The sequence below is a fragment of the Magnolia sinica genome, chromosome 9 (assembly GCF_029962835.1).
Source record: "Magnolia sinica isolate HGM2019 chromosome 9, MsV1, whole genome shotgun sequence".
NCBI lineage: Eukaryota > Viridiplantae > Streptophyta > Magnoliopsida > Magnoliales > Magnoliaceae > Magnolia > Magnolia sinica.
In genome coordinates, this window is record NC_080581.1 from 5,833,687 (window position 1) to 5,977,865 (window position 144,179).

Sequence of the window (144,179 nt, forward strand, 5' to 3'; positions counted from 1 at the left end):
CTGCCGAACATGAAGAACGAACGCCAGAACCGTTGTAATTTTATAAAGAAGAGCTTCTTCCATCCACGATCGGAGTCTTCGAACGAATTGCACCGATCTCGTCCAGATGTTCGGCCGGAGCGGAATAGATTCTCGGCCGAGTACCGGAAATCGGAGAGACCGTCGTCGTCAAGCTCGAACACGCCAACGCAGAGTCTCGCCGTGCAAATGCCGAGACGGGTTCCGAGAGGGAGATGCGATTCGCCCCCGGAGCGGAAATCTCCGGCGCGGCCTAAATGGTATTTGCTCATGTTCGGGTCCATGAAAGTGCCGGCGGAGATGGAGATGAAAGATATACGGACCCGACAGAGGCGTCGGAACCTGTCGTCGTCGGCGACATTGTTTCCGTCGTTAGACAGAAGCCGGACGGTTTCCGTCAAGACGGAGGAGGACGGAAAGAGGCCGAAGAAGCTGCTACGTGCTTTCAGCTGCAGAGACCAAGATGCCGCCGCTGTAACGGCGTCGCTGAGTTGCATGCCGCACGTATGAGGGTGCCGTCGGTCGCACGTGGGAAGTAGTTGGGATTATTTGCCGGAACAGACCTATGGTCAGCGTTTATGATATTTTTTTAGGGCGGGCTCCTGTCGTAGCGGGTAGGTGTGGGCCCACGTGATGCATGCATACAATCAAAACAGTCCATATGCGTCAGCATATATTACGTACAGGGCCATAAAACAAGGTAGATCTGTGAATCAGGTGGGCCACACCATAGGAAACAAGTTGGGAGAGAACAACCACCCTTGATTTACATGGATGACCCAACGTGTTGTATATATATAAAATCCAGACCATTCAAACCCTTCCTATGGTCTGGATTAATAGTACTACCGAAAATAAGATGTCTCCATGTGGACCATCGTGGACATCTAGGTGGGCATACCTAATCACATTGTTCTTTGTTTTGTGTCACATTTGACGGTTGGATCGTTCTGATTTTAGTTTTAGAGATGTAATATTACGTGAAGCATCTGATGGACGGGTTGGATTTCTTTCTACACTAAATGGGCCCCACATATACCCTGTACCACTGCAAACTTAATGTGTTCCCGGGACCACTCGACCGCGCCCTATTTTTAAGTAGGATTTTGTAGGTATGGAAATGGACGGTTGGGTGGGTGCGAGGACATGAAATGAATGAATATAGTTCACGTGAAGCTTGATGCTGGCGTTTAAAAAGTTATTTTTTATTTTTAAAATATTGGTCCGTTTGGATGTCTCCCTCTTCTTGATTTATTCTTTTCGTGATTTACTCTCTCTCTCTCTCTATGTGGAAATGACAAATGAATATCCTTGTATTTTTATCCATTTATGTGAATAATCGACCACGACAAGAGTATGTGTGCGAATAGGGGTGGCAATGGCCAGACTAGCATGAGTGGCCCAAACCCGAGCATAGTATATCTGGCCCGAAAATTGATCAAGTCCGTATTTATGAGGGTGAATGTTCTTAATCTAACCGTTGATCAAGTGGGCCACACATGCCTACAGGAATAGACATTTAGATACATGAAAATCAAGATGGTGTTATGGGAAAATGCAGTCCGGCCACCTTTGAGGTCAGCCCGGCTTGACGAACACCCGACCTCGACACTTCACAAAGGGAAGTTGGCATCGCTCTCGTAGATACAGTCTTCAGCGGGGCATGATCCCTAAGGGCATGTTTGGGCGGTAGGATTAGAAGGGATCAGGTGGGATGGGATTCAAAAAACATAATTATTACCCATGGCTGGGATCAGGTGGGATAAAATTAATGTCAAGCTTTGTTGATCATATGGTGGTACATTGAATGGATATACCCACCATCATTTGAAATTAAAGGATAACACACATGTGTTATATCTAAACCGTTCATTTGTTTTGTAACCTCATTTTATGGCATGGCTTAAAAATGAGGTAGATCCAAAACTTATGTGGATACAAAGAAAGTTTTAACGGTAAGTATTCAATCCCCGTTGCTTTCTATGGTGGGGTCCACTTGAGCTTTATATTTACTTGATTTTTTGGCCCATGCTCTAAAATAATCTCGATAATTGGGTGGACGGTGTGGATATAGCCCACACATCATGGTGGGACTTATACAACTTGCTAACATTGAGTGAAATTGGCATAAGACCCAATGCAATTCCATTTAATGTAATTCCAAGCTTTTCCATTCCTCCCAAGCATGGGGTGGAATTGGCACAAAACCAGATGAATCCCATCCCACCTAATCCCTTCTAATCCCACCGCCCAAACAGGCCCTAAGTTTCTGTCCGTTCCCACCCACCAAGGATTGGATGACTTGGTAAAGCTAAGGGACCATCGAGAACAGATAAATCCGACAAAGGACCAACCCCAATCTACAACTCGGATTGATTTAGCCCTGATTAGCTCAGCTTGGATAGCCTTCATCCGACAAAGGACCAACCCCAATCTACAACTCGGATTGATTTAGCCCTGATTAGCTCAGCTTGGATAGCCTTCAGTTGACTGATAGAGCTCATCTCAGCTCAAGATCCCCCTCAGTAATGCATGATTCAAAAAAAAACGGCCAATTCCCATCACCTGCACGTAACCGTCCACCACATGATTATAGGGTAATTGTCAACATTCGCCACTCATGCACATCTCATCTAATGGTTGAGATAGTGCCTAAGAATGCGAGCCACCTTACCCTACTAACAATATAAATAAAGGGCTCACTTACAAGAACAGTACGCGGAATATCTCTCGCACAAAACCCTCAAACACATTTAGACCCATATTCTTAGCCTGACTTTGGCATCGGTGGGTCTTCTTGGTTCCTCTCTTGTGCAGGTGCTTGGATTTCGGAAAAGGATGGTCCAAATTCTTGCATCAACAGTTGAAATGGATTTGTAAGATGAGAAATGACATGGCAATTTGGTAGCCTTTCGCTATCAGTGGACCACATTTGCAATGGCCTGGCTTCCATAACAAACATCGAGATTCACCCGGAGGCAGATTGAAAAGTCAAGTGGGTTGGGTCAGGGAGGGTCACAATTGAAACATTCCTGGGACCCACTGACATATTTGTATGTGATCCAATCGGTTCGTTCATAAGGTGAATCCCACTAAGATAAGAGTTATCATCCTGATCCAAAATTCGATGGGGCCCAAAAATGATGGGTGTTCAATCACCACCTTTTTTTTTCCTGTACTGTGGTCCACTGAGATTTAGATCTGCCTCATTTTTTAGTTTTTGTATAAAATAATTATCCAAAATGAATGGACGGTATGGATAAAACACATACATCATAGTGGGGGGCATATATAGAGCTTCTCCACCACCGAGATCTCGGTGCCAGAGGATTCAGTCACGCCTCTCACTAAACGGTCCAGCCATTCTCGCCCAAACTTGACCACGATCCATTATGACCCATTACCCTCTAACCGAACCCGACCAACTTAAAATTCAACAAGCCTGACCTGACCAAATCCTCAGCCATGGACATGTCTAGCCAATGGTCATGACCTGACCCAACTCAGAATTAAGAATGAAATATGTTATAAGGGCTATCCTCAGCCAAACCTAGTCAATGGTCATCCTGCATGCATTTATTAAAAAAAAAAAAAATTTAAAAAGCCCTCATACATTCTTTCCTCTTTGTTTTGTTTGTGTTTGGGTAGGGCAGTCAATACGCTGGCTTAGGCCTGGCAAATTTTAAATAGACTGGGCCGAACAATTCAAAAAAGTGACCCAAAGCCCAACTGAGGTAGAGCGGGTCGCGGACAATTTCATGGCCAAGATGGATCAAAAAAGGCCCGGTCGACGACAGAAGTGATCCGGACCGTTGAACCTTAGATCGGGCGTATCTCACAATCCGGAATTAGTTATCGGACGTAAAATATATGATTTTGGGGTAGAATGAGCTACTTTAGCCAACCAACACGGCATAAGCCAAGTTGCCCATATGCAAGATTTGGGAGATTCCATCATATCAACGATCGAATTTCATATTTAATTCTGTTTTACTATAAATAATAAGTTTTAGTTTAATTATAATTCTTCATCCGTTGGGCTTTAGGAGTTGTGTCCAACATGAAAAGTGCTTAGAATAATTAGAAGAATAACATGGTTTGCTTCTGATTTCTCTCTTATTGCTTGGTATCCCTATTTAAAGGGGTGTGAACTCTATTTTCTTGGTTTTTTTCCTAATGGATTAGAGAAGTCTTTGTGAGGAGTGCAGAGAAGATTCGTGGATTCGAAGTAATTATCCTTGAGGAAGACGGTGATCGACCTTATCACGTTCATCCCTGCGTCACCAACCAGTTAACAGCTCTATTGGTTGGGTCATCTAGCCCAATCCATTGATAACCCATATGGGTGTTTAGGACCGTTTGGTGCGTGGGCTTAAATGGGATTAGACAAACTTAAGAGGGATTGGTTCCCGAAACCTATTCAGCCTATGATTGGATGGTTGGATGAGTGTCCACTGCACAACACCTCGTAAACTGTGTTGTGCTCGAAGGGATTCTATGTTGTATTTGATGTCTTAAATCAAGTCAAATACAGGGCCTGTTGATGCCATCGATAGACTGTTCGATGTCACCTTCGATGACATCGAACAATGCTCGATCCCATAGAGATTTTTCAGAAGTGAGATCCGAGGTTGTTCGGATCATATAAGCTCTGTCTATGTAATTTCTACTTTCATAGTGATCATCTGTCGCTTTGTGCCGTGATTTTTTCCTGTAGGATTTTTCCACGTTAAATTCGTTGTGTTCTCCTGGTGCTTGGTTTGTGCAATTGAATTACTCTCCTAGATTCATCTTTATGTGCTTTTGCGGTCCCCCTACATTCTCCAAATCTCCACCAGACGCAGCTCATCCCTCAAATCCACCGAGGGATTTCGGAGCGGATATGCAATCCCTATTGTTGTGATCAAATCTTCCAAATAGACATGGAATTGACCCTAAAGAGATGGTACGGTCCACTGTGATGAATGATTTGCTGGCTAATGGTAGGCATTCAATCATATATAAGGGTGATCTGGCAAAAATTGCCAGTAAGGAAGCTGGTTCTTTCCCACAATCAGTGAGCGAGGTAGGTTTGTCATCCCTCTCTGTAAGATTTCTTGCAAGACCTATTATTGCTTCTTGCTCTCATATAGCCAAAATCTCCTGTTCGAATGGTTAAAGCAATGTGAATGAACTCTTGCTCAGATGGTAGACTCTCAGGAGTTTCAACACCTGGTCAAGAGTTCAAGTACCCATAGGTGGTGAAATTCCACTATGGCACGAGTGTGTGTGTGTGTGTGTGTGTGGGGGGGGGGGGGGGGGAAAAGAAAAAAAAAAAAAACCTTTAGATGAGGGAAATTTTCAGTTCTGCAATGGAAATGGGAATCTCCCCTTCCAAACACTCCTACATCCTCTCCTATGTTTTCCAATGAATTCCACCCGTCATTCAAACATGACCATGCACAAGTCCCATAAAACTCTGAAATTACTTGGGCCATCCAAACATGGCTTAAAAAAAAAAAAAAAAAACCAATCATCATATACCATCGCAGAAAGTCTATACATCTTGAGATTTGGGAGGGACCCGGTATGTGGGCACGCTCCTATCGTAAGAGCACCATCCAAACATAGCTTCTGCACATCCATGTTTACAGTAAATCTATGACAACCCTGACATGCAGTAATGATAGCTTTCATGTAATTCCATCCCATCTAATCCCATTGAATTCTACGTGCCAAACAGAGTTCAACCCAATCCCAGTCCATTTACTTAAACGGGTCACATTTCTAGCCTAGCCAGTCTGAAAAGTAACAAATATGCATGCCAGGCCCAAGCCTGCTATAGGCCGGACTAACAGGTCCAAGACCAGTTCATTGCCAACCCTATTTGGAAAGCACTATAGAAAGAAATACTGAGGCAATGGGACAGATTGCCAGAGAATCCTATAGTGATCAGATTATTGTTTTGAGCTGTCATTTTTTCTCCTTGACGGTCCATTTTCGGTCCTCTAATGTAATGGTGAAGCTAGTTCGATCATTGTGAATTTTAACCTATAGCCCTGTTGTGGCCCACTAAAAAAATGGTTGTGATTGCCATAGAAGTGTACAAATCCTTGGAGACACTACAGACAAGCGGGCATCATCGTCCTTAATAATGCTCAGGATGTAGAAACCATAAGTGCTATCAATGGACTGTGATGACCCGTTAGGCATTTGCCCTGGCTGGCCAGACTAGGGCTGGAATCCCAAGCACGAGGATTGGGACCATGCCTAAAATGTGAAAAGAGCTTGTTAGCTTACCCATGCTTAGGTCGTCTACATGTGAGAATGTGAGAAAACGAACTGATGCAACAAAGAAAACTAAACACACAGAAAACTTATATGATTCAGCATTATGCCCACTCCATGGATGAGTCCCGATTGAAAATACTAATTCTCAAAAGGATTACAACATTATTAATGTTCTAACCCCCAAAAAATTAGAAAGAGTTTATGTGTAATCCTAATTTGACCCTATAAATAATATTTATACCCCACATATGGAAACATCTAAAATATCTTTTTTTTAAAGTTTATTTTACACACGTACACACTCACGCCATAGTGGAATTTCACCACCTATGGTTACTCGAACCCTCAGCCAGGTGTTGAAACTCCTGAGAGTCTACCACCGGAGTAAGAGTAAGGACCCATCTAAAATATCTATTTGGAATGCGTAACTACTCCAATATTGGAAAACTTAATTTTTAATTAAAAGATGATTTCCACACACCAAGTAGGAGAAGAAGAAACTGCTCCAACTTTCTCCTGAAGCCCAAAAAAAATATTTAAAACAGCTCTCTGATCTCTTCTCCAATCCACAACTACAGCTCCAAATATCAGTCATTTTTCTCCACAAACTATTCTGCGAATGCACATTTATTTGATATTTTCATTTTTTTTCTACGAAATTGAAACAAGAACACAATCTAAATTAGATTATGATATTGTTTTAATAACAGATTCAAATAATTAAGGATTCATGTCAGTTGGGACAGACATATCACCTGATTTACAGATTCAAAATAGCCTACCAAGAAATGAATTTTCACTAATATAAGTTCCTCCAAACACATTTCGGTACAATGTTCAAATACATATCAGCAAATATTGAAAGAATTCAACATGAATAATCAATCCCGTGCCAGAAATATTACAAACACTACAAGAGAAGAGAAACAGAAAACTAATTAGCAAGTTTTGGGATTTCTACTCATTTAGTAGAATTTAAGAAAATCAAGGAATGAAACTCGTACCGATTCGGAAGAAACCCAGTTCCTGATTTTTAAAAATTAATCCTATCAGTGTAGAAATCCTAAAATCACAAATTATATTTCTCCGCTCCTGAAACGACCATGAGCCAAACTCGGCCGAAAAGAATCGAACTAATGTTGGTCAGGAGAAGGCAGTCAATAATCAGTACTGGCAACACATATAAATCCCACTTGTGTATCTGTGATTAACCTGATAAAAATCCATCTTATCATCAGAAACATGCCGTAGAGAAACGCCGGACAGTGTGCTTGCTGCCTCTACAGAAAATCTCACCATCCCAACAACATCAATTTCACTCTCTGCATCTTGATCACCTGAATCAACGGGCATTCTTGCTCTTAACCGGCCAGGCGGGCCCTTCAGAGGGACTTCCTCGACGTTCCATCTCAATTCCCGCTCTGCCCGATTTAAGATAGCCTTGGGTGAGACCTTCAACAATGTCGGGTCGACCGGTAATTTAAGAACAAATGCTACATCACTGAGCGGCGCCGGCAGCTCTGGATTCGAAGCGTATTGTATCATTACAGAGAGTAAGGTCCCACTGTAGCGCTGGATAAGACGAACCCTTAATGGCAAGGGACTGAATTGTGGCCGTAGACTGTATTTCAAGATTGGGATTGGATCATCAGCTGCCGAAGTTCGAATATGAAACAGACCATTGCCAAGGCTATTAATTCGAGAGCTCTGCATCACAGCTCGCTTGATCCCGGTCGTGCCATCGATACCGAAAGAGAATTCAGTTTCTTTCCCGCCAGATTGTTTGGGAGGCATTGTTTTCAAATAGATAATTCCCTGTAGGCCTACTCGAGCGAGTACCGATTCCCTGAATTCGGCATTGATCTCTTCTGAAATGTACATCTGTGGGCCCTTCATCTCTGGTGCTTTCAATGCTTGGAGAGTTTCAATCGGGCCATCTGCTACAGACGCCTTTGTAGCAGGCTGTCCTGATTGCAGCTCTTCCAGCCCACCTAAACCTAGCGGCTTCGGGACCTTCGCATTCCCCACAAATTCCGACGCATCCAAGCCACCACCGAAGGCGGTGTCAAATCCTTCAAACGCTTCTTTCAATGTAGTCTGCTCATTGCTGAATTCAATCCCGCCGTACTCACCTTCAAATCCTTCCACCGCAATGAACGTTGATTGAGTAGCAACAGGGGGAGGCAGTGGGGTGACATCAAGGCCTGCCAGCGCCAACGACAAATCGGACGGTCCGGATCGATCCTTACTCTTCTTGAACTCACCTCCCAGCGCCTCTGGCTTGTTGATTGCATCGCTGGCAGCAAATGGGTCTTTCTCCGCCACTATGGCGGAGGATTCCTCCAGCTGATCATGCACCTCCACGCCTGTGGCCATGGCGGGCGCGTGAGCGGTAGCAAACTCTTCGCCTGCTGCCAGCGCCTCAGGTGGAAGCTCGAACTGTGAGGCCGAGAAGAATGCCATATTCACTTGGTGCGCAGATGCCGCCCCCTCTACTGCGAGCCATGAATTCGCGCCGCGAACCAGAGTCTCTGCACCGGCTGCCAGCTGGACCATCCTGGCGATCCCATCACCATGCATGGATGACAGGATGTAGGCGAGACGGATGCCGCTGACACCACGTAGGACGATGTCGAGCGCCATGTAGACTTCAGCATACTTCCGGTGGATCTTCTCGGGGTTGACATCGACGCCTCGGCAGGCGACGACAACGACTCCGACAGCCTGGTTTACGACATTGGCGCAATCGAAGACATTGACGAGATCAACGGTGGTGATGGCAACGACGTAGATAGAATTCACACGGCGGTAGACGATCCGGTACTTGGACTCGACGCCAACGATGAGCTGGCCGCTTGAGGCGGCGAGGGGATCGTCGCCGAGGGAAGAATCGAGGTCTTCTGACGGCATGGGATCTTTGCCGTGGACGGATGAGAAGAAGGTCTGACGCGTCTGACGGAATGAGGTTAGGGCAGAGAGGGCGCGAGATGGCGGGAACCATTCCCGGGTCTGGAGAAGGATGTCGGGTCCGGTTGCGGGTTGTAGTGACAGAGCCAAACATGTCATTTTTTTCCTAGTTTTATTTGATTTCTTACTGATGGGGATGTGTTTTGATTTCTGGTTTCTTATTTTCTCGGACTGTTTGGCTGTTTTGGATCATAATATGGAGAGAAGGAGATTGGTAGCGTTTTTTTTAATGATCCGCCAAAAGCGAGAGGCGGACTCGCTCGCAGGGAGAAGGCGTTTGATTCGTTGAGGAATTGTTTCGTGTAGGTCGGGAATGCGAGTTCTAAGTAGATTAATCCTCACTACACGTGTATGAAAACACATGTGGTGATCAGGGCTTTTGATCTAGCGTTTCACAACTTGGATAGGACATGGCTTGAAAGGCAACGGGATTAGACTTTTGTGACCGTTCAAATCGTTCGCCCAGGAACGGAACGGTTATTTCAACCATCCACTTTCAACTCACTTGATTCAATGTAACCGAAGCGGAATAGGCATGGCCCTAGTCGCTACGAAGACGGTGTGGCCCTTACCATGGGATCCACCTTGATATATGTATTCAATATCCACGCCGTCCATCCATTTTGCTAGATCATTTTAGGACAAGAGACTAAAAAATGAAGGAGATCCAAATCTCAAGTGGACCATCCTATAGGAAACAAACAGGGGTGATTGAAATCCAACTTGTTTATCCCCATCCCCTTTGTCACAAATTCCAATCAAAGAGTTACGTCTGATATTGCATGGTGTATTCGGAGAGACATAGGAAGATAATACTACAATAGTATAGCTAGAGCGCATTTGGGCAACGACACGGCATCAGACGTATAAGAAGAGTCAAAACTTAAATGGTCAATTGAATAATGATAGTACTTAAATGGTCGATTGAATAATGATAATGCAGTAACAGTTACATAGTAGACAACAGGATTATATGCAGGAAGAGTCAAAACATGTAATATTTTTGTAGCAAAGGAATTCATAAGGAAGATTTGGATGGTACCAACCCAATCAAATCCAATATATCTTTTAATTATTTTTTTCATTACTCGTTATTTACATTCTTTAGCATAATTCTTTACTTTTCTGCAAGACAATTACATTTCTTATAATTTTTTACCTTTTACCTACTGCTTACATTGTATAGTATAATAATTTAGGTCTATGCTCATGTATTCAATTCCCTATCCAAAAAGGTGTTCCTCGACTACTCTATATGAACGACTATAATGATTTATTTCTCGATCTTTTATTTATACTGAATAGTTCTTTTATATGTAAGGTAAAGGTGTAACCTATTATCCAAGGATGAACCTTACTCTCTAAATATTATCCAATCCTATTTACATATTGAGCGAGTGGCTGAATATACAACCTATATCATTTGATCAAGGCCATATATTATGTATATGCCTATCTTAGAGCTTGGATCACAGTTCTTTGGTTTGAATTAAGCCATAAATTCAATTATGGCATGCCCCCACTAATCATGTGGTCAAATTTGAAAAAAACCACAACACAACCATTAAAAACTTCCTAGGACCCACCGTAATGTTTATTTTCCATCCGGCATGTTGATAATAAGGTCATACAGACCTGAATTAAGGAAAAAATAAACATCAGCTTCATTCAATTTGCATCATATACTGAGAGCAGCCCTTTCGTGTAAATTCACTTTGCCCCTTAGCCCAAGGAGTGAGAACCATTATTTTGATCATACATACCTAAGTAAAAAGAAATTAAATCCCATGTTAGATCGAAGTCTTAAAATTGATCCCCATTTGTAGTTCAAGTGGACCATATGATTAGAAATAGTGTAGACGGAAATGCTCACCTTCCAAACCATTTTCCTTCATGATCCACATGAATCACACATGAACTTTATTTTTAGGACTTAGGCTTACTTTTAGTGTGACATCTAATGGTTGGAATGGATTCACAGTTTTATCTTAATAGACCCTATAAAAATCAAGGGTGGATGTCTCTCTCTTAATTGTTCCATTGGTGTGGCCCATCTAATTACAGGTCAGTTTGATGTTTTGATGTTAGGCCTATCATTGGATTACACATCTAATGGTTAGAGTAGATCTCACATATATGTCAGAGTGGGCCCCAAAAAAAAAGGGGGTGAGAGTCCCTGCTCCCAAAACACTACGGAAGTAGAATGCGTCCAACCTTCGATTGAACATTTAAGCATCTGACCAAATCTGTGTGGGGGCCCACCATGATGTATTTGTTTATCTACGTCATTTATCTCTTTTCTAAGATTATGTTAAGGTATAAACTCAAAAATGATGCAGACCCAACGCTCTACTGGACCACACCAAATAGTAAACTTGGGTTACATTAAATGCAAGAGTCATATCTAGTGTAGTTCACTGGAGCTTTAGACCTACCTCATTTTTTAGGCCCATACCTTAAAATGATATGAAAAAAAGGAAGGGACAATATAGATAAATAGGTAAAATCTGGTAAGATGTTTAAAGGTCCAACCGAGGGTTAGACAAAATCCACTTCCAAACACTACCACTTGGCTTAATTTAATATGGTAATTAATGTTCATAATGCTTTGATAGAGAAGTTACTTAATATAAAGATTGTTAAAGTAAATCGGCCTTTTATCACACCACAACAATGTAAACTCAAGCCACAATAAACTTAGATCAAACTCTAAGTATTAGAAATTTGGATTTGATACAACTGTTAATCCTTGTAGAAATACGATATACGAAAATAAAAAAATATAATAAAACAAATAACAAAATGAAAAGCAAACAACGACAAACGCAATGATATTTTACATGGAAAAATTCTCGTAGAAAAAAAGATGACACAAAGTGACAGGGATCTCAAATTTAATCAAAGCCTTAGATTATACTACTCATCTTCTTTAATTACAAGATTGCTCGATCTTCCATTATAATGCACACCTATATAAAATAAAAAATAAAAACTCCATATTCTTGGAGAAATTCTCTTTTTAAGCACTTACAAGTGTAGAAATCCTTTCTCTTAACAAAAATATTGCTCCTTAAGTGAAAATACTTATGTTAGAAAAACCCTAATATAAATCGAACTTTACATACCCTGTTTTGTACAAAATCGTGCAAATCCAGTGATCGATGAACATTATAGCAAGCAATGATCAACCATAGACTGCACAACGAATTATGTTCAACCGTGGATTCCCGGAGTCAACTGTAGTGTCCTGTGAAGCAGAATCCAAGGCATACTGCCAAACAAATATGATAATTACTCCCTAGTCCTTTATCACAGGTCAACCAGACTGGCCCACCCGTCAGTCTATCGCATCGCCTATTAAGGCCAAACCAACACCGATGGGATCTCTCTAGATCTTAGGGTTGTTTGGATGGTGATAAATGGAGTAAGTAGTAAATGATTTACTTAGCAAACCATGTACTGCTTGTGTTTAGATGTTTTAATTTACTAGTAAAACATTTAATACTTGTAAATGATTTACTAACAAAGCCTCATTTTTTTGAGTTTTCATTTACTAATAAATGAATAAATAATATGGGCTCTTTTGTTTTCTTTTTTCTTTTTTTTTTACTGAAATCTTATAAAGTAAATTTCATTTATCATTTACAGACTATCCAAACATTGTAAATCATTTATAAATTACCAGTAAATCATTTACAAAATAAACCATTTACCACCGTCCAAACAACCCCTTGGGAGTCAAGGATAGAATACGACAGAAAGGGTTAAATTTAACACCTGCTTCCACAGCAGCTCCCAAGCTGTCCGGCCCACTAGTTGTCAAAATCTAATCCGTCAAGGCCCTATGCTTATCTTTCATCCAACCCGTTAATACGTCACATACAAAACACTGCCCAAGCAGGTGACAGGCAAACGTAGTAATTTCACGGAAGCGGATTGGCTAGTGTACCTCACATCAGTATTGACATCAGTAAGTTCTGTGGGTCTAATCATGAGGTATGTGTTATATCCAAACCGTCCATTCATTTGGTGAGCTCATCTTAAGGCTTGAGTCAAAAAATAAGACAAATCCAAATATCAAATGGACCACACTGCAAAAAGAAGTGGGGGATTGAACGTCTACCATTGAAATCTTTTTTGGGTCACAGAAGTTTTGGATCAATTTGAAATTTGTTTCTCCTCTTCATTGAGGTTTTTGTGACCTTATGAACAGATTGGATGGTGGGCCTACGAATTGTTTAACAGTGAAAATCATTATCTCCGCTACTATTTGTGGTGTGGTCCAGATGATCTATGAATATGATTCATTTTTTGGATAATACTCTAAAATGATCTCTAAAAATAGATGAATGGTGTAGATATAATAAATACATGACTGTTGGGCCCATGTAACTTTGATCTCCTTTGAACCGTTCGTACAACTCGGAGCTCGAGGAGCGTCTCTGCTCGCCCTCGCGGACGCAGATTGCGTACTACCCCCGCCCGTCCCTAGCTCCGAACGGGCGGGTCTGTCGGCGGGCCCACCGTGATGCATCTGTACATCCAAACCGTCTATCCCTTTTCTCAGATTATTTTAAGGCATAATTAAAAAAAAAAAAAAAAAAAAAGAGGCATATCCAACGCTCAAGTGGACCACACCAAATAATAAGATTGGTTGCATTAAAAATGCACAAATCATTAAATGCAAGAGTTGTGTGGTGTGGTCCATTTGATCGTTGGATCTGCCTCATTTTTGTTTTGATGCCTTATGGTGTGGTCCATTTGATAGTTGCATCTGCCTCATTTTTGTTTTGTTGCCATAAAATAATCTGAGAAAAGGGATAGACGGTTTGGATGTACAGATACATCACAGTGGGCCCGCCTACCGAACTGGGCCACCGTGATGCCCGTTCGGAGCTAGGGACGGGCCGGGGTAGTACGCAATCCGCGTCCCGCAGCTATGGTGTGTGGTACACCAGCCAATCCGCTTCATAATTTCACACCGTTTCGAGCAGTTTGACCAATCGGACGTCGAAGATTTACATATTCAACATAGTGGGCAACACAAACTTAGGCTTTTGGATGCATAAAGACGATTTCCAGGTAAACTCAACAGTCCAAATTCAAGGTAAGTGGACGATTTCAAAGTAAGCTAATAGGCCAAATTCAAGGTAGGTAATAACTCGTATTTCTGATACCGTGTTCAACCCCCTCACATGAGGGTGATTGTCAACCATACACGTCGCTCACATGTATACCATCCAGATTCCAGACTACAGATCATCTTAACCGTCCAATTGGAATCTTCATCCTAAAGATTATCCAAGCCTTTAACACATCCTAATGTATAACACCGCATCTAGGCATCCATGGTCCAATACAAGGTATAGGAGCGTAGTGCGCACACCCTCGCATTTTAGCTCGAACAAAACACCAAATAAATAATAAAAATAAGGAAGCAATGGAAAACGCAGCTCTTAATCCTTATTTCTACTCCACAGGCGCATTTTAGCAAAGTCCCTTCTTTCAAAGCATCCCGTTTGGCAGCTCAGATAAGAAAAAACCCAAAACAAATTCACCACAATCCACGACCAAGCATCAATAACAATCCCACCTAACATAGAAAATCAAGAAACAAATCAAACAAAACAACATTTCATCCAAAAGAAAAAAGCAAGATTTCTCCATTCAAGCTATATTGAAACATTAACATCCAGAAGCCCTAACCCTAAAAACACATGACCCACCCAAATCTTTACAATCAGCTGATCAGCACCATCAAAACCCAAAACCCTACAGAGATCCCACCAACCAGTCCACAGACACATCCAGATCAGCCGCCAAAGCCGTAAAGGGTACGGCCCTGGCGTTTGAGTGCGTAGACGACATCCATGGCGGTGACGGTCTTGCGGCGAGCATGCTCGGTGTAGGTGACGGCATCACGGATGACGTTTTCAAGGAAGATCTTGAGAACTCCTCTCGTCTCCTCGTAGATCAGACCGCTGATTCTCTTGACCCCACCACGGCGAGCCAAACGACGGATGGCAGGCTTAGTAATACCTTGGATGTTGTCTCTCAAGACCTTCCTATGCCTCTTCGCTCCTCCCTTTCCCAATCCCTTCCCTCCTTTCCCTCTTCCTGACATCTTCTCTTTTTCTCTTTCTCTCGAAGAATGGAATTTGAATTTTTGTGGGATAGGATTTTCCTGCGTATGGGTGTTTTTATAGGTGTTTGGAAATGATACTGAGCGTTGGTTTGCTGGCGATCCGTGTGCAGGGTTTGTTTTTGTTTTGGAGCGTTGGATGAGCGGATCTGGATTTTGATTGGTCGAGGGGAGAGTTGGCGGATTGAGAGGATTATAAACGCGGAGAGTTAATTGATACTCTGGCTGCGTATGACGCTTGATATGCAAGCACGTATAAATGTACACGTGGCGTATATCACTCGAATTAAACCGACTAAATCGTGGTATCCTATGTTGCTAAGTTACGATGTAAAAATTAGGTTGGTTGAGCAATCCTAACCTCTGATTCGTGGACACTTGTTTTTTGAAACAAGACCATAGAATGTTTTTCATGTTAACCGTCGGATAAATGTCCAGTAATCTAACAGTAAGATAACCAGATAATAGTAATTTTTTTTGCATCGTAAATCTAAACTGGTGCCCATAATTTGGACGGTTAGCTTGAATTAACTGTATGTCAACTATGCAATTTCACAGTAGTATCTAACTGCCCGCGTATCATCCATCACACTTTTCCAGAGCATCAAACTACTACTCTTGGAAACACAGGTGCGAGGAAACGAAAGCACACGTTCGGGAGACGTGGGGTTTCGTGTAGGGCCAACAATGGCCCGGGTCCGTACCCGGGCCCGGCTAAGAGACATGGGTCATTTTGCACACGAGCTTGATCTCAGGGTCTGTCTTGCACACGAGTGTGAGATCCAGTCCATCGATCTTGAGAATCCCACCATGTAGATGCCTTGGCCCTAAAGTCGGGATCGCCCTCACAAATGGACAGCTAAAAAAGTATTGATTAAAATTTTAAACTGTGGCCCACCTAATTTTTGAATTTGGAGTATTTTTGTGTGGAGGACCCGTCTTGTTGCTCAGGACCAGCCGGGGCCCAGCTCAATCCTATGGACCAAGACGAAGGGAAGCAGATTACGTACTAAGTAAACTCTGTGGGGCCCACATTTATTTGTGTCTTATCTGCGCCGTTCATCCATTTTACCATATCATTTTTAGGGCATGAGCCAAAATCAAAGTACATCCAAACCTCAAGTGGACCACACCACATGAAAAACACCGTGACTTGAACCCTACCGTTGAAAACTTAGTGGGAGCCACAGAAATTTTGAATCAAGCTCGTATTTGTTTTTCCCTTCATTTATACCCGTGTGATCTTATGAAAAGGTTGGATGACAGAAAAAACATCACTGTGAGCTCTAGAAAGGTTTCAACGATGGTCACTAATCCCTACTGTTTCTTGTGGTGTGATCCACCTGGGGTTTGGATATGCTTTGATTTTGGGCACCGGCGCTAAAATGGTCTGAAAAAATGGATGGACGGCATGGATAAGACACATACATACATGGTAGCCCCACAAAGTTTACAATCCGCAATTGGATTAGGGCCAGGGTTCAGTCGACCCGGCTCGAGGGTTTGAGGCCTCAATCAAGGGTGGAGATTAGCGAAGGTAGGGTCACAGTGGGCTAGATTGGCTTTAGATCTGCCCAAGTTAGGCTGGATTTGGGATTAGGCTAAAGGTCTCTAAATTATTTTTTTAAGTCCATTTAACTAACTGGAATGGGCTTGGATTTGGATATCTATGATTACCGGCATATGTGCGGAAGATCTTAGCCATTCATCAAGTAGGGTCCAAATTCATTGTACTCATGTGACCAATGATCATGATCTTTTAGCCACATGCAGACATAGCAAAGCACACTTGATAAACAACTTAGATTTGAAAATATATATATATATATATATCGGGTCATAGAAGTCCATATATATCACTCATCTTGAAATCATGCATGGGACCCATTGTTAAATATTTGAACCATCGTTCCAAAGTCCTCAACATGAATGTGACATAACCTAAAAATTATTGGGGGCTAACCATGCAATGCCAGTATTAACGTGCACGAGGCTTTAATTAATTCCACGTCAAGTTCCTTTTAAGATTTTATCTCCTAGTGTGTTGCACATGCATTCTTTTATTTCAATTTAAAATATTTTAAATTTTTTATTTGAAAAGTAAAATTTTTAGAAGCTTTTATTCTTAAATAACTCTGAGAGAGAGTTGAATCCTTATTCTTGCTCGGGTGGTATACTCTCAGGAATTTCAACACCCAGTCAAGGGTTCGAGTATCCATAGGTGGTGAAATCCCACTACAGCGTGATTGTGTGGGGGTGTGTGTGTGCGTGTGTCAAAAAAAAAAAAAAAAAAAAAATCCTCTGAGAGAATGAGCCAAATGAGTTTATACTTTGCACTTTATATGTTTGTGTCATGTCACAAGCATCCCTCACTCTGCAACCTATTGCAATCCGATACGAGTCACAGTGCAACTAGGTTAAGCTATTGCTAAAACAACCATAGCGAGTAAGTGTTAAATATGTATTATGGAATTGACAAATCATTTATACATTAATAATGGAGATTCAATGTTTTTATTTTAAAGGTGAACTTGATTAGGAAGACATTTTCGATACCTCGATGTCGTCAACGAAAATCTTGATCTTCCGCACCTCAAACCTTTATGAGAACCTTTTAATGCAACTAGGGTTTTTTCTCTAGTGTTAGTCAGGCAACCATAACATATATTTATAAAAAATAGGGACAAAGAAGCTTACCCATCACACTTCTCTCCTCTAGGGTCTCCACACCGTGGGTTTCCATATATGACTTAATAACTGTGTAATTTGAGTTTCTATTTTATTTTATTTTGATTTCTTTGATTGTTATTTTCCCAATAGTTTATTGGCTTAATGGTAGACATGCTGTATTTGAACGTTAAAATTATGTGTTCAAGTGCCAATGTGATGTGGGTGTGTTAAAAGAAAAAGAACAAATTTTCATTTCCACCTTAAAGTAGAATGAAAACAATAGAGCAATTGAATGATTTCAGTTACCACATGGAAGAAAAGACTACATTCACCCTTTAGGGCGTGTTTGGCCGGACCGATCCCATGGGATTTGGTGGGATGGGATCAATTTTAAGGTAATGATGATGGTGTCAGTGGATTGTCTCATCATCCATGGTATTGCTTATATCCTTCGGAAGTTCACCGGGTCTGTTTGGCACGCCCCGCTGATCCTGGGATTTTACCGTCCAATCCATTCAACCAAGGGATAGGATCTCTGTTAAGGTAATGATGGTGATGTCAGTGGATTGTCTTAAGATCCATGGGATTGCCCGTATCCCTGGACAAGTGCACCGGATCTGTTTGGCTCGTCATGCCGATCCCAGGATATTGCCGATCCCAGGATATTGCCGATCCCATCCCTCCTAATCCCACCTAATTCCACATCCAGCGCCCGGCCAAACACGCCCTTAGATTTAACATGTAAATAGTAACAAAGGAGGAGACCAGCTTCAGTCAATGGATGCAAAGTAAGTTTTCTTTTTTCTCTCCCTCAATTTCTCACGTGCAATGCAAGGGCTATTTTTCTCTTATAGGGTCTGCAAAGAGGCCCCACAATAACACACATCCAACAAAAAGAAATATTGATGGGATTGCTCACTATTAATACAACGTACTGAAGTGAATTATTGAAACATAAATGGTAAATGATCATTTTGATATATGAAATCCTTCTTCTTCTTTTTTATGATTAGTGTCCATCTGATCACATGCAATATTTTGAAACATTGGCCCGTTGACAGGCATCCAACCTTGACAAGGGATAGTGAAAATGTCTTAGCCACACATAGCCCAAAGTAAATTAGGATTGGATCAACCTACTCTATTTTTAGAGGCTTACAAGATTGATGGGACACGAGTATTTAGGCACATCAAGACCCTGTTTGGCATCATGGATTTTAAAAATATGATGATTAACAACAAATCCAATTGGAAAATCCTATGCCCAGAATCTATGAATTAGCCTAGGGGCTAATTTGGCACCCTGGATTTGAAGGAATTTGAAAGAATTCACTGTTTTTTGTTATTTGGTAGAAAGGAATTGGAAGATTTGGATTTAAAAGGGTTCTAAACCTTCAAAAGAGCACCTTTTGAACTCCCATCCCATATTTATGATCCCAAATCCTCTTGATTTTGTTGGGGCTAAAATCCACCCAACTCTAAAGTATTTCAAATCCATACAGCTAAATAAGCCTTAACAATTTTCTGATGTAGGTCGTAACGCAAATGCATTCTTAACATGGTCTGACCAAGAAAAGGCCAAACGAAAGCGAAAGCAGTATATCAAAATCGAGCTCAATCCTATATAAAGAGATCTAATTGGGCTCTAGGCGCCTTCGATTCAATTTTTTTTAAAATTCCGAGTAGAGAAAAATTATCATTTGAGGCGTGAATCATAAATCAACTGTAACTTTTGATTCAGCTATCGTAATGCGACGCATCACCTGTTGATCTTTAGCGAGTCATTTAGAGTCAACTCACCTACCCATACAGTGAGTTGTGTTCATCCATTTAGTAAGAAAATGAACGCTTCCAGTTCAAAATTGCAATTAAATTTTTTTTTATTTATTATTATTAGTAATTCCAATTTTTATAGTATTTTCTTATTTTTATAGTTTTGGAATTTTTATTTTTAAAAATTGTTTGTAATCATGCTGGGACTCCTCATAAGATTAATTTAAGACTTTTTTTAATTACTATTTAAGGAAGTTCTATTCTCCTTGAATTAGGAATTCTATTAGGGTTAAAGTTTTATTATTGTAAGTAATTTTGAATTAAATTTTTTTTATTAGTACTGTAATCTAAAAAATTACAGTACACATTATTGAATAAAAATATTCAAGTTTTCTCTTACTATTTTTTATGGATTTAAGAACTACTTCATACATTCAATGTTTTATTCACTTAAGAAAGACATCAATTTTCCTCTTTACTTTTTCATGCTCTTCTTTACATCATTTTTTTAAAATTATTTTTTTAAGAAATAAAACACTCCTAAAAACAATAAAAACTATACACTTACTGCTGGAGGTGATAATGGGTTAAGTTCAAGTTAGATTGGGGTTAGCTCAAGCTCAGCCATTTTAATAAACAAGCCAAGATTTTGGCCCTGAACCCAACCCTCAGCTCATTACCATGTTGTAGACCCACTTAAAATTCATTGAGCCACAATCAACATGATTATATTCCAATTTAATAATGAAATATGGGGCTAAAAGTATACCCAGCCTCCCCCATTAGTGGGCACCTACAAACATACATGCATGAGTATGTTTTTGTATATTGGGCTCCATTGAGTTATCTGGCCAGCCCATTAATAAGTTATATGAGCAAGTTTAGTTAAGGTTCAATCATTTATAAGTGAATGGGTCTAGTGGGTCTTTACTCTTACTCCGGTGGTAGACTCTTAAGAGTTTTAACACCTGGTCAAGGGTTTGAGTACCCATAGGTGGTGAAATTCCACAGTTGAAACCTTGCTACGGCCCATATTGATATTTATTTGTCATCCAACCTATTCTAAGATGACACAAACATGGATGAAGAGAAAGCACTAAAATCAATTTGATCCAAAACACCTAAAATTATCTAGTAAAATGGATGAACAGAGTGAATAAAATGCATAAATCATAGCAAGAGGGTGGTGGAAGGAAGTCGATTGCCTTCTGACAATCCAGGAGCGAGTATTGTGCTCTGCAGGCCCCACTATGATGTATATGTTTTTTCCCTGCCCTTCATTCATTTTTTCAGATAATTTTATAGGATGATCCAAAAAATGACATAGATCCAAATCTTAGGTGGACCACGAGACAGAAAAATAGTGGTGATCCAACGCTTATCATTGAAAAGTTCAAATAAACATTACAGTGGCTCTGAAAAGTTCTGAACGGTTGGTGCTCAATCATTGCTATTATATGTGGTGTAGTACATGAGATTTGGATCTACCTTATTTTTGGGCGAGCTTTAAAATGTTATGGAAAAATGGATGGACAGCAGCGAGCATAAAGCATATACATCAGAGTGGGCCGGCAAAGCACTGACTAGTAGCCAATTAGTTGGTCGCATTTCTATCCCGAGCTCAACCCACTATCCATTTATATCTGAACCCTCCTCAAAATGGGACGCGGATTTCCTGCGAAAGCCTTTCGCAGGAAGTTCCTAAGCTGGGAACCCAGGTGGGGCCCACCGTGATTTTTTTCAGGAATCTACTCCGTCCATCAGTTTTGTGAGTTCATTTTAGGGGATTAGAAAAAAATTTTGCAGGATCCAAGACTCAAGTTAGCCGTACTAAAGGAAAAGGTAGTTAGGGAAATTTCTACCGCTGAAACCTCCTTGGGTTCGACAGTGATGTTTACATGCCATCCATACCGTTAATAACGTCATTCCTACTGGGATGAAGTGAAATCATAAATATTAGCATGATTCAAAACTTCTGTTGGCCCACGAATATTTCAACTGTGGACGTTCAATTATCCCATTTTCGGCCCACTTGAGTATTGGATACAGTTTATTTTTGGTCTCATATCCTAAAATACACTCACAAAACGGATGGACGGGGAGGATTTCTCACAAACATCACAGTAGGCCCCACCTGGGTTCCCAGCGCAGGAACTTCCTGCGAAAGGCTTTCGCAGGAAATCCGCGTCCCTCAAAATGGGTTCGTGCCAGTTGGCTGCGGGTCCACCCGACCCATTGCCAGCACTCCAAGGACGCAGATTTTCTGGAAAAACCTTTCGAAAACGGATAAACGGTGTAGATTTCTCACAAACACCACGGTGGCCGCAGCTAGCATCCCACTGCAGGAACTTCCTGGCTTGAAATCCGCGTCCGCTCTCCAACACCCGCATTTTCGTCCTATCTCTTCCCGCCATCCAAAATTCAAACTTCTAGAAAACAAGAAAAAAGCAAAAAAAGAAGAAGATCCCCAAACGATAGAGGGAAATCCTTTCCAATGCAAATAGACAATCTTCAAGAACTTCTCCACCACTCTCCTCCCCAAAATGCCCCCAATCCAACCCCAAAACCCCCTCCAACTCCCCACCTTGAAATGCACTCTAGGCTGTCCGATCCTGGACCGCCTCCTCGACGGTGGGATCCCCACCAATTCCATCACCGAGCTCGTCTCCGAAGCCGGCTGCGGCAAGACCCAGCTCTCCCTTCAGCTCCTCCTCTGCGCCCAGCTCCCACTCTCCCGAGGCGGCCTCTCCGCCTCCTCTCTATACATCCACACCGAATTCCCATTCCCCTTCCGTCGCCTTCACCAGCTCTCACTCTCCTTCCGATCACCTGACGATTCATCAGACCCATGTGATCGAATCTTCGTCCACGCCGCCCACTCTGCCGACGACCTCCTTGCTCTCTTAGACCGTGTCGATGCGCTCCTCTCCAACCTGCATTCCCCACTACCACCCGTCAAGCTGATCGTGATTGACTCGATCGCTGCGCTCTTCCGGTCTGAATTTGAGAACTGCCCAAGTGATCTGAAACGGAGGTCGTCTCTGTTTTTTAGGATCGCTGGGAAGCTGAAGGTGCAGGCGGAGAGGTTCGGGCTTGCGGTCGTCGTGACAAACCAGGTCATGGATTTGGTAGGCGGGGATGAGGTGAATGGATTGAAGGTTGGGAATTTTTTGGAGCTTTATTCATCTGGGAGGCGGGTTTGTCCAGCTCTTGGGATTTCATGGGCGAATTGTGTGAATTCGAGGGTGTTCTTGTCGAGGAGTGATGAGGTTTGGAATGCGGACTCTGGTTCGGAGAATCAGGAAGAATTGGGTGGTTGTGTTCGGACAAGGAGGAGAATGCAGGTTGTTTTTGCACCCCATTTACCAGAATCGTCTTGTGAGTTTGTGATTGTGAGAGAAGGGGTGTTTGGGGTGGGTTGATTGCATTGTTGGGAGATTTGGAGTTTGCATTTCTGTATTTAAATGGGGTTGAAAAAAGAAGAAATGGCTGTAGAAAATTGAAGCATGTGAGTTTGATCATTCCAAGTTTTGCCTACATTGGGTTTTTCGGTTTGGTTTTTCAACTTCAGCGATTCGTCAACACGAAATCATTGGAGGCAATTCTGTTCAGAGAATTTCCTTTTCTTTCTTTAAAATGCTCAGTATCTGTAAATATTGTAGAATGGTAAGCAAAATTTTGGTTTTTTGTAGCTGTTCCAGTGAGCAATTTTTTTTAATTTTTTTTTCTGACTATGATTTTGATTGGATCAGGAAGGGATGAATAACATGTCCATCGATCTTGTCCATGGATGGCCCACCAGTGAAAAGGTCTCACTGGATAAACCAATCTGTTCTTGCCATCATTTTTTCCTATCAAATTTTGATTGTTAACAATTTTTATTTTATCATCCATTTTTCGAATCTGGCCTTCTTATGACCAGGATCGTCCATTCGATGTGAATTTCTCCGATCACAACTAAGACCCAGTAGATAAACGTCTACATCCACTGCCATATCACCACATTGTCCCATCTAATCCCGTGGGCCAAAGGGACAACTTCCTTTCTTTTCTCTGAATGAAAGAGTACAGACATTGTCATTCCTAAGATGGTTTGCTATAAGCCTGCAATTCAAAACCAAGGTCTTTAAATTGATCCTTTAAGACAATGGGGATTAACTTAGGGCCTGTTTGGATGGAAAGACAATAAAATGCCATTCAATATCACAGTAGTGGGTAGGAATCGACATTTCCTACTATGGCAAGTTTTGTTAATAATGCTGCTTATTGCACTATTATCACTACAAATGTGGCATCCAAACAGTACCTTAAAATAACATAATTCATTGCATAGAAGTCCAGCTAGTTGAAATTTAATGTAGCTTTGCATGTTATGCATATGTTTCTTCAACATCGGTCATCACCATGCTAATGCATTTTCACAGGTAACAGACTATAATTTGTGATCTGCGATTGTGTTCGTAGACACAATCTGTTTTGTTCCTTGCTAACATGTAGGTTGCGTTTGGATGTACAAGTTAAGAAAATCATGAACAGTCAGGTTTATCGTGAGGAAATGATGACAAACTGAGCATTCGTAACCATGAGAGCCCTTAAATTGCAGTTACATTTCTTTCAATTCCAATTTGAAATTTCTATTGGGTTAGTTCTGATTTATTAGACTGGCACTCGCAATTCAAATTGATAGTGCATCCAAACACAATTGTGAGTCTTAAAACTTTGCCATGGAAGCAATGGGCTTTATGTGGTTAATATGAAAGCTGAATCCTATTGCATGTTGTATTGGAATTTTTCTTTTTCTTTTTTGGAGATGGAATGTAGTATTGGATTGTTGGTAATGTAAAAACCCACGACATATAAAACTTCCATAAAATCTCCACGTCCCATGCTTTTCACGATTTAATTTCTCATGATATTGGGGCTTTCAAGGGATATATTAAGGCTTAAGAGCTAATGCCAAGATAATGTATTGTGACAGCTCAAGAGCCCAATGCCAAGTGCGAGAAAAGGGCTAATAAATATCGACATCAAAAGTTATCTCTGAATCATGAACCAAGTCCCTTGAGTAACTTGAGGACGAATTTTTTCCAAGCAGAAGGATCTGATGTAGAATGTGTCACAGATACATTCCTATCATGATTGGACCAAAAGAAGATAGACTGTAAATTGATCATTACTTTTGATCTGGGTATTGTTACGGCACACTAAACCGAGTATCATGAACCGAAGCAGCACGAGAACTCAAGGACGAGTTCTTTTGAAGTGGAAGGGACTGATGTAGAGTGGGTCGCAAACACTTTCATGTCCAAGATGGATCAAAGAAGGTTCATTCAGAGACAGAAGTCATTAAGACCGTCAGAACCTTGAAACAGACATATCTCGCAAACCGGAATGAGTTACTCAATGTACCATATATGATTTTGGGGTAGGACGAGTTACTTTAGCCACCCAACCCACTACGCCGGGTTGCCCAAGCCGGATTCGCAAAATACCGCCAGATCAACGATTGTTTCCCTATTTTAATTCCATTTTTACTATATATAGTAAGTTTTAGTTTGATTATAACTCTTCGTGAAAAGAACTTAGAAAAATTAGGAGAACAGTTAGGTGAAGCCAAATAGGACACTTATTATTTTTGGCCGAAAACATTGTGCACTAATAGACATCATGACTGTCTATAAATAGTAGTTTACTATTTATAGTAAGTTGCGAATTCTAAGAGTTTTAGTTGTAGTTTGATTTTTATTTTTTTCCCATTGCTTGGTACCCCTAATTAAAGGGTTGTGAACTTGTTTTTATTGATTAATCAATCAAATTTCGAATTTATTAGAATTTATTTCTATTTTCTTACTTTATTTCCTCGTGGAATCGAGATGTCTCTGTGAGGAGTCCAGAGAAGCTCCGTGGATTTGGAATAGTTATCCTTGACGAAGACGGTGATCGACCTCATCACCTTCATCCCTGCATCAAATCCTATTTGGATGTACCCCCAGAATAAGGATGATATGAAACATACTCACGCTTGTCCTGGACATGCTTTGCATAGGCATTTTGTGCAGCATGCAAACATATTACACCAGCAAAGATATGCCCAAAATGCAGACATGTTTATCATCACATTCCTAACACGTTCCAAACAGGCCCCAAATACTCTTTCTGAATGTCAACGCAAAGCATTGAACCATTTCCATATTGTTGTTGTTTTACAAGTGTACACATGAGCATTTGAGAAGGGGAGGACTCCAGATGCAAATGCAGTAATGGAAGTATACATTTTGAGACCACTGCAAACACAGGTGAGCAAATCCATCCACTAATGTAATTCTTATAATGCAATCTTCAGTTTGTCTCCTAACAATGGCTTGTCTGAAAAGAAAAGGAAAAACAAAAGGCTAGATATTCCACAAGGACGATGGCTGTTCTAGATGATTCCATGGTTTCTTGTTCAAGCAACATTGGACCCACTTGAAGCTAGTGCGAGGAGAGAGAGAGAGAGAGAGAGAGAGAGAGAGAGAGAGAGAGAGAGAACAAAAGATAGTAGGCTTCTGCTCTCGGGCATTTCTTCCAGCTCTTAGAAGTGAAGATCCATAGAGGCAAGGCTGCGTCGATGTAAATCAGGCAGTCTTGTCCTGTGTTTGGAGTTTTGCCTCTCCACAGATTTCCTCCCTTGTCCAGGATCTCAGAACCTGCATGAATGCAACACCATCCTTGGGAATTAGCACATAAGCATGGAAGCATTATCACCCAACATTTTTACTTTCTTCTTCTTATTCTTTTGCAAGCATTAAGCTTGATTTGTAGGCCCACCAACCTGATTTGGTGGTACACCCTTGCACTACTTTATTTAAGACAAGGAAGAACCTTTATACACAAAAGGCAACCCTGATCTGTCTTTTTGAGATCAAGAAAGAGTGTCCGCCACCCAATTCCTGATGTGTGGCTTTTGGGGAGGTGAAGCCAGGCCTTCCAACAATTGGTTTTTTGGTAGATGGGCCATGATTGAAAATCACCGGGAACGGACAATCCTAGCCATCAGCTGTCCCTGATTCCATTTTCATCCATCATCCATTTTAAGGCCACTGTCCATATGAATATGATCATCCGCTTAGAATGGTTTTCAACTGCTGGCTATCAAGGGACAGGATCCATTAGATGGATGGCCTGATCCACCTGCCCGTGTCAGGTACAGTTCAGGAGTGCCCCTTCCTGATCCAATCCCCCAAATCCAAAACCTCCTCCACTCAGAAAAAGAAAAAAGAAGAAGAAGAAGAAGAAAGATGCTTCTACAGCTAAGCAAGTTGTTGACATGACTCATCATAACTCTAATTTCTTCGCAAGAGCATCTAGTTTGTTGTCTAAGAGCCTGTTTGGATGTACCTCAGATCACCACTGCATTGGATACCCACTTCCATCTGTTCTTGTACGGGTCAGGCAGTTCTTCCTGAAACGACATCTGAGGAGGGTGCACTTCCACCCCAAAACACTACCAAGATGGCTTCAAGTCAGACTTGAACCTATCTGAATTGAAAAATGGGGAAAGTGCATCTCATTCCCATCAACCATGAAAGGTGGATACACCCAAACAGGCCCTAAGATAATTCAGAAATATTGTTACTGTAAGTTGCTAAGATTGGAGAGTACCTCTTATCATGAGAAGCAACACTGAAATGCGACCCCTTCAATTTGCATAGAACATAAATGGTACTGCACACAAGTTAAGCAAATGTTAGCATCCTCTCTGTACCTACTTTCCATTTTTTCCAACTAAACTGTCCTCTTTCACCTCTGTGTTAATGCCTAATGGTGTGTTTGGATGCACAACTGGATTGAATTGCAAACATTCAGTTCAATAGTAGGAAAGACTGACAATATCATCATCATCAAAGCCTTATTCAAATTAATTGGGGTTGGCTACATCGATCCTGTTAAACATTGATAAATATCACTGAGGAAAAATCAATTAAACGATATCATCGTGATAATATAGCGAGATTTTCAAAATATCGGCAGTTTAAAAAATTTCATAATTTTATCATGAGTTTATCCCCATATTAATGCAAAAGTTATTAAAATTTTAACTAATTCATTATATAATTACATATTTACAAATTTTAAATGATTTATTCATTATAATATTTTTTATTTTCTTGTTGACCCCAACCCCAATTAATTGGGATAAGGTGCAGATGATGATGATTTTTTTCTTAATATTAGCGAGATTTTCCAATAACATCCCAAGGAAAACCTCAAAATTTAAAACTCAGGAGAAATTCCCAAGAATGAGATTTGTCACTATGGTCGGAAATGACCAAACTGTAACCATGTTTTGTGGAACACATAATGAGGAAGTAGCCCTCAAGCCAAACAAGAAAGTCATGAAATTGTAATTTGGAGCCTAGTTGATGTAACTAAATCAGGCTATTTCAACATCATTGAACTAATTATTGCAACCCAATTCAACAGTGCATCCAAACACCCCCAAAGCATCGACATTTGGGTTTAAAGAACTTTACTTGCATTGAAAATTCCCCCATGTTTTTCATTTTACCAAAAACAGAAAGTACTTCGACCTAAAAGGGAATTTCCATCTACAGATTGCAAGTAGTCATTGACGGTACAGAGAATTAGAAGTTCAAGCATTTCATGTAAGGAGATTACCAATTATGAAAATGGTTAGCATGATCACTAAAGTGATTTGGAGAGAACGTCCAAACTGCATGTAATATTGGGAGCCTTGTACTTGTCGTTTAAATCCTCCAACTCGTCCAAAGAGTTGCTGAACATGAGAAACATTAGAATCTTCCTTGCAGCTGCTAAAACAATTCCGGCTTCTTTCAGTTAACATGTTTATTCCCTGCTTAGAAAAGACAAAAAGCACAAAATTCAATTGGATAGATGAGTATGAAGGTAGTGATTTCCAAATTGATGTAGCAAAGAAAAAGCCCTTTCCAAAATCTCCAAATGCTAAGATTGTAATTTCGTTGCGCGTAAATTCAAAGGGACGAGCTCCAGTGGCATCAGTCCTACTGTAAGCTTACTGTGATAGAAAATAGATATGGGGTCCAGTGATGTGATCATGGAATCCAATCCATCCATAAGATGTGTAACCTCAGGAAACCGAGCAGCTGAAAAATCAGCCAGATCCAAAATGCAGATGGGCCACAACACGGAACATATTGAGAAGGAACACTAACTGTTGATTAGCGTGGGGTGTCCCATGTTGTGTATATATAATCAGGATGTAATCCAGATGAAGGGCCACAACACGGAACATATTGAGAAGGAACACCAACTGTTGATTAGCGTGGGGTGTCCCATGTTGTGTATATATAATCAGGATGTTCAAATCCAGATGAAGGGCCAGGCCAAGGTTCAGGCTATTCTGTGACTCAGGCGGGCCCCTGTGGAATTCAAGGGTGGACTTTTCCTCCCAGCTCATTCCCTTTGTTGTGGCCCACCATAGTTTTGGATCGGGCCGAGTTTTGGATGCGAGGGTTTTTTGGAGGGGACACATCTGATAAATGGGTTGGCTGGCATGGATAAATCATTTGGGCCCCACATCTGACTGGTACCACCATAAGCTTACCACTGAAGTGCCCCCAAAATTCAAATAACTGAGTACATCTTTGGAAGGTAGTGAACGTTGAACATTGAGCTGACTACACTGAAATTGAAGGCAGTGAAAATCTCAATATCAGAAGTAGAGGAATGCTAATCCCATCTGCATGTGTAGGAAAAGGTGGTGCTCGCACCCATTTTGATTCTTCGTGTATGCAGTAGGTTCCGCTGCCCATGTGAACCAATCAAAGGGGTCATGTCCACCATTTCACACACAGAGACGGCTATCCAGGCCATTCATCTAGGAGGTCCCATCTTAGGCAGTCCACATTGTAAAAATCTCACTAATTTATAGATCCAACCATCCATGTGAAGGTAAGTTACAAACAAATGGTCCAGATACAATTGAGTATATGACTAGCTACGACAGTTACTGATAGTGAGATCAATTTTAAAAATGACTTGGAGAAATCAATGTAGATGCCATGGGAATATCAATCTATTACAGTATTGAGTTTAACTGTTTAAGCATTTAGCTGAACAAGTAGGACTCTTGGAAGGGAATTCACAAGACTCCTAAATGTTCATGGAATTATAAAAGAGATGACTACAGAGAAAGGGTTCTGACCTGAGAAAACCGAGTAATTCCTCTCGAGTTGAGGTAACTTGATACTCGTTTTGGCAGGAGATGCTCGCCAGCCTTGGCCTTTCGGAAGTTGTTTCTCAGCCACTTTGATTTGGTTGTGGACTCGATGCTTGTTACAAGACCACAGACGTTAAAAGCATGAGTAGGAGTTTCTGGCCTCGCCTCTGATGTATTCCTCTCCACATCCTCGTCAGCAATTACAATCTTCCAAGAACCAATATCTGGCGAACTCCATGTTCTCGTTGGTCCATTTGATCCCTCTCCATAATTGTGCATCTCATCCTTCGTTTTGGGAAGTTCTTTCGCTTCTAATTCTACTACATAGCTTGCGTCCTTACTAATTGTTACAATCTCTTTGAAACCCTTAACAAAGTCAGCATCTACATGAATTTCTGCGTCTTCTGTTGGTTGAGTTCCCAGGTAATTGTTTTCCATGGTAGGCCCAAAGCTGGAATGTCCATTCTTTATTTCTTGCAACGTTCCTGGGGCTGAAGAAAGAAACGCTGCAAGATCATCTCGTTCTTCTTCATCCAATTGTACCCATCGCAGCGGTTGCTTCCCTTCCTCGATAAGAGAATCCTGTAACGCCTTTTCTATACGGGATATTTGGTCTTCTATCGCAATGACGAATTGTCTATGTCTGGATACTGTATGGTCAGAGGAACCATATCGATGGCTCATTTTGACAGCCTTCTCGAACTCCTCCAGCTGCTTGAGTAAACACACCCATTTTCAACAAACTCTTCATGTCAATCCTAGAAGGAACTGAAACAAAAGGGGGTTCATACAAACAAAACAGTTCACCGACCTGCCATTTTGCAGTGCCTAAGGTTGTATGTAGCTCTCTACGGAGCTCATCTGAATCATCTGATTGAAACCCTTCTCTCCGTTCCCGTTCCCAAGTCCGATAAATAGATACCATTCTGAAAAGGAGAAGAAAAGAAATTGAAAATTCCCATGGTTTCAAAAGCAGAACCCACACAATCAAACATAAAACATACAATAAATCTGCCTCTAAAAACCCAAATCAGAACAATGCACAACTGGCATAGGAACCGTCTCTAAGGCTCCGTTTTGGTGCTCAAATGAATTGAATTGCAGTAGTTCAATTCAACAAAGTCGAAATGATCAAACGGGGGCTGGCCCCACTACATTCATAATAGGGGACAGGCCCCAAAATTACAATCATGATCATTTTCTTGAAAAAGTTGATTGAAATTAGGGATTTGGCCACCAATGAAAAGTAAAATGGTGCCAACCCCACTGTGGGCCTTTAAAAAAAAAATAATTATTGAATTGAATTTGTATTCTTGAGATTAAGTTGGATATATCATCCAAATGGACTCTAGAATACCCAAATCAGAACAATCAGACAAAAAAAAAAAAAGAAGTAATAATAATAATAACGAATCTAATTTCAAATCAAGCGATTACAAATCCAAATATTAAAAAGAAAACCAAAATTTCCTAAAAACAACAACTTTTAACTGTAATTCAAAATACCGACATCATGAAATCCTAAAGAAACAAGATAAAACATGAATATCTCTAAAAGAACCAAATCAGAATAATTACACCTAGTGGCAATAAAGCTGCAAACTGACAACAAGCAATAAACAAATCTCAACAGAAGATTTTCAAACCACAAACCCAAAGATAACAAAAGCACTTTCCCAAACAGCAATTTCCAACAGTAATTCAAGACACGCGCATCTGCAAATTCTTCGAAAGACAGATAAAACACACATATCTGTCTCTGAAACACCAAAGAACAGACATTACACAACTGGTATGCAAGTTACAAACCATCACTGACGAAAGAAGGCAAAAAAAATAAAATAAATAAATAAATAAATAAAATGAAGAAGAAGAAGAAGAGGACCCAACAGCAGATTTTCAAATCAAAACACTACAAATCCAAACATAACCTCAAACAACCCCCCCCCCCCCCCCCCCCCAAAAAAAAAAGAAGCAATTTTCAACCATAATTCAAAGCACCCACGTCACTAAATCCTTTTTAAAAAAGAGCAAATCATACATGTCTCTCTAAAATACCTCCATCATAACAACTACACAACTGGCAATAGAATTACAAACCAACAACACCCAAGAAATAAAACCCAACACCAGATTCTCAAATCAAAAGACAACAAAAACGCCGCCGCCGCCCCAAACGGCTATTTCCAGCAATGATTCAAAACACCCACATCGCAAAATCCATCATTAAAAAAAAAAAAAAAAACCAACAACAAATCAAAGAAAACAGAACAGAACATACACGTCGGCGGATTCCTGCACTGCCTCAGCCGCGGAGAAGAACTCATCCTTCTGCCACCGATCGAAGCAGTTCTCAACCATCGTCATCTTCTTCTTCCACAATCAAAAGCCCAAAAAGCACGATAGACTGGAGACTCTGCCCGAGCGCGAAGAACAGATATTATCGCTGAATTATAGCGCTCGGACAGACGAATTCTCTAAATTCTCTCTCTTCTCTCTCTCTCGCTTCCTTTGCAAAGCAGAGAAGGAAGCAAGAAAACCCAAGAGAAAGGAAAACCCAAAAACAGAGAGACGTAGAAGAAAATCTCTCTTTCTTTTCTCTCTCTTGAGTATTAAAAGACAAGGAAAGGAAGAGCAACCCACGAGCGAGCGGTCGGCAGTTGCAGAATCGAACAAAGTGCGTTGCCAATTCATCGCATTCTCATTCACAGCTATCGCCATTGGTCAGCCCCAACCACTGATTCTCTCTCTCTCTCTGGGGCCCACCGCCACCCAAATCATGCACAAGAATTTTGCTGCTCTGCAGGAGAGTGACAGTTGATACTCGGGTCCATGAGGTTGTAGATGAGTCATGCAAATAAATCCAATCTTGGGTCCCAATTTAGGTGGGTCGTGAGTCAGAAATTACTTTGATATTTCTTTCCCAACTCTATTGAAGTTAAAAAATCGAACGGTCTGAATTGGACGGACTAATGTCCATAAATCAGATCCAATGGTTGTTGTAAGATGAGATATCAATTTTGGACTCCTGTAGTTTTGAGGGTTTGTTTTTGAGTTAATCGTATGAGACGTTTCCACTTTTTTGTTTTTTAGTGCGTGCGTATCAACACATTCTGCCAGAGTATCGAAAGCTCTCGCGAATAATACGCGATAATTCATTGATGCTCTGGCAGAGTGTGACTGTTCATACACATGATCTCATTCTGTATACGCCTGGAATAAATGTAACAGAAATTAAACCATCTAAAACTATGGAAAATCTGTAGATAGATTTCGTCTCAAAAATTGTATTGATTGGATGATCCTAACCTTTGATCGATGACATTTTTATTATTTTTGGTCAGTTGAATATTTTCTTTTAAACACCAATTAGAGATCAACAAACCAGTAATCCATCTAAATTTTTTACTACAATCTGGACGGTTCAAATTTGGTGAAACATATTATAAGTGGCTTATTTAAGAGTGACTGCGTATGAACTACCATAGCACACCAGAGTATTAAAAAATTTATATTGCAAGGGGAAGCATCTCGTCTGACTGTGCCTCGAAATCTAACTCGGAATTTTCTGTCTTCTAATCATTTCATTCAAGAGGAGTTATATGATCCTCCGCCCAAGGATCTGTACATTGTACTCGGATTTTTAGTTTGTGAGAATGGACCCATGATTCAGTGATCCAGGCCGTTGGTATGATGCTAACTACAGTGGATTCATCATATTCCAGAAAAAAAAAAAATCTGAATTGGAACACCCTAGCCAGAAATCTTGGACCTTTGTTCAGTTGACTGTGGACCCACGTTGTATCGCTCTTTCCAACCGTATATTTGCAGGCGACAATTCAAGGGTTAGGATTGTCCTCTCGAGGCTACTTTTCCAGAAATGGTCCATTGACTGTGGGGCCTAACTCAGACTAAAGTTTTGGATCTCTGATCCATGGGCCCCACTTGTGAAATATGAAAACCGAATATGGAGTAACATACTCGGGCCGAGTAGCGTGTTATTATGCTTCATTAAAATTATAGTTAAAATGGCAGGTAAGCCACAATGATGAATCATCATTACATAACCTCCAGCCATTATCTCATTTTCCCAGAATGACCCTACCTATGTAGAAGGGCGATGTACCGCCACATCATGGTTGATAAATAGGGGGCAAGTATAATACAATTGAATAGGATCCTCTCCTCGATACAAAAAGAAATTTCATAATTTTATGCATAATGATTGGTCCACATGGCAGTAGATGTTATGAGGAAAGGCATGGGTTAGATACCACCCCTGTGTGTTTGGAGGTCATGACCGGCGGAGGCTCCAAGGGCCATTTAGGAGCAACCATGATGCATGACTTTTATCCACACCGTACTTTCCATGTCATTTTTGAATAATAGACAAAAAAAAAAAAAAAAAAAAAAGGCATAGCCAAGGCTTAAGTGCCCCTCTCACCCTAGGAGCTTCCAAATAGGTAGGGGTACCCAATTTGTGCTTTGTCAGCACTATTACATTAAATGCAGTGTGTTATGATGTAACCCAATCAAATTGTAATATGAATTTTTTACGTGTGGTAAGTAAAGGATTTGTATTCAATACAATTTTATTGTGTTTGGTAGTCAAGGAAATGGAATTGTGCAATGTGATGCCAGAAATGGAAGGTATCATTCTCATCTTTGCACCCATTATGTCATTTCTTTTCCCTAAATGTCCCCACCCATTTGATTATGTAATGCTGTGTTTGGGTGTACCACCACATTGCAGCTGATGATTGGGGTTGTTTAGGAGCCAGAATTGGTGTGAATCAATGTGGATCAGTTGTAATTGGTGTGTTTGGGAGGAGTGATATGAATTGAATTTCAAATCATATCAAATGCTCCACAGGCTATTTTGTTTTTCCATTTTTTAAAGTAGTGGTGAATATATAATGATGACCACCGCGGCGATAGTTTGGAAGCGAGAGAATTAGCTTTGTATGTTTATAATTCTCTTTTTTTCTTTTTCTTTTTTTACACTAGCGATCACACTCCGCATACACTCACACCACAGTGGGATTTCACCAGTATGGATACTTGAAGTTGTGATCCCGTGTTGAAACTCTTATAAGTCTACCAACGAAGTATGAGTAAAGACCCTTGTATGTTTATGATTCACGTCATCCTTTCATCTTGCCAACTCATTCTGGGCTATGAACTCAAAATGAAGGTAGATTATATCATCATGTAGACCATAATACAAGAAATAGGATGGATGATGACATCCATAGTTGAAAGTTGAAAGCTTTCTAAGGTCCATAGTAATGTCTAGCCGTCATCAATGTATTTTTAAGGTCAAGCATGGATGAAGGGAAAGCACAAATATTAACTTCATCTAAAATTTTTTTGGCTCAACACAAATATCAGCTTCATCTAAATTTCTATTCCTCCCAAAAAGCTATCATGGTAGGCGTTTAATTCCCTTATTTCAAGTGGTGTAGTTCATTTACACTTTAATATTTTTTCATTCATGGGCTCATGCCTTAAGATAAGATGGTAAAATGGATGGATAACATGAATAAGACAATTATAACTCTTTAATCTAAAAAGCTATTAGTTGTCAAGTCATAAGGTGGCAAGAGAGAATACTTTTGTAAATAATAAATATTTATTACCGTCAATCATAATAAAAGATGAAAAATCAAACAACTAAAAGCAAATTTTGAAATTCACAATAAATATATATAATTCTGCAATTTCAATCACATGGATTCCATTATATTTGCTAATACATATTAATGCATATCAAATTTAAGCTACCAAACGCTTGGAAGCGAAGAGACAAAGAGTGTGATACGAGGAATGGGATGACACGTGTCTTGGGTAGAGTGCATTGGATCGCATGTGCAAAAAAAAAACATCGTATTTGAGCTTGTGAATGATAATGCGGTGGACCCCAAAATGCAATATGTATCACAACCTTATTATCATCCAATCAAGATCAGATGGGACGGTGATAACGAGCATCCAAACCGGACCCTTCACTAAGTACATCTAGCTAAGTTCTACAACCTATTCCTAAGATGCCCCGACCAATATATTCAGGGATAGAAACATTCAATCGGTGGGCCACGCAGTTGGGGGTTACAGTTTGCGCCTATCAAACGATGATAGACGTCCATTGCCCAGTATTAACTAATTGGCTGCTTTTATTTCAACTGTACATTTGTGGGCCACAGCTCAAATGCCCAGGGTCATCTAATTAGTGGGATTTTTGCATCACAGCCCATTACAGCCAGGATCAACCAAATGAACGGTTCTGATCGCCTATTGGCCCACTAATATGTCCGAAATTAGAGAGGAAGTATCGATGGGAGCCCCACCTAATAGATTCAAAACGTTGCTATCCTCAAAAAATTTCTTCTCAGAATGCTCCACTAGCTGGCCTCGTTTTATACCGGACGCGAATTTCCCGCAACAGCTGTTGTAAAGAACCCGTGCAACAAAAACCTCTGTGGAACCCACTGTTATATAGGTGCGACATCCCATCCGTCCATCATTTGGGCCACATCATATTAGGTCGTGATCCCAAAAATAAGGCTGATCCAAATATCAAGTGGGCCACACCACAGGGAGAAGTGGTGTTGGGAACACCCACCATCGAAATCTTCTTGGCCCAACCGTGATGTTTATATGCCATCTAACCCGTTCATAAGGTGATTCCCACCAGGATTAATGGGGTAAAAAAAAACGTCGTCCTGATCCAAAACTTCAATGTACAAATGAGGTTTTAATGGTGGGCATCCACAACACCACTGTTTCCTCTGGTGTGTCCCATTTGATTATTGGATCGATCTAATTTTTGGGTTCACTTCCTAACATCAGATGAGGAAAGCGATGGAGGGAGTGGATGTCAAACACTCACCACGGTGGGGACCACATAACTTTTGTGTTGCACAAGGTTCACTGCAACAGAAATCCGCGTCCGTTTATATCCGCCACGTGGCGTTTGGTGTCGGCCACAGCTGGCAAATTATATTATTTCCCTCGCACGTGCCATTTCCGCCGTTTAAAATAACGGAAATGACAGGTACGACGTAGCATTCAATTAGCCACTCGTATTGACTAACCACCACAACCACCACTCCTTCAATATCGAAGGTTCGGTAACACGTGTATGAGATCTGGACCGTTCATCAAGCAGGGCCACAAAATGGATGTGACATCGTCCAATAAATAGGATAGTTGGGTCATCAGGCGGTCATTTGTATATATCGAATGAGGATTGACATGGCCCATCTGATAAATGAGCCTGCCTGAGTTTAAAGCCATCAGAAATGCATGGATGGGCCCGCCTGATGAACGGTCCAGATTCCCCATACCGCAAGCATTGCTGGCACAAGTAGAAAGGATAGGACTTTACGCGAGCTAACCACCGAGACTCGCCTTCACATTTTTGCGGTGAAACATGGCATAAAAACAGCCAAGAAAAAGCCACCAACTTGTAGTAGTATATCACGAAACCAGAGTTGTGTGGGAGCATCGTACACCCTCGCATCCACATTTGTCAATATCGAACACTTGTGCGAGATCTGATCTTTCCATCAGGTGGGAGAAACTGTTCAGATCTTCTGGCCTCAAAATCAGACCATTTTGCATGTCAGGTGGGCCACAGCATATCAAATGAAATGAATGGCCATAAAAAATTGTTTCAATCTCAGTATAGTTTCTACATTATGGCCATCTGAGAAAGCCAAACCGCCTTATTTCTAGGCAAGCTATCCAATCATGGTTTTCAATAGAAAGCTCAGATCTCTCACACATGTTCCATATTCACACATGTGGCTGCCGGTGGATGGGCAGTAATGCCAGAAGCGTATGGAATTAGCAAACGTCCACCAAACCATGCATTTAGAAAATAAAAATAAGAGAGAAATGTGTTGAGATTGTTAAAAAAACATCTCCCACCATCCACTGGTGGTGGGCGGGAATCCCAAGGAAATTCTTATTTCGAATGGCCAAAACTTTCAAAGTTGCATAGAGATTCCCACCCACCATCAACGGACAGTGGGAGATGCCATTTCGCCATTGCGAAAGATTCTATCATCCTAATAACACTAGATATATGTTTGTGAAAATGATTGGCTGATAATTTCTGTGGAAGAGCTTGTATTTCAAAACTGGTACACCTACCGGTGATAAACTGCAATGTTTCAAGCCCACCCCATCAGTTTTTCATGTCAGAAATATGGCCATTTCATCACATCCGTCGATTGTTATGGCCCCTTTTGAATGAACGGGATTAACACTAACCCGCAGTTCTAAAAGCAGCCCCTGGGTGTGTTTGGATGTTCAATCGATTTGAATTGCAATTTGTGGTAGGTATAAATCTCACTATCCTAATTCCAAACCACAATTAAACTGCTAACTGCAAAAACAACTATGGTGTAATGTAATGGTCTACTAGTATCTAAATAACTTATCCTGCGTGATGTGTGCACAACATCCAAACCGTCCATTCGATGTTTCAGGTCATGAAATCTATAATACCCAGAAATCAGCCGGATCCACACCTTAGGTGGGCCACAGTGAAGGGAACAAAAATCAAGAGAGGATGCCAACCCTTATTTTTACCGGGTCCCACTTAAATTGCAAAACAGCCAAAGCTTTTGCATGACCCTTCATCCAAGCCAAATGAAGAGTTTGTATGGTCTAGATTGCATATACGCAAGACATGGGATGAGTTCTGAAATGGTTCACTTGAGAACCGGTTATAGGAGAGAATTTTCTAACAATTTGTGGGATTACCCCATTTTGATAATTCACTCTTTTGAAATGGATGAATTCAAATGGATTGAACATCCAAACACATGTTTGGCGCCTTCACCATCTATGAGCTTGCAACTCCAAATTAAATAGCAATCGAAGCATGCCAATTTTCATGTTTTTCTTTTCTTTTTCTTTTTTTCTTGTTTTGGACAGACCGTGTCTGACCTGTTTCTAACCAGCTGGTTTTTAAAATACATAATCCCTGAAAGGCATCTAGTTACTGCTGAGTCACGACTCGGTTAAATCAGGGAAGAATCAGTCCACCTCAAGGGTGACTCATGGTTTCAAACCCGAAATCTGAGTCAACTCAGATGAGTCACATCAAACTCATCTAAGTCTTAAAACCATGCTTCTAAAAAGATTTTCCCTTTGGTATCCTTTGTTAGATTTGTATTGCGGAACTGACGGATCGCCTATGCATCAATCTTGGAAGATTCAATATCATAATCTAAAAGCGTACTTCGTTGGGAAAACATTCCCGATGTCTCAATATCGCCGATAAAGAATTTTGATCTTCCGCACCTCACACCCTTAAAAGAACTTTCAATAAAACTAGGATTTTTGTCTCTTGTGTTGGTGAGGGGACTAAAACATGTATTTATAGGAAAGAATGCTAAAAGTTTATTCATTACACTTCTTCCCTCTAGAATCTCCACACCGTAGGTTTTCATATCCGGCTTAATAACCGTGTATAGGAACCACAATTAAAGCGTCCCGCCCCAAACCTATTTGCAATAATCACAACTCTAGTGGGGCCCACTGAATCACTCAATCTAAGTAATCCAATAGTCGGATCTAAACCAATGATCATGTGTGGCCCACCTGATAAGAGTCTTACATCCTTATCACATAGCCAGGTAACCCCGCAGGTGGCCCACCTATACATCGCCCCACATGCCAATCTAGCACGTGGGTGTCTCACACCTGATCCGTCCATCAATTGGCTCCACAATGCAGATGCCCTGGCCCATTTGTTTCATAAACTGTGGTACACCTGATAAGTGAACTGGCCATCTACTCAAGAGGGGCCCACCTGATGGATGGTGTCACTTTAGCACATGAGGTGGCGTGTGGCATTAGCAAAGCTCAGCTATTATATTTATTTATCTAATCCAGGTGAAGTCAAGGTTGATTCTTTGCAATGTATGTATTTTGACCACCTGCAAACGTAAGGCGCATGCTTTCTTTGAACTTTGAAAGTTGTGATTTTGGTCATCCCAAAAGGGCATTTTCATAGTTTCTTCCTATCTAGCAGTCATGGTGGTTGTCGGCTAGTTATTATAATACAAGAACAGATCACCTACAGGTACCACAGTTCTTGTGGTATTGTATCATCTTTCTCCAGCAATATTTCGCTCGTGTAGGACATCAGAACCATGCAAACGGTAGGCCCTATCTTGAAGATCACCTGGCACAAAAATCAAACTGATCTGCTCATCAGGTGGCCTACACCTCTTCCATCAATGGACAACCGATGGTCTGACCCAACATGCAGTTGTAGCCAACATGACCAACGGATCACTCTTATTTTCGAGAAGGACGATCTTCTTGGTGGGCCATACCGCTTTCATGGTGCTGATTTCCTAAACAGGTGGCAAACTGGTGGAAATGATGGTGCAGTACCACTAAGTTGTGGTGGCTTTTTCATTAGGTGATCGGTTCTCTTATAATACGGTCTAGACTCCTATGACAGCCAAGCACTATTGTGAAATGGTGGTGACTCATCCTCCTAACATGGGTATCCAGATTGTGGGCCACAATGTGGATGGGAGCATCTCTCTAACAGTGACCAAGAAATGCTAACCGTCCAATTGATGGCTATCAAATGGATGGTTGAAAATAAAACAGTGAGTGCTCCTAATTGCAAGGGGAAATGTAATTTCTGGGTTAGCTTCATCCATAATTGGGTACTGATTTGGACGGTCTGGATTTCTGTACAAGGATCCAGATTGTGGGCCACTTTGTGGATGGGAGCACATCTATAACATCACACTGACCAAGAAATACTAACCATCCAACTGATGGCCATCAAAGGGGTGGTTGAAACTAAAATAGTGCGTGGTCCTAATTCCAAGGGCACAATCAGATGGTCACTATCATTTTCTCAGTGTAATTTTTGAGTTAGGTTTCCTCCACAATTGCATCAATGATTTGGACGGTCAGGATTGCCATACAAGATGCAACTATGCCATGTGTACAGCTGAAGAGTCAACACCATTTTTTAAATGATCAACGGGAGTCTATCTTTCACAAATCACAATACTATAGTCAAATATTTAAAAATAAATAAATAAAATAGAAAAAAACCATCAATTGCTTGAGAATCAAATTTGCCACCACAGAAGCAATCCATCACATCTTTAATGCTTCTATCATCATCTGATCAGAATTAAAATATAAAATAAATAAATAAATAAAATGAAAGTTCGAGGAATGATCTGAGCCGAGGCAAACCCGCTGCGGTGACCTTGGGTTCTGATTTCCTATAAGCAAGGTCATCATTTGATAATCAAGACCGTTGATGTGATGGGGCCCACTAGTGATAGACAATGCTCCTTGGGTCCTGATTTCCTATAAGCAAGCCCATCATTTGATAATCAAGACCGTTGATGTGATGAGGCCCACTAGGGATAGACAATGCTCCAATAGTCCCACAACTGAAAGATCCTAGCTGTACAATCTTCGAAGTTTTCCATTAAACATGGATGGTTGATTTGTTTTTTTTTTTTTTTTAATAACAATCTATTTGCGAGAACTGGACAAAGTGAATTACTTCCTACAACTGGGAGATTTTTGGGGTGTTGTCTATCCACTGCTGTACCCATCAGATCAATGGTTTGGATTTCCATGTGTGGGTCCCATGTATATTCTCTGGCCCATTATCATATAATTTCCCCATGAAGTTTATTCCGCTAGTTTAAAAATATTGGTAAGGCATCCATGGTGTGACAGGCTACTGATCTTAATATCTTATTAGTTTTTTGTAACTAGGAACCAAAATACAGTTACTCCATCGTTGATGATATGCTACATGACAGCGTATTTGTAGTGGGTCCCGCATATATGTTATGATTTCACATCGAAATGTCCATTTCCAGCTTTAAGACAGATGATCATAGGCGGATATGAATATGTTTCATACCCATAATAAAATAAAACTGGCAATGGTGAGTCTATTCGAGTGAGTTGCTTACCTGTAAAACTCTCCAACTAGAGGCTGTCCAACATTTGAAGACCCGCAGAACAAGACGCCAAAACTGATCTGATGATTCTCCTTTGTAGGTCTTTGAAGTCTAACGCTAGCTTTACATCCCAACTACAATTTTCCCTGCATGAAATGAAACAAGTGTTTTTTAAAAAGATTTCCACTTGATTGATAAAATACAATACGTTCAAACATTACTGTGACAATCTACCTGTTGAAATCGTCTGACTCACCAAGTCCCTCCATCATGGGACCAAAGATGGAGAGAATCGTTTGGAGGACAGCCTGTTCATTGTCCTTGGTCATCTGCATAGAATATACATAGAAAGAGAGTTTTAGCTGCTTGCCCAAACGTAATATAGAACGGGATTTGGTTACATATCAGCATTCCAAACAAGATCGGTGTTGACTCAGCTTTCCCAAGTTGGCAAAGAATGGCAAAAATGAGATACAGGCGCAGTTCAGACAAATAAGAAGAGAAGGATATTTAAGGGTTTGTGTGTGTGTGTAGGTAAGCTATGATATAGAACAAACATACGTACAGCAACGTCAATGGAGTTTTCAGGCCAAACCCACCACTTGCAGGGCTTGGCCTGAATTTTAGGCGCCCACATCAGACCCAACCTGAATTCTGGACCTGGTTGATGATGGGAGTTATTTGATACTCTGGCAGCAGGCACCCAGATATTGTACACATGAAATAAACCAACTAAATTGCGGAATCCCCATCTTCAAGAAGTCGAAGTCCCACAATCAGAATGGGTGAACAATCCCAAACACGCTGATTCGTGGACACCTTTTTGTGGAATAGGACCATTGGATATTTTTCACCTTTTAACCATCCAATGATTCCAAACAAAGTCCACCAATCCAATAATCAGATGATCAAATAAGCATAATTTCCAGTTCATGATACATCTACACTTGGACCCACGATTTAGAATGGTTAATTTGAATTATGTGTATGATACATGCAATGTTCAAGTAATTTCCGAAGTGTCTGCATATCATCCATCACACTCTGCAAGAGTATCAAAGTTTTTTCTCCATCAATAAATGGATTGTTGGGCCAGGGCTTATGCTTTTACAACCTTAGCTATTGAGTCTTGGCAGAACCCCGGTCCAAGCCCGAGTAACAAACAGATGTACTGCATCCCAGAGCAAACCTGGCCCATGACACCCCAAATTCGCAACCTCAAGGTTATATTATTGGACACCATCACATTGGGTTATTCAGAAAACATAAAGCAATAGGGGAGATTCTTACATCAATACAACCGGGAGCCTTTGAAGACAACAGATGGTCATCCTCTCGCAAGGCCTCACGAAGATGCGCTAACAATGGAGAAGGTAACCCATAAGCATAGAGCTTTTTATCGTTAGAGTGCCACGTTCCTCGCACCATGTGAGTGGTCCAATCAGTTTCACTTCTTGTTGGCTGGTCCCCAGCATCTTCCGCATGAGTGTCGATATCTGCAACAAAGCAATGGTAGGACTTAGGAATCATGACCTGTGCTCTCTCCCAAACAAGGAGTCAAAATTCGCTTCTACAGTGCAACTAGCCTGGGGACCCAAAACTATTCTGAGTCATAGGCCTGGCAATGGGTTGGGCTGATGGAGGACCAATGTATGAAGCCAAATAATGAGTGAGATCAATCAACAAAATTAAATTAATTAATAAAAATGACAAATCATGTGAACATCACCACAAATCTCAAAAGAAGAATTTATACATAGTTCAAGGCTAAGTTGTCAAGCATCGTCCTACATGATTAAATACAGAGAACTAGGATCTAATGGATGTAAGGACATCCAAATAGCATAGGGTTAGGTCTAATTCAAGGAGGAAACAAAGAGCCTTTGTTGTTTTTTAGAGAAATTCCACAATTAGAGAGAGGTCCCCCCCCCCCCCCCCAAAAAAAAAAAAAAAAAAGTCTTAGAAACTTTTCAAAATTACAATATGGACCTTGGTTCATGTATTTTGACCAGAATAACTCTACTCTAAGAAAAACATATATAACCCCTCATAAATAGTCCACAAAACACAACTCAAGCTAAAAATAACTCCTAAAACAATCCTAAATATATATGATGTCCTCTAATGAAAGATGACCCCTGATCAATGGCCCAATCATGTAGTCCATGCGTTTCGACGGTCCGATCATTATGTCCATGAAATATGTCGGTCTAAATCACTCCCTCAAGCAACCCATATGCATCTTCCCAGTGTGGGGTTCTCCAGATGCTCGTACATGTAATATAGGGTCTTCAGCATGAATACTCCCCTAACCACAGAGAGATAGGGGCCCGCCTCCTCCTCTAATACATGCGTAAAGGCGTGCGTGATGTGATGTCCTCATCATGGGCCCAACCCGATCTTGAACTGGTTGTGCCAGGTCTTTAGGCTAGCCCTATTCAATTTTTATTTTTATTTTGCTAGACCTAGGCCCAGCCCATTGCCAGTCTTACCAAGTCATTTCAACTCGGTATGGAAACATACATGTATTCTCTGGGGTTTGACTTTGAAGACCAACCGCCTCAACTCTGTCAACTCAGCCAAATCAACTCATATCGGCTAAGTTTTGATCCCATAATTTTCAAATGCGAGCATTGTGTAATTACCAAACTTCGAAAGTGATTTTCGATTAATCCCAATCACTAGAAAGTTGTGATTTTGCTACTGACAGGAGTAAATGAAAAGAAAACTTTAAGAAAGTGGAATAACGAATCATAAACCCATTCATCTTAAGTTTGCGATGAAATGAAATTCTTCTAGTAGAATGAATGTAACATGAGAACTACTCAATTACCGAGAGGAATGACGTCATAAGGGTTATCCCCTTTTGGCAGGAAACCGTAAAAGGTAACTAGATGAGAACCGGAGAGGCTCCCATAGCTAAGATAGCATTGCTCTCCTCCTTTGCACGGTCTTGATAGACGAAAGCGTAAGGAATTTGTTGCCGAATCTACTCTACCATAGTGCAGTATGTGCGGGCATAGCTGCAATGAGAAAGAAATTTAAACAACTGCTAAGACATTCTACTCTGGGGCATTATGTGATGCTCAATCAAATGAAACGACAATTTCTCATTGACCCACCAACGGAACATGTGGGGCCCACTTTTCTGTAATCTAAGCTATTAATTTCCTCTATGAGATGGTCCTAGCCAGCAGCTTGGTAGCCTGCAAATGGACAACTACAACCAATCATCAGTAAGGATCACAAAATGGGGGAAATTTTGGACCGCCACCATCCACAACAGAGTCAGCATATGAATGGTTCAGATCACCAAAGTGGGGCCCATGTATAGTTTGTTAGGCTGAGTAAACTGCTCAATTGTGCATCATATATTTCCTCTTTACAATAGGCAGGAAAGTCAATGATTTCGATAATGTACCGAGTGATTGAGCAGGCCTGCAACAGGAACCAAGCATGTCTTTAACTTTCCGTCAGCAAAAACGACTTTCATGCTATTAGAATACCAAAGCTCACAGGCCCAAAGAAACTGATCCCATGTATATAGCTCAGCTAGAAATATATCAGGATGATCGGCGCATAATGCCGGGCATAATGCATCGTATTGCCCACGTAAGTGCTGAAATGAAAGAACAAAGAAATGGTTATTGAGAAGACTGTTCAATCTTTCATCTGAACAAGAAGCAATAAAATGGTAAGCATGATAACCTCTCTTGCTTGCAATATTTCTTCAAACAGCAGACTTCCCTCTAAAATAGAAAGTGCGTCAATTCCAAAACTCAATCCTGGGCAATGTAAATCAAACCAAAATAAATCAAATGAAACCCTTCAGAAGCCATTATCTTTACTAACATGGGATGAGAATGGTGGTAAGAAACCCCCAAAAAAAAAAGTCAAGATGGTGAAGAAATATACAATGTCCAATCGTGCATTTTTCTCGGCTAAAGAAACTGACGTGTGAAGCCCACCTTTTGGTGATCCAAATCATTCATGTGGTGGGCTCCATGGTGGGGGAGAGACACCAAAAATATTACCTATCAGATGATCCTGACAGTCTGATTGAACCGTGTATATCATTGATTACAATTGCCTATTTTCATGGGATGGCTAAGATCATCTGTTAGGGAGATATCAGGGCATGGCTATTCCATGCTAGGACCCACCATACCAACAGCTAAGGTTACTAAGAGGTGGACCAAACCTGTACCATTTCCAGGTCGAACAAAAAATTTGTGCTTCTTTGGGTCAAATATCATATAATACCTAAATAAGATGAAAATGCTAAATTAAATTATCTTAAGTTAAAATCCAAGAGGAAAAACATGTAAGATTTAGGAGAATGGGAGATCAGAACGTCTATCCTCCCCTAAAACGATTTCTTGCATTTGCTTCAATCACATTACTCTTCTAAGGTCCTCCTCCCCTTCCACAAGGCTGAAAGCAGTGCACTTTTACTATACTGGAATGGATCCAGATACTAGCTATTCTAAGAGGCAATCATGTGTTCTTCATAGGGCCGTCAATGGGTTGGGCTGGCCCTTCAGGCTTTTGGCCTGGCCTGCTTTGTGCCAAGCTTGGAGAATACTAGGCCTGAAGGCTAGGGCTGGCCTGGGCCTAAAATTTAAGCCCATTATTAATTGGCCTGTCTTCCGGTTGTGTCTAAGTGCCTGCCAGCCTAGGACAGATTGGCCCATTTGGGGTTTCAAGGGCATTTTGTCGTACATTACATATGATGTGCACACCTAATGAACAGGCCAGGTTTTGGCCACCCTCTGGCTTGGGCCAGTTTGTTTTGGCCTCTTATGGGCTAAGCCCAGGCCTGGAAAGACCTCGGCCCAGCCTGGCCCGTTGACAGCCATGGTTCTTGGGGTGTTTGAGAGGGTCCTATAATGAATATGTACCTGTATTAAAATCCTTTGGCAATGTCTCAAAGTAGATCTTGAATTTTGAGTTGGCATTGTACCTCTCCTTCATGCCCCACAACAACAGCATCGTCTCGGCTGTCATCCCATCCATATCCTTCAGCACATGAAACTACAACCAAGAATATATCAAGGTTTATGCTCTGGAAGACCGAAAATTTTCATTCATTCATTCATTTATTTATTTATTATTATTATTGATGAATTACATGCTCCAGACTATCAATCTGGACATGAAAGTTGAATAACAAGCAAATCTGATGAGGACATCACGTCACATACACCCTTACGTACGTATTAGAGGAGGCAGGCCGCGCCGCTTTCCCTGTGGCTAGGCGAGTACTCGTAATCGTGATGAAGACCCCATGTGCATGCGCGAGCATCTGGAAGACCCCACACTGAGAAGATGCATATGGGCTGCTTTATGGAGTGATCCAGACCGTTGGATCGGAGGGACGCGACGATCGGGCCATTGGATCGCATGGATCACATGATCAGGCCATCGATCGTGATCGTCCACATCAGTTTTAGACTTTATCATATTTTAATATTTAGTTTTTGATTATTTTATATTTGGACACATTATGAGTGTTTTAGTTGATTTTATTTAGACTAGGGTTATTTTCGTTAAAGTTCACAAGACAAGGGGATTTTTGTAATTTTTGAAACTTCTTGGATCTATAAAAAGAGGAGGGCATGTGACCTATCTCCATTGAATTTCGTAATATATAAATAAATAAATAAATAAAGCTTTTGCTTTCTTTTTCATCTTCATGCGATTTGAAAATACTTCCATGCGATTTGGAAGGAAGATTGGTGCGAGGCTAATCTTCATCAACGGAGGTGCGAGGTCTCCATTTATCCCCACACCATCTTCTCTTTTCTTCCTCATCCAGGTATTTTCTTCAGATTCTTAATTCTCCCATCTCAAATCTTCGTCTTCTCTCAAACCCAACTTTTTCATACCCATCCACAATCCAAACCCTAACCGACCTAAACCCATCATCCCATACCACAAGTGTGATCGTATGGCCACACGTGTGAAACCCACCTGCCCCTTCTGGTTTCCCACCATCATTATATCAAAACCCCTTTCTTCCATCCCCGAAACCTTAACCCTAAACTTAAATTTCCTACTTTCCCAAATTACCAAAACCCAATTTTCATCCTACGTTGTATTAGGATTCCTATTTTGAAATAGACTATATCCTATACTAATTGGATGTCCCTACATCCATTAGTTCCTAGTTTCTTTTTATTTTAATGATCTTGAGTTACAATGTTGGTAGCTTAGGCTAGGATTATGCATGGTTTTCTTTTAATTTTCATGATATTTGTGATAATTATAGCGATGTTTGTGTTTTTTTATTAAATATCTTAATTCGGCTATTTGGTCTCACATGTTACTCAGTTCATGCATCAGTCCTGCATCAAAATCTATCATGCCTAAGAGTAGTTTCATAAGGAAATTGTCTTCCTCTTTCTCGTGTTAAGAACAGTCACAGACCTTTACATAATAAATAAAAAGGGATTGAGGTGAAACAAGAATAAAGTTTTGCTGAGACCACATGCAACCACATGTGCCAAGCACGTTGGTAGGTGGTGACTAATCAATCATGTTGTTCATATTTTGAATGTGGACTGTTGCCATTTTCTAAAAAAGATGACCCATTGTTTCATCAATGTGGCCCACCTGATGGGTTTGTTGGCCTGATTGTGGTTCAACACAAGCTTAGCATGCCCATCCACGTGTAGATGTGCTCGTTGGCCTATCTGAACTCGAGATGAGAGACTTATTGACAACAAAGAAATCCTTGCAAAGAATGCTCCACGAATTCCAACTTCCTGAATTGAATCGCCAATGCTTATTGGAGTTCAATGGCACAACTCATATTTTGAAAGAATGAATTCATGCAGTTTTTTGGCTTGTAAGAAAACACACACACACACACACACACAAAAAAAAAAATCAAATGATGTTGGTACTTCAATAGGATTAGGATATCTAAAGTGAAAGAAGCTTTGACAAAGATGAAAACAAGAAAGGCCCTCGAATAGGGAAGTATACAAATAGAGGTTTGGAAGTGTGCGGGAGATACCGGGTTATTTTGACAAAGTAGTTCAACAAGATTGTAAGATTGAAGAAAATGCCAAAAGAATGGAGGAAAAGTACCTTGGTACCTATTTATAAGAATAAATGGGGCATATAGAGCTGCACTAACTATCACAAGGTTAGACTTATGAGCCATACTATAAAACTTCGAGAGAGAGTGATTGAGCAAAGACTAAGGCATGAGACAAATGTAACAAAAAATCAGTTTGGTTTCATGCTTGGGAGTTCTACCACTAAAGTTATTTTCCTACTTAGACAATTAATAGAGAGATCTAGGAAGAGGAGGAAGGATCTCCACATGGTCTTTATTGACTTAGAAAAAGCATATAATAGGGTCCCAAGTTATCTGGTGAGTGTTGCGGAAGAAAGGATTTTCAAGACGATATAATGTCATGATTACAGATATATATGAGGAAGAGTTAACAAATTTTAGGACCACTAGTAGAGAGACAAGTGAGTTCCCAATTACTGTAGGCTTGCACCAGGGGTCGACATTGAGCCTGTACCTTTTCTAATTGACTATGGACAAGTTAATGAGGCATTTACAAGAAGAGATCCCATAGTGTATGTTGTTTGCAAATGACATAATTTTGATTGACAAGATGAGGGAGGGCGTAAACACAAAGCTAGATTTATGGAGGGTGCTTTAGAATCTAAAGGATTTAAAATAGGTCAGACTAAAGCAGAGCATATGGAATGCAATCTAGTAACAATAGGAGCGAAAACAAGGAATTAGTTATGATTGTTGACCAAGAAATTTCCCAAAATGGCTACTTTTGATACCTTGGGTCAATAATTCATAGGAGTGGAGAGATTGAGAAGGATGTTGCCCATAGAATTCAAGCTAGGTGGAAGAAATGGAGATGCGCCTCCCTCAAACTGAAAGGGATATTTTATAGGATAACAATGAGACGAGCCATGCTTTATGGTAAGGCTGAAAGTTGGGCGCATTGAACCCGACCGACCGTGACCGACCTGACGTTGGGTTGGGCTTGGGCAGGATGTATCGAGTCCGATCTCAGGCTTGGGCTATACAAACACCAACCCGACAAAACTTGGGTCGGGCTCGGGTTGAGGTCTTAGGTTGCCCAACCCAACCCAAACCCAACCCAATCAATATATAAGTTACCTATAAATTATAATTGAGTGTGGATTGTATGTGTTGAAGACATAGGAAATTTTGGTGATGTCGGGTCTCATTGGTCCACATCATTTCCGATGACTCAAGCTAACAAGAAATGCAGGATTTCTCTCTCCCAAATAGATTGTGTGCTACACAACACGACTTTTAAATGAGTCCTATATTTTAGCTTGTTTGCTTAGAATAAATGAAGTTCTTTACGATAAATAACTACATATATAATTAATAAAATTATAGATATAAAAAATAAGACATGTATTGAAATGTAATAAATTAATGTAATCATTAAAATATTAGCATGTATCCACCCGACCAACCCGACCGAACCCGCTTGGGTTGGGCTTGGGTTAAGAATTCCCAACCCGAGGTTGGGTCGGGTTGGGTTAGGGTTGAGGTGCAAGAACCTTGGGTTGGGCTAGGGTTGAGCACCAACCCGACCCAACCCGCCCGACTTTCAGCCCTACTTTATGGGACAGTACGTTGGGCAGTTAAAAAACAATATGTTCATAGGATGAGTGTAGCCGAAATGAGGATGTTGAGATGGATGAGTGGCAAGATGAGGAAGGATAGAATTAGAAATGAATGCATTTGAGGGAACTTAGGAATAAACACCACTAGGTAATATGACAAGGGAAAGTAGACTTAAATGGTTTGGTTATGTGCAACAAAGACCAAGAATTGCTCCGGTTAGGAGTGAATTGGTACAAGCTGAAGGCTCTAAAAGGGCAAGAGAAAGGCCCAAAAGGACGTGGATGGAGCTAGTAAGAAAAGACTCGAAGACCTACGGTCTAACTGAAGGTATGGCCCTTGATAGAGTGGAAAAGAGAACAAGATTAATGTAGCCGACCCCAATTAATTGGGATAAGACTTAGATTGATGATGATGACGAAAACACATGCTATCCAAAATTCTCAAATCCATTAAATTCAGTTTCCATGCTTATATATCCCTTTCCCAACTCCCTCTGCCACAAGTACGTTGATGAATCAGCTTACATGTAACTTAAAAATCCAATTTCCTTGCATCTCAATTATGCAACCATTTAAACTTTCTATCTTGAGAAAATTAAGCAATATCCTGAGATTTCTATCATTTTCTACCTGTTTCTACTCATGCCCCCTCACATCTCATACGATGCAATGATAATTAGCACCATAGTTGTGACAGTTTTAACAAAATCAACTGGAGAAGACCATCGCAATCTTCCATAAATCGCTTTGAAGATTTATGACATAATTGGTTTTCCCCCAGTATCCACAACATCAATGAATGAGAGGTCGAAATGAGGATGTAAAGATGGATGAGTGGCATGATGAGGAAGGATAGAATTAGAAATGATTGCATTCGAGTGAACTTAATAGTAGCACGAGACAAAGTAGACTTCGATGGTTTGGTTTGGCCGTGCAATAGAGACCAAGAACTTTACTAGTTCGGAGGAGCTAGTTCAAGTTGAAGGCTCTAAAAAGGCATGGGGAAGGCCGAACAAGACGGTGCTAGAGGTACAAGATTTGATGACCACTGATTTAACTAGGGATATGGTCCTTGATTAAGTAGAATTGCATAACAGGATTCACGTACCCAACCCCAATTAGTCGGGATCATAGATCATAGTTTAAAAACTCGAAAACTCGACTTGACTCAATGTCCAGTCAAGTCAAACCCTAAACCCTGAACTCAATATTTAATAATTAAACTACATGCAAAGAAAGAAAGAAAGAAAGAACTTTTTTTTTTTTTTGTGTGTGTGGGGGGGGGGGGGACTCTAACTAGGGTTGGATGTCTAGCCCCCTTTTACTTATATTAAGGGATGTTCCAAATTGCATAAAATACCCTTAGAACCAAGGGCAAAAGAGGAAAAGAAAAAAATAATAATACGAGAAATAAGAGGAGAACAAGAGATGGCCCATGGTCCAAAGAGAAATGGCCCATGGTCCAAAAATATCTACACTACAAATAAGATTTCACTAATAATAGGTTGTTAGAATAGTATGATTACCAAAAAAAAAAAAGGCCAACAAAATTATCAAAAATAGTACTTGGCCTGCTGGTAGACAGTGCTACCTTAGCGCTTGGGGTCGTAAGTTCAGATTGCACCAACTGCCATTCATCTTTTTATTAAAAGACACGTCAACTTGGCAAGTGCCTCGGTTTGATTCATGTCAAGTTGACTGAGTAGGCGAGCCAAGTTTGCGCTGGCGTATGTTGTAGTGAGTCAGCTCAATTTCTAGATGACTCAAGTTGATTCGGCTAAGTTTCAAGTTGAGTCACTCAGTTTTAGAAATATGATTGGGATAAGGCTTAGACGATGATGATGATTCACAACATTAGCAAATGAGTGATTACTAAGGTTCATAACACTTTCGAGTAGTTATCATCACCTTACAAGACCCAGTTTTCTACACCATGACAGTTGCACATCGCTTGTTGCTCATAAACATGGCCTTGATATTATCAAACCCTCATCGTCTCAAATGTATGGTTGCATCTCATTAGGCATGGAATGGCCAAAATATTGTGCAAGGTGGCTACAAACTCCAGATATGCACATGACATAGGTATGGTCATGGAATCCATATCCGTAATTCCTCAGCCTCCCGGGAAATTTTATAGGATGGCTATAAGACCACGCATGCTTATGGGACAAAATGCTGGACAGTTAAGGAACAACATGTTCATAGGAAGAGTGTAGCTAAAATGAGGATGTTGAGATGGATGAGTGGCAAGAAGATTATAAAATTAGAAATGAATGCATTTGAGGGAACTTAGGAGTAGCACCAATAGGTAATAAGATGAGGGGAAGTAGACTTAGATGGTTTGGTCAGATGCAACGGAAATCAAGAACTACGCCGGTTAGGAGTGAGTTGGTACAAATTGAAGACTCTAAAAGGGCATGGGGAAGAGCCAAAAGGATGTGGGTGGTGGTAAAAAAGACTTGATGACATGTGATCTAACTGAAGTTATGGCCCTTGATAGAGTGGAATCGCCAAATAGGATTCATGTAGCCGACCCCAATTAATTTGGACAAGGCTTAGATGATTATGCTGATGAAATTAATTGGGACAAGGCTTAGATGATCATGATGCTGAAAAGTAATTAAAAAGTACAAAATATATTTACAAAAAAATAAAATTATGACAAAAAAATTTTAAAATAAACATCTCAAAATATTACATAGATAGCCATGTCCTCGTACCCTGAATGCAGAACCAAGATCCATATAAATACTCAACACTTGTACAAGAGTAAGATAGGTTATAGAGGCCTCCAGACTTGTACTAGTCATAATTGGTTTTGCGGGGCCTAAGAACTATTCATATCTGATGAGGACATCGTGCACACGCACGCCCGCACACCACCACCCTTACGCACGTACGTACGCAGAAGGAGGACCCCACTATCGATCTGGCTCGATGACGACGTCCAAGGAGGGCCTCCTAGCTAGAAGACAAGTTTTGGTTCAGAAAAGTGGCCCGATAGTCAAGAAAAGCCCACCATGGGATCTCATGATAGTGGCCCACTCATCGGATTGGTTTTATATTTTAAGTTTTGCTTATTGTTATTATTTAGAACATCGTGAACGCTTTAGATTTCCTTGTTTGGTTTTTATTTTAGTTTACTTTATCGCCAAGTAATAGGTGTCGCACATGGTGCGAGTTTTTGGGTATAGGGTTCTCCCTATAAATAGGCACCCTTTGTAGTTCTTTTCATTGATTGAAGTTAATAAAAAATTCCTGCTTTATTTTTCTGCTCTCTTCGTGAGTTGTGGAAGAATTCAAAAGTGGGTGCGAAGCCCTCCCTTTTCGAAGGGCTAACTACCATGGTGCGAAGCCACATCGATCCCAATTCACCCCCATCTTCCATCATCTTTTTTTTCCATCTTCCCCCACCATTCGTACTTTGAATTTGTCCTTTTGTTGCATCAGATTTCTTCATTGAAGCAGGTTTCCAGATTTCGGCCCACAGGCGAGCTGAAACTTCGGCGGAGCACCATGCACAAACCGTACATCGGATCGAGCTGAAATTTGGAGGTTTTGGAGTCCATCCCTGGCTGACCAGGGCCAAGGTGGCCTTTTTCTGAATAGTGGGCCCCACACACGTGCGGTCGGGATCACACGCACGTCCGTTTGGGCCATTGTTGTTGTCCACACGCGGGATCATCTTTTGGCTCAGGTTTTTATCCTCTTTTATCCTCTCATAGTCATTTTTTCATGAATCCTAACCCTATATTACATGATCCCTAATTGATTTGCCCATTTTTATCACCTTAGGGTTCCTTGAATTGAAATTAGGGAATCCCTTGGATTAGGGACTGATTTTTATGCATGAGTAGTTGATTTTATTTCCCTTTGACATTGTTTGGTTTATAATTTTATTGGTCCAGTCCTAGCCTGTGTCGGCTTGGACCCACATAGATTCCCCTTTAATTGAATGTTTGGATTTTCATGTGGGATGTGGAATTTGTGTGATTGTTTCTGAATTGGTGTGATCTAAGCCTGCAATCTTGCATATCATATTTAATTTTCCATGTCCTGCATCAAATTTGGTATCAGAGCCTAGGGTTCTTGTAGGGGAATTCACAACATATTTAGGGTTTAGTTTGAGTCCTTCATGCATTCAGTCCATCATATATAGCTGAATTTTAGTAACAGTGTGTAGTCTCCTTCATATAGAGTCTCATAGGGTCATTTAGTTTTTAGACGCATATAGTTGTCATAACAGGTCCTTAGGTTGAGCAAGTCAGTGTATGCCCACACGTACGGGTCGCGGCTTCGGTTTGCACCCCACACTAAACATGGAGCAACTACAAGAAACAGTGGCCAAGTTAGCCCAGCAAGTTGAGTCCTTGAATAAGCATTTGGAACAACACATAGATAAACGTCTCGAAGAAATAGAGGCCTCCTTCAGGGCAAACCCCACCACTGGGGAGGATGCTCAATCTCAGGCAGTTGGTCGGGAGGTTAGACCAAGGAATGGAGGCGGCCAAGGAGCTGGTCATGGGCGCGTACCTGTGCACCCACCCCGTGAGGGACATAATGATCAATATGACCCAGATGCACAACTCCTCAAGGGAGTTAGGGTAGATGCTCCTACTTTTGATGGTCACTTGGACCCTAAAGCTTTTTTAGATTGGTTGGCGGATATGAACCACTATTTTGAGTGGTATGATATGTCGGATGCTCGACGAGTCCGATTCGCCAAGATGAAGCTTGTGGGTCAAGCAAAGAGGTTTTGGGCGATGGTTGAGCGAAAAAAAGAAAGAGCGAGGGAACTTCCAATAGTCCATTGGGGAGAAATGAAAGAAACGTTGAAAGAGAAGTACCTCCCTTTCTCTTATCGCATGCGGTTGATTGAGGAGTGGCAATCTCTTCGACAGGGTTCCATGAGTGTTGCTGACTATATTGAGAAATTCGAAGAGTACTCGACCCGCTGTGAGGTTGATGAGGACCCCGTACTCACCCTTGCTAGTTTTAAAATGGGCCTCCGTCCTGACATTAGGAGAGAATTGCTCGCCAAAGACATAGACACTATCGAACAGTTGTACCAACTAGTGTTAGATGTCGAGCAATACCTTAAAGCATCTGTGGGAAGGCGGTTTGACTTTCGTGAATCTGGTACTAAGGCCAACCCCTCTGGGGCTAGACCTAACACGGGATTCCAAAACAAACCTTCCCCTAATGTTCAGCCCAGACCTAAGGATGATAAGGGTAAAGAGATTGTTGGGTCTAGTTCACGTGGAAGTGGGGCCACTAGGTGTTTTAGGTGTCAGGGGTTTGGTCACTTTGCTCACCAGTGCGGCACGAGAGAGGGCACCAAAGTACTCCTTATTGATGGGCAAGTAGAAGTAGTGCCCCCAGAGAGTGATAGTGAGGAGGAATATGAGCCAGTCGGAACCCCTAGTGATGAGGAAGAGGGAGCATAAGAGTCTTTGACCCTCGCAATTGTGCGTTGCGCCCTAGCTCAAGCCAAGAACACTGATGACTGGCGCCGCAACACGATCTTCTACACTTATGCAAAATGTGGGGAAAAGAGTTGTAAGATGATCGTGGATAGTGGTAGTTGTGCCAACGTGGCATCCACTAGCATTGTGAGTCGTTTGGGCTTGAAGCTGGAAGCCCATCCTCAGCCCTATAGAGTCTCCTGGGTTGATAAAACATCCATTCCAGTCTCGCACCGCTGTCTTGTCCCTATTCAGTTCGGATCTTATAAAGACACAATTTGGTGTGATGTTGTTCCTATGGATGTGGGCCATGTCATTCTAGGTAGGTCGTGGCTCTATGACAGGGATGTTACCATATTTGGTCGTTCAAATGTGTGTACATTCTGGTTTGAGGGCAAGAAGGTCAAGCTAAATCCTCTACCACCCAAGAATACAACTGGAAAAGAGTTCACCACACAGAGTGGTGTGAGCGGCCCAAAAGAAGTGAAGGAGTCGAAGTCCAAGTCCAAACCACTCCATATTTTGAATGCCAAAGACTTTGAGCGAGAGACGGAGGCGGACTCGATGATATACGCCCTTGTGGCTAGGGAGAGTGTACCAGATACTAGCGTAGAGTTACCCACTGAGGCCATTCAGGTAGTACATGAGTTTCGTGATGTTTTTCCTGATGATTTACCGAATGAGCTTCCCCCTATGAGGGATATACAGCATGCCATTGATTTAATCCCTGGGACAACTCTACCAAACCTCCCACATTACAGAATGAACCCGAAGGAGCACGCTGAGTTGAAGAGGCAGATTGATGAACTCCTAGAGAAAGGTTCCATTCGAGAGAGCATGAGTCCGTGTGCCGTGCCCGCCCTTCTTACACCTAAGAAGGATGGCACATGGAGGATGTGTGTTGATAGTAGGGCCATCAACAAAATTACAATCAAGTATCGATTTCCCATACCGCATCTTGATGACATGCTAGATATGATGGCTAATGCTACTATCTTCTCAAAAATCGACCTCAAAAGTAGGTATCACCAAATCCGTATACGCCCTGGTGATGAGTGGAAGACGGCCTTCAAGACGAAGGATGGGCTATATGAGTGGCTAGTTATGCCTTTTGGGTTAACTAATGCCCCAAGCACTTTCATGCGTGTGATGACCCAAGTGTTGAGACCCTTCATGGGGAAGTTCCTGGTCGTATACTTTGATGATATCTTGATTTATAGCATGATTAAGGAGCAACACCTCAACCATTTGAGGCAGGTTTGTGGGATCCTTAGGGCCGAGAAGTTGTACGCCAACCTAAAGAAGTGCGCGTTCTTGTCTAGTAGTGTGATCTTCTTAGGTTTTATTGTGTCAGCTGAGGGCGTATCGGCGGATCCCGAGAAGGTCAAGGCCATCGTTAATTGGCCTGAACCCCGCAATATTCATGAGGTGCGCAGCTTTCATGGCTTAGCCACCTTTTATAGGCGGTTCATTCGAGGCTTCAGTTCCATTGTGGCTCCCATCACGGACTGCATAAAAAATGGAGAGTTTCAATGGACAAAGGTCGCCTCGAAGGCCTTCAAGGAGATAAAGGTCAAGATGACCGAAGCTCCAGTTACGCGACTTCCAGATTTTTCAAAAGCTTTTGAAGTCGCATGTGACGCGTCAGGAGTCGGCATAGGAGGAGTACTTAGCCAGGAAGGGCACCCTGTCGCCTTTTTTAGTGAGAAACTGAATGAGGCGAAGCAAAGATATTCCACCTATGACAAGGAATTCTACGCGGTAGTGCAATCACTACGCCATTGGCGACATTACCTATTACCGCAAGAATTCGTCTTGTTCTCAGATCACGAGGCCTTAAAATACTTAAACTCTCAAAAGAAATTAAGCCCCAGGCACGCTAAGTGGGTTCAATTCCTTCAAGAGTACACTTTTGTGCTTAAGCACAAGGTCGGTGTAGAGAATAAACCTGCCGACGCATTGAGTCGTCGAGTCGCATTACTCAACTCCATGAACGTTGAAGTTACGGGCCTTGAGCGCATCAAAGAAGAGTATTCTGAGTGTCCAGATTTTGGAGTTGTGTATACGTCTTTATTAGAGAGTCCATCAGGAGCTAACAGTGAGTATTTGATTTTGGACGGATATTTGTTTAGGAGTGACCGCTTGTGCATACCACGCACCTCCCTTCGCGATTTTCTTGTCTGGGAGTTACATTCAGGGGGGGTTGCAGGTCATTTCGGTCGTGACAAGACCATTGCCCTAGTGGAGGATAGATTTCATTGGCCAAGCCTCAAGCGGGACGTGGCCAAAATTATAGGGCAATGTCGTACTTGTCAACTGGCAAAGCAAAGGAAACAGAATACAGGATTATATACACCTTTGCCAGTCCCATTCATCCCTTGGCAGGACATCAGTATGGACTTCATGCTTGGACTTCCAAAGACTATTCGAAAGCATGACTCCATATTCGTTGTCGTGGACCGTTTCTCTAAAATGGCCCACTTCATTCCTTATTCTAAGACCTCCGACGCCTCTCATGTTGCCAAGCTATTCTTTAATGAGGTTGTCAAACTGCATGGGTTACCAAAAACCATAGTGTCTGACCGTGACGTGAGATTTATGAGTTACTTTTGGAAGACACTATGGCACATGATGAATACTAGGCTCCAGTTTTCTTCTGCTTACCACCCTCAGACCGATGGCCAGACTGAGGTGGTTAATAGGAGCCTAGGGAGTTTACTTCGATGTTTAGTGGGGGAGCATACCAAGACATGGGACGCCGTACTACCCATAGCCGAGTTTGCATACAATAGTTCTGTCAATAAGTCCACAGGTCTAAGTCCTTTTGAAGTCGTTACTGGTTATAAGCCTAGGAAACCTATTGATCTTATCCCCATGTCATTGTCTCATAGGCCATCAGAGTCTGCAGAGTCTTTTGCGCATCACATACATTCATTGCATCAAGAAATCAGGCGAAAGATCACTACTAGTAATGAGCATTACAAACTTTCTGCAGACCTACATAGACGTTTCAAAGAGTTCAATATTGGGGACTCTGTGATGGTCCGTATCAAGCCCGAGCGGTACCCTCCAGGGGCCAATCGTAAGTTACACGCGCGTAGCGCTGGGCCCTTCAAAATTATAAAGCGAAACGGTCTCAATGCATATGAGGTAGATCTTCCACCTTCCATGGGAATTAGTTCCACATTCAACATGGAGGATCTAGTTGCTTTTCAGGGACCCACTGATACTTTGTCCAGCCCTTCGCCCACCCATCCTGATATCCCAACCTTACCCTTTGATCCATGGCCTCTTCCCGACCTTTCATCCCAGCCTCTGCCTTCCATACCTAGCCTTCACACACCCAGAGAGGAAATAGAGGATATCTTGGACCATGAGATAATTTTCACGTCGGATGGCGGGTTTCAGAAATACCTAGTTAAATGGAAGTCACGCCCAACTTCGGACAGCACGTGGCTCACTGAGGAGGAGCTTCAGAGACTTGATCCAGACATCCTAGAGCGGTTCAGGAGTTTTATTTCGCCAGTGGCGAAATCTTCGCAGCCGGGGAGAGTTGATGAGGACATCGTGCACACGCACGCCCGCACACCACCACCCCTACGCACGTACGTACGCAGAAGGAGGACCCCACCATCGATCTGGCTCGATGACGACGTCCAGGGAGGGCCTCCTAGCTAGAAGACAAGTTTTGGTTCAGAAAAGTGGCTCGATAGTCAAGAAAAGCCCACCATGGGATCTCATGATCGTGGCCCACTCGTCGGATTGGTTTTATATTTTAAGTTTTGCTTATTGTTATTATTTAAAACATCGTAAACGCTTTAGATTTCCTTGTTTGGTTTTTATTTTAGTTTACTTCATCGCCAAGTAATAGGTGTCGCACATGGTGCGAGTTTTTGGGTATAGGGTTCTCCCTATAAATAGGCACCCTTTGTAGTTCTTTTCATTGATTGAAGTTAATAAAAAATTCCTGCTTTATTTTTCTGCTCTCTTCGTGAGTTGTGGAAGAATTCAAAAGTGGGTGCGAAGCCCTCCCTTTTCGAAGGGCTAACTATCGTGGTGCGAAGCCACATCGATCCCAATTCACCCCCATCTTCCATCATCTTTTTTTTCCATCTTCCCCCACCATCCGTACTTTGAATTTGTCCTTTTGTTGCATCAGATTTCTTCATTGAAGCAGGTTTCCAGATTTCGGCCCACAGGCGAGCTGAAACTTCGGCGGAGCACCACGCACAAACCGTACATCGGATCGAGCTGAAATTTGGAGGTTTTGGAGTCCATCCCTGGCTGACCAGGGCCAAGGTGGCCTTTTTCTGAATAGTGGGCCCCACACACGTGCGGTCGGGATCACACGCACGTCCGTTTGGGCCATTGTTGTTGTCCACACGCGGGATCATCTTTTGGCTCAGGTTTTTATCCTCTTTTATCCTCTCATAGTCATTTTTTCATGAATCCTAACCCTATATTACATGATCCCTAATTGATTTGCCCATTTTTATCACCTTAGGGTTTCTTGAATTGAAATTAGGGAATCCCTTGGATTAGGGACTGATTTTTATGCATGAGTAGTTGATTTTATTTCCCTTTGACATTGTTTGGTTTATAATTTTATTGGTCCAGTCCTAGCCTGTGTCGGCTTGGACCCGCATAGATTCCCCTTTAATTGAATGTTTGGATTTTCATGTGGGATGTGGAATTTGTGTGATTGTTTCTGAATTGGTGTGATCTAAGCCTGCAATCTTGCATATCATATTTAATTTTCCATGTCCTGCATCAATATCCTTATCTAAGGTATTCTCCCTGAAGTTCAAACTGCAATAATTGCAAGGTATAAAAATTCTAAGGCAGCCATATATATTATCCCAAACATGGAAACTTGGATCACATCACAGAACAGAAGTAGGAATCAATTGAACTGGGAGTGAAGAGATTACAATATACCATGTCAGATTCATAAACAAGGTCCTCACATATGATGAGAGACTCGGGGATTTCCAAAGCCACATCCCCAATGTCTATGTCTTCAACTGCCACTGCTCCTCTTCCAGCTCCTTCAAAATCTTCATATCATATAATAAAAGGTTACACGATCAGTGCAATTCATAAAACCTTTGCCCCTATGACAACATAAAGATACCACATGGTAAATCAGATTACCAGGATAAATTACCCTGGTTTATATCATAAGAAATTTAGTTATTTATTGGGGGGAAGAAAGAAAAGAAACACTGACTTATGATTTATTAATAAATATGAAGCACTCAATTTTATTGCCAAAACAAACTACAATGGAGAGCAAACAAACCAAAGAAGATGAGCAATCAAACCCAAAACAAATACAACCCCCTGTCTAGAATATGAAGTATCACATTCAATGTCCTTTTTCTTCCTATTCTTCTTCTTTGGCATCAGTAGATACTTCTACAGACCAACCAAACTAGGGGTGAAGTCCATTGCAATGATTGGGTGGGGGGGGTCGGAATCCAAGCGCATGTTAATTAATATGATGGGTTGAAGAAAGTGGGTTCCAAATCTATTGCTTCAAATTTGGATGTCATTCTATCAGACAGTATCATGACATCAGTTGATCTTAAATAAAAGGAGTGTGTGCTTGCCACATGTTTCGAACTTGCTAGCTTGCATGTGTTGGGCATGGGGGAACTTGCAAGCTTGCATGTGTTGGGCATGGGGAGTCCCATGCCCAACACATGCAAGCTTGCAAGTTCGAAACATGTGGCAAGCACTCACTCCTTTTATTTAAGATCAACTGATGTCATGATACTGTCCAGACCTTTAGCATGGCGAGACAAAGCCATGAGCTATTAACAATCTGCAATCATGAAACTGGGCACACACGCTTTTAGCATCCAAGACAAAACATACAGATTCCCTAGTAATGGTGAAATTGTAGATAGAGGTGCTAACTAGGTGGAGAATGACTGCATGTTTCAAGCCAGGGTTGAGTGTTGAATGCTAGTCAATGCAGGCAATGGTCCATGTTAAGTATTTTCTAGACTAGTACTTGCGCATAACATAACAGTTCTAACAGATGTCAATACCTGACAGAACATGATAGTCCGCCTACCCAAACATTGGAGAGTAAGCTTGTTATATAGATACAAATAGGCATCAACACCCTATCCTGTTTGATATTTCATTTTTTAAGTGTATGACAGTACACTGTGTCTGGGTAAAACAGTCCATCTATAGATCAATAGATATGACATTGTTGTGAACCCAACAAACAAACAAAGCTGCACAGATGTCATGGTATTAAAATGTGTTACAACTTAAGCTTCAGTCCGTAAATGCATAAGAAATGAAAAACGGAAGAGGGGAAATTTTATCAAAGTTGACAGGCCCGGAAGAGATAAGAAGGATCGATCACTTACCGAGGATAGGGCCTAAAGAATCATTGGCGAAACAGGATTCACAAAGCCAAGCCGAAACAGCTGGGACAAGGTGATGATGATGTAGATATTTTAGGAGTATATAAAACCATCCATACAAAAATGATATAAAGGTTTTCTCATAATATTTGTGCCAAAACATGTCTGACACGTAAGGAGCCATTTGAATTCAACCCAAGTTGTGTCAAACGCACAAGGGGCCGTACAGACTCAAGCAAAGTTGTGTCGGCACAAGCTGTACAGGGCAGACAACCACTATGTCCCTAAAAGTAAACCATTAGCAAGGATAGCATGTCTTTGCAAAAATAAAGGTGGAATAACAACAAGGATAGCTTATAACTAGTTTGGTGCATGTGCGAACACAATGTTATGTACACATGCGTCACATTTGCCAAAGGTGTCATATGTGTGACCGTCCAAGTTCAAGCACCACACATGTGCACATGTGCGACCATCAATATTGAAACACCTCACATGTGCCACATGTGTCAATCTATAGATATGCCATAAATGCCACATATGCCACTATCCACATTAAGCTCCCCACGTGCCGCACCCCATCCTTACTCCCTATTCCAGGGTATTTGACAGACAAAGAATAGAATAGCTAGTCAAAGACAATGACCTATATAGCCTATTCAAGACAGCATGACCTAGACAGCCTATGCAGAGTTTGCAGAAATAAGATTTCTTGCAGCCAAACGGCCCCTAAGACTGACACTTGCAACAGCAAGACAACTTTGAGAGAATGGAATGCCATTATCACATTGGCTGGAGCCTGGAAGTAGAAGAACAAAATGAAGGAATGCATATCTCATGGCTTGACTTGCGGTCTATATTACAACTCATTCTATGCTAGCATTGGTCACTACCATCACTGGGACAATATTACCTGAAAACATAATTACAAATAAAACACTACAGCTTTTCCGTATGTGTGAGGAAACACTCACGCTTACCAAACTTGGGAAAAATCTATCACATTATCATGGAAAGAAGCAATATTGGCAGCACCTAACCTTACAAACATTTAAAACCAAGACCTCTTTCAGGCAAAATAAATTCATCAAAAAAGACTTACAAGCTATCTGTAGCTTTGTTCTCACGCCGAGATTTTTCCCCCACTGCAGCAGCTGCTCTTCAGCACCAGAGCTACACGTTTTAATTATCTTTTCCTCATTACTCTTTGCCCCATAGGATTTGATCATATCTACTGTTGCGTCCTGAAGAACTTGCAAAAGTTTCATTCCATTGTCCACAGCACACGGGATCATGGAATTTATCACTGAGAGGATGGAATTGAGAGACTCCAGCTCATTCCTTGGGCTTAAGGGACCAGACACATCGTCTCCAGCGAAGTAGATCTCCATCTGCAATATTATTATAAACTGGGTTCTTTTCCAAAAGGCAAAAGGCAAATGTTTTAGGGTGTGTTAGATGCTCAATTCAAATGGATTGCAATAACTCAGGTCGATAAAGAGGAAACAAGGGGCTACACCCACTACAATCACAATGAGTGACTAGCAGTTCAGATAATTACAAGTCCAACTTGAAACAGGTGACTTGCAATATACAGGAATGGTCATCAATCACCATAATGATTTCAAATGGCCGCACATTCATTCTGGTCACTTCCTCTGTATTAACTTGAGTTATAACAATATGGTCCATCTGAGCACCCAAACACACCCTTAGTGAAGGAACCAACTATGTGTGCATCATAAAGAGTACCCTTATGATGAAAATGAGGTTCATTGCTGAGAATTGCAACATCCCATCATGCAGTATACCTCATCCATGTGAAGGATCCTTGCAGCTCGGACCATTTCATCCAATATCTGGAGAGCCTCTACTGGAGAAGAGCCCGGCAGTGGCAACTTAAACTCAGTATCAATATTCCTTGCATGTAATAATTTCTGCTGAAGGCAGAAGACATTAATGATGGGCACAAAGAGCAAAAGCTGCAAATTTGTAAATGGTATGAACATGAAAAGAGAAATAAGAGATGGTTTATAAGATAATAAGAGAATCACAAGGATTCATGCTAAACAAAACGATGCACCAAAAACTACAATAAGGCTGCATTAAATTTTTATTTAAAAAAAAAAAAAAAGAGGATCAGCAACAGCTAACCGATAAAAAATAAAAAATCAGCTACTCGGTGATTGTTATGGGATTTGCAGAATTTCTATTCCAAGTACAAATTCAAAATACGGATATGATATTGCTTTCTTGCCTTTTGTGAGTCCTGCACCCAAATAAAATTAAAAAAAACAAGGCCGCCCCAATCACAATTTTTGGTTTTTGAAAAAAAAAAATTGAAAATATTAATGTTGATGGCACAGATGGTCAGTTTGCCTTGCAAAGGGCCTTTGTGCCTTTTCCTAATACCCGAGACACCATTAATGTCCATTTCAGACAGCAATGCTAAATACCCTTGCGGCCTTTCAAACTAGGCCCAAGAATCTGCAGTAGACCAAACTCGTCCATACTAATGGCAAGGAAATTTAATGACAGTTGCCATTTATGGCAGATTTCAGCATAGAAAAAAAGGAGGAGGAGGAGGAAATCAGAGATCAGAATCAGGGGAAGCAGTTTAGCGAGGAGGTGCCACAACAGGCAAAATGTTTCATCCTCTTGATTGGATTATCGAACCCATACAAAGTTGGCCATATGAGGTCCTTGGCTTATAAGTAGGGGCACATTCAACTACACTCCAACAACTCAATTAAGACACTTAGGGCCAGTTTGGTCCGTGGGATTGAATGGTGTGGAATTGAATTAGATGGGATTAACACCATTATTGCACGATGATTGCATGTCCGGAAATACCATGGTATTTGGGCCATCCAATCCCATGTTTGGGATAAAATTCTTGCCATGGGAAAAACACCGGATTAAGCAAAATCCCGTTTGGTGGACCATGGAATTGTAATCAACGAACCATATTCACAATGGATGTCGGTCACTTCTACACGTAAATAACTAGAATGTCACGTGTAAAGGGCGTATATAGATGGATGGCATGGATCCAGATTAAGCAAAATCTCGTTTGGTGGGTCATGGAATTGTAATCAACTAACCAAATTCACAACGGATGTCAGTCACTTCTACACGTAATGTCATGTGTAAAGGGTGTATATGGAAGGACGGCATGGATAAAACACATGCATCAATGTAGGGGCCACGTGTAGTGAATTTCAAAATCCACCCGAAATCATGCATGGGACCAAATGCAATTCTATCCCACCTAATCTCAACCCTTCCCATCCACCCCAAGCGCCGGATGGAATTTGCACGGGACCAAATGCAATTCCATCCCATCTAAGGCCACATACCAAACAGGCCCTTAGGTGTTGGTCTTCTCTCTCCTAGTGAGAATCCTCGAAGCCCCCTGATCGGGAAGGTCTAACAAGAATTTCCGCTTGGTACAATTTTGGCATGAGGACCCTGCCTCAGTCACTAGAGGCTTTGAGCCAAACGCTTGGTGAATCATTTTTACTTAACAGTGTCTTTGTGTTATACTTTTGTAAATATTTAAACCCGAAGCAAGCCACTAACCTTGCAGCATACCAAGGTTTACCTTGGGTAGTGGAAAACCTCACCAATTGCACAAAGAACCTACCTCTTCATAGGGTGTTAGACTGTTAGCAATATAATCTTTTTGGGATTTATTTCAAAAGAATGGTCGTCTAACCTAAGGGTGGTAGTTGTGTAGCCCGCCCGAGCCAACGAGCCCAACCCGGCTTTGGCAGGGCTTGGACCTGCTAGTTTGGCCCGTGAGCCAATTTGGGCGTTCGCATGTATGGCCTAATTAATTTTCAGGTCGGGCTTGGGCTCAAGTCAAAAAAGCCTAACCCAACCCAACCCAACTTTATATGCACATTTGTTATATCCCATAAGTATGACATTTTGTTCCCTACCGTTGGTTTCATTCCTCTAAAATGTCTATTTCTTTGTGCAAGTGTGGCACACTTGATCAATGGATAGATTAGGAACATTCAAGTGGGAAATAAGGATTCTATCAATTTTTGGGTTGGGCCCAAGCCCAACCAATTTTTTCAAGCTCAGCGGGTGCCGGCCTTGGGCCTCAGGTCTCAAGTGTTGAATCAAGTCAAGGCCTAACCTAGCCTAGCCCATTGTCACCCCTAGTCTAACCTTGGTGCTAAACATAAGCATTTAGCATCTTTAGCATTTTCCATTCTCCCGGTTCCTCCACACAAGCAAAAACAAGTGCAAACATTACCTTTTTGCCTTCACCCAAACATGATTTAACCCACTCTCATCATCATCATCATCATCATCATCATCTACGCATTATCCCAATTAATTGGGGTCAGCTACATGAATCATATTCCACAATTCTACTCCATTGAGGGCCATAACTTTAGTTAAACCATCAGTAATCAAGTCTTTCTTTCCCTCCACCCATGTCCTTTTGGGCCTTCCCCTTGCCCTTTTAGAGCCTTCAACTTATACCAATGCACTCCTAACTGACACAGTTCTGTCTCAGTTGCACATGGTCAAACCATCTAAGTCTACTTCCCCTCATCTTATTACCTATTGGTGCTACTTCTAAGTTCCCTCAAATGCATTCTTCTATCATTCCTCGTCTTGCCCCTCATCCATCTCAATGTCTTCATTTTAGTTACACTCATCCTATGAACATATTGTTCCTTAACTGCCCAATATTTTGTCCCATAAAGTGTGGCTGGTCTTATAGTTATTCCCTACCAAATGTAGGAAGCTCTGTATGGCACGGAGTTTTTAGTCCACTGTTCACACCCCAAGTATAGGGTTGTAATGTAGTAATAAACTCGGTGAGACCGAAGTCGAATCCACAAGGACTGAAACCTGTACGTAATCTGAAAGTAACCAGAACTAGAACTAGAAGAAGATGAAATCTAAATCAAGTGAGTATGAGGGAATAATGGTGAAATATTAATCTAAAACTTGTAAATTTAAAGGTGGAAAACTAGGGTGCCAAGGATCCACTTGTAGCAATTGGGAAGCTACCTAGCAATGATTCAAGGACACAACTGGAATTAGCGTCCTATCCTATCCAGTTGGTACGAAGAGATTTGTCAGATCTCTGAACTTCTCATGGGTCTAATCATCAATAGATAAGAATGGCGAAGATTTGGAAGTGATTTCATCACCTAACCATGCCCAGGAGACTATGGCAAACAACAGCAATTTACCAATCTCACAGCCAATCATGAAAGCATTGTAAAAGTCAAGAAGGGTTCCATCACCAAACCATGCCCATGAGACGATGGTGAACAACAGGGTTCCCAAGTTCACAACCTCAATACATGAAAAGAGAATATCTCAAGCTATCACAGATCCATTGTAATTTGATCACAACAAACCATTAAAAACTAAAAATACTCCTTATAATTAAATTAGAATCCAAAAGAGTTCAATAAAACAAGAATCAAAACCAAGCAAGCATCCCAACCACGCTACAAGCTTCACCTCTTAGCCCTAGCTAAGAGGTTTAGCATGTCATAGACATGCTAAAATCTCTTAAATAAAAGCATAAAATAAACTATAGAAAAGAAAAACCAAAGAAGGAAAAAGGAGAACTCGTTGCCGGCCCGCTCCACATCCCAGCCTCCACGGCTGCCCCCAGTTCCCAGTATCTCCTTCTCACGTTCCTTTTATAAAGGAGGAACAGTCGGTGGCCAAAGTCGGCAGGACCGACTCTCTTTACGCAGCGCGAAAGGATTCGCCCTCCCCTGTTTTTGCGCAAGAAGGCTTTAAAAAGAATTTGCATTTGCATTGAATCTGGGACGATAGTGCAGCCAATCCGGTCAATCCGACCACCTAGGACTAGTCGAGACCCCTGATTCTGAAGCTTGGATGGTGTGGATCATCAAATGGATCGAAGAAGGTGGGCCACAAACGGCCGAAAAATCCGGATTTCCCGAACTTCGCAGACTACGCACCGCGAGTTGCGCCGGACGCTGTGGAGTCCACATTCGTTGATTGGTGAGAAAATCCACTCCGTCTATTGGATCGGCGTCGAAAAACCATCTGGGACAAGCCATTTTGGCTCGAATTTTATGTGGCTCATTGGTTGTTTTTCTCGCTGCCGTTTATCTTCCGTTTGGACGATCGGAAACCATTCTTTGCTATCTTCTAAGATTCTGTCACCTAGGCGATGGTTACAGGGCCCTTTGGAGTCTACTGGACGGTCTAGATCGGACTGAGTCATTCAGATGGTGGCTCACTTCAAGATCTCAGCCGTCCGTTTGTTGAAATAGAGCCTTCTCTGTTACGGGTGGAAGTTTGCGGTCAAACAGTGCAATCAAACGCTGTTTGACCGCTCGTGTTAGTTCAGTGCACAGCATGTGCACAGTCAGTTGTGCACTCCTGGCATGCAAAGTGGGTCCCACGTTGATGTATATGTGAAATCTGATCCGTCCATCTGTTGTCCCATCTCAATTAAGGGATTGAGACCAAAAGTGAAGCATATCCAGATGTTAGATGGGCCGCAAATCGACGATTTCTGGGCTGATCTGTCTGTTAGGCCATTTCCACCAGGATCCAATGGCTCAAATTTGACGTGTATGGTTAATTTATGGTCCTTAGGCCATATATGGAGTTTCGAGCCGAACGGATGGTGAGAACCCTGTGATCTTGCATTCTAGACGACTTTCGGGCCACTTGAGCTTCAGTTTCTCGATTTTCTCGGATCTCTGGCGTGTAAGTCCATAGATCTCGGTCCTCTGGGGTCCGTCCCTTGCCTTGGTGATTCCTAAGCGTTAAATCCACGCTTTTAACACCCTGTTTCAGTCCAAGCTCATAAATACACCTTGCATCACAAACACGATTAACTTGGGCCGTTAAACAATACCATGTCGTAAATCCAGGCAATAATGATATGCAATATTTGACCCTCAACATCCACCACCCTTCAGCCTCAATCCCATATTTAGCAGCTATAATTTGACGCCATAAACTATTTGTCTTTGTCCCAAATCTCTAAACCCATTTCTCTAGAAGGACTTTACTAGCTCATTCGCGATTTTTTATGTCTATTTCCCCTTCATTGTAGGGAGAACAGACTTCTGCCCAATTTAGAAGGGGAAACTTCCTGGAACCACCCCCTCCTTGCCACATAAAATCTCTACGAAGCTTATCTATATTATGAATCACAGATTTCGGGCAGAGAAAGAGGGACGGGTAGTAAACTGGCAAATTAGACAAAGAAGCCTTGATCAGATTCAACCTACCACCATGAGACAAAAGATTTAGCACCCACTTTGAATTTTGATAAGAAAGTTTACTAAAATTATATTACACTATATAGCACTAGGGGTATGGTACATGCAAATGCACGTGGAGCAAGGAGGGAATAAAGAGAGAAAAGGGAGAGAGATCTAGAGGGGAGAGCAAAGGAAGGAAAGGTGGGGATACATAGGTGTGTGCTACAGAAAGAGAGCCTGGAATAGTGGGTAACCCATCCTCATTCTTTCCTTTGTTGACACCCACTCAAGTCCCCAATGTCTTCTTCTTCTTTTTTTGGCTGAAATCCTAACATGAGCCGACCCCAAGGTATTCCAAAACGGTTACGTAATGGAGACAGTGATAACCGTTATGCATTATGGGAAAAAAAAAATGGCTTGTAATGGCCAAAAAATGTTTCTTTTCAAGAAAAAGGCTGTGACTGTCCATATCGTAATGGTAACAGTGGTGGCGTTATGGTCACCTTTACTGTTATAGAATGCATTGGCTGACGCATCAATGTCCGAAGTATATATCACACAGTTATTAAGGTGGGCCCCACGGAGTCTTTGTTACAGTCTCCCTAGTTAGACTCTACATGTGAGCTCAAGAGGAGAGGTTGGTATGGGCTATATGAAGTGGAAGGAAATGGGTGCAATCTATAATCTTCAATTAGTTACCACTAGAAAGGGAAAAATGTAGAGAGAGAGAGAGAGAGCAAAGTGGTGCAAAGGATGCTAGTGTTTTTTATTATGGTCAAGAATAAATTAAGCTTGTCTCAGGAAATAAGAGCAGCGGATATGCATCACATATAGTTCTCATTGAATTTTAAGGGGCAACAAGGATCTTTGGGCAGAAAGATGAAACTATCTGCCCATAGTGGCTATCATTTTTCTGGCCACAATTGCCACAAATTAAACCATAGCAGACTTTCTGATCGATTCCCACCCAAACACTTCGTTTTGGCTGAAACTGAACCAAAAGAGACTACTGCTAGAATGATGATAAGGACACTGATGCTTGAATGGGGATACAACTCTCCATTCCTTGAAATTCAGGATATGGATATTGCTATTCAAAACATGCTATTTATATTCTATTTGTTTTTAGTTGATTAGTTGGTTTTTAGTCTTCAATCGAGAATTTCAAATACATTCTGGTTCTTCCATATCAATCAAAGTCCTCGCATCACGGCCTTCAATAACATTATGAAACTATAACCAATCTAGCATTTGAAAGCACCATAATGATCTATCAAATGTACTCAGTATCCTAGAATTTTGCTTGCGGTAAATAGGAATGAAAAAAAAAAAAAAAAGGAATTGGCAATTAAATAGAAATGAAATTTATTTGCTTGCCTTCTTTCTCACAAACATGGGGTCTTTTTCAGATAGTGGCGGAAGAAGCAAGGAAATTATATCAGTTCTCTTCATGATCTTGACTGGTAAAGGTAACTGCAAAATGAGAATAATTCAATCAGCATTTCAGTATTCTGTTTGAGGACTTTGAGAACTACGCAACGAAAAGGGTTAGAAAACCTGCTCAGTCACAAACAGATTTTCAGTTGATGGAAGAGTATCTACACTCCCAGTTCAGATAACCTAACGGTGTTGATATCAAAATCAGATATTTGATGTGGGGCAACCCAAACCCAACCAACTCACTCACACACGCTTTACCCTATACATGGGGCATATGCGTATGATGATCCCGACCATTCATTCATCAAAGGGCAAACCCACGGATGGAACATGTACAAAATCACAAGATGATCGTTTTGTGATTTTTTTGTAACTGGTTTGGATGGTTTGGATTGTATGATCACAATGATTTTGGTTTGTTGGATTTGAGAAGGAAATGTGTAGGGAGAATCCCCCCCAAAAAAAAAAATCAAAAAATCAAAAAATAAAATATCCAACTCTCTCTCTCAAGTTTGACCACAAACACCACACATGCTCAACTTGAAAACGATATCACAAATTGGAGAAAAATGAATGGCTTTGGTAAGAGCATTGGCTAACTGGTGTTGGGAGGAGTCATGACAGATATAAGACCAATAGCAATCTTTTCATTAACAAAGTGGCAGTCAACCTCAATGTACTTGGTGTTTTCATGAAAGACAGGATTTGAGGAAATGTGGAGTGTCGTCGGGTTATCACAAAAAAAGATAAATTGGCATAGTTGCAATAATACCAAGGTCCAAGAATAATGACAAAAGCCAAAGAATCTCACACATGGACATGGCATGGCCCATAGAGCGATACTCAACCTCTATAGACGAACGAGTGACAACAGATTGTTTCTTGCTTGTCTACGAGATAAGATTTCCACCGACAAATGTACAGAAACCAGCAATTGAGCAGCAATCATTTGATAACCTTGCCCAGTCAGCATCACAGTATGCTTGCATGTGAAGATGCCCATGACTGGAGGATAGAATACCCTTGCATGGGAAAAAAATTTAAGTAGAGAAGGATGCAACAAATCGTTTCAAGATGATATTAGTGAGGAATCTATGTAAATTGACTGACAAGGCTCAACATAAGCAATGTCCGGTCGTGTCATTGAGAAATATATCAGTTTGCCTGCAGATGGCCAATAGTGCTCAGATGAACAAGGGGCAGACTCTGCGGAGTTAAGATGATGATTGACCTTGACATGATAATGATTTTACAGAGGTTATCAAGAGTGTACTTGTGTCCCCCCCAGACCGGGCAACCTCAATACCAAGAAAATAACAAAACTGTCCAAGATACTTGATTTCAAATGACGAGGCAAGAAAGTCCTTGGTAGATGAATGTTCCAGATCATCATACACGTGCCTCGTGTACTGTAAAGATAGTAGAAGCATAGAACTTTTGGTGTTTCCCATGGCATTGGATCACCTCTTTTATAATGTAACCTTTCAGTGATGGGGGGGGCCTTTCCGGATACGGATTACTTGCACGTCAGGCCCCATCAAGAACAGGGAATGGGCCTCCTCTCTGTTCAACGAACTCAGCCATCCAATCAGTGAGCCCTTTTCCACACTGTAGATGAAGCATTGGCTATATTTTATTTTCAACCATGGAAACAATCGGACAGCCAGGACCTCGTCGGTGGCATTTTCTGCCGCATCACCGCCCATCCACAGTGGGGCCTACTAGATGAACGGTCTAGATCAATGGAAGGTGGGCCCTACCTCAACGATATGCTGGCACAGACTAAATTGCCGGGGACAATCCATCCTCTTATTCTTTTTACTAATTTTTATTTTTCCTGAGCATGAGAAGATATTATAGAGAGAGAGAAAGATCCAACGGCTGAAATCAGCATCAAGTAATAAACTAGAGGACACCATTCACAACCCTTTTTTTCTCTTCTGAAGTGTATAATGTGTAGGCATAAAGGTGTAGGTAGGTATCAAAAATAGGGGGTGTAAATACCAATTCCCACAAAAATAGAATAACCCAGTTGAAAGATAGGTGTAAAAATCCGTCCACCCAGTTGATAGTACAGCCCAGAATGAACAATAAAAAGTTGCAAAAACAGACCCTTAAAACATAATTTCTTTCGTAAAACAGAGGCTAATGAGATTCTACTCAAAAGATAAAGTGAGAGCTCTGTTGTTAGCATTACCTGAGGGCTGCTGGCGGGAATCCAGACGCAAGCAGTTTCAGAGACGACGGCCTGAGGCGTTTTGCAGCAGGAGGAGAAAATGGAAAGGGTAGTTCTTTGATACTCTGGTAGAGTGTGACTCTTGATACGCACGCACTCAGAAATTGGACACAGCACATACACTAAACTCAAACAAACAGACAAGTTGTGGAAAACACTGACACTGAGAGTGGAAGGAAAAAATTCAGATTTGTGATCAATCCCAACCGCTGATCCGTGGACACTTGTTTGTTGAAATAAGACCATTGGAATTTTTTTTATTTGGGAATTTTCATTATATAACCGTATGTTTTGCTTTCAAAGTACTTAAAAGCAAAACACATCAGGTTTGCGATCAGAAAAAAAAAAAAACATCAATAGGGCGTGTTTGGATTCACGTTTCAGTTGTATTGTATTATATCCGGTACCATTCATGTATAGGTTCGGCGATATTCAGAATACATCCAGCAGAGACGTGCCACTAACCAATGTTTGAATAGGACGTAGTACTCTAGCATGTATACATGGGGCCCACTTACTGTTCCATTGAATTATCTGAGCCATTCATTCATTTCAGAGGGTGGGCATTACCATTGCTTAAGTGTCCTTTCATTTCTATGCAAACTATTGCAGAATCTCAACCGTTAAACATGAAATGGACGGCGGAGTAAACACCCTCATAGGCCACGTTGATTTCACTCCAAAAGCACTCCCTTCTGGATGGTTTTTCGTCCTAAATTTAATAGACAGAGTGGATTTTCCAAGAAGCTTCAATAAGTGGGCTACCAAACTTCACAAAGTCGACATACGATCGACTCTGTTGCGAAACAGAGGTTTCGTCTTTTCGTTGTGGGCCACCATCATGCAATGAAAGGTAGATCTGAACCGTTCAATAGGTAGAGGGAGAAAAACCCATCAAAAATATGTTGACCTTTCATGGCCATGTACTTCCTCATGATCGCTATAATGATCAAAAGAAGACCATTCGGCTGTTGTTTCAGCTTGATTGTCTCAGTGGGCCACATCATCGGATGATTAAAGCTCACCATTCATGGTTTAAATCTCGAGAGGAAGATGATAGCGGTGTGGATTTGTCAAAAGACGGTCATACTGGACATTATCAGCAACACAGTGAAAGAAGAAAATGTTTTCTTCCTGTTTATGTTCAATCAAACGTCCGGCCAGTTGCGTGGTACAATCCCATCAATGATACAAAGTAGTTCTCGGGCGTATTCACATGCGTTGAATGCGTCGCCGCCGTTCGTTTCCAAATGAGGGACATGTCCCATTAACCCCACTAATACGATACTATACACTCGAAACCGTAAATCCAAACACGGCCTTAGGGGGCGTTTGGTGTATGGTATTAGATAGGATTAGGTGGGATAGAATTGCATTTGGTCGGGTGTAATTCCATCCAACATTTGGAGATGATTGGAAAGGTTGAAATTGAGAGGGATAGAATTGCATTTAGCCCCATGGAATTACATTTGGTCCCCTGTCTTTGCATGGATTTTGAAATCCACTACATATGTGGGACCCACATTGATGAGTGGGTCTATCCATGTCATCCATGCATATACACATCTACACATGACATTGTGGTTATATATGTGTATAGGTGAATGATATCCGTTGTGAATTTGGTCCGTGGATTACAAACCCACTGTCCGCCAAACATGATTTTGCTTAATCTAGTGTTTCCCGTAATTAAAAAATTATCCCAAGCATGGGATTGGATGGCTACAATACCACAGTGACATGCAATTATTGTGCAATAATGATGTTAATCGCATCTAATACAATTCAATACCATTCAACTTTACAGGCCGGACACGCCCTTAGGGTGCATTTGATAAATTAAATAAATAAAAATGAAATTAATTTAAGTACTTAATCTGTTATGTACAATTTAAGTAGTGATCGGTTTTGAAATGCCTATTTGGTAAACCGTCTGAAAAAAAATAAAAATAAAAAATAAAAAATTGAACAATTTTAGTATTGAATTAAAAATTAAAAATTTATATTTTTTAAAAATGACAGAAATTTAACAATTTCATCAAATTGTTCCTAATTTGGGCTCATGGCCCAGCATAATATTTAAAAATAATAATAAAAAATTGAGTAAGGCAAATTTATAACAAACATCACAATGGGGCCAACTAGTGGGTGTCCTTCCAAAGTTGAAGTGGATTAGGTGTTACTGGAATGACATGTCAGATTATGAGGTCCACCTTAATGTATATGTTGTATATCCATGCAGTCTATTCATTTTTCTGAATCATTTTAAGATACGGTCATAAAATATGAAAAATGTCTTGATTTCAGGTAGATCACAGCAAGGGAATTGAATTCCCATCATTAAAAACTTTTTGGGGGCAACAAAAGTTTCAAATCAAGCTAATATTTGTTTGTTCACTTCAACTAAGTCTATGTGACCTTATAAGCACGTTAGATGGTAAATAAACACTGTGGCGGCCCCTGCGGTGGTTTTAGTAGTGGTCATTCAATGACCATCATTATTCAATGGTGTGGTGCACTTGAGATTTAGATTTGTTTCATTTTTAAAGTCATGCTGTAAAATGAACTAAAAAACTTATGAATGGGATAGATATAAAACTTATTTATCAAAGCTATCCTCACAATCAGGGCAACCACTATTATGTAACCCAGTTAACCCCTAGTCCCCTCCTACTTAGAGCTAAGGATGCGAATTTCATGGGAAAGCGTCTCACTCGAAATTCATGCAACGGCAGGGTGGGGTCTAACGTGATGTTTGTGAGAAATCTACTTTGTTTATGTGCTTTAATTTTCATATCATTTTAAGGCATGAGACAAAAAATGAAGTAGATTCAAACTCAAGTGGACTACATGATGGGTAATTGTGAGGATTGAACGTACCTGATTGGAACATCTATAGGGCCACGTAAGTGTTGGATCAAACTAAAATTTTTGTGCTTTCAGTTCATCACAATAGTAGTAACCTTATGAACAGTATGAATGACTTGTGAACATGGACCCAATGTGCTCTCAAGGGCATACATTTCCCTTCTCGCTGTTTCCTATCATGCTGCCCACTTGAGTTTTTGAGGGTGGATTTCTCATAAACATCACATTTGGTTCCAACTGGCTTCCCATTCTTGTAGAAAGCTTTGATAGAAACAAAGCAAAGTCTGATTGCCTGTTGATGTAGCAAAATTTTGTGGTCCCACCATGATGTATGTGTTAGATCCATACGGTTTATACATTTTATCATATTGTTTCAGGTCATTAACTTAGAGATATGGCAGTCCCAAAGCTAGAGTGGACCACATTACAAAATTAGTAAAGATCGAACGCCTATAATTGAAAACTTCTTGGGGCCCCACAGGAGTTTTGGATCAAGCTAATATTTTGTTTCCCCTCATCCAATTATGTGCAATGTTGTGAACAAGGTGGATGGCAAGAAAACATCATGGTCAACCATGGGAAGGTTTTGATGAGCTTTTTTATGATGTGGTCTACCGGAGCTTTGGGTCCACCTCATTTTTTAGCTCAAGTCCCAAATTGATGTGGCAAAATGATTAGACACTGTAGACATAACACGTATATCATAATGGGCTCAACTCTGCCACATCCACACAACGACAACATAATTAATCCTAAAGCTTTCACTGAAAGTTACTTCAATAAGGGTATAATTGTTACCCAGGAAAAAAAAAACAAAACTTAAAATCATTTACAACATTCCATCAAAATAATTTATTACTTCCGGCGCATACACCCCTTTTAACTTAATTATATGATATTCTTGTAAGTAAAGGAAAATGGAAAATGGAATTAGATGTACATAAATTGGGAGTAAACAACATAGTTTTACTTGGATGCACGTAAATGAAATGCATTTGAAATTCAAATATAACAAATGAAAAATGCATTGGAATTTAGCATTATATTCGCATGATCACATGTGATTTTACGAATCAGCTTTAATATCTCAAAATAATGAACATATGTTATGTTTAATAGAATAATTATGATAAGCCCGTAGAAATACATACTTAAGCCTAAAATGAGAAGATTTTGAGCCTTGCATAGACCATGATTGTAAAAATTATAAACAAACAACTTGCCAACATTTTTTTACCATCCATTTAGATAGCTAATTTTTAAACGGTTTAAATCATTATATTAATATAATTTTAGTGATGTAGCTGATACTTGCATTGTCTTGGAGTATCATCAACGTGCCACATGTATGGTGGACATGCACATGTTAGCACATTTGCTTACCGGCGACACTCACCAAGTGAGCTTGAAAAGTCATTTCATCCCGTTTAGTTTCAAATCCTTTCCATCAAATAAATTTATTTACAACCACGTTTATTTTAATTTCATTTCATTCTCATGCATTTACTTCCATCCAAATATACTTTAAATATAATTTATCTATTTACTTTTAATTTCTATTATTTATTGTTGGAATATTTAGTTGAATTAAATAGACTATTAAAAATCGAGAATCAAAAAAGGAAAATAATTTTGAGAAAGAAGAACTTATTGAATGAGTCGAGGCGTGACTGAGTCACTCGGCTTGAAATCGAATTTGCTCCCCTTGGACTGCGTCCCAAGTGCAACAGGTTTCCAGAGCAATCGACCTCCAGGATACAACGACTATGACCCGGTCCCAGCGGTGCACTCACTGTACACGGGCTCGAACCACTTGCAGTTTAATCCGAAAGTGCTGAGTTGACTCAGCGATGAACTCAGCAGAAAATGCTTAAAACCGAATATCAGAGAGTGTTTTATAAGAGAAGGATTTTTCATCCATTTGAAACTGGAATCGGATGTCTTTTTATAGACTCCGAAGTGGTGCATAAGCACCCTTTTCAAAAGGTTAGGTCCGTTGGGTTTAAACCTAACCGAGGCGACCAACCGGAAGAGACGCATCTCTCTGGTTTAAAACGAAAAGGCGCAAGTGCGAGTACACTCCCGCATATACAGTCCTGCGAGTACCCAAACACACACCCACGCGAGTATACACACACCGCACCCGCACCCGCACCCGCACCGGCGCCCACGCCCACGCCCAGCCCAGCCCGTCCCGTCGCGTCGCGCACGCGCACGCGGACACGGACACGGACTCGGACTCGGCTCGGCTCGGCACGGCACGGCACGGCACGGCTCGGCTCGGCGCGCGCGTGTGTGGTCAATGGCATAGATTAGAGCTATTGGCATAGCCCCCCACAGGACCAAATTCACATGCCCCCTGAAAGGGGCTCAAGCCCTAAGCAAAAATACTATCTTATATACAAGATAGTTAACTTTGTGAAATCCGATGTGGGACAAAACTCCAAACTCAAAAGTACTACAATTTCAAAAATGGAGGGAAATTACCGAAAATTTAAAAATTCAAATTTTACTACTATTTTAAAACAAAATATAACAATCCCCCACATGTTTTAAAATAAAACCCTTTCGGATTAAAGCGTAATAGTTGTGCAATGGTGCCGGTGTCACCATAGACTTGAACCGACATTAGAGTAAGCAAGACAGGTCTACAGGAATCAGGTGACACCATAGTCTTGAACCTGAATCCTTTTAATGTAAATCGCAAGTACATGCCACTCACACAACTCTTCCTCTGCAAGTGATTCTGCGGTTCGGTGCGTTTCGGCCATACACCATTACCTAGATTTCATGAGTGCTCTAGAGAATTCGCCTAGATTCTCATAGGAAGCGGCCTCCACCTCCACACCCATATAGGTGAATTCCATCAAGTGTATGCAGCAACTGTATACACCACCAAATATATGGCTATGGATTCATTAAGAGTTCTAACAACTCATCCTTCTACGTTGCTGCTCGCACTGTACACCATAGAAGGGGCTCATACAACTCAGTACAATCGTCTACCTCGTGTCTTGTTGTTTACCCATTGAACCTATCTCATGGGATCTCCACTTGTATAGGTTGGGTTGCCGACACTGGCAGCTCATATATTAGGCTCAGCCCCATTCCCTTCGATGTATCATTGACTAACCTTTTAGATAGTCCTTTGGTCAGAGGATCTGCTAGATTCTTTTCTGACCTCACAAAGTCAATAGATATGACTCCATCACGCAACATGTGTTTCACTATGTTGTGTCTGAGTCTAATATGTCTGTTCTTTTCATTATATTTTTACTCTTTGCTTTTACTATAGCTGCTTGACAGTCACCATGAATAGACACGGCCGATACAGGCTTGGGCTATAATGGTATATCAGCTAAGAGATTTCTAAGCCACTCGGCTTCTGATCCAGCCTTTTCTAAGGCAATAAACTCGGATTCTATAGTTAAAAGAGCGATACATGTCTGCTTGGTAGACTTCCAAGAGACTGCCCCTCCACTTAAAGTGAAAACATATCCACTAGTGGATTTTGTCTCATCTGAATTACTAATCTAGTTAGCATCACTGTATCCTTCCAATACAGGGGGATAACCATTATAATGTAAACCATAAGCCATACTGCCTTTTAGGCATCTCAAAATCCTATACAAGGCATTTCAATGCTCTTTTCTACGGTTATATGTATATTTACTTAGCCTTCTTACTGTAAAAGTTATGTCTCGTCTAGTGCAGTTTGTTAGATACATAAGGCTACCAATTATTATGAAATACTTCAATTGAGACACACTATTTTCTGTATTCTTCATGAAAGTCACACTTTAATCATAATGAGTATTGACAGGTAAACAATCAAAATGGTTAAACTTTTTCAATATCTTTTCAATGTAATTAGATTGTGATAATATAATAATACTATCTTTCCTAGTTACTTCAATACCTAAAATTACAGTAGCCTCTCCTAAGTCTTTCATGTCAAATTTAGATGATAAAAATTTCTTAGTCGCAATAACAAATTTAATATTAGTTCCAAAAAATAAGCACGTCATCAACATAAAGGCATATAATAACATAATCATTTCCAGAAATTTTACTATATACACATCTATCTACATCATTTATATAATAACTATTTGATTTTAAAACACCATCAAATTTTTCATGCCATTGTTTAGGAGCTTGTTTTAAACCATATAATGATTTAATTAGTCTACATACTTTATTTTCTTTTCCTGATATCTTATAACCCTCAGGTCGTCCATCTGGTGTACGACCAGTTTATATATGGAAGCTATCGCTATTAAGACCCCGATAGTTGTAATTCTAGTTTATATATGGAAGCTATCGCTATTAAGACCCTGATAGTTGTAATTCTAGTTACAGGAGAGTATGTATCAAAGTAATCTATTCCTTCTTTTTGTTTAAAGCCTTTTGCTACCAACCTAGCCTTAAACTTATCAATAGTCCCATCTGGTTTTAGTTTCTTTCTAAACACCCATTTACAACCTATTGGTTTATTTCCAGGAGGTAGGTCTACAATTTCCCAAGTGTTATTAGATATAATAGATTCTAATTCATCATTTATTGCTTCCTTCTAAAAAGTTGCATCTGGAGAGTTAATTGCTTCTATATAGGTTGTAGGATCATCTTCTACTAAGAAAGTGAAAAAACCATCTCCTAGGTTAGTTTCTCTTCTAACCCTAGTACTTTTTCTTGGTTGTATCTCTTCTACTACTTTCTCGTATGCATTTTTACTAGTAGATGCAATATCTGATTCACTGACTTCCTCTATTCCTATAGATTTAGATTTCATAGGGAATATGTTCTCAAAGAACTCTGCATCCCTAGCTTCTATAATTGTATTAGGATCTAGAATATTATCCTTAGTTTTTAAAACTAAAAACCTATAGGCCGCACTATTTTGTGCGTAACCTATAAATACACAGTCGGTCGTTTTAGGACCTAACTTTCTTTTCTTAATTTCAGGTAATCCTACTTTAGCAAGACACCCCCACACTTTAATATATTTGTAACTAGGAACATGATTCTTCCATAGTTCATATGGTGTTTGTTCAGAAGATTTAGAAGGAATCCTATTTAGAATATAACAAGCAGATAGAATTGCTTCTCCCCACATATTTGAGGGTAAGCTGAACTATTTAACATAGCATTCATCATCTCTTTTAGAGTTCTATTTTTACGTTCTGCTATTCCATTCTGTTCTGGTGTATAAGGAGCTGTAGTTTCGTGAACTATTCCATTCTTTTCACATAATTCTTTAAATTGAGAAGATTCATATTCACCTCCTCTATCTGTTCTAAGTCTTTTAATTTTTATATTTAACTGATTTTCAACTTCAATTTTGTATTTAGAAAAAGCATCTAAAGCTTCGTCTTTGTTCCTTAACAGATAGACTCTAGTGAACCTAGAGTAATCATCTACAAAAGTTATGTAATATCTTTTTCCACCTCTAGACATGTGATTTCTAAAATCACCTAAGTCACTGTGTATTAACTCTAATAGAATAGATGATCTTTCTATTTGTTTAAAGGATTTTCTAATGAATTTTGATTCGACACATGTTTCACATTTGTCAAATTCTTCATTAGATATATTAGGTAATAAACCTAATCTTTTTATTTTCTTCAATGATGTTATATTCACATGACCTAATCTACTATGCCATAGATAAAAAGGTTCAACGATATAAACAGAACTGAATGTCTTTTTATTATTATCATTGGATACATTTATAATGAATAAACCATCGCTACAGTACCCCTTACCAACAAAAGTTCCATTCTTAGTCATTACAAGCTTATCTGAATCAAAAACTAACTTAACACCAGCCTTATTGAGGAGTGAACCAGAGACCAAGTTTCTTCTAATGTCGGGCACATGTAGGACATCATTCAACATCAGAGTCTTTCCAGAAGTGAGTTTCAGAAGTACTTTCCCTTTCCCTACAACTGGAGACGTTCTAGCATTACCCATGAACACCTGTTCATCATCTCCTGATACTTGATAGGAGGTAAACATGCTACGATCCTTGCACACGTGCCTAGTTGCACCAGTGTCTAGTACCCACTCCAAGTTGTTTACAAGGAAGACTTCTGACACCACAGCTACTATCATGTCAGACTCATTGCCTGTTTCTGTAAGGTTAGCTTGCGGCTTATCTTTGTTTTTCTTGAGCCTATAGGTTTTGATATGATGCCCAGGCTTTCCACAGTTGTAGCAGTTTCCTTTTTTCTTGAATTGACTGTTTGCATTCTTCTTTTTGAGCCTGCATTCATTTGCATAATGTCCAGGTTTGCCACAGTTATGATAGTTGCCCTTTTTCTTATTATTTGCCCGACTTGATTCCACAAGATTCGCCTTTGAATCTATCTCATTTTTATTTTCTTTTTGGTCTCTGATTCTATTGGCCTCCTCTATTCGTATGTGTACGATAGTGGTTTCCAAAGAAACACCGTTCTTTTTATGTTTCATTCTATTCTTATATTCTTTCCAGGAGGGCGGTAACTTTTCTATTAATGCTCCTGACAGAAACACTTCATCCAACTTAATTCCTTCTGTTGATAGTTCATGAACTAGACTTTGAAAATCATGAATCTGATTTGTGACAGGTATATCGTCTGTCATTTCATAATGAAGGAAATTGGCAATTGCATGTTTCTTAGCGCCTGCATCTTCTAATATGTATTTCTTTTCCAAAGCAGTCCATATGTCTTTGGCAGACACGTAAGAAGCATACACGTCATATAGTTCGTTGGATAAAGAGTTTAGAATATAATTTTTACAATTATTTTCATCATTATTCAATTTGATTTCTTGGATCTATAGTAAATGATTCGAGATAAAATGTATGAAACTTTCGGGGTGGTCAGAGCGACATCGGTTTCTGTTTCCACCGTTTAAATGATTGTCAGTGAACGGTTCGATTTTGGCTAACTCGGTAGAAGCATTAATTATTATTGTAGCCATAGTCTATGTAATTCAACAATTCGATTTCAAGATTGTTGGAATATTTAGTTGAATTAAATAGACTATTAAAAATCGAGAACCAAAAAGGAAAATAATTTTGAGAAAGAAGAACTTATTGAATGAGTCGAGGCGTGGTGAGTCACTTGGCTTGAAATCGAATTTGCTCCCCTTGGCAGCGTCCCAAGTGCAACAGTTTCAGAGCAATCGACCTCAGGATACAACGACTATGACCGGTCCCAGCGGTGCACTCACTGTACACGGGCTCGAACCACTTGCAGTTTAATCCGAAAGTGCTGAGTTGACTCAGCGATGAACTCAGCAGAAAATGCTTAAAACCGAATATCAGAGCGTGTTTTATAAGAGAAGGATTTTTCATCCATTTGAAACTGGAATCGGATGTCTTTTTATAGACTCCGAAGTGGTGCATAAGCACCCTTTTCAAAAGGTTAGGTCCGTTGGGTTTAAACCCAACCGAGGCGACCAACCGGAAGGGACGCATCTCTCTGGTTTAAAACGAAAAGGCGCAAGTGCGAGTACACTCCCGCATATACAGTCCTGCGAGTACCCAAACACACCCACGCGAGTATACACACACCGCACCCGCACCCGCGCCCAGCCCAGCCCAGCCCGTCGCGCACACGGACTCGGACACGGACTCGGCTCGGCTCGGCTTGGCGCGCGCGCGCGTGTGTGGTCAATGGCATAGATTAGAGCTATTGGCATAGCCCCCCCACAGGACCAAATTCACATGCCCCCTGAAAGGGGCTCAAGCCCTAAGCAAAAATACTATCTTATATACAAGATAGTTAACTTTGTGAAATCCGATGTGGGACAAAACTCCAAACTCAAAAGTACTACAATTTCAAAAATGGAGGGAAATTACCGAAAATTTAAAAATTTCAAATTTTACTACTATTTTAAAACAAAATATAACATTTATCTCCTTTAATGTCCATCCAAACAGCCCTTAAATGATATATATATATAAAGTATGTTAAACAAAAACTCAAAATAGTAAGTATCTGAAATGAAATCCAACACTAAGATTTTAATAACATATTCTGTCCAAAGGTCAGAAGTGTCCTCACACTAACCAAGTCACGTGTGTAAATTGATATTCCATAAATCGATGTACTGTCCATCCAACTTGCACCACTGGCCCATTTGATGAGGGGTTCAGTCTACTTTCTGGCTAATATCACGGCACCAGATGGCCCACCTAATGAACGACTGCATCTCTCAGTGTGTGCAGCGAGCAGACACTGCGAGTACAAATGCGCGAATAGCCATGGCCTTTTTGAACCATTTAATGAGCGGGTTGCGCGCTTTCAATGCGCCGGTACTCCATCAATTTCAGGAGCACGCATCTTTGTAACCGACAAAACTGCAAATCGTTGCCGTCTAACTACCCTCCGAAAGAGCTCGTTCTGCTCATGTCACTACTCATGCCTCGCCACATGGGGCCCATTGTGGAGGTGGCCAGATAATCAAAACCACCAACTTCCTGCGCGCGGTTTAGGTATTATTACCCCCGGATGTTCGGAGCTCGGGACAGGCGGAGGCTTCGAGGGCCAGCGTGATGTATGAATTCTATCCACACTGTCCATACATTTTTAAATATCATTTTAAGTTATGATCCCAAAAATAACGAAGATCCGAGGATCAAATAGATCACACGGTGGGGATTAAATTCCTACCGTTGAAAAATTCATAGGGTCCACAGAAGTTTTGGATTAAGATGATATTTGTTTTTTCACTTCATCAAGGTGTATACGACCATATCAACAGGTTGGATGGAAAATAAACGACACGGTGGACCGTAAGAAGGTTTCAATGGTTGGTGTCCTTAGCAATGCTGATTCCTGTGGTGTGGTCCACTTGAGACTTGGATCTACTAATTTTTGTTCCAGTAGTATAAAATGACACGAAAAGTTGATGGACGGTGTGGATAAAATTAATACATCACGGTGGACCCTCAGTGGCCCTAGGAGCCTCCGCATGACCCGAGCTCCGAACATGCGGGGTAGCACATAATCCGCGCCACAAGTTTCACGGTGATACCCTGAATAGGCCACGGCTGAAAAAAATTACACTGAATGGATGATTCTAACCATTGATAATCAACAGTCAGGATCATCCTCTGAGCATGATTTTAGGCCATTCAAAAACCACCCAGAAGATGGACGGTCCCGATCATCTAGACATCTCTGATAGTTGGCCGCAGATCAAAACGTGCGGATGACCCTGAGTGACCACATAATCAAAACGAACTCCAAACCCTCCAAAATACTCATGACGTGGGCGTAACCGTCCATTGCTAAATGTGCGTGCATACGTGCGAAAAAGGCCTCACCTGTATATATTTCAATCGATCTTACACCGTTCAAAAGACAACGAGAGCTTCCCAGCTTCCTCACAGAAGATCGGAGCGCATGCAAAAGGAAGCACGAGCCGGTTGGTGCAACTGCAATGGCCAGAGTCGCTTGTATCCAACACTTCAGGTTTCTCAGGTGGGTGGGCCACACACATTGAAACTGAGCTGGTTTCACTCCTGGGCCCAGATGTTGAGATGGTCCGATGATCAGAACCGTACATGTCTTGGCTGCGATCCACTACAAGCTACGGTGAGAAACACAGCATGTATGACTTTGACCACCGTTCCGAATAGTTAAACGTGGATAGTTGAATATAAAATTTCAATGACTCACATTCAACTCAATAAATCAATGGTCTAGATCATCATTTCAGTGGGATTATCGGATCATATGCCAAGACATTTCTAGTCATTGGACCATCTCTGCATGTGGCCCATTTAGCATGGGGACACCCAATCGATGAGGCCCACCAACGAATGGGCCATTGCCCAATGTTCTACGTAAATGGAATGATGAACAGGCTAACTATACGTTGGACGATCGGAACCGTAGATTGGGCATTACGGTGAACGAGCCACGGTTTGAGATTCTCATCAATTTTTCACAAGGTGATTCTGACCATTGATTGGTAGAATTCAAGAGGACGGTTGAAAGCAAAGATAGTCAACTGTCCTCACTCAACTTGAAAAGGTCCACCAGCCAACGATTGTGATCAATCAGCGACGATGGTTTAGATCGTGGCCTATAGATGGGCTTATCCAACGGATGGATGAATCAAATCATCCAACATGGATGCATGTGGGCCCCACACATCTCAACACTTGGCTTCTTTTCTTGTTTTTCAGGGCAGTTGCGTGGAAAGGTTACCACAGCGAAAGCTCGATCTGCGGGTCGAAAGAAGTGGCGCATAGAGAGAGAGGCGGATCGGAGAGGTTCGACTGCCACGTGGATAGTCCCGGCAGACAGACGTGGGTCCCACATCAACGGACAGGATTTTACTATCCGAAGGGCCACGAGAAGATCATGGACGACGTACTAATCGAAGCTGCTAACAAGTGCATGGAAATTCATCCTTTCTCTTGTAGCAAAGATGCGCGCGCTCTCTCCTCTGACTAACAACGTACTTGGAGCTTATACATTGTATCTCGGTGTATCTTCGAAAGCTACTGAACGGGAAAAGCTCTTATACTCTGGCAATGTGTAATGGATGCTACACAGGCACTTATATTTAACATATAAATTGCATATGGGGCATACAGTTCATTCAAGATAAACTGTCCAAATCATGGTCCCAAATGTATCATAGACTAAAAATTGTGGCCACTTGATTATCTGGGACCAGGGGACACTTATTCTACGGTTAAGAATGAAACATATACATATTGGATGGACCTGTTTCAGCAAGCAAGTGCCCAATAATCAGTGGCTAGGATTTTTCAACTAATCTGATTTTGGCAGCGTGGTCCCCCAACTTAGTTTTGGGATGGTCTGATTTTTGGGGACGCAGCTTGGGTGGATCTAGTTCCGGGACTTTGGGGCCTAGTGTGATATATTTGTTTTATATTCACGCTGTCCATCCATTTTGCCACTTAATTTTAGTGCATTAGCTAAAAAAATAAAGTAGATCCAGAGGATACATTGATGATTGAATACTCACCATTGAAAACTTACTAGGGCCAACCCTAATGTTTACTTTCCATCAAACCTGTTGATAAGGTCACAATGACCTAAATAAAGGAAAACATATATATCAACTTAGATCCAAAACTTTTGTGCCCTAAAGAAGATTTTAATGGTGGGAGTTTGATGTAGAGCAGGTCGCAGACAGTTTTATGGCCAAGATGGACCAGAAAAGGCCCGGTCGACGACGGAAGTGATCCGGACCGTCGGACTTTAGATCAGGCGTATCTCACATTCTGGAATGATTTATCGGGTGTAAAATATATGATTTTGGGATAGAACGAGCTACTTTAGCCAACCAAACCCGCTATGCCGGCTTGCGCAAGCCAAATTTACGAAATACTCCTGAATTGATGGTCGTTTCCCTATTTTAATTTCGTTTTTACTATAAATAGTAAGTTTTAGTTTGATTATAACTCTTCATCCGTTGGGTTATAGGAATTGCGCCCAACGTGAAAAGAGCTAAGGATAATTAGGAAAACGGTTTGGTGAAGCCAAATAGAACACTCACTATTTTTTGCCGAAAACCTTGCACACTAGTAGACATCACAGCCGCCTATAAATAGTGTGTTTATTATTTATAGTAAGTTGCGAATTCTAGGAGTTTAGTTGTAGTTTGCTTCTGATTTCTCTCTCATTGCTTGGTATTCCTATTTAAAGGATTGTGAACTCGTTTATTTGATTCATTAATTGATTTCAAATTCATTAGAGTTTATTTATATTTTCTTGCTTTCTTTCCTCGTGGATTTGAGAAGTCTATGTGAGGAGTCCAGAGAAGCTCCGTGGATTTGGAGTAGTTATCCTTGAGGAAGACGGTGATCAACCTCATCACGTTCATCCATGCGTCAGAGTTCCATCACTGCGGTTTCCTAAGGTGTGTGATGTGGTCCACTTAAGATTTGAATCTTCTTCAGCCTAAAAATGAACCAGAAAAACTGATGGACGGTATGGATATAAAACACATGCATCATGGTGGGCCCCCACAGTCCTTGAACCAAGGAGCTGGGATTAGACAATTTGGAAGTCTTTTTTTGATGGGTGGCTCCATCCTATCTTGTGCCTATAGTGCGGCCCACATGAATATGAATTGGACTGCCTTTTGGGATCCAATGAGAATACGATGAAGCCACATGATGAGCCGATTGCATGGCATGCACACACCACGGCCGCCTCGCGCGTTCGTCAGAGAAAGACAGTTTACCACGCACTGCTGACCTCTCCATGTGTTGGCGTTGCAAAGTCTACGTGCCTCACCATGATTTATGTGTTTTATCACGTCCACCAATTCATTTTAATATATCATTTCAGTGCATAAACCAAAAAATAAATTAGATCCAAATCTTAAGCAAACTACATTATAGAATGCGAAACTGACAATAACACTCATGTTCACAAACCTAAATGAAGGAAAATAACAAAAATCATATTGATATAAAACTACATGAATCCTGAGAAGTTTCAATAATTAGCATTCAATCCTTGTTACTTTCTATAGTGTGTTCCACTTTAACTAACTCATTTTTGAGGAAGATATTGGTGTAGAATTGTCATAGATACATTCCTAGCATGGTTGTGCCAAAAGGAGTGGACCGTAAATAGACCATAACTTTTAGTATGAGTATCGTTACAGGGCGCACAACCTATCAATCTTTACTAAAATGGGTTATCCGAGATGAACTGACCCACAAAATGAGTCGCATTTGTCGATTTTGTCAGAAACGTGTACTTTTGACTCAAAAACAAATTTTTAGGAAAAAAATCATTATTTTTAGTAACTCCAAATTTCCAATAATTTTATATTTTTAGAGTTTATTTTCTTATTTTTTAAAAATAACTTGTAATTATGCTAGTCCTCTTATAACGAAAAGGTTATTTGAAATTTTTATTTTTAGAAATTAGCTTTAGGAGAGTTTTATTATAATTATAAATTTTAATAGTTAGAATTTTCATGAATACAAATTCTATTTTCTTGTTTTTCTTTTGTAGTTTTTTTTTTTCTCGTGGTTTTGAGAAGTTTATAAAAAGAGTCCAGAAAGTATAGTTGTCTTTGAGGAAGACTAGGACCAACCTCATCGCATTTATTCCTGGACGTCAGATACCCTGGGAAACGGATGGCTAGAGTGGATATAACACATACATCATGGTGGGGGTAGACGTAACTTTGACAGGTAAATACCCCATGGTAGTCGGTGCAATCTACTACATGGTTTGGCCGGTGAACTCACTCTGGGCTGGTGTCAAAGCTGTGGCCCACCATGACATACGTGTTTTCATTACAGCGTACACTTATTTTGCCACTTATTCTAGGCATAAGCCCAAAAAATGAGGCAAATGCAAGACTGAAATGTGAGAATTAGATCCTTGCCTTGAAAACTTTTGAGGGTTACAAAAGTTTTGGATCATAAAAATGATACTTGCATTTTCCCTTTATTTAGGTAATTCAAACCTTATGAATACGTTCGGTGATAGATAAACATCAACTGTAGGCCTTAAGATGGTTTCAACATTAGAATTGTTTTTTGGCATTTTCTAATTGAACTTTGGACATGCTTAAATTTTAGATTCATAACTTAAGGGCCTGTTTGGTCAGTGATATTAAGTTGTATTAAATGGATTTGCATTACTAATTCAACTTTGAAATTTAGAATGACATGTTTAGAAGGAGTGTAAGGTGAGATTAAAATTAACTTTGTAAGCTTTGGAAAATGAGCCTTCGGTTGAAAAGTGTGAGATGGGATTACTAATCCTAGATATCATGGATTTTTGCTCCATCTTAGTTCAAAAATGCAATTTGAAAGTAAATCCTGTGATTTATTTTCTAATGCATACATTCTAAATATAGTATTTAAAAACATGCCATAAACCTGATCTAGGGATAGTACCTTACGCATGCATTTATAGTAACTTTTACAATTCCATCCACCTGATTCCCACCTAATGGCTGGCCACACAGGCCCTGAATGATCTAAAAAATTGGATGAACGGTGTAAATAAAAACACATACAACGGGGTGAACTCACATTGGTTTGACAGCGTGTTTGGGTCAGCGGGCAAACCACGTGCATTACAGGAATCCTCCGTGAATCGCAAGGACATTTTCGTCAATCAAAAAGGAAAACCGCGGCATTCAGTAATTCTTGTTGATTTTTTGGACGCCCACGCCCGCCTCGCGGGTCTTTCGCTTGCGATTCCTAGCATTAAAACGATGCTAGAGCATGGAAATCCATATTCATTCACGCTCTAAATTATGCACGGAATATATCTTCATCAATCAAAACCATTCAAATCGTATATGGGTTATAACAACGAAAAGTGGACCAAAAAATAATAATCATATCCTCTTTTCATATACTTTAACATTTTAATCACAGCTGTCCATCTTTTGGCTCCGATTGAATAATATTTCACGTATTTTATTGGTGTATGACCCATCTATGGGAAACATACTATTGGAATGATTCTAATCGTAGTCACCATATTCCACGTGTACAACGCCGTATGCATGCATAGGGATGGCAGTACTCTGCCGGAGTATCTATGTTTTTTTTTTTCCTCTACTCTTTCCTTCACACAAAGCGCGGCTTCAGCAGCAGCAGCGGCGGACGCAGAAGCAGAAGCAAGGGCTCGAAAGCCACGGCCCACCTTTCCTTTGATCGAGCGGCCGTGGTTTCTCGAACGCACGGAAACTCCTACTCTCGTCTCCACCCATCTCTGTAAGCGATCCCATTCTCTATTTTCTCCCATCCTTTCTTTTTCAACGTTCTATTTATGCCACTGTATCTGGTTTCTCTGTATGCTAAAAAATCCCAATCAATCCCGTCCGTCGATTTCTTTTAGGTCAGTATCCGATCTTCCGTTAATACATCTCAGCCGTCGATGGAGGATAGATGTATTGCTAGTTTTTGCTTACTTTGCTCTCAGTTGAGAAGATAATCGCCAGTTGTTTCTAGTTGCTGTTAGGGTTTTCAATGGGCCGGCCCAGTCTGAAGGCCCATGGGCTTGGCTGACATTCCTGGGATTCGGGTCCACTTGGCCCGGACCCGGTGGATGGATGGGCTAGGCTTGGACTTAGAATCGGTAGATTATTATTATTATTTTTTTTAAATCGAGGCCTGGCACAGGCATTGTTAGTGGCCGATTTACGGATACCGTTGACGGGGTGGGCCTCGATTTATGGCCCACGCGGCAGTCGCAAGCAAATCTGAGGCCAGGATAATAAATGCTCTGCTCACGTGCCCAATTGATAAGCGAGCCTTATTCCAACTACAGTGAGAAATCTCGTTCTCGGCAATTTGTCGGCTCATAACATTTCTCAGGAAATTTTCAAATTTTGAGTTATTCTCGGGATATTATTGGGAAAATCTTGCTGAACATAAAAATATTTAGACACTTATTGTAAATTAATAAATATATTTAAAAATTAAATATACATTTATATAACAAACCATAATATTGTGATAAAAACATAATATTTTAAAATCAGAATATTTTGAAAATCTCGCGATAATATTGGTTAGTGTATTTTTGCAATATTATTGCAGAATTTTAAAATCTTGCTGATATTTTTTAGGCTAATCCCAACTAATTGGGGTCGACTACATGAATCTTGTTTTGGCATTCTACTCTATTAAGGACCATATCCTTAGTTAAACTATAGGTTATTGACCCTCTTCTTACTGCCTCTACCTATATTCCTATGCCCTTTTATGCCTTACCTTTATCCTTTTAGAGTCTTCAACTTAATGAACCAACTCACTCTTAATTGGTGCAATTCTTGGTCTTTGTTACACATGGCCTTACTCTGATAGTCTACTTTCCCTTATTTTATACCTATTGGTGCTGCTCTTAATTTCCTACAAATGCATTCATTATTAATTATACCCTTCTTTGCTTTACCATTCATCCATCTCAACATTCTCGTTTCAGCTACACCATCCTATGAACATATTGTTCCTTAGCAAGCCAACATTTTGTCCCATAAAGCATGGGTGGTCATATGACTATCCTATAAAATTTCCTCTTACAGTTTGATTAGTATGCAACGATCACATAAACTACAAGGTCACATCTCCACTTCATCCACCCAGCTTGAATTCTATAATTAACATCTTTCTCAATCTCTCCACTCTCATGATTTTTTTTTGGAAGGCAGTCAAATTTTATTCATTGGCCCACATGCAAAAGAATGCAAAGAACTCAAACCGAGCAAAAAAACCCAACACCCTACAAAGACATGACCCCCCAAAACCCCAAAGATAAGCAGCCCACCCCGACATAGCTATCTTTGCTCTTTCAAAACCTCCAAAGCCAACATGCTCTAATTCTGAAAGCATCGGCTATTTTGCTCACCCCAATTATACCAAAAACCAGCCAAAAATGGTAATCTCCACTTCTTAGTTCCTCCTCCCAGACTTTCCCTGTTCCAAGTGAGGAAAAAGGCCTCTATTGTCCCTGGCAATACCCAAGAGACGTCAAAGAGAGCAAAGAAGTCCTCCCACACTGATCGAGCAAACAGACAATAGAGGAATAGATGATCAACAGATTCAGTCTACCAAGATATCGAAAATGGTCATTTTGGGTACTTTTTGGTCGTCGGTCTTTGCTAATTCCTCGTTTGCACTCTTATTGTTACTAAAATTGCATTACATATCCTGTGCTTTAGCTTGACTAATTTTAAAACCTTTAGATTCTAAAGCATCCCTCAATAGATCTAGCTTTACGTTTACCCTCTTCCTCATGTCGTCAATCAAAACTATGTCATCTGCGAACAAAATACACCATGGGACCTCTTCTTGTAAATTCCTTGTTAACTCGTTGATAACCAATGCAAAAAGACATAGGCTTGATGCTGACCCGCCTATTGTAATTGGAAACTCACTCGCTCTACTAGTGGTCCTCACATTTGCTCCCGCTCCCTTATACATATCCTTAATCATATTAATATATCCTTTTAAGACTCATTTGTTTCCCGTCACCCACTAGATTAACTCCCTAGAAACTTTTTTTTTTTGAAAAGGTGAAAAATTTTATTGCACAAGACCAAAAGGCCAAAAGAATAACAAAAAAAGAAGCAAAAGAAAACAGGGGAAATTACAGATCAGCCCAACATTCACGAAAATGATTTGCCCCAATTGGCCATACTTCGGAAGCCCATTCCTTAATGAAGTCTTTTACTAGTGATCCCAATTGCTTCGGTGCTCTCTTACTAGCTCTCCAGAAACTGCATCGTATGCTTTCAATAAATAAAGAATATGTCGAGATATCCCCCCCCCTCAAAAAAAAAGAAGAAGAAGAAGAAGAAGAAGAAGAAGAAGAAGAAGAAGAAGAAAAAGAAAAAAAAAGAAGAAAAAGAAAAAGAAGTCGAGATCCTTCCTTCCGCCTCTCCCTATATTTCTCCATAAGGCTTGTTTCACAGTTGACTTAGAAACTACTAATAGGGACTCCCTGGCACACTCTAGTTTTTACTTTGTTTAATTATTGTAGGCCACGTGGTCCAACTTTTTGTTCTTTTGCTAGGTTTTTTGATTTCTTTGAGGGAGCAATTGCTGCTCACTGTAATATTCATACAAGCTGATGTTTCTTGAAATATTTATTATGTGATTTGCTGTTTTGTTAACTGATATTTGTTAGCTTCAACTCGTACTAATTGGTTCTGATTAGAGCTATCTTTCAAAAAATATTTATTATGTGATTTGGGTCCTTACTCTTACTCCAGTGGTAAGACTCTTAGGAGTTTCAACACTTGGTTGAGGGTTCGAGTACCCATAGATGGTGAATCTCACCGTGGCGTGAGTGTGTGGTGGTGTGTGCGTGTGTAAAATTTTTTAAAAAAGAAAAAAGTATTGTATATTTATTAATAAATTATTATTTACCATAAAAAATTATTTATTTATTTTTGTATGAAACTAATGCGGGGGGCATTTTCACATGGGGCTCAAGTGGGGTGGCCTGTGGGATGCAAGGGCACACTCGGGGTGGGCGGCCCGTGTGAGGTGGGTGGCTCGTGTGAAGTGGAACCCATGTGAAGTGGAGCCCACAAGGGGGGGTCGGCCGAGGTCCTAACCCATGGGATGTGGGGCCTGGGCTATGAGATAAAGGGATTGATTCACCATGCTCTATCAGTTCGAGCTTTTAGAGCAAGTTGTGTCAGAGCGGGAAGTCTCGTGTTCGAGACTTTTCACCAGCGGTGATTAATGCAAGTGCATTTTCACACTGGGCTCGAGTGGGGTGGCCTGTGGGATGTAGAGGCACACTCGGGGTGGGCGGCCTGTGTGAGGTGGGTGGCTCGTGTGAAGCGGAACTCATGTGAAGTGGGGCCCACGAGGGAGGTTCGGCTAAGGTCCTAACCCATGAGATGTGGGGCCTGGGCTATGAGATAAAGGGATTGATTCGCCATGTTCTATCAGTTCGAACTTTTAGAGCAAGTGGTTAATTGTCCTGCATAAAAAACTGTACCCCTTATGTCGGTTTTTGGACCTTGTCTTGCCATATACTATAGGACATTTTGACACTTGCACCCGTGCCACTGTTCAGGTAACACTCCTTTCATCAAGTAGCAATGTGTACTGATGCTTACCTGTGTGTTGCTTTCATGAGATTTTGTTTGTCCATGTATCCCTACTGGTGTTGTACACTTTTACTTGACCTTCCTGATTGCATGTGTATTTGGCACACATGATCTGCCATAGAGGCTGTCCATATCATGGATCCATTGTGGATAGAGCGTGGCCTAAATTTCACACTGAGTGGAGAATGTTAATCACCTAATCTCACTTGTTGACTATGGATTATTGCCCATTTCATTCTCACCTAATCTCACTTGTTGACTATGGCTATCAATTGGAAGAATAGGATCTTTCAACTAGTTTGAGTTTGGGCTATGCTTCATCTATGCTTATGAACAGGACAATCTGGATTGATGTGTACATATGCTGTGTGCATGGGTGATGAGACAGTATGACTTAAATAACAGTGGTAAACTGTCCAAAATAGAGCTAAGACATTATCAGTGAAAATATTGCTTTCATCACTGTCTGGAATACAGCTACAACATATTTGTGTTGTCTAATCCCCTATCTATTTATTCTGCACTGTATTTTTGTACCCCAATGGACTGCTCACCGAAGTTTTATCGTTGTTTTATGCTTTATTTCTGTTTAGGAAATACCCAATGCTCAGTCAAGCTTTTATTCTTCCCAACAAACCATACATGTGGGGCCGTGGGTCCACTTTCTGGTGATCTCAACAGTCATCTGCAGGGCCCCATGGTGGATGGGAGATGCCTCCAAAATCTCTCCCATCACTCTTAGGTGATTCTGACCGTCGTTATTGGCCCATTGAATGCATATTGGTAGTAGCTGTCCATTTTAATCAGATGGCTAGGTTCATCTGGCCCATCCCCTGACGGGCACACCAGATCAATTGGCTTACTTTACCTCAATGAAGTCAGTTCAGCTTTGCAGCATTAAGCAGACAAGTGCATGCATATAAATCTTTGAACAGAATCTATAAATTTTCATCATGAATCCGAACAGTATAGTTGGAAACCTTGATGTTAAAGCATCATATATAGACAATACCATGGCTCTCTCGCAAACCATAAATTATGGTCTGTATGACTTTGGCATGCTACATGGTGTTTAGAAATCTGATTACCTGAGGCATAGTTTTATCCACACACACACACACACACACACGTGCGTACATGTACTTGCGTGCACACTATATGCTGCGTCTTCTTCAAAAAATATAGCTTGTGTACTGATGACTCCACTGGCAAATACAGGTAATCTTATTTGGGTTAGAGATGGGCAGCGGACCAGCACCATTCTCAGAGATTGGGAAGAAAGTGAAAGGTAACTAACCAGATTTTCATTTATTCTTGAAATGCTTTGAGATAATTTTATCTATACATTCAAGACGTTAAACTGTGGTTCTGATGGTGGAATCTTTCTTGTTGCCAATATATCTTATATATTTTGCCAATATTTCTGATGTACATATCTTACCTCTCAACACACACACACACACACACACACACAATCCACCTTATACATTCCATATCCTTCTTATATTACAATGTTTGAAAAGTTTTTTTTTTTTTTTTTTCCATTCTTGAAAACAGATAACTCTTATCCATATTTGAGAATGTCAAAAAAATCTCCAATAATTTTCAAAAAAATTCTAGTAGGATATGTTTGAATATAATCCTATTACATTAGATTCAAAAAATATTTGAGAATGTCAATAAAAGTTTCATTTGATTTGTTCTCCAGTCCTGTATATATTTTCAATCAGTTAAATGGTTAGTAGAAAGGAAATTTTCACTCGAGGTGATACCAATTGTGCACGCAGCACTTTTATTATGCATGCATATCCTTCTTATATTACAATGTTTGATTTTTTTTATTTTATTTTTCATTCTTAGGAACAGATAACTCTTATCCATATTTGAGAATGTCAAAAAAATCTCCAATAATTTTCAAAAAAAATTCTAGTAGGATATGTTTGAATATAATCCCATTACATTAGATTCAAAAAATATTTGAGAATGTCAATAAAAGTTTCATTTGATTTGTTCTCCGGTCCTATATTTATTTTCAATCAGTTAAATGGTTAATAGAAAGGAAATTTTCTCAACTCGAGGTGATACCAATTGTGCTCGCAGCACTTTTATCATGTATGCGATCCGTTCCTGAACCACAATTGGTTGTTGGCTTTACCTATTAGTCACTTTGCAGGCATGGTGGGGTTTACATACGTGTATTGCCTAGTTTGATTTGTGGGCATTGATCCTCAATTAAATCCTTTTGGGTGTGGCAAAGGTTCATACCATCTAGGGCTGTGATTTGATTGGGGTTTGGGTCGGGTCCTATAGTACCTGTACCTGCACTGACCAGGTTCAGGTTCTGCTGTGTCAAGAACATTTTGGGGCTGGGTTTCATTTTTGAAGACATGGACCTGGATCCTATCAGGTTCAGGTACCCATCTGGTCTTTGGATCTAGGTTTAAAGTCAAATAAGAGCATTTATACATTCTGATTGACCCAGCAGACGGATTAGATTGCGTGCACATTTGTCACTTTGACACATGTATGAGTGTGTAAACAGGCTCTCTTACATGCGTGTGGCTTAGAAGACCTATTTTGTTGCTAGAATAATCAATATATATTTTATCTATAATATTAATATTAAAACTAATTGGACTTGACCCTGACCTAACCCAATTTTAACTGGGTCCAAGTTTGTATCTGACCTGGACCTGGCTATACCTGAATTTAACCAGGTCCAAAAAGTTGAGACCTGAACCTGACCCGATTTCTTAATGGGTCCAAAAAAGAGAGGGCCTGGACCTGTTAAAATTGGGTTGGGTCTATTGGGTACCCGCAAGTCTGGGTGCCTATTGACAGCCCCACTACCATCCAGGCTACCCATCCATGATTTGTGCAAGAGGAGGTCCAAAACGGATCCAGCAGATGGCTGATCCACAGTACAAGAAAATGGGACATCCAATTGGTTGATGGGAAACCAATCGAATGGCCCAAACAGCGGCCCAGTTCATTTGTGGGGCCCACAAGACCAATTAGATGGCATTTCTGTGGTCTGATTGAGCTGTGCTGCCCACAGGTCGAATCATCTGAATTTTTAATCTGACCATGGGGCCCCACCTAGTTGCCAGGCCACATGGTTAAGCATCTCACCTTTAGTAGCAATTGGCTTCCTTAAAAAAAATAGTTTAGCTAGCTAGATTCTGCTTAAAATATGAAGTGAGGTGTGCAGAGGCCTGCATATGCAAGTCCATATGTATGGCTCTAGACATGGTTATTTTCATTGAATGAAGTTTGCTTTGAGTTTTTCTTCAAGTTTCTAGTTCTGGAAGAGCTAATTCTTCTTCTCTTCTAGGAGTTTGCTAGAAGGCTGTCCAGTCCTCTTTCTAGTCGTTATTTATCACTGCATCTTTGATGTCGGATAATCACCTAGAATCTGGTACATATTCTAGTTCAATTTTGGGTTTCAAGCTCCAAGCTACATCAGATGCCCAAATCTGAGCAGCAGATGGTACATTGAACGAGGGTTTGGTAATTAGGGTTTTTAGGTCTTAGGAATTGGGACATGGGTTAATGGTTAAGAGGAAGGGAGATATTATGGGTCAATTTCAACTAATCATGCATAATGGCCAACTTGTAGTAATTAAATTGTCACCACAAGCTAATCGATGAATGATGCATAATAGGTGGATAGTCAAAGCTTTAAAAAGTAGTCAAGATGGAAACACAGATTAAGGTCGAAAGGAAAAAAAGAAAAAGAAAAACCTGGGACTGGGAGTGGATAAGTATGTCTCCCATAAGGGTAAAATGAGTTTGAGTTGTGGACTATAACATGAAAAACCAATCACAGTTGACGGATGATCAAACCGTGTCAATGACCGGTTGAAGCTGATTGAAGGGTTGGGAATGAAGTTGATTAGCAATAGATTCTCTTTGTTTTCTATAATTTGAATTGTTTCAAGAAGTTCGGTAGCACTACTGATATTATCATATTCTCAGGCTTATGGTGTTCGCCAAATTGCTACATTTTCATGTGACTTGATCTAGCTATTCTGATATTAGTTTCCCTGTCTTTATATTCCAAGTCTCTGTTTCCATCTAAAAAATGGTTACATCCATGCAGATCTTCTGACAAAAGACTACAATTTCGATCAGAAGTTCACTCTGATGATGTCTCATGTTGGTGGGCTGGTAACTTCTGCTCCTGCTTTAAGGACAATCAATTTTAGAATGCTTTCTCTTGATAAAAACATAATGTCTAAAGCAAGTCCTTCAAAACCGCAAGATGGGCTAGGATCACTCTTGGGGAAGGCCCAAAAGGACGTGGGGGGAGGTAGTAATAAAAGACTCGATGACCTATGGTTTAACTGAGGATAATGTCCTCGATTGAGTGAAATGGCGGAATGGGATTCACGTAGCCAACCCCAAGTATTTGGGATAAGGCTCATATGATGACGACAACCTTGGGGTCACTCTTGGTGCAAATAATCAAACGTGCATGGTTGTAGGAACATACAATGTTTGGTATTTCATCTTATATGTAATGCATGCCTAAGTTATTTTGATCATCTATGCTCAAGTGCATGTGTGTACACATGCTGTGGATTTGCACGTTGGAAGCACAACCTCCAAAAGTTTCACTTTGCAGTGTTTTCAATACCCTTACCATATGATCTTGCAGTTACGTTTATACTTGCCTTGTGTTGCTTGGGTGCGAATTCTGTATATCTGTACCTGTAAAATGATGCGGAAATCAAAATCGAAAATCATAATCATGCTAGATACCAAAGGAGAACTACTGGTCAATGTTGTTAAAGAGAACTTGGAGGCAGGTTTTCTGTATTAGTGAAATTAGAGGCTGATTTTCTTCTTCAACTTCTTTTAACTTAGTTCCTAGAGAGCTTAACTCCCTTGGCTGATGTTTTGGCCCGAGGTGGAGTAAGACAATCTTTTTATATTGGAGATGCCTTAGTGGAAAATTTTTCTTCTTTCTTTTTAATGAATTCATTGTAATTGAAAAGGAGGATTCTTGAATGGCAAAGGGAGTTGTGGAAGGGGAAGCAGAAGTGGAGGCTTTTCTGCTGGAGTTTCAGGACAGATTTAGAGGGAGGTGCGATTAATAAGGAAGAGAAGAAGGAGAGGGCTGATATATCTCTTGAATATGTCAATCGCCTTAAAGAAGATAAAATGGAGGCAGTGTTCATGGGCAATGTGGTTAATAGAAGGGGATAAAAATACTAAAAATTTTCATGGAATTGCTAGCATGCAAGCCAGGTAAAATAAATTTCTTAGCATGGTGGTGGATGGTAGGAGGATTGATGATAAGACCTAGTTGTGCAAGTAAATTGTTTAGTTAAAAAAAAAAAACTGTTGTTAGATGAGGCCCCGATTGGACAATCTTTCCTTTAGTTAATTTTTGTTGGTGGAAGCTCATAATCTTGAAAAACCTTTTTCCGTGGAAGAGATTAAAATGGCAGCTGACACGTCAGGCAAGGGCAAAGCTCCAGGTCCTGATGGTTTCCCGATGGCCTTCTATCAGGTCTTCTAGGATGTAGTGAGAGGCGATGCGATCAATTTCGTACAGGAGTTTTGGGAGAGTGGTCAAACTTTGTCAGAAATGGGAGCAACATTTTGCGTTGATTTTGAAGGTTGAAGATGCTGAGAGTTGGTGGAACGTTAGGCCTATCAATCTTATTTGGTAGCCCTTACAAGATCTTGGAAAAAAATTTGGCTTTTAGATTTCGGGCGGTGCTTATGAATATAATTTTAGAATCCCAAGGAGATTTCGAAGCGGGGGGGCAAATTGGATGGTGCCTTGATTGTAAATGAGCGTGCCAATTCCTGACATAGAAACAAGAAGAAGGGCATCGCATACAAGCTCAATATTGGGAAGGCGTATGGTCATGTTTGTTGGGATTTTCTGGACTATATGTTGGGGAGGTTGGGATGCGGCCAAAGTTGGAGGAAGTGGATTCAAGAATGCATTCACTCAACAAAGTTCTCTGTGCTTGTAAATGGGATAGGAAGGAAGTTTGTGGACAACGGTGATAGCTAGCAAATACGGTATAAGCGATGGGGATCGATGGGTGAAAGGATCATCTATGCATGGGGCGTCGGGTATGTGGAAAAGGAGTTTTTGGGTTAAGAGAGAAATTTAAGTTAGGGACATGCTTTTCTAGTGGTGATGGAAGGCGAATAAGATTATGGGAGGATGTTTGGCTAGGGAAGAGACCCCTTCGGAAAGTCTTTCCAAGACTTGCTTGTTTGGCCCCGGACATGGGCACATTTCTAGATCGTTACTTTTCCCCCTTTGGTAGCACGATTATGTGTGGCCCTCCTTTTTTAAGAAGCATGATGGATGAGGAGGTAGACGAGTTTACATGGCTTTTGAAATGCATTCATGGGTTTACGCCCACCTAGGGAAGTAAAGACTCAATGGTTTGTCACCCGGAGAAATCTGGCTGCTTTATGGTTTGCTCCTTCTACAATTTATTCTGTAACTCCTAAGAGGAAACTAGCATGGGATTCCTCCCTTTCATATGGTCCTACGAGGCTCCTCCCAAGGCTGCAGTGTTTGCTTGGTTGGTCGGGAGGAATTGGGTCCTAAAGATTTACAACTTCAGAAAAGATTGATGGTGTTGCCTAATTGTTGCGTAACGTGTATGCGGAAACGGAGATGGTTTATCACTTATTTATTCATTGCTCCTTCTCTTAGGTTGTGTGGAATAGTCTTGGTTGCTCTAGGAGTGTTGTGGGTCACACCAGGAACCCTTGCAAGCTTTTTCTATGCATGGCATGGAGGAAGGAACGAGGAGGAGGTTGGCTAGAGGCTAGTCCTTTTGGTGGTTCTCTGGGCTATGTGGGGAGAACATAACAATCTGAGCTTCCTGAACAAATGTGGCTCAGTCGAGGATGTGTATAAAGAGCTAGGTTCAATGTAATTAGTTGGCTTCTTGTAGAATGGATTTTGGCCAAAAAGATTGGCCTTTGGCTTTTGGTTTTAAGTTGTATTCACTCTTTTGGAGCATTTGCTCCTATTCAATAAATTCATCACCTTTAAAAAAATCGATATTTTCAGGCCTTGAGGGGTCTAAGGTAGGGAGACCTGCTTTCCCCCTTCATTTTCATCGTCACAACTGAAGCTTTGAACAAGATGCTGGAATAGGCCAAGATGCAGGTTTGATTAGTGGGTTCAAGGTGGGGAATGCCAGTCTTCAGATTTTACACCGTCAGTTTACCGATGACACGCTTCTCTTTTGCGATGCAAATGTAGTCAAGGTGGACGACTTAAGGAAGATCGTGCGATGCTTCAAGGTTGTTTGGCTTAAAGGTGAATATTCAAAAGGGCCAGATGCTGGGGGTTTGCATTTCGAAGGAGGTGGAATATTTAGTGAAGGTGTTTGGTTGTCAGGCAGGTTCTCTTCCATTGACGTAACTTGGGTTCCCATTGTGTATTGGCAAGCTTGCTAAACACCAATGGGATAGGATTATCGAGAGGGTGGAGGGTGGAGAGGAAGTTGTCCAAGTGGAAGTGCCATTATCTCTCGTTGGGCGTGAGGATCACCTTGATCAAGACGACTCTGTTAAGCCTTCTGATATATTATGTCTCTTTTCAAGTGCCCAACAGGTGTTGGTTGGTCGGATGTTGGAAAAAGGCCAGGAAGCAAATCTCATTAGTGAGTTTAAGGTGAAGAATGAAAATTTGATGATTTCCCATTTCTAGTTTGCCGACGATACTGTCTTATTCTGTGATGCGAGTGATGGCATGGTGTACAACCTAAAAAAGATCATCAGATTCATCAAATTTGGGAGGGAATCAGTTTCATGGTTGGCAATGGAGACAAGGTGCGGTTTTAGGAGGATATTTGGGTAGGAGACAAAACACTTTTGGAGGTTTTTCTGAGATTGGCAAATCTAACAATGGAGAAAAACATTACCATTTCCCAATGCTATTCTGTGAATGGCGCTGAGATTATTTTGATGCCCCCATGTTGAAGGAACCTTTCGGAAGAGGGGCTTGAGGACTTTCTGAAGCTCCAGGACCTTCTTTAGAGTTGCTCACCTATTGTGGGAAAGCAGGATGGTGTGGAGTAAGGGAAAAATCAGGCAGCTTCTCAGTTCTATCCTTTTATTTTGTGCTCCAGCTGTCAGTTCCATGGGAGATGTGCTTTCATATCTTTTGTTTGGGCTTACGTTGCCCCCCCAAAAGTGGCAGCCTTTGCTTGGCTTGTGGGAAGGAAAAGGGTTTTGACTGTGGACTACCTGCTGAAAAGATCTATGATGCTACCAAATATTTGTGTGATGTGCTACGAAGACGTGGAAACAGTGGACCTACTTTTCCAACATTGAAGGTACCAAAAGATATGGACTGCACTTACTAAGCAAATTTCATATCTAGTGGACGATGCCGAAGTCTATAAGGGAACAACTTTTGGCTTGGCACAGAGTGGGCTCAAGAAGATTGGAGGCTGTGCTGGAGATTGGCGTTACTGGGCTGTTCTTCGGACATTCTGGTGGTGGAGAGAAAAGGGAGATGTTTCTGAAATAAGCATCCGCTGGTAAAAGAGGTGCTGGCCAAGACCAAGTTCCTAGCGGTGGAATGGGCTTCTCAAATTAGGATCAAGGAAAAGTGTAATTTTCTTTTATTTTAGCCTTGTTTTGTCTTTGTTTTGCTGCTTTGGGGCTATCTTGGCGCTTGCTATTACTTTTCAAAAAAAAAAAAAAAAAAAGGAAAAGAAAAAGGAAAAAAGAAATTGACTTGTTGACCAAGTGTATAGAAGCAGCCATTTTAAAAGATATGCATACATCCTAGTTGAGAGTTTTTTTTTTTTTTCCTTCCCTTTTTCTTTTTCTTTTTATAGGTAACCTGGGCTAGAACCAGAGATGTCGATACATGCCCGTCTACATTGAGCTATGGGCTCAAACGCCTAAGTGTATTAGTTTAAGTATAACACAATTGGAAATACAGGTTTCCTAAAATAAGCTTACAGCAAAAGCAACGCTGCTATATTTTCTATTATTTACCCCTGTTTTCTGTTCTGAACTTAAGAATTTTCCATTTCCATACTCCTATTCTTTCCCTCTGCTAACTCTTGTGAAATCATATGGCAGGGGCTCACAACTACTGGAGTGAAGAAGGATCAACTTTTCATTGGCGACATAAGTACACTGTACAAGAGTGGTAATACCACAGTCCACGTCAAAGTTGATACTGATTCTAACGTAAGGGAGGAGATCCTGTTTCAACGATTTTTTTGTCTTTTCTATTCAAAATATGCTACTTGCAGGTGTGCATCTCCTAGCACGAAACAGAAAACCTATCGAGATGTTGGCCCTTCATCAGGTGGGAAGCATGGTAAACTGGCCCAAGGAAAACTCAATCCAGTCCACTCATCGTGCGGGCCACATGTGTGTGTTGAATGTGGGCAGTTGGTTATCCTGTTTTCGAAGCCCTTCTTTCCTGTACATGCGTGCCCATTTTATGAGCAAACCCACCTGATCTTTGGGCTAGAGGTTACAGCAAATTCACTGTGGGGCTCTCTTGATAAACATCTCTTATCTTGTACGTTGGCATTTCGCAGGGCGTTTGTGTTCAGCATTTGCAGATTCGCATCTGCAAGTTGCGTTACTCTTTCTGCCCATCTCTTTGAATATTCCCAGCATTCTACCATATGAGCATGCATCCATGCATGTACTTGGACATTCACACATGTAACGTGAGAAATGCTTGATTAAATACACACATTTATGGGATGTGCTCCTGTGTTTGTTTAAACTCACTAGCCTCAGATGATAAGTCATATTTATTGACAGGTCTCCACAACTGTGATGGTAAATGAAATTTTCCCATCTATGAAGACTGCGCTCAGCTTCAAAATACCCGACCACAAGTCTGGCAAGGTCAGTACGTCATTTACTTGTTATGAGAAAAACACAGAAAAATGGTGCATATATATATCCGTGAATAATGTGTCTGGTGCTTGAGAAGCAGTAAATATGATGTCGATATTCACCAAGGCTAATTATTTTGATTTTTGATTAATTACTATTTTTTTGATGGGTTATAGGATCCTTGACCCGAGGATATGCGCATCATACTTAGGTTTTCCATTTGTACAAGTGGGTCCAATGTCTCAATGATCCAGACTGTTAGTGATAAGGTCCCGTGGAGTGTGGATAGGCTATGCTCGTGAAAAACTCCCAGGCTGGGAAGTTCCTAGCCACCAGCCTTTTGGCCTTAAAATTTTATTTTATTTATTTATTTTAAATTTCTTTGTTTCTTTTATTTATTTATTTATGAGTTGAATGTGGATATTTGCTGTATTTCAAGAGTTTACCAATGGCCTGGATCACTGAACCATGGGCCTGCTTGTACATATAATAAGAACTGAATCCTATTTTTCCTCCCTTTTTTGGTAATAGGTCTACAATCTATCTATGAAAAAAAGGCTACAATCAATTTTTATTTTTTATTTTTGGAAAGGTTATGGTTTTATTGACAAAGGCCAAAACAACCAAAAACGTTACAAAGAAGCCTACAAAATGTAAGAAAGATCACAATCGTCTAGGACAATTGAGATCGAAGCCCATTCCATTACATCCAACTTAGCACGCCTAAACACTTCCAATGCTGCCCCACAAAGATTGCAGAAGCACCGGTTGTTCCTCTCCCCCATAAGGCCCAAAAAAGGGCCATTAGTACCATCCTCTATGATCTGCTTCCTATCCCGACCCTGCCCCCATGCTACAATGATAACAAAAAGACAACAATCGTTCCAAATGTGAAATAGATTTCTGATTCATTGCCCTGTTCGGTACCCCAGCTGGATGTGCAGTACCTTCATTACCATGCAACTATTAATTCCAGCATCGAATTGACACCCGCTCCTCTGCTAGAGCTCGCGGCGTCCATTGGCAGCAAGGAGCTTAGTCTTGGTGGTGAGGTCGGATTCAATACTGCTTCAGCCTCTTTCACCAAGTGCAATGCTGGGATTGACTTAAACAAGCAGGATTTCTCCGCTTCCCTTATACTGTATGTTGTGACCAACTCCCTCATTACTTTTCATTTGTGTGATCTTTTCATCCTCTTAGCATACTGATATTGATTTATGAATATTCATGAAAATTTCAAAATGCCCCATTTAAGTTCACAAGTATTAAATGACCAAACTGTCCGATGATTGCCAATGAATGCTGAAAAAAAATTCTCCACTGCCTTACCTGTCTTTTCTATTGTTCTGTTCTCATTTGCATTTTCAATGTGGGAAATACTGTTTTACTCTGCAGATGTTTTAGACATGCTATGGCTACCTATAACTCGTTACATCTGCCAAGGCTTTTAGATCTGAACCATTCATCTGCTGCATCCACCATCTGCCGTGGTTTAAAAATCATGCTACTCCAGTCATCAGGTCGGCAATGCATGTAGAAAAAACGGTCAGGTCAAAGTAATCCAATCACTTGTCCAAATTCAATGCAAACAAATGGCCAACCTGACAAGTAATTTGGCCCAATTTTTATGCCACATCACACATGGTGGCCTCCCTGATGAATGGTCCCGGACGCACAGAAACATCCCTCGAATTTTTTATTTTTATTTATTTTTATTTTGGATTAGCTTGTCAGTACACACGCCACTGTCAGTACACTCCACTGTTAGCCACTCGCACTAGGGAATCGATACCAAGACCTCAATGTTGAAACGAGGGTATCATCACTCAGTCTACCACTTGAGCTATGGATCAGGGTGTAGAAACATCCCTCATTCGCATGCGTGGAGATGAGGATTTGAAATCCTACTTCTGTGCGTAGCTGGAGCAGGGCTGATTTTATGAGCAATGTTCTTGTGAGCTAGAACGCAGTTTACTGCATTTCTAGCATTTTGTTGAACTATGTTTCTTTTAAAACACACCTTGGTTCATAAGGTAGAGGTTCCCTACCTGCAATCACCCCTCTGGCATGCATTTTACACATAGCAATGAGCCAATCTTGCATGTGTATAGTCCATCTGGCAGCTGCATAATGTTGATTGTGACCACGGACAAGATTTTTTGAACTGTCCGTTTTCCTGTAAAAAGATGGACTCTGTGTGTGTGTGTGTGTGTGCATGTGCGTGTGTGTGTGTGTGTGTGTGCATGTGCGTGTGTGTGAGGCCATCTTCATGAAGGAGTGCAACTTATGCATTGGTTGGATGGCCTATTCATGTGCCCGGTTGGCAGGGGTGTGCATGTGGGGATAGTGGACCTCCACAAAGTGATTGTTTACAACTAAAAAGTTTGCAGTGTTTGGCTTGTTGTTTCAAATAATTACTGCGGAAATTTTCCTTCTTATGGCGAAACTGCATTTTTTTTATAAGCAGGGGAGATAAAGGAGAGACATTGAAGGCTTCTTATATTCACATGGTGGACCCCATCAACGGCACTGCTGTCGCTGCCGAAATGACCCACCGGTTCACCACATACGAGAACAGCTTCACCATTGGAGGCTCCCAAGTTCTCGATCCTCTCACCTTGGTGAAAGCTCGGCTCAGCCACAATGGAAAGGTTGCGATGCTCTGTCAGCGTGAGTGGCGGCCCAAGTCGCTGGTAACCCTTTCAGCAGAATTTGATCCCAAGGCGGTAAATGGCCCCCCCAGGTTTGGATTCGCATTAGCTCTCAAGCCTTAAAAAATGGTGGGGCAGTCCCTTGTTTCTTCTATTTTTGAGTACCTGTCCTTATATTCCATCGGAAAACGATTTTTTTGACCTGCATCGGTTTCAATCTATCTGGATTCTTTCAGTGAAAGCATTAGAACTGATTGAGAAGGAATTGAAATTAGAAGGAAATCCAATAGCAAGAAATACAGATACTACTTGCTTGCTCTTCTTTAATTTCTTTCACATTTTCTGGCGCGCACACACAAAAAGTTGAAACCTTGATATTGTGTTTTACGGTAATTGGAAAATCAACCTGAATTGCTTTTTGCAATTTTCTCAGCTCTCTTAGGATATTTGAATATGGGTTCCTTGCTACCTTCCGGTGGTGTCAGGAATGGCCAAACCTTTCAATTGAGCCCTGTTTGGAAAGGTGTAAAATCATGGAAAATAGTACGAATTACCCTGAATGTGAAAATTTCCTCTATTTGAGAAAAAAAAAGGAGGAAAATGGATTCCCTTTTCCTACCTTTTTCTCATGAAAGTGATATAATCATATTCCTCTTCCTCACTTTTCTTTGAGCCTTTTGTTTCTGTTCGACTGTTAACTTTTTAACATTCTCATGGAAAACATCACTCCAGACCAAACCACCAACATGTCTGCATTTTGGATTCTTGCAATTTAGACGTGCATTGCTTGCGCTCTCATGAGTTTTGGATCGGTCTGATTTTTGTAACTTCCTTTCATCTTTGGTGATCCACACCTAACGAACCGGTCTGCTGAAAGATATCACGGTGGCTGCATTCTATGGTTGGCATCCTGTCCTTACTGTTCGCTCTTGTGTGGCCCACCTGAGTTGTGGATCTGGCTGATTTTGGCCCCAGGGCTGCATCAAGGAGTGCTAATAATGGATGGTGTGAATTTCACATGTACAACATGGTGGGTCCCGAAGAGCTTGGGTGTTTAACAGGTGTGCTGTGGAGGATTCTGGTTTTAAGCATAATTTTTGGATGGATGGTCGAATGCAATGAAGCAACGGATGCCTGTTATGTTCACACAACGAGCCTTACCTGGTTTTGTGCGGACACGATTGCACGGACCTGTAGTTACTGAAACGTATATGTGATATCCTATCCGTCTATCATTTGTGCAAGGTCGTGCGAGGACGTGAGCCCAAAAACAATGCTGATCCAAAACTCAAGTGGGCCACACCAAAAGGAAAAGTGGGGATTTGGATACCTACAATTGAAGCCTTCTTGTGGGCCATTGAATTGTTGGATCAGGCTGATATTTGATTTTCCCTTCATCCTGGTGGGAATGACACAGAGGACCGGGTTGGATGGTGTATAAACATCACGGCGTCCATCGGAAAGGTTTCAATGGTAGGCGTCCCCTCCCCACTGTTCCGTCTGGTGTGGCCCACTTGAGTTTTGGATCGCCTCGATCTTAAGGCTACCGTCCACACACTATATGGTTGAAGTGATGGACGGATTGGATGTTACATGTTATTGTGCTGGCCCCCCACCAGCTTTGTGCTGAACAGGGTCTCTCCAAGGATAATTGCGTCGATTTGCTCGCGGATTGCGTACTACCCCCGCCCGTCCCTATCTCCGAACGGGCAGTTCTGTGGGCGGGCCTACCGTGATGTATCTGTACATCCAAACCGTCAATCCCTTTTCTCAGATTATTTTAAGGCATGAATACAAAAATGAGGCAGATCCAACGATAAAGTGGATCACACCAACTAATAATCTTGGTTGCATTAAAATGCACAAAGCATTAAATGTCACTTGCATTAAATGCAAGAGTCACCTGTGGTGTGGTCCATTTGATCGTTGGATCTGCCTCATTTTTGTTTTGATGCCTTAAAATAATCCGAGAAAAGAGATAGACGGTTTGGATGTACAGATACATAACTGTAGGCCTGCTACAGAACTGCCCGTTCGGAGCTAGGGACGGGCGGGGGTAGTACGCAATCCGCGTCCAGACTGCACATGACATCTCATCCAACACAGAAAGCAATGGGACGACCAACAGTAACGATAGGTATCTGCCGGGGCACCTAAGTTTTAACCTGCAGTGATCTCCACTATAGATAGTCCTAGAGTTTTTTCTTTTTTTTTGTTAGCTTTTTAGTACACCCCGATAGTCCAATCTACAGCCATGAATGGTAGTTCATCTGGTGGGCCCATCTTTGGAATGACTGTTGTGTGACGATATCATTCATTGGAAGATCCTAAGCATCTGATCAGCGGTCTGAAAACGAAGGGTTTGAAAAGTGGCCAATTGTTGAAATTCAGCATGAAGAGTGGAATCTTTATCGGATGGTCATGATTTCCCTCCTCGTTTGACTATTTTCACCGTGGTCAGCCCACAGCAAGTCCAGCTTATGGATGGTTCTGATTATCGAGGATGAGCAAAATTCGTGTCCATCGGGTCACACGTGCTCCGCTATGCATGTGGCACGTGCACCGACACGTTTTCCGAGTCACGAGTCCAACTAATGTGGGAACGGATTGGCTACTCCCCCTGACACCAGCCCCGTGGCTGGTGGTCGGTGCTCTGTGGGCCCCACCATGATGTATGTGTTTCATCCTTTCCGTTCATCCATTTTTACAGATCATTTTATGGCTTGATCCCAAAAATGCGAGGTGTATAAATCTCAGGTGGACCACACCACATGAAAACAATATTGATTGGACATCCATCATTAAAATCCTCCTAAGGCCCACTGTACTGTTTATTTGACATCCAATTGGTTGATTAGGTCATACAGCCCCAGATGAAGCGAAAAAACAAAAATCAGCTTGATCCAAAACTTTTATGGCCCCAAAATGTTTTTTAAAGGTGGACGCTCATTCAACACTGTTTCCTGTAATGTGGTCCACTTAAGATTGGGATATAACTCATTTTTGTTCTCAGATCGTAAAATGATCTGTTAAAATAGATGGACGGCATGGATGAAGCACATACATCATGGTGGGTCCCACGGAGCACCGACCACCAGCCATTGGCTGGTGTCAGGGGGAGTAGCCAATCCGTTTCCAACTAACGTAACTCACGGAAGAAACGGAAGGAAAATAAAAGAAAAGGTTTAATTGGGAAGCCTACTATACTCTGCGTGCGTATGTAATATTATAGTCACTCACGGTAGTACTTTACACGTACCGTATTTATACCTAATCCAAACCGTCCAAAATTTTCAACCACCATTTTCATGCTCTCGCCTGAAATTTAACATGATTATATGATTGAAACTGTCCTTTTTGGTGGCCATCAAACATAGTTAAATAGGATCTAGTCAACTGTTTAAAATCAGAAAAATCTGCATCAATTGGAGATTGGAATCATCTAAACCGATCAAGATATCTAATTCTATCATACGGACCAAAATGTTTAGTTCTTCCTTGAATATCTAGCTATTTTACTCCTTCGGTGGGCCACAATGCATAGAAGAAATGAACAGCTAGAATAAGTTTTCTTTTCCGTTCATATGCCTTGAACATATTTCGTCTGCTTTAGGATTGAAATACATCCTAGTTTTTTAAGCAAAAAGATCAATCTAGCTATGGCCCATCCTGCGCACGAGTATTGTATTCCATGCTATAACAGAGCATGCTATAATTCCTCTCAAAGTTGTTAGAAAGAAGAGAAAATAATTTAATACTCGTGCAGCCTCTGATGGATGATACTCAGGCAGTTAGAAATCACCGGGAAATTGCATAGGTGGCATCCAAGTAATTCAACTAAGCAGTCTACATCACGGAACAGATATATCATGTCTAATGTAGCCATTAGATTGTTAGACATTTGTTGGACGGTTAAATAAAAAAAAAATACAATGGTCATATTTAAAAAAACAAGTGTCCACGAATCAGAGGCTATGATTGTTCAACCAATCAATCTGATTTTTTAGATTGTAATTTAGTGAAAGTGTTTATCCGGTTTAATATGAATGAATATTTTGCCAAGTGTACCATTTTTAAGTGACCGTGTATCAAGCGTCGTACGCAGACAGAGTATCAAATCACTCCTCGAGAAGAAGACGGCAATTTCCTCGACTTTCTGCCCTTTTACTCTTCCATACTTCTTTCCTTCGCGCTGACGCTTTGGTGGTGGGAGAAGAGGGGGAGCACTACGCACCCATGCGCATGGTAGTCCTCAGCCCATCTCTCCTCCGTCTTCAATCCTCCATCCCTTGAAAAACCTCTTCTTTCTGGTGAGTTCCCCTTTCTCTTCTTTTTCATTTCTTCCATTTCTACCCCTCGTCTTTGCGGCTGACCCTTCAGATCTCCTTTAAACGGCCCAGGTCAATACAGTCATTTCCATTTACATTTCCCTTGCTGTTTAGGGTTTTTTCAGATTGCCGATCTGATCTGATTTCCTTCAATTGTAGTAATTCTGTGGTGAATTTTTTCTTATTGTAGTTTAATGATCGATTAGGATGTTTCTGATTTTGTGATTTTCTCCAATTTATATTTTCTGTATTTTTTTTTAACGATTTTCGATGTTTTCGGTTCCAGCCGATTTGAGATCTGTATTTATTTTTCTTCATTTTTAGCTGAGCTTGCTTTGGATTCAGTGTGTTTTTTGGTCTCTTTGATTTGATTATTAGTTAGATTTTACTTCATTTGCTGTGATTTTTATTTATTTATGTTTTTCTGTGATTTTGATTGAATACATTCGATGCCTGTGTTATTCTTTTCTTTTCTGGACTTTTATTCGTTTGATTTTAATGCCATGATTTTGGTTTTTTCTCTTTTGATGATTTTCTGTGGTTTTGATTTGAATGTACTCAAGATCCAGCTTCTTGCTAGATTGAACTTAGGTAATTTGCTGCAATCTTTCCCCAATAAATGCTGAGGTGATTCGTGCTGGGAAGAGATAAAGGAGGCGATTAATGGGATACGTGCAAGATTCAGTCATTTGTTGTGTGGGTCTCACTGTGCCCCTGCCCAAAAATTCAGGCGGGCCCACATGCCGAGTGGGTCACATATATGCATTGAACATGGACCACTGATCATAGTTTAACAATCAATTTTCGGGCTGGGGTGTTTGCACTTTGCAGCAGGATCCACATGAAGAGTGGCCTGGATCTTGTGCTTTTGCATGCCCAATATTTACCACTTTTTTACATTTTAGGTTCCAAGTTTCAGATCAATTCGAGATCCGTACTTTTTTTCCCTTCATTTTGTAGTTCAGCTTGCATTGCATTCAGTGACGTCTTTGAGTTGTTTCAATTTGATTAGATCGTTTCCACTTATTTTATCAGTTGAATTTAATTCAATTACTGTGATTTTTAATGTTTTTCTGTGATTTTGCTTTTGAATACATTTGCTGCCTGTGCTCTGGATTCTTTTTTGTCCTTTTGTCTGTTTGACTTAAATCTACTTATTGCACTATTTTCTGTAGTTTCAGTATGAGTGCATTCAAGATCCATTTACTTGCTAGATTGAACTTAGATAATTTTCAGCAATCTTTCCCTGAGAAATGCTGAGGCGATTTGTGCTAGGGAGTGACTAAAAATGCTATTCATGGGGCACATGCAAGATTCAGCCACTGATTTGGTGGGTCTCACTGTGTCTCTGCCCATAGAAATCAGGTGGTTCCACTTGCCAAGTGGGCCACATGTTTACCTTGAACGCAGACCACTGGTCGTAGTTTTTTTGACCATCAAATCTTTTCTCATACCTGCATGGCCACCTAATGTACTGGCCATTCGGGCCAGGGCATGTTCCGAGTGGGACCTGGATGAAGAGTGGCCAGGATCTTGAACATGTCTACCCAATTGGATGTGCTGCAAATTGCCTCCACATGCTCTCCTTGTGGAATCTCCCTAGCATTTCTCATTGTTCGTCCACCTGATTGAAGTACTGTGCTTTTCTTTTTCTATTTGTTGAATTTCCATCAATTCGATGTTCTGATCCGTTGCTTATTTTGGCTATTAGATCTACAGGTTTTACGAGATATTGTGCATTTTCAGTTCATCTTCATCAGGAAGACGTCATCTAATCCTTACGTTTTGGGATTTCTCATTGTCTAAGAAAAGATGTCCCACAGCGATACTGTTCCGCTCCATCCTTCATCCCAGTCAGACATAGATGAGATTGAGAACCTGATAAATGCCAGTGTCACATCTGCGCCCGCCACAGTACTTCCTGCAAGACCCCCTAGTCCTCCCAGAGCTTCCATCCCTGTATCCACGACCCCCTTTATACAATCAGACATTCCCCCTGCATATCAGAAGCCTTCACCAGCTCCCATTCCTGTTCCACGTGCACTACCATCCGAAAACCAATCAAGTTCTCGCCCGAGTATTGCTGCTACAGGGTTCGGGCCGGCCCCCAACACTTTGACTGAGCCTGTGTGGGACACAGTGAAGAGAGATATGTCTCGGGTCATTAGCAATCTGAAACTCGTGGTGTTTCCGAACCCGTATCGTGAAGACCCCGGGAAAGCTCTTAGGGATTGGGATCTATGGGGTCCATTTTTCTTCATTGTCTTCCTTGGCCTTACTCTATCATGGTCAGCATCAGTGAAGAAGGCAAGTGTTGGATTTTCCTATTTAAGTATTTCTTCCTTTATTTATCTGTTATGGGGATTTATTTAGTTATCATCGTATGTTGCTTTTTATATTTTATGGTGTGACTTGCCTTTTGAATTCTTTAACAAGCATCCTTTTTAGATCTATTTAGTTAGGAATTTATATAGGCTTTTAGGACGTTTTACTCTTCTTCTTCTTCTTCTTCTTTTTTTTTTGGGTTTACATTTGGAATGTCATGCTTTTTTACTTTTAGAAAAGAATTGATGACCTATGGTCTAACTGAAGGTTTGGCTCTTAATACAGTGGAATGGAAGAACAAGATTCATATAGCCGACCCCAATTAATTGGAATAAGGCTTAGATGATGACAATGATGATTTTTTGGGCTTTCCTTTCCTTTTTATAACTACGTTATCACTTCTTTTATGTGAGCCTCTACCATTGCTGGTTCTGGAGCCCGGGTGAAAGAGGAATCTTGATTTCCAGTGGGCAGCTGATAATAAAACGTCTGCCAATCTACTATTTAAAAGCTGATCCTCATTTTGCCGGGAGGATGGCTAAGATGATGTTGATAATTCATAGGTTCTCATGACCCTAATTACTGGGAGGATGGCTAAGATTATGATATTGATAAGTGATAAGTTCTTATGCTGTTCCATTGCATGTCTTTTATTTTTATAGGATTTGATTAACAACATTATTCTTAATTCGGTTGTTGTTGATCGTTCAAATGAAGAATAATGTAATCATTATCCATAAAAAGGCACTATTCTTCATTATTTTGTGGCGAACTTCTTTTTGTCCAAGTGCCTTCCAGTTGAGATGGGCCATACCTTCATTGCCCTCATTACAAAACTCGAAGATGCAGTGAATCTTAAAGATTTTCGTCCAATTAGTTTGATAAGCAGTCCCAACAAGATTCTTTCCAAGGTTTTGAGTCAAAGCTTCTCCCCAACCTCATATCCCTGTTTCAGAGTGCTTTCGTGTTTGGGAGACATTGTGGATAATGTGTGGATTGCACATGAATGTTCAGACACTTGCCATAGATCTGGCCGTCCGGGGTGCTATGCAAACTCGATCTTGAAAAGGCTTATGACCATATCGATCGGTCCCTTTTAGACTATACGATGACTAGGATGGGCTTTAGGGTTAAATGAGGGTGTGGACTTGCTCCTGTATATCGTCTATGAGATTCTCAGTCCTTGTTAATGGGTCTCCTTTTGGTTTCTTTAAAGCCTCCCGGGGGCTTCGACAGGATGACCCTCTCTCTCCATTCTTGTTTGTTCTCGTATCGAAAGCCCTTAGTTGAATGCCATCCAGGGGCCAGGAGGCTGGTCTGTTTAGGGGTTTTAAGGTGGATAATTTCCCCCAACCCATTTGTCATCTCTAGTTTGTTGATGATACTCTAGTCTTTTGCGAGGTAGAGGAGTCTATGGTTGAGTTCTTGTGTATGACTATTTGTTGGTTTGAGGTGGTTTCAGGTATGAAGGTCAATTTGTTTGAGAGTGAATTTTTTAGGATTAATCTTTTGGTGGAAGAGACCTCTCACTTAGTAGAAATATATGGGTGTGGGGTTGGAACCCTTCCAATAACATACTTAGCCCCCCCCTCTCTGTGTGAGAAATCCTGCCCTCTACCTTTGGGATTAGATTTTGGAATGGATGGAGAGGAAACTCTTCCCTTGTAAGAGCAAGCTCCTCTCATTGGGGGGCAGGATAACTTTAATAAAGGATTCTCTCTCCAACCTATCCATTTATTATATGTTGCTCTTCCATTGCCTTAAATTTGTCATCCTCCGAATTGATAAACTCCGTACGGAGTTCCTTTGGCAGGGAGGATCCCCCCATAGAAAATTCTCTCTCCTAAATTGGAAGGAAGTTTGTACTTCCTACTCGGATGGGGGTGCAGGCATTAAGAGATTGGATTTATTTAACAAGGCAATGCTAGGCATATGGAGGTTCAACAAGGACCTAAACCTATGGGGATCGATTGTTGGAGCTAAACAAGGACCAGATCCTCCTCTCTTTATTGCTCATCCTTTATTTGGAAAGGGATTGCTAGAGTTGCTTTGAAAGTTTTTGATGGTTTGAAAGTTGTTTTTGGGCAATGAGGAAGTAGTGAGATTTTAGGCTGATAAATGGTGTGGGGATTCTCCTCTCATTTTGTAATTCCCTGCTTTGGCTGCTCTTGGCTGTGAAATCAATATATCGGTGGCAGATTGTTATTTGGGTGAGGGTGTGAATGGGGTTTGGATCCCCCTCATTTAGAAGAAACCTAATAGATTGTGAAATAGAAGAGTTGGCTACTCTTCTGTCTTCATTGCAGGGTTACACTCCTTCCTCCAAGACAGAGGATTCTTTAGTGTGAAGCTTCTCTAGTTCGGGAGCCTGTTTGGTGCAGTGTTTCTACAAGACTGTTGCCTCTAACTCCCTCCTAGTTAGTTGCAATTCCTTTGGGGCAGTTTGGTTCTATGGGGCTCCCCCAAAAATAGCTGCCTCTGCCTGGTCGGCCGGAAAGAACCACACCCTCATGGTGGACAATCTCTGGAAAAGAGGAATGCCTATCAGTATCACCAATGTTTGTCTTCTATGTCTTCAAGGAGTGAAATTGGTGGATCATCTCTTCCTCCACTGCTCTTTACATGGGACATTTGGTCAAGGTTGCTGGTTTGTGTGGGGGTCCACTGGGTGATGCCCTCGACTATAAAGGGTCTCTTTGACTCTTCGCACACAGATGATGGAGGTTCGTTTGGCAGGAAGGCTTGGAGACTCAGTCTCCTTTGGTTCTTTGTGCTGTTTGGTTTGAGAGGAATAACTGCTGCTTCTGGAATTCTCGCCTCTCTGTTGGGGTTTTTTGTAGGGTGTTAAGCTTATTCAGAGATTGGACTTCCTAGATGGGGTTGAGGTCAGGGTGGTTTCCAGTCATGGGACTGGTTTGTTGTACTATAGTTTTTCTGTGTTTTTTTGTTTTTTGTTTTTCTGCTTTCGCTTGCTTGTCTTGGATCTGTTTTCTAGGTCCTGCCTAATAAATGATTACATCTTTCAGAGGAGAGAGAGAGAGAGAGAGCCGCCTAATTCTTCTTCATCTGTCATGTTTGTACTCATGCCACCACCTAATTCTTCTTCATCTGTCATGTTTGTACTCATGCCACGTGGTGTGTACTTAATCTTGTCCTTTTATCACTATTAGTTTTAAATAGTGCATAACGTGTTGTGTATCATTCAGCCCTCTTATACCATGCAGCGTAAGCAACACAATAGTTCTTCTTCTTCTTCTTCTTCTTCTTCTTCTCTCTCTCTCTCTCTCTCTCTCTCTCTCTCTCTCTCTCTCTTTTTAACAATAAAAATGAGGAAAATATGATAATACTAAGAAGAGAAAAAGCCTAAAACATGACCACCACCATTTTACGCTGACACTACACTATAGGGCAGCCACTAAAAAACCACCACTGTAGAGTGATGGCCCACATGGACTGGACAGGTTAAGTCTGTACCATGCACACGCCACAGTGGGCCCCACATGGGCCACACCATAGAAAACAATGCAATGCCACCCAAACACCTCCGAAGAAGCATGGGTTGCATGCATGCCATACACACACCCGAGCAGGCCCCTAAAACGAAAAAATGAGGAAAAAGAAAAATTTAAAATTGCAGAGCAACTCCTATCCTACAACATTGCATATTGACATGCCATGCACACACCACAATAGGCCCCTAAAGCGAAAAAAGGAGGAAAAAGGAAAAAATTGCATAACAACCCCTATCTTACAACATTGCATATTAACATGCCATACACACACTGCAGCAGGCCCCTAAAGCGAAAAAATTATTTAAAAAAATGAAAAAATTGCATAGCAACCCCTATCGTACAACAATGCATAGTAACCGGTATCTTCAAAAAAAAGAAAAAAGAAAAAAGAAAAAAAGAAATCAAGGGAAAATGGCAAAAACATTCTGTTGGTAGGTAATTACCACCTGTTGGCTTATCTGTCGATAACCACCACTCCACTTATCCCTTTTTGTAGTAAGATTGCTTTCAACCAATCCACATTCTGCTGATGGGGTGTGAGATAAGTGATGAACTTCACTCTATAAAACAAGTATCTATTGATACCTTGTTTCGGTTGAACTTACTGGGAAATGATCACATAAATGAGATTGCCTCAATAGAGAGAGAGAGAGTTTTGGGGTGAGAATATTGCAAAAGGAGGAGGTTTGGAAGCCTTTTTATAGGAAAAAAAGAGAGGCATATTTGCTGCTCTCGGGATTCAAACACAAGACATTCTACTCCGATATCATGTCAAATAACCACTTACTCTAAAAGCTCGAGCCGTTAGAGGATGGTGTATCAATGTAGATCAAGGGACTTTAACAACATCTATGTGAAAGTCTTGTTTGCATGTGTGCAATACATTTGAATGCCCCACCCCTTTGATGATTTGAACTCGAGACAAGTCCAAGAAAACGTTGTCCATGTTTGTGTGTCTCTAACTCAAGATAATTCCAAGAAGCTTTGTCCATGTGTGCTACATTGACACAAGGACTTGAGAGTTAATCTATACAAATTAGGAATGCTCCACTTCGAGTTTTTGTCATGTTGATGCTTCGGGTAGACGGTGTAGGCACCAGCCACCAGGGGTGTTTGAAACTATATTCCGTGAGTCTCATGCAATCTCACAGATACATGTTGACTAATGAGTCTGGATTTCAAGGCATTTGCATAGGATAAATCAAGAGGCAAATTCCTTTTGAGTATGGTTCTGCATGTGATAATGTGGGCAATTTATATGAAAAACAGAAGAAAAGACATTCTGATAATAATTCATTGCACATAGCTCTTGTTAAAGAGAAAGTTAAGTTGCATTGGATTCTCGTATTGAAGAATATTTAAGGGGGTGACTGCTGGGCAAGAAGGGAAGTTCATCCTCCCCCTCTTTTGTTTTGCTATTTCAGGAATCACTTCTCTCGCTGATGGGTTAACTTGGGAGCGGAGAGTGATCTTCCTGTAGCTTATGGTTTACCTTTATTGGGGGCCAATAGTCCTTTGTATTGGGGACTCATTCCCTCTTCCTTAGTTTAATGCATTTCGAGGGGGGTACCCCTTCAGATCTCCCTTGTGATTGGAGTGCCGTTATTGACAATTTGGGCAAGTTTACCAAGAAGTTTATATTTGGTCTAAGCCCCCAAAAGGGTGATGGAAGTTTAGGAGGGTGGCCACTTTCATCTCCCTCGTGATTTGGATTGCAGTTAGTGACAATTCATGCAAGGATACTAGAAAGTTATTATTTGGATTAAGCCCCCAAAAGGGTGATGTAAGTTTAAATGTCGATGAGATCTCTTTTGACAAACCCAAGGCCTCTGATATTGGTTAAGAGATGATACTGGTACTTCAAAATTGTCCTCTCCTCCCTGCCCAATAACAGGGACTAAACTTGGTGGTGTTTCTTGAGATTGTAACTTCTGTTTGTTGGAGGAGACTCGTACAATGTGACTGTGGGCTTCCGTGTCTTGCTTGGTTAACGAGTTAAGATTGAATGCTTCCCTGCGGATCTCATTCAAAGGTGAATGCTAACTTCATTGCTGATGCCTCAGCTAAGAGGCATGTAGACACCGAGGCAAGTTTCAGGAGATGGTTGCAAACTCCATTTCCAGCATGAGAGCCACAGTTTTGCTAGTTCTCTCTGTGGGTACTTCATGGTGCTTCATTTCTGCCAAACTGATCTACTGGTTTGATGGTAGGATCCCATGGTATGGGGTGGCCCATTGGGTCCTCGGGCCTAGCCTGTCATGGCCTGGGCTAGGGTTCATCAAAGACACACAAGACCTGGAAATCTACCTCGCTCATCAGTTGGCCTGGGCTCTGGCTGTCCAGCAGGCTATTGATCCAATGGCTACAATCCTTATGCCTGAGATGGGCCGGATCTAGGTTTGTTTAACGGGCCGAGCTTTCACAGAGCCCAGACCAAGCATTGTTTCATGGGGGCGAGCTTGCACAGATCATCACCCTGCCTGATGATTTGCCTAAGCAGTTTATGGAAGATTTCAGCTCCAAGAGCAATTGCTTCCATTTTCTTAATTCTTAACCAATTTTCTTTTTGAAAAGTTGTTTGTAAAATTCCTTTTCATCCCAGAATATGTTATTGGTTTCATCATTATTATCAAGGTGAGCTGTTCGCTGTCCTTTTAACTTAGCATCAGGCTTACCCTGCTAGCTTCAGGAAGTTTCAAGCATTTGGGTCTTTCAAGCTAACTGAAGCATGCCCTTTTCTTTCACGACAGCATGACTGGAACTGTGGGAGTTTCCAGCTTTTACCTACCACATTGAGAAGGCTTGGTCTTCTAGTTGTTTGTTGTCTGAACATTATCTTTTTTATCTGGAAGTTCGAAGTGACTTTTATTTTTTGGGTTTATGTAATTTGTTAGGTTCTGCGACAGGCAAACAGTTTCAATTTGCCTGTCACAGATAGGGGTGTTAACCTGGGCGGGTTGGGTTGGGTTGGGTTGGGTCGAGGGTCAACCCAAGCCCAACCTGGCGTCAAGAGGGCTCAACATGCAACCGGAGCCGATCCCAATTCCAACCCGAACCCAACCCAAAGTCCTCCATATTCAACCCAACCTGACCCAAACATGTGTGATTCCCGACCCAAACCCAACCCAAGGACCTTGACAACCTGATCAGACCTGAACTCGACTCCAGTTGGGTCAGTCGGGTTTGGGTTGACCAAAACCCTAGTTGCAACCCGAGTTGCAGATATCTAGCTCAATTTAATAGTATTTACAAGCTGCTGTCACAGTAGGGGATTGCCTTTGACATTTCATTCCCTAATTGTTACCCACTGGGTTTTCGTGACTGCGTGCTGGCATTTCTTAGACTTCCTCAAGTTCTTTTGTAGACATTTTGATGAACCTGGAAAAGAGGATTAAAAGGTTGGAACTAACGTATGACAAGAATTCTTGGAATTCCTTGGGGATTCTTGATTGGTGCTGAGCTAACCATAACGCAAAGTTTCATTGTTTTAATCAAGTGCATTTTGGATTACCCGGTTTCAATACTGGTTTCTGTATCTTTCTTGTCATGTTTCTTTTTTGGGTAAAGGATGTGTCGTTGATTTAATTTGAGAGAGGAATCCTCCTTCTCATGTGTTGTTTCTGATAAATATACGAAGACAATTATAGTGCTTCTGATGAGAAACTTAAGTAGCACCGTCTTCAAGGAGCTCTCCATTTGGAAGATGGAAACCTGATAGTTGCCAAATTTGCCAAATTACCCTGTGTGGTTCAGATTGATTCATGGTTCACCACAAATTAGTGCGCTGTTTTTGCCCAATTAAGCAAATTCCCTTTCAAGTTCAACAAAACTACGACACATGCACTATTCCAGTTATACACCATTGGGATGACTGTTTTCACCCCGTTAAGTGAATTCCCTGCTGTTAAGTTCACCAAAACTACAATACATGCACTTTGCCTGTTATACATCATTGAGAATGATTGCATCTAGTTTTACATTTACTTCATCATCACCACCACTGCCGCCACTTCCATCACCTCCATCACCATCATTAGGGGTGCAACTTGGTTGGGTTAAGGGTCTACCCAAGCCTGACCTGACCTCAAGATGTCCAACCTGGAACCTGACCTCAAGATGACCCGACCTGCAAGCTCATCTAATCCCGAATTCCAACGTGAAGTGCCCAACCTGAATTTCTCTATACCTGATCCAACCCGATCCAACCTGACCCAAACTGACCCAAACATGTGATTATTCCTAATCCGATGCTCAAACTGAAACCAACCTGATTTCAAATTGGGTTTGCATTTTCCAACACAAACCTGGCTGAGGACCTTAACAGCCTGACCCCAACCTGACTTGAACTTGGGCTGGGTCAATAAGGTTTGGGTTGACCTGAACACAAGTTGCAGCTCTATCCATCATCATGGTCTTGTCCCAGCTATTTGGGGTTTGAGATTGCATCACTTATTTTCATGAAAATGCTCTGCTGAATTGAACTGCAGTTAACAGTTTGATATTGTGGGAGTGACCAAATTGTGATTACCTTCAGTAATTCATATTGGGAGACTCCCTTGCAAGTACATTACTTTCATGTGGAATGTGATGGCAATTTGTGGGCTAATTTCTCGTTATTGAACTGAATGGTTGCAATTCAATTCAGTTGTGCATCCAAACACAGTAACACACCCTTAGTTGTATACAGTGAACATGCAACTAATTTCTTTTTCTGATTTTGATCTAACAGTCGGAGGTTTTCGCTGTTGCGTTTGCCGTCCTTGCAACAGGTGCTATAATTCTCACATTGAACGTGCTACTCTTGGTAAGCAGCTCCCATTTCTTTACAAACGGAAAAAAAAAAAAAAAAAAAAAAAAAAACCGAGTTCATGGGTATAGAGTCATGTCCATCACATCTGACACCTTCCATGGCTGCACATTGTTTCAGGGAGGGCACATAATCTTCTTCCAGAGTCTCAGCCTCCTCGGCTACTGCCTATTTCCACTGGATGTCGGGGCTGTAATCTGCATGCTGAAAGACAATGTTATAATCAAGGTGGTTGTGGTGGCAATAACGTTGGCGTGGAGCTCTTGGGCTGCCTACCCATTCATGAGCGCAGCTGTCGCCCCAAGGAGAAAAGCACTCGCTCTCTATCCGGTTTTCCTCATGTACATCTCCGTCGGTTTCCTCATCATTGCCATAGATTAAGGCATCAAGTGGTCGATGGTCTTAAAGAGGTTTTATTTTTTGTTCGACCCTTCAATATCACATACAGATTTATAGTCATTTTACATGTTCGCAGTTCGGGTTTTTAAGGAAGTGATTCTTGGATTTTGATCTGTTTTGATGATGGGTTTGTTTAGAAGACTTGGGACAGACTAGGACATGCGCTTGAAATAGGCATTTGGTTGCAGTTGTATAAGATGGTTTTACATGAAGTGTATCTTATGATTTGCTGTGATTTTTCCAAAGGTTTTCAGACCTCTGCTTTCTTTTTCAGAGATGTTTTTGTACCATTGAGTGTGATACTTCCCATTGGCCGTGCAGGATCTGGGCCATTCATCCAGGTGTGCCAAGGCCAGAAATGAAATTGGTTGGACGACCGATTGCAGCCAGTCTAATGAAAGTGTGGATGGCTCTCCACATTGACTGTAACAATCCTCTAATTGAGCGGTTAGGATTGTCCAATCGTTAGGATTCATGTAGCGATGAGGCGGGGCCAGGTGGCCCATTGGACTTCAGGTGATAGGCAGGATATAGGGTTTGTCTCGGGCCTGTAATAAAAGGGCCACACCCACCAGTTGGGCTCGCCCTTGGTTTGAAGCCAATGGATAAAACGGGCAGTGGCTGAAATCAAAGCTCTGTTACTGAATGAGGCCGGTCAGGTTCTAATTATCAAATGGGCGGGCCAGAGCAGGCCCTGAGTTCGCCAAGACCTGGCCCATTCGTATCCTTTTTGTCTAAGATTTATCAGCGGATATGGGTCAGTGGTGCGTTTGGTTGCACTAGTTAGCATGAATCATGATATTGGTGCTACCAAACGCTCCCTAAAAAAATTGTCAGGAATTCGATTTGCCGTCGATCGATTGGCTTGGTACGTGCTATGCACGTGGAGAGAGAGAGAGAGAGAGAGAGAGAGAGAGATTCCCAGGAGAGCCTCCCACTATCTCAATTGCAGGACCGTTGAAATGTCATGAAAACCATGAGAGGGGCTGTATTCCAAAACTGTGAGCCATCAGACAGTGGTATCCGTACGATTAGTGTGCTGACAACGGACGGTCAGCTCAGAAAGACCGACGGTTCACATTCAAAGGAAGAAGTCCACATAATCGAACGGTCAGACGTGTCCAATCACTTCCGTTTTGAACATTTAGTACATCCAATTCGTGACCCACCGGACCGATGCTACTGATCATAAGCTCTTGCCACGGGCACCGTGGGGAAGGAGTGAAGGATCAAGCGCGCGTGTCAGTTGGTTCATCATCGACACCCGCCAAAGACCTGCAGTTGACAGCTCTGGCTGTGGGGGTATAATTTCACGTCGAAATGCCAATTCTACTCGCGGATACAAGATTGAGAGGTCTTCGCAGTAGACGTGAGTGATGCAGTGTAAGAATAACTAGATCTCTCCCAGACACACGTGTCGAGAGAGTAGGATTCCATTGACTACTATCGCGAGTAGCCATAACACGGGTTAATTCCTTGCTAAGGTGGGTGACGTTAACTACAACTCGTGTGATGTACCCTCCTTTTGTCGTTTTCCGCGCCCAACACCACCCAACCAGCTGGTGGAAGGGAGCCCACCTTGATGTTACTGGGTAAACTTAGCGGGTATTACCCTAATCATGTGGCCTGTGGCGGCTCACATTGATGTATTTTTTTTTTTGTATATCCACGCCATCCATCTGTTTTTTCATCTAATTTTAGGATGCAATCGGAAACATTAAGAATACTCAAATCTCACGTGGACCATCGTGGGCCACCAAAGTTTTGAAAGCTGATATTGCATTTTCCCTTCATCCACATCTTCTTGACATTATCAATATGTTGGATGGAAAATAAACATTACAACAACCTTACCACGTGCACTTTGGAGTTTTTAATGGTGAGGCACTCAATTGCCATTGTTTACTATGGTATGGTCCACTAGAGATTTAGATGTGCTTAATGTTTTAGACCCGTCTTAAAATGATTTAGAGTAATGAAACGGCAATGTGGACATACAACACATCATTAAAGTGGTGTTACCGGGGTAACACCTAGCCTGATCCCCGTTGGATAAGCTCAGTGACTCCACATTACCCAGGGCACACATATATGAGAAAACCACACACATTCACGGTGGGTCCATAGTGATGTTTATTTGTCATCCAACTTGCTTATAAGATCACACGTGTATGTATGAAGGGAAAACACAAAGCTTATCTATAACTTTTGTGGCCCTTGAGAATTTTTAGTGGTAGGCATTAACTTACACTAATATCTAGTGTGTAACCCACTTGAGCTTTGGATATAATTTATTTTTTGTGCTCGAGCCTCACAATTATGTAGTAAAATAGATGAACATAGGAGATAAAACGCATAAATCACATGAGTCCTCACAGAGTCAATGAATATGTCATCAGCTTTTCATATTTTATCCCCACAGTCCATTCATTTTGGTGGCTTATGTCAGGGGACGAGCTAAAAAACAAAAAGAGACAAATCTAAAGCTCAAGGAAACTACGTCATAGAAAGTAGTGGGGATAATTAGGAGGCCTTAGTAGTTGGATAAGCTAATATTTGTGTTTTTCATTCATCTATTGGCATGTTATATGACAAATAAACAATGTGGTCTGCTCCCAACAAAGTTTCAACAATAAGCATTCAAATCCTACCGTGTCATATTGTGTGGTTCATTTGAACTTCGGATCAACCTCATATTCATACTCATACCATACAATGAGATTGTACACGGATGAATGGTGTGGACAAAACACATACATTAAGATAGAGCTTAAAGAACTTTTTCATCGTAAACTTAAACAGTGTAGGTGTCACTACCCAATCTCCGTCTTTAAAATTAACCATATCTAAAACTTAATCAGGCCACATCACAAGAAAAAGTAGCGGTATAGTACTTAAAAATCTTCTTAGACTCGTGTGAGGTTTGGATCAAGCTAATATTTATCCCTTTTATTTTATCCCAGTGGAACTTATCCTACGAACGGGTTGGATGGTATAAAAAAATCACAGTGAGTTCAACCAAAAGGTTTTAATGGTTTAGATGGTATGTAAGTTGAGTGTTCTCATCCCTTCCCATTCCTACTGTTCCTTCCAATATAGCCCACTTGAGTTCTGAATCAGCATGGTTTTTTGAAGTCATAAACTTAATGATCTGATCCAAACGATGGACGGTTGGATGCTTATATGTACAACCTAGGGACCCACATCGCTTTTTGTTGCACCCACTTCCAAGAGCAGCTGATGTAGTAAATTCGCCGCCGGTGGCAGGGCAAAAACACATACTCTTGCAGAGTAGAAATGGCCATATACACTAAAGCAGCTTAAACACATCTTATACAGTAACCTTAATTTAAAAAACAGAACAAATGTTAGTATTCACGTTAGATGTATCGGATTTCGTAAAAGAAATTAATTAATTCGATGATCCTGACCTCAGACCAATGGAGTTTGTTTATTGAATTTGGACCGTCAGATAAATGAGCATTTTGTATCCACTCAAAAATTTAAACTAGTATATTTAATTTATAATTATTTATATTAATCTATCTATAGTGTATCCCACATTTGGGATTAAGTTCCACATATGCCACGTATACAATGTAGTTGTATGCATGAGTATGAATCTTCATACTCCGCCGGTGTATTAACAACTACTAGAGTAATCCTTGTATGTTTTCCTGCTGAAAGAATCCAAGCTTGTCTGAGATTTCTTGAGTAAGTCTTTATTCTTTTGCCTTTTCTCTATTTTCTTTCTCAGACTCCTTTCTCTGTTCTTCATTAGCTTTTGTATTAGATTCAAATGTTCTACCTTTTTGAGTGTGTGGGGGTATGTGTGCGTGTGTATTAGAGAAAAAAAAAAAAAAGTTCTACCTTTTTGCCTTTTGGATTCAACATCTCCTAAAAAATTTCTTGATTTTCTTGTGAAGAATAATGAAAAAGGAAGATTTGGGTCTTCTTTGTTTTGTGCTGTCATTCATTCATATGCTCTGGATTATCTTTTGCAGCTGCTAATTTACTGTTTTTGTTTGATTTTTGGGCTTAGACAAGGAAAATGGGAAATGGGTTTTATTTCAATCTACTTGATTTTACTGTAGTTAGTTGCATTTGAATTCATTTTTGGAGATATTGCTGGGAAAAAAATGCTGGGATTACTAATTTTTTATGGGTGTTTTTTGTTGGATTTTTCTTGTTTGAATTCGCACTTCCAATGGTATAGATTATTCATCAAGTAGTTTTGGTCATGCAAACACAAGTGTAATTTGATTTTTTGATCACATGCATTATTGGGTGCTGGCATTATACATCAACAACGATGGAGGAGCGTCCCCTGGAATTCAAGGGGCATTTGCCTCGAATCTGAACCGCCCAAATTGTCGGTCCCACTGGATTCGTTACAGCTGGGAAATCGGATTGATTAGAGAATCCTGGCCTCTCTGATTATTGGACATTTGGATCATAGGCATTAGTGGTAGGGGCATGATTGAATGCTGGCATAATGCCACAACTGCAGTGCCGGGGCGTCCCCTGATATACACATGGCATCTGCCTCGAATCTGAACCGCCCAAGTAGTCTGTCCCACAGTAGATTGGTCATATCCCTGAAATCATATTGATTAGAGAATCCTCATCTCTCTGATTAATGGACATTTGGATCATAGGCATTACTGGTAGGGGCATTATACATGCTGGCATTGTACCGGAGCTACGGTGCAGGGGCATCCGCATCCCCTGACATATACATGGCATGTGCCTTGAATTTGAACTGCACAAACTGTAGGTCCCATGGATTGCTCAAATCCCCAAAGACAGATTGATTAGAGAATGCTGACCTCTCTGATTAATGGCCATTTGTTTGTTTAATTTGGATTGTTTATTGGTTTTTGTTCTCACCGTCCATTGGAATTTTTGACTGATTGGCGGGATAATCCATCTGATCTGAATCCCACTCTTTGGGTGGTGGTATTATATTTATGCGTAGCACTCTATCATTCTTCTGTTATACAATGCTTGGCCTGTATTACCAGCTATTTGATTCAGGCCAAGCATTTTTTACAGATGGGGCACCTCGTTTCTGGATCATCCATCTGTTTATGCCATCCAACAATCCCATTCATCTGACAAGTGTATGTTTTGCTGATGACTTTTGGCAGGAAATCAATTGGATGGCTAGGATTGTCCATTGGCGAGATTTTGTGGCTCATCTCTAGTCCATAGCGGGACGTACCAGAAGAACTGTCTGGATGACTTAAATGCAGGCCCAAGGAAGTCGCCAGTCACTCAGGCTGAGTGTTGTATATTTATCCTGAGCTAAAAATTCATATGCACATACAGTCATTGATGTATAGGTCAATTACAATGGGTCATCCTTTTGGTTTAGGAAGACCATGGCAGTGATATTCAGGGGCACTGGTAAGTCTCTCTCCCTCTCTCTGTCTGTCTCTCTCTAATTTTCATGCCATATTCTTCTTTGGTTTGTTCATTTCTTTTTCTTTTCAAAATCCCAATTGCTTTAGAAATGGGCCTGTTTGTTTAGAGAGAAACCCGTGGAAAAGAAAATGAATTGGAGGTAAATGAATTGGGAATAAATGGCTTACTCAGTTGTGTTTGGATGGGAATAAATGAAATGCATTTGAAATTCAACTATCCTATTTGGATGGGAGTGAATAAGAGGAATGGGCATGCACTGGAAATTTTCAATATATTCACAGGAACATATGTGATATCCCAAATTGGTGTAAATATGTGATATTTAACAGAATGGTTGCAATAAGCCCATTGAATAAATACTTATGCCAAAAATGAGGTAATTTTGAGCCTTGGTGGGCCACAAATGTAAGGATCACGAATAAGCAACTTGCCAATGTTTTTTAACCGTCCATTTATATGGCTAACCTTTGGACGTTTTGGATTGTTCTATTGGTGTGATTTTAGTGATGCGGCCGATAATTGGATTGTTTTAGAGTATCATTAGCATGCCGCGTGTATGACGGACATATGCTTAGCGGCACCTTTGTTTACTCTTGTGACTCTCCAAGGGAGCTGAAAAAGGGTCTTCACCTCATTTACTTCCAAATCCCCTCTCAGAGAGGATTTCATTTACATACCCACTTACTCCCATTCCGTTTCATTTTCATGTATTTACTCCCATCCAAACACACCTTAAATGCCATTTACTTGCATTTTCTCCCATCCAAATGGCCCTTATAGAGATTTTCCATGTCTGCCTTTTGGATTCTCTCTAAACAAAAGACTTAAAATCATTTACCCACTTCAATAAGTCCCCAATTCATATTGGTTTCAGTTTTTACAAGCCCGATGGGAATAAAGAGGATGGAAGGAGATGCAGGTGGAGGTGACGCAAGGGAAGAAGATGTTGATGATCAATTGCTCTTGTTGAATAAAGAAGCCATCAAACATTCCAGTAAAAGGTTGGGAAAATTGACTCCCACAATACGTTCTAAGATTGCGGAGCATAGCCAACACAATCCAACTTTAACTCAAAAAGCATTGCTGAAGTGGGCTGAAGACATGTTTGGTATTAGAGTAACACAAGGAACCATATCCAACATCCTTGCAGCTAATAGAAATGCGGCGGCGGCAACTGGCAACTTAACGGTTGGTCAGAAGAAGGCCATTTGCGAAGAGAATGAGAGGGATCCGCAGAAGACACAGGAGCAACTTGCTGTGTTTGTCCAAGAGAAGTTCAATCTCAGCAAGAAACCATCCCAAGCGACGATTTGCCAAGTCTTGAAACGTAAGAAGGAATTTCTGAAAGTGGATGGTACTCTTCAGGAATCTGTAAAGCGCCGCAGCATTCCCCGATTTCCCAAAATTGAGGCCGCGCTTTCGAACTGGGTGCTTCAGTGCCAAGCAAACCAGCTACCACTATCGGGCCAGATTATACAAGAAAAGGGGCGGTCGATGGCACGGATGCTTAATATCCCAGAGGATGAGGTTCCCACGTTCTCAGATGGATGGCTCCATAAATTCCAGATGAGGCATAACTTCCAGCATTTCCGATCTCGAGGGAAGTGCCGGGTCGCTGATCCCATAGCCGTTGCAATGCTGAAATTGAAGGAGATCACTGACCGGTTTGAATTACAGGACATCTTTAGCATGGATGAGGCTGCCCTGTTCTACTCCATGTCCCCAGATAGAACTATTGCAGAGAAACAATTAGAGGTCGTGGATAAAGATAAAATTCGCCTGACACTCGCACTCACTTGCAATGCGAATGGGTCCGAAAAGTTGCCGCCTCTGTTTGTTGGGTCTTCTGCAAGGCCAAGATCCTTCCAGAAGAGAACTCGAGAGGAACTTTGCTTCTATTACCGCAATAATAAAAAAGCGTTGATGACCGCAGTACTATTTCAGGAATGGCTAAAGAAGCTTGATATGTATATGGGGTCTCGCGATCGCAGGATTCTCCTACTTCTGGATGATGGGCCATCCCATGTCATTGAAAATGTAGACTTGGGTCATGTGCATGTTCACTTCCTCCCACCCGACACAACCTCAAAGATACAACCATTGGATGCTGGAATCATTGCAGCCTTCAAACGTCGCTATCGGAGCTATCAACTCCAACACGCCGTGGATTTAGATGGTGCTGGTGAGAGAAATATCTACAAGGTCAACGAACTTCAAGCCATCCGGTGGGCTGTGGCTGCTTGGAAGTCGATACATCCCAACACTATCATCAATAGCTGGAGGCATTGCCCCTTCCTTAGTCCTCGTGGTGAGGATGGGTTGCCATTGCTTACGCCAATGTCTAATGCACATCCGCTAATCGAGGAAGTCGGTGAAACTCTGATAGAGGAAGCGTTGGTTAATAAGATGACTATGCTTGGTGTAAAGGATCCGTTGAGCATCCAAAAACTTATCCATCCTGCCATTGAAGTAGTAGTTCATGCAGTTTTTAGCAACGAGGATTTGCTTGAGGTGGCAGATGAAGCTGGCATAGAAGAGGAAGAAGACAACGGCGAAGAGCAGCAACTGAAGGTGACACCAAAGGAGTTGCTGCCTGCTCTCGAGACAGTCATTCGTAAATTGGAGGAGGATGCAATTGGCAATCATGGCATTCTTGTTCATTTGTTGGAGTTGAAAAGAACAACAAGACATGAAGAAGTTGATCAAGATGAGTCGTCGTTGTACTTCTTCTAGAACTCAAGTACCTGCCATTCTTGGTCATCTTACTTCCTTTCCTTGACTTTTAAAGTGACCCTTTTACCTTTTGAGATTGTTTAGATCAGTAAGAAGAAGGGATTTTTAGAAACAGCCACCCTTTTGTTTTATGAGTTAATTAGACAGAACCACTAAAAAATCTGAGCCGTTCATCAAGTGGAAACCTTCAAGATGGGTATTTCTATTGTCCCAAAGCTCTGGTCTAGTAAGGTGGGCCAGATGGTGTCTGGAAGAAATGGGTGGTTACTACTGATTACGGGTATTTTCATCATTAAAAAAAAAAAAAAACTGACGGCTGTGATTTCAATCTGACAGAATAAGGTCACATAAAAAATGTAGGTGCTAAAATCTAACCCCAAAGTTTTTGGGTGGCTCTATCTAATGAAGCCATAAAAAAAGGGTGGCTTTTTCTGAAAATCCCCAAGCAGAAGTAACTAGATCTCTCACCTACTCAGAAATGCATTATGTATAGTCAACATTTTTCTCTGTAATGCGATCGTCATTTTATTAATATAAATTCCTTCTTATCCATTAAAAAGAAGAAGCAACAATATATTTTCTATGTTCATTGCATTAGATGATTGTATTCTATTTTTATCATTGTAAGGTATTTTTAAATGCATTGCCACTATGGTTTTTCAGTTTCCCACTGTTCTAGATGTTACAATCTCCCTTGCATGTTTCTTCATCTGCTTATATCCACTGCTGATTGATGCCGTGCCCTAACATTTAGTGGCCATTTAAGTTAATTAACAACATGAAAGGAGTTGAGAAACATGGAATGAACAAAAATACGGAAACCAAGTGAAACCAATTTTATGATATTTGTGTCCATCCAACTCATTTGACATTAAAAACCAAAAATTCTCGAACTTCGTAGTAATTGAGAAAAAAAATTCTCTCTCTCTCTCTCTCTCTCTCTCTCTCTCTCTCTCTCTCTCTCATTTTAGCTATGTTTGGTTGCCACTTAAAAATTCTAATTGAAGGTTTGGTCCTTGATAGAGTGGAATGGAAGAACAAGATTCATGTAGCCGACCCCAATTAATTGGTATAAGGCTTAGATGATGATGATGATAACGATTTTAGTTCACAGTATGTATTAGAGATGATAATTTATATAAATTATGGGTTATCAAGATTATTTTTATTCCTTACCAAAATCTCTAATACATGATTATTGTTACCTAAAATGAGATGAACTCATTTTGGAGTGGCAACCAAACTAGGCCTTGAAGCTCATTTATAGACTCTTGGCGCAGGGAGGGACGTGATGAGGTCAATCACCGTCTTCCTTAGGGAATAACTACTCCGAATCCACAAAGCTCTCTGGACTCCTCACAGAGCTTCCTCGAATCCACGAGGGATAAAAGCAAGAATAATTCCTAATAAATTCGAAATAATTTGATTGATGATAAAAAACGAAATTACAACTCTTTAAATAAGGATCTCAAACTTAGGATAGATATTTAGACTTAGACTCCCACTCAAACACCCTAAAAACGTGACTTACTATAATTGGCCAAAAATAGTACGTGTCCAATTTGGCCTAACCATGTTATTCTCCTAATTTTTCTAAGCTCTCTTCATGTTGGGCACGACTTCTACAACTCAAAGGATCAAAAGTTATACTCGAATTAAAACCTACTATTTATAGTAAAAATGAAACTAAATGGGACTTTTGACCGTTGATCTGATAGAATCTCGCAAATCCAGCGTGGGCAACCCGGCATAGCGGGTTGGTTGGCGTAAGTAGGTTCTCCTACCCCAAAATCACATATAATATGTCGAAAAACTCATCCCAGTTTGCAAGATTACGACTGATTTAAGGTTCTGACGGTGCGGATCATTTCCGCCTCCTATCAGGCCTTCTCCGGTCCATCTTTGCCATGAAAGTGTCTGCAACCCGCTCTACATCAACTCTCAAGTAAGATAGTGTTCAATCTTAATGGGTAGAAGGTATTCTTGCAATTGAAAAGAAGTACGAGTTACATCGCATTTTCACAGGTTAGAAAGAACATTGAGCACTACCAGAGTTGCAGTTGGTGCATTGAAAGATTCAGTCGCTAATGCAAGGTGTGAAGCAAGGTATTCTCAATAACAGTAACGATGGATTTTTTTTTTCAAGGAAAAAATGTATTGGCCCGTTACGGGCCTGTAACAGTCGTTACCGTGTTAGAAGCTTGTTATGAGCTTCTTCTTCTTCTTCTTCTTCTCTCTCTCTCTCTCTCTCTCTCTCTCTCTCTCTCTCTCTTTTCAAACTGGGCGTTATGGCCCAGGCCTGTTATGAGCCTTTTAAAAAAAAAATAAAAAATCAGGCATTACAGCTCTCTATCCTGTAACAGGCACTGCCATTGCTTTTACATGATGGCCATCACATAATCATTTTTGAATACCTACTGGGAAGCATAATTGTTTTTCCCATTTCAGTCCTTTCTACTCGTATATCCCAAAAACTAAAAATTATTTGAAGTTGCTCTATGATTTCATTTCTCATTCCAATGTTAATGGCCATGTTAGGAGAAAGAACTATAGAGGTGAAGTCGCCTGATTTTAGAGATCATCATCATCTGTTTTCTAACCCACCTTTGCATGGATGGTGAGGATCTCCGATTCAATTAAATTGCTTGCCAGAGTTTCTTCTTTGGTGATTTCCAACTCCCAATTGAAGATTATTTGCCTTTACAATAATAACTAGATTTTGGTTTTCTCGACTGATATTGGAACTGTTTTCTGATAGTAGGATGTAACATGCCCAATTTTAAGAACTGCAATTTCCCACTTTTAAGTGATCCTTGTGGATAGGAAGGAATGCACAAGAGCTTGTCTAGGAACTCTATATGGAGTTTGCAGTTCCTGCAGTAAAATCAATGTGGGAGTTACTTGATATGCCGGCGGAGTGTGGCCATTCATACCAATGCATGCTGCTGTACATGTGATACTACAAACCATCCAAATCTTGGGCCCCACTTCAGATGGGTCATATCTCAATGTCATATCAATTTGACATCCCTAGCCTCTCATTAATGGATATTGTTTGTTGAATTTTGGCCCTTGACTATTTGTCATATTAACTGTCCATTTTGGTGGCCATCAGTGGGGAAAATATAATGATATTTTTGCATGAGTTTGGGTAATAACCCACCTTCAGTGGGCTCCACTATTCAAGCAGTTTGAATTAGGGCACAGCCAAGCATTGGTGTGCACAGTGATTATGTGCCTGTTTATGGATGGTCATACTGCCAGAGACAGAGTATCCAAGTTTTTTCTCATATCAATGAATGTGGGGTCCACCACATTGTGTATCTACCATCCAACCCGGTCATTAGGTGTGCCCCACCAGGATGAAGTAGATAAGAAAAGGTTTCAACAACTCTTTGTTTTTTTTTTTTTTTTTTTTTTTTCTGATTAATGCTAGAGATATTTTCCACCAAATGTCAACAACTTTTCTCATTTCTATTCTTCTTGCTTTCTTCTTCTATTAGTGACTTAAGGTAATCACCTTGGACATCTTGAACGTGATTTGGGTTTCCTTTAGTGTTGCTCAAGAGATTGAAGATGAATTGAGAATTTCGGAGGAAATAGAATAGGTTAGATGATTTGGAGATTTTTAAAAATTGGATTATAGGGTTTAAAATTTTTAGGTGTCAAACTTGTGATTTTGGATTGTTGAATTTGGGGGAGCTAGGGAAAATGGGAGGTTTAGGGTCAGGTGATACGCACTCCATTGATCATGTGGACATGTGGAATAAAAGGGAATCACCTTAATTCTCTCTTCAGGTTGTTCCTTAGGTTTAGTAAATTTGAAGTTTGAATAAGTGGATCATCCTTTCCTTGATTCTCCCTAAGATAGGAATAGTTAGAAGTGGAGAATAAAAGAGCGGTGTATTCCTAAGAAAGCCATGAAGGAAAAATCAAGGAACTGGGGAGGGCCACTACCCTCGAAGTGGTTTGTTACCCCTTTCTTATTCTTTTTCTTTATATTTTTTTTTCTTGAAATATTTACATAAATTCGTGATGCGACTTGAGCATTGTATCATTGGGATTGGGAAATTGGAAAATTACGACATAGAATTGAAGGATTTAGGGAAATTCGAATATGGGGTTTGGGCTAATAGGAACTAAATGGTATTTAATGCAGTGGCATTTTCACACCAGGCTCGAGTAGGGTGGCCTGTGGGATGTAGGGGCACACTCGGGGTGGGTGGCCCGTGTGAGGCAGGTGGCTCGTGTGAAGTGGAACCTATGTGAAGTGGGGCCCACGAGAGGGGTTCGACCGAGGTCCTAACCCATGCGATGTAGGGCCTAGGCTATGAGATAAAGGGATCGATTCACCATGCTCTATCAGTTCGAGCTTTTAGAGCAAGTGGTTAATTGTCCTGCATTAGTATCGCTCTTGATGGATTAAAAAAATCAACTTGTGTAAAATCAAATATTAATATTTTAGACAAAATTCAAAAATTGCGCTTGGAATCTCCAGGTGTGTGCATTGGTGTTTAGGGTGCTCAAGGGTCGGGTGCACCCAACGGCTTTAACTATGTTGATGTTATCTCATTCTAGAGTAATTGTGTGATACTTGGATGCAATACCCATCTAGTATCAATTGGGTCTCAGTTCGTCTAAGCGGGGACAATGGTTCAACAATTCGATTGTCGATCGGACGGGTCCATGTTGGATGGTGCATGCAAACACAAAAATTTCTCAGTGTAGAAGATCCTATCTATCCAATTTATTTATTTTATTTTAATGTTTATTTTTAAATCGAATGTGGCAGAGTTTGATCCCATTTCTTCTTTCCTCCACGACTGCCAATCTCCAAGGAATACCAATGAAGAGATGGAATCGAAGACAAGATGGTTTTGACCACATCAAAAACCCAAATAAGGATCGGTGGCCATTGGATCAATTTGCACACAAGATCAGTCTTCAGATTCATTTAGCTACAAGATGGTGCTGACCCACCTCATTCAAGACGCAGGTAATCCAAAACTTCTCCTCATAGACAACACTGAATGGATAGGATGGAGCCTTATATTCACATTGCCTTTTTGTATTTTGGTTACCTGCCTGTGGGCCAGCTATTGATTCTAAGGGCCCATTTGTTTTTCAATTTACAATGTAAATGGAGTGTAAATGATTAATTATTACTACTCACACATGTTTGGAAGAGAGGGATTTAGAGTGTAATTAGGCCTTGAAAACCATAGCATAAATACATTGAAATCAGAACAAAATTGCGATTGTAAAATCTGTGAGGCCCACCATTATGTATGTGTTTGATCCACACTGTTCATCCGTTCTATGTTCTCATTTTAGGGCATGAAAAAATGAGGCAGATCTAAAGCTCAAGTGAACCACACTACAGGAACCAGGGATATTTGAATGCCTACTATTGAAAGGTAAAATGAGCATAGGGTCTGCAGGGAAATGTACCTATCATCCTACCTGTTCATAAGGTCACACAAACATGGATGGAGGGAAACCACAGATATCAGCTTGATCCAAAACTTTTGTGGCCTCTGGCCTCCAAGAAGAATTGAACTGTAGCATTCAATTCCCTCTGTTCCTGTGATGTGGTCCACTTGAACTTTGGATCTACCTCATTTTTGGGCTCATGCCTTAAAATGAGTGGGAAAAACAGATGGACAGTGTGGAAGAGACACAAACATAATAGTGGGACCCACAGATTTTTAGGGTATAGCCCAAAAATGAGGTAAATCCAAAGATTTATATTTATTTATTTTTTCTTTGTTTTTTTTTTAAAATTTTTTTTTTTTAATTATAATTATTATCAACGCACGCATCACACCCCACACACTCACACCCATGCACTCACACCACTCGGTGGGATTTCACCACAACCGGTACTCGAACCCATGATGGTTGACCCAACTTTCATTTCAGAAATGATGGGTCTGTTTGATGGGCTTTCTTGCACGCCTGGAGCCATGATTGTGGGAGCTATGGTCCAACACCATTTCTTCTTACCTTATTATGGCACGCCCACCTATGATCAATAAAGGCCATTGGGTAGGAGGAATTCAGTATATGTTGCACACGATCCAGAAATAACTATGATTGGATAATCACAGCCATACATTCAAAGACGTGCATATTGATGGCTAGAGTAGAAATGGTCCTGTAGTCTATTTTTGTGGGCCCTTGTTTGAATGGCTGTGATCATTCGATAGGGCTTTTGGGGCCATCTGAAATCCACAATGGACTTGTAGTCCCCAAGTGGTGAGGCCCAGAAGCATTTGCAAGGGGGTCGTGTTGGGACTTGTTTATTGAGAAGAGATTTGATACTCTGGCGTTGTGTTGGTTATATGAATGGAGTTCAGGTAAATGGAAACTGAGCAAATTGTGGGTCTCACTATAGATGGATCAGAACCGAACTTTATATGGGGTTGATTTCCTACGCCGTGGATTGATGAAAATGAAATGGCCAGTTAAAAAAAGGAAAAAGAAATCAATGGTCCTTATTCAACAAACCTCCACCAATCAAGGTTAGGATTGCTCAATAACGTGGGCCACATTACAAGGATGGTTTAGTTTAATTGGTGTTATATGCATACATGTAGAATTTATCAGTGCATGTGTATCCCCTTGCTTCGAGCAACCCACGTGCGACCAGGCAAGATCTGGGCCACTTAGCAAGTGAGCTCAACATGAACATACCATCACACTAACTCCAAGCTAGTCCACTGATGAAGTTGGCCATATTTGTACGTAGAATATAAACTATCCATTTTTTCCTTATGCAGGTGTAGCCCATCTGATTAGCAGATAGTCTTATTTGTGGGCCAGGGTATGTTGACTCTCACTGCAACCAATGACTGTACCTGATCTTGGATATGTGGGCCATCCTCACGGGTATGATTCAGCACTCTTTCTCATGATCAATGTGTAAATGGCCTAGCTGGGCCACCATATATATATATATATATATATATATATAACTTTTGCAGTATGATCCAGCAAAATGGATGGACTGTGTGCATAAAGCACATACATCACAGTGGGCCTCACAGAGCCCCTTCCACAACCGAATCTGTCTTGCTAGGGGCTCCGATGTGTGTGTGCGCGTGTGTTGACGAGAATTTTAAGGAAAAATTTCTCATAAATCTCAAGTTTTCCATTGAATTACTTTTTAAAGAAAAACAATATATGGGCTGTACATGCTTCTTCTTCTTCTTCTTCTTCTTCTTCTTCTTCTTCTTCTTCTTTTTTTTTTTTTTTTTTTTTTTTTTTGTTTTTTGTTTTTTGTTTTAAAGTGGTGTATATTATTTTTTATGGTGTGGCTCAACTTATGTTTAGGTCCACTAAACATCATGGCGGATTACATTTTTTGGGCAGGTTAGATACCATACAAATAGCACATGAGCTCCACAATTCTCCATTTTATGGTTTTTTGAAGAAAAATGTATATAATGGGCATTATGGTAATTTTACCACTCAAAAATCACTGATGCTCTCCTGGAACCGGTTCTCATGGGAACTTCTTGAGAGCTTTCAACCTGTGATGTGGCCACAAAATCCGAACGTTCCGCTAATTGAGTCACCTCATGAGACCTCTTAGGAAGTTTCCATGAGAACTGGTTACCAAGAGAGCATGCATGCATGTACTATGAGGTCGATCTCATGGGCCCCACTAAGGTGTGTGATGGACGATCATGCAGTGCATTTGGTAGGACCCCTCTTAAGTTAGGGGATGTGTCAAAAATCAGCTGTATTTGAAACTCAGGTGGGCCATACCATCTGAAACCATGAAAAATCATGCCTAAAACAGCTAATAGCACTTTGTGGGACCCACCTGAGTTTTGGAATGGCCTCAAATTTGGTGTGAACCCTCATCCAAGTGGGGGGACGATGGATGGGCTAAATGTCAAAATCACATCTCAGTGGTCCTATGTACAATCAAGAAAATGGTAATACGAGGTCGACCTCATGGATTCAGATGTGTGGCCCACCTGAGTGCTGGATACAGCTGATTTTAGAGGCATCCCATGACCTAGAGGGGACCCACAATATGCACGGTGTAGGTGGGGGCCCACAGCTCCCATGAGGTCGACCTCATAGAACCTTTTTCCATGTATATGTGTTTCTGCGTGCCCATCATCCACTTAAAACTATTCATTAATTGAAGAGCAAGCAGGAAAATGGACAGCCAAGAGTACTCTGAGTGGAGAAACAAATTAGCTTCAATCACTATCTTGAAACATCCACTAGATAGATCTTTCTTTGTGTTGCTTATGATTTGATTATTCTAACCATGAGATTTATGGCTGGTAAACAACAGATGGTTGTAAGTTGTAAAATTGTCCCCATTCAAGATTATTAGATCTGGTTTTTCCATCATGGCTTGCTCCCATTGGTACTATTGAATGAACTATCTCAATCAATGACTGGATCAGAAGGATTGGGGACCTGTGAGGTGTTGACACCATGCATTTGTTGGGTCTCATTTAGATTATAGGATGTCCCAAAAATCATCCATATCTGGAACTCAGGTGGGCCACACCATCCATGTGAAATCATACCTTAAACATCTAAAAGCACTTGGTTGGGGACCTTTGAGATTTCAATGGGTAGGCACACACACTCGTGCCATAGAGGGATTTTACTAGGTATTTCAACCCTTGACTTGGTGTTGAAACTCTTGCGAGTCTACCACTCGGGCAAGGGTAAGAACCCCATCTAACAATTAAAATAAAAGTATTTGTGACCCAATTGTAATAAAATTATTTGGGTCCAATTTGTTTCATCAATTACCACGTATTGTAAATAAAATGTGTAATAATTATAAATTACTTTATCCGTCTCCTAGCAACACTTGCATTTAAGAGTTGATTCCCATGTTTGGTTTTGTCCATCATAAATCGATAATGAGAGTATAGTTATATTACTTTAATGTTAAATTACACCAAAGTACACTAGTATTTTACATTAATGTCATGAAAAGTGTAATACTTACAAATTCTTTTACTTGTCTTGAGAATGCATTTGCATTTAACCACGATTTTCATGTTTGGTTTGATGATGGTAAAATCATAATGATGACACAATTACCAGAGTAGTTTGAGAAACAAATAAGCTCAAGTAATAATAAATATTTTAAAATAGTTATGTTTATGTAAGGGTTTTTCTAATGTCTGCTCTAAAAGTTAGCTTAATCATTGATTAGGATAGTTCATTCACTAGTACCACTGGAAGAAAGCCATTGTGCAAGAATCACAACAATTGGAAGATCCTAACACTTTGAATGAGGTTATTTTTTTTTTTTTAAACAACAGTTTATTATTTACAAGCCATAGGTTTGATAGATCATATGGTTGGAATCATTGAACCAAAGTGCTGCTTCAAGTAATACAAATTGAGATCTATCGAATAGATGCTTCAAGATGGTAATAGGAACTATTTTCTTTCAAGATGGTAATAGGAACTATTTTCTTTCTCCTCTCAATCTTAACCGTCTATTTTCCATGCTGTTGATTATATGGTTAGGATAAATTGGATTGGTGTGATTTTTGTACCATGTTTTTCTCCTAGTTGTATTAATAAATGAACAGTCAGAATCGATAAAAGTCATCCCATCTACCAGTTAAAAGCTTTGTGGATGTTGCTAATGTGGCAATGAAGGTGAGGATGTCAAACCCTTCAGATAAAATATATAAAATAGCTAAAATAAATGAATGCACCACTAATGATGGTGCATTGTTTATCAAAGACCACTATTGATGGTCTATTATCTATGAATCTTTGCTTAGCTAAGCCTGTGAGTTATAAAGTCAATGGAATATTTGAAAATACAGTTGATTAGTTGAGTGACATGGCTCAAGTCATCCAGGGTCCACTTGCTGATTTTACCAATAATAAATAACTGGGGATATGCTAGTAAATAACTATGGCAATGGGCCTCTAGCTTGGCCCAGCCTAGCTAATCTACGCCCAAGGGCCAGTCCCAATCCTGAAATCTAAGCATGATGTCTGGACCAGGGCCAATGATGAATGGTCTATTCTAGCCCATTGGCACAGACCAATTATCAAGTGGGTCACCTTTATAAAAAGGCATGGATGATTTTTAAAGGCACCTATGAGTGTTTCTCATTCATCACTTTTGAAATTGGGGTCATGTTTTTATGATCAAAATCATTATATGATGTGACTCCACATGGACGGAGCGGAGTAACCCAAAAGAATTTTACTTTCTACTTGTTCCCAAAACCTTTTAACTTTCGGAAGCGGATTGGCTGGTGTACCTCACACAAGCTATGCTGTATCTACGTCAGTTCGGTGGGTTTGATCAGGAGGTATGTGTTATATCCAAACTCCATACATTCGGCGAGCTTGTTTTAAGGCTTGATACGAAAAATAAGACAGATCTAACTATCAAGTGGACCACACTACAAAAAGCAGTGGGGGATTGAACGTCTACCATTGAAACCCTTTTTGGGGTCACAGAAGTTTTGTATCAATATGAAATTTGTTTATCCTATTCATTTAGGTCTTTGTGACCTTATGAACAGATTGGCTGAAAAATAAACATTATGGTGGGCCCTTGAATTGTTTAAGGGCGAAAATCATTATCTCCGCTGTTATTTGTAGTGTGGTTTAGATGATCTTTGAATATGATTCATTTTTTTAGATAATGCTCTGAAATGATTTTAAAAAATAGACGAACGGTGTAGATACAATAAATACATCACTTTGGGGCCACGTAACTTTGATCTCCTTTGAACCATTCGTACATTCGTACAACTCGGAGCTCGAGGAGCGTCAGTAATAGTCTTGCACGACACGTACCTACATCAGCTATATAGCTGGTGTGGGGTACACCTGCCAATCCGCTGCCTGAGCCCTCACTCTTTTACTAACTCAGCCACGAAGCATATTGGCTGCCTGTCGTGCGAAGACGAGTGCTGATGCTCCTCTAGGTTTGAGTGAAACCGTTCGAGTTGTACTAACGGTTCGAAAGAGATCAAAGTTACATGGGCCCACAATGATGTATTTGTTATATCCACACCGTTCATTCATTTTCGAGATCATTTTACAGTGCTATCCAAAAAATGAATCATATCCAAAGATCAAGTGGACCACACTACAAATAGCAGCAGGGATAATGATTTTCATCGTTAAAAAATTCGTAAGGCCCACCATAATGTTTATTTTCCATCCAATCTCTTCGTAAGGTCACAAAGACCTGGATGAAGAGGAAAAACAAATTTCACATTGGTCCAAAACTTCTGTGACCCCAAAAGGGTTTCAACGGTAGACGTTGAATCTCCCACTGCTTTTTGCAATTTGGTCTACTTGATTGTTAGATCTGTCTTATTTTTCGTCTCAAGACTTACGACGAGCTCACAAGATGGATGGACGGTTTGGATATAATACATGCCTCATGATGGGACTACAAAACTTGCTGACATAAATACACCAGCGATATAGCCAATCCACTTCCAGATATAAGGCTAGGGCTAAGGCCACTTATAGCTGGTGTGGGTACGTGTCGTGCAAGACGATCGCTGACGCTCCTCCATCTCCGAGTTGTACTAATGGTTGGAAGGAAATCAAAGTTACATGGGCACCAAAATGATGTACTTATTATATCCACACTGTTCAACCATTTTTCGAGATCATTTTAGAGCATAATCCAAAAAATGAATAATATCCAAAGCTCAACTGGACCACCACAAATAGCAGCTCTGATAATGTTTTTCACTGTTAAAACATTCGTAGAGCCCACCATAATGCTTATTTTCCATCTAATCTGTTCATAAGGTCACAAAGACCTGGATGAAGAGGAAAAATAAATATCATATTGGTCCAAAACTTCCGTGACCCCCAAAAGGGTTTCAATGGTAGACGCTCAATCCTCACTTCTTTTTGCAGTGTGGTCCACTTGATCCTTAGATCTGTCTTATTTTTCTAGTGAAGCCTTACGATAAGCTAGCCAAATGTATGAACGGTTTGGATATAACACATAACTTATGATGGGACCCACAGAACTTGTAGACGCCGACACGCCAGCTAGATCGCTGGTGTGTGCTCCACCAGCTAATCCGCTTCCAGGGGACTTATGGCCAACCCCATCCCATCTGTAGTGGGGTCCACTACCAACTCCACTAGTTAATCAAGGGTTGGTAAGACTGACATCCAATAATAATAATAATATAATAATAATAATAATGATGATAATAATAATAATTATTTTTCTCCTGGACATGAATGGAAACTGAATACAGGCTTTTGGCATGGAAACAAAAACCTCATGCGCATGCACCAGTCTTTATCCAGTATAGAGTTGATTTAGCCATTGGATGCATTAAATATTTATTTATTTTTAATCTCCAATTAAAAAATAAAATCTTAGATAGAGGTTACATTAAAATAGGAATTTAAAAATAATCTGCATTATGTGGGTCCCATTTGAGCTCTATCCATCTTTTTACAAACTAGCATTGTGTGGGTCCCATTTGAGGCATATCCATCTTTTTACAAACTAATTTGAAAGTGTCTCGTAGACTCCTAATGCGTCAGCACAATGACTTTGGTAGTCTCATTGGCAATGACAATTTATTTGATGAATGGCTCACATTTATTGCTACATGATTTTCAATTCATTGAGACCGTTGGATGTAAGACTAAATGCAGAATAATGGATCAGTCTATACATTAATTATAGAGATAGTTCAAATTGAATAATTGAATCTTAAATGCGGACTTCAATGGTGTCAGATTATTTAGATGTGGACAAGCGCACCACCCTATTATATATTTGAATCGATTACAACTATAGTGGGGCCACTAATATGCTCAATCTAAATATCCAACGGTCAGATCATCCAAACCATTGATCATGTGGGCCCCACCTAATATAAGTCTCACCACGAATTGAAAAGTTGAGATTTTATCTAGTGGGAAGATATTTGAGGTAAAGGCTATCCATGGTGGGACAGAACGGACCCATGGTTTCCATTACCAAACGAGGGTCCCACTTGTTGGAAATGAAAACCATTGTATAATGATGTGGGCAATCTCTCCTATAATTCGTTCATTTCTCTACTGTGTGTGCATGTGGACGGTTCATGCCATCAATATGCACGGTTGATGTGGTCCAAGGTACCCTTTTTGGACGACTGTCCCGGTCAGATGATACCAACCACCTTTCTTTTTTCCTTTTATAGTATGACTTTTTTTTATTTCAAAGGCATATATTGAAGGGCTAG

At 40.8% G+C, this 144,179-nt stretch overlaps 10 protein-coding genes across 20 annotated transcripts in view; 6 read left to right on the forward strand and 4 right to left on the reverse strand.

Moving 5' to 3' along the window:
- Positions 1–1,257, forward strand: part of LOC131256748 (uncharacterized) — a 1,690-nt gene extending 433 nt beyond the window's left edge. The window contains exon 1 of the mRNA XM_058257773.1: positions 1–1,257. This exon is cut by the window's left edge and continues 433 nt beyond it. Coding sequence (XP_058113756.1) covers positions 1–528 — 528 coding nt within the window. The 3' untranslated portion in view covers positions 529–1,257.
- Positions 1,258–7,062: 5,805 nt separating this feature from the next.
- On the reverse strand, positions 7,063–9,784 carry LOC131256113 (uncharacterized). The gene has a single exon (XM_058257161.1). The coding sequence runs from the start codon at positions 9,352–9,354 to the stop codon at positions 7,453–7,455; it is 1,902 nt and encodes a 633-aa protein (XP_058113144.1). The 5' UTR covers positions 9,355–9,784; the 3' UTR covers positions 7,063–7,452.
- Positions 9,785–14,873: 5,089 nt separating this feature from the next.
- Positions 14,874–15,433, reverse strand: LOC131256749 (histone H4). The gene has a single exon (XM_058257774.1). It carries the CDS (start codon positions 15,377–15,379, stop codon positions 15,068–15,070), a length of 312 nt encoding a protein of 103 aa, XP_058113757.1. The 5' UTR covers positions 15,380–15,433; the 3' UTR covers positions 14,874–15,067.
- A 6,820-nt stretch (positions 15,434–22,253) lies between these two features.
- Positions 22,254–23,705, forward strand: LOC131256750 (DNA repair protein XRCC3 homolog). The gene has a single exon (XM_058257775.1). It carries the CDS (start codon positions 22,384–22,386, stop codon positions 23,260–23,262), a length of 879 nt encoding a protein of 292 aa, XP_058113758.1. The 5' UTR covers positions 22,254–22,383; the 3' UTR covers positions 23,263–23,705.
- A 2,432-nt stretch (positions 23,706–26,137) lies between these two features.
- On the reverse strand, positions 26,138–32,670 carry LOC131256751 (uncharacterized). Of its 2 annotated transcripts, none has more exons than XM_058257777.1 (6): positions 32,323–32,670; positions 30,853–30,967; positions 30,027–30,755; positions 28,499–28,694; positions 27,482–27,544; positions 26,138–26,526 (listed from the first exon to the last, which is right to left on the reverse strand). In XM_058257777.1, exons 1-5 carry the CDS (start codon positions 32,406–32,408, stop codon positions 27,519–27,521), a joined length of 1,152 nt encoding a protein of 383 aa, XP_058113760.1. In that variant the 5' UTR covers positions 32,409–32,670; the 3' UTR covers positions 26,138–26,526; positions 27,482–27,518. The 2 variants fall into 2 exon arrangements, with proteins under 2 accessions (XP_058113760.1, XP_058113761.1); XM_058257778.1 differs by having other exon boundaries at positions 30,027–30,752; positions 32,323–32,664.
- An 8,365-nt stretch (positions 32,671–41,035) lies between these two features.
- On the reverse strand, positions 41,036–73,688 carry LOC131256752 (uncharacterized). Of its 6 annotated transcripts, none has more exons than XM_058257780.1 (12): positions 73,389–73,688; positions 64,328–64,456; positions 63,619–63,907; positions 61,069–61,187; positions 46,918–47,050; positions 45,725–45,801; positions 45,438–45,635; positions 44,850–45,039; positions 43,307–43,512; positions 42,251–42,345; positions 42,029–42,162; positions 41,036–41,213 (listed from the first exon to the last, which is right to left on the reverse strand). In XM_058257780.1, exons 1-11 carry the CDS (start codon positions 73,671–73,673, stop codon positions 42,045–42,047), a joined length of 1,839 nt encoding a protein of 612 aa, XP_058113763.1. In that variant the 5' UTR covers positions 73,674–73,688; the 3' UTR covers positions 41,036–41,213; positions 42,029–42,044. The 6 variants fall into 6 exon arrangements, with proteins under 6 accessions (XP_058113763.1, XP_058113765.1, XP_058113764.1 ...); XM_058257782.1 differs by having other exon boundaries at positions 41,122–41,405; XM_058257781.1 differs by lacking the exon at positions 41,036–41,213 and adding an exon at positions 41,781–41,932.
- Positions 73,689–85,688: 12,000 nt separating this feature from the next.
- On the forward strand, positions 85,689–86,912 carry LOC131256114 (uncharacterized). The gene is made up of 2 exons (XM_058257163.1): positions 85,689–85,771; positions 86,482–86,912. Exons 1-2 carry the CDS (start codon positions 85,731–85,733, stop codon positions 86,750–86,752), a joined length of 312 nt encoding a protein of 103 aa, XP_058113146.1. The 5' UTR covers positions 85,689–85,730; the 3' UTR covers positions 86,753–86,912.
- A 3,981-nt stretch (positions 86,913–90,893) lies between these two features.
- Positions 90,894–107,731, forward strand: LOC131256753 (mitochondrial outer membrane protein porin 6). The gene is made up of 7 exons (XM_058257785.1): positions 90,894–91,029; positions 96,102–96,171; positions 98,986–99,053; positions 103,974–104,084; positions 104,676–104,762; positions 105,686–105,894; positions 107,221–107,731. The coding sequence occupies exons 2-7, from the start codon at positions 96,123–96,125 to the stop codon at positions 107,525–107,527; spliced, it is 831 nt and encodes a 276-aa protein (XP_058113768.1). The 5' UTR covers positions 90,894–91,029; positions 96,102–96,122; the 3' UTR covers positions 107,528–107,731.
- Positions 107,732–111,535: 3,804 nt separating this feature from the next.
- On the forward strand, positions 111,536–123,020 carry LOC131256755 (protein YIP4b-like). Of its 3 annotated transcripts, none has more exons than XM_058257788.1 (4): positions 111,536–111,714; positions 113,479–114,039; positions 122,299–122,373; positions 122,497–123,020. In XM_058257788.1, the coding sequence occupies exons 2-4, from the start codon at positions 113,545–113,547 to the stop codon at positions 122,755–122,757; spliced, it is 831 nt and encodes a 276-aa protein (XP_058113771.1). In that variant the 5' UTR covers positions 111,536–111,714; positions 113,479–113,544; the 3' UTR covers positions 122,758–123,020. The 3 variants fall into 3 exon arrangements, with proteins under 3 accessions (XP_058113771.1, XP_058113770.1, XP_058113769.1); XM_058257787.1 differs by having other exon boundaries at positions 111,537–111,714; positions 113,452–114,039; XM_058257786.1 differs by having other exon boundaries at positions 111,541–111,714; positions 113,444–114,039.
- A 3,354-nt stretch (positions 123,021–126,374) lies between these two features.
- Positions 126,375–131,600, forward strand: LOC131256756 (CENP-B homolog protein 2-like). 3 transcript variants are annotated; one of them, XM_058257791.1, is made up of 3 exons: positions 126,375–126,489; positions 127,926–128,184; positions 129,077–131,600. In XM_058257791.1, exons 2-3 carry the CDS (start codon positions 128,160–128,162, stop codon positions 130,933–130,935), a joined length of 1,884 nt encoding a protein of 627 aa, XP_058113774.1. In that variant the 5' UTR covers positions 126,375–126,489; positions 127,926–128,159; the 3' UTR covers positions 130,936–131,600. The 3 variants fall into 3 exon arrangements, with proteins under 3 accessions (XP_058113774.1, XP_058113775.1, XP_058113772.1); XM_058257792.1 differs by lacking the exon at positions 126,375–126,489 and adding an exon at positions 126,584–126,601; XM_058257789.1 differs by lacking the exon at positions 126,375–126,489 and having other exon boundaries at positions 126,816–128,184.
- The last annotated feature ends 12,579 nt before the right edge of the window (positions 131,601–144,179 follow it).

Excerpts from the sequence above, each read along its gene's own strand:
- LOC131256113 (XM_058257161.1), bottom strand. The coding sequence starts at position 9,354 with ATGACATGTTTGGCTCTGTCACTACAACCCGCAACCGGACCCGACATC.
- LOC131256749 (XM_058257774.1), bottom strand. The coding sequence starts at position 15,379 with ATGTCAGGAAGAGGGAAAGGAGGGAAGGGATTGGGAAAGGGAGGAGCG.
- LOC131256750 (XM_058257775.1), top strand. The coding sequence starts at position 22,384 with ATGCCCCCAATCCAACCCCAAAACCCCCTCCAACTCCCCACCTTGAAA.
- LOC131256751 (XM_058257777.1), bottom strand. The coding sequence starts at position 32,408 with ATGACGATGGTTGAGAACTGCTTCGATCGGTGGCAGAAGGATGAGTTC. Across the intron at positions 30,968-32,322 it reads GTGCAGGAATCCGCCGACGT|AATGGTATCTATTTATCGGA; the intron begins GTATGTTCTGTT and ends TCTCCTTTTCAG. Across the intron at positions 28,695-30,026 it reads GAATTACTCGGTTTTCTCAG|GGAATAAACATGTTAACTGA; the intron begins GTCAGAACCCTT and ends TTTTCTAAGCAG.
- LOC131256752 (XM_058257780.1), bottom strand. The coding sequence starts at position 73,673 with ATGGTCTTATTTCAACAAACAAGTGTCCACGGATCAGCGGTTGGGATT. Across the intron at positions 64,457-73,388 it reads TTCCCGCCAGCAGCCCTCAG|CAGAAATTATTACATGCAAG; the intron begins GTAATGCTAACA and ends TTCTGCCTTCAG. Across the intron at positions 43,513-44,849 it reads TTATGACGTCATTCCTCTCG|ATATCGACACTCATGCGGAA; the intron begins GTAATTGAGTAG and ends GCTTTGTTGCAG.
- LOC131256114 (XM_058257163.1), top strand. The coding sequence starts at position 85,731 with ATGGCCAGAGTCGCTTGTATCCAACACTTCAGGTTTCTCAG. Across the intron at positions 85,772-86,481 it reads CAACACTTCAGGTTTCTCAG|GGCAGTTGCGTGGAAAGGTT; the intron begins GTGGGTGGGCCA and ends CTTGTTTTTCAG.
- LOC131256753 (XM_058257785.1), top strand. The coding sequence starts at position 96,123 with ATGGGCAGCGGACCAGCACCATTCTCAGAGATTGGGAAGAAAGTGAAA. Across the intron at positions 104,763-105,685 it reads CCGACCACAAGTCTGGCAAG|CTGGATGTGCAGTACCTTCA; the intron begins GTCAGTACGTCA and ends TCGGTACCCCAG. Across the intron at positions 105,895-107,220 it reads TTCTCCGCTTCCCTTATACT|GGGAGATAAAGGAGAGACAT; the intron begins GTATGTTGTGAC and ends TTTTATAAGCAG.
- LOC131256755 (XM_058257788.1), top strand. The coding sequence starts at position 113,545 with ATGTCCCACAGCGATACTGTTCCGCTCCATCCTTCATCCCAGTCAGAC. Across the intron at positions 114,040-122,298 it reads GGTCAGCATCAGTGAAGAAG|TCGGAGGTTTTCGCTGTTGC; the intron begins GCAAGTGTTGGA and ends TTGATCTAACAG. Across the intron at positions 122,374-122,496 it reads CATTGAACGTGCTACTCTTG|GGAGGGCACATAATCTTCTT; the intron begins GTAAGCAGCTCC and ends ACATTGTTTCAG.
- LOC131256756 (XM_058257791.1), top strand. The coding sequence starts at position 128,160 with ATGGCAGTGATATTCAGGGGCACTG. Across the intron at positions 128,185-129,076 it reads AGTGATATTCAGGGGCACTG|TTTTTACAAGCCCGATGGGA; the intron begins GTAAGTCTCTCT and ends TATTGGTTTCAG.